A 142,906-nucleotide genomic window follows, 5' to 3' on the forward strand; every position below is an offset into this window, starting at 1 on the left:
TGTTGCAGTAGTAATAGACAATGCAACATCCATGTTGCAGTTGAGTAAACAGTGTAACATTCATGTTGTAGTAGAGTTGTCAGTGCAACATCCATGTTGCAGTGGGAGTTCATAGTGGTTATTGCAATAGTAATAGACAGTGCAACATCCATGTTGCATTAGAGTTGATAGTGCAACATTCATGTTGTAGTAGAGTTGCCGGCAACATTTATGTTGCGATAGGAGTTGCCGCGGTGATTCTTGCGAGTAATAGTCAGTGCAACATCCATGTTGTTATAAAAGAGTTAATAGTGCAACATCTATATCGCAGTGAAAGTTGATAATGGTTGTTGTAGTAGTAATAGACAGTGCAATATCCATGTTGTTGTAGAGTTGACAGTGCAATATTCATGTTGCAGTAGTTGTTGAAATAGTAATAGATGCAAGGCAACATCCACGCTAAAAGATATATAGTTAACCGCAACATTGGTTGTTGCAGTAGTAATAGATAGTGCAACATCCATGTTGCAGTATAGTTGACAATGTAACATTCATGTTGCAGTGGGAGTTGATAGTGGTTGTTGTAATATTAATAGACATCCATGTTGCAGTGTTTGGGAGAAATTTCGGGAGAGAAATCAATAGGAAATTTTAAGGACAAAATTACCGATTGAAATTTCACAAAATTTCAAGACAAAGTTCACATGAGAAAGTTAAGCCGGGTTTCATATTTGGCGTTATTTGTTTTGTCTTAAAGGGCAAAGTGGTAATCTAACTCAAAAAAGTCAACCGGATGGGCTTTTTACACATAAATAAAAAACCAGGTGTCTTTTATCCATAATTATACTGAAACTGTGGGCTTTAGGCCCAAACTCTGTATTTATTGCCAAAAAGTGTTTATTAGTGAAAAAACATTTTTTGAAAAAATAAATGTGTTTGGTTTCTATTTTAAAAAAAAATAGTTTTTCATCCAAAAAACACTTTTTGGTCCCAAAAACTTGTTTTATGATAATTAGGTAAAACTTGTTTTTTGTTATGAAATCCATGGGCTTATATGGATGCCCACCATTGATATGTGTTATCCTGATAATCCTCTATCTTGGTATTTATCCTGATAACCTTCTATCTTGATATTTATCCTGATCATCCTCTATCTTACTTGCTTTTCCCCGTTAATCCCTTTATCTTAGAAAGGAGGTTACCTAGTTGTATATAAAGGTAACCTCCTCCCATTTTAGTTTTACCTCAAGAAATAAGAATTCTCTCTCTCTCTCTTTTATTGATTCAATCTACATGTTAAGTTAGTGTGGTGTTCTCTCCAAATCGGTTTAATTTCTAACACGTTATCAGCACGATAGTCTTTAGCTTTGGATTAAAGGTATGTTATTAAGAGATATTAGTGTAATTTGTGTATCAATCGTCTCAAGTTTCATGTGTATCGGTATATGTCCGTTCCATCTATTTCATAACAGTTCAATATTGTTGGTTAATTAAATGTTTTGCTTTACCCTATAAGTTTCGATCGATGACTTATCCGTGGAAGGTGGAATGGGTCTTATATATGCATCTAAAAGATCCCATTGATCATTTGTAGATCTGATTAATTGTATGATTTTAGTGAATTTGTCTCATACTTTTGGATGGTTAATGAGATCGTAATTACTAATTAAAGTAGGTGAGTTTTTAGGAAATTCTTGTTGTTGGTGCTTATGATTTGCTTCCCGACATTGAGTGTTCTCGGCCTATTCTCAGTCCATGTGGTGCTTTAGTACTTTTATATCGTTGCTAATACACTATGCATGATAAAAGTTACTTGTGTTAATGTTGAAGCTATTACATCCGAAATAAATCATCTGCAGTTTGAATTTATTTAGTTTTTATCATTTTTAAATATGATAATCTATGTAACTGGCATCTCCATAAGTAATCCGTTTCTTCCATATTGTTATGCATGATTGCCTTATGCTCTTTGATTGCTTGCCTCCCACTTATAAGTATCCCTTGTGTTATTAAGTGAGGCACAGTAGATATTGGTTAAAATAATTGGTGGTGGAAGTGGTGTTATAGAGGCAAAACTTATATTAATGATACCAAGTTCATACATCATTGTGCCCACACCTTAATATTTAAGTTTCCATCATTCCTTTAAAAGGTTATGGCCTGTTTGTACTAGTGGAGAAGATGACGACGACATCATCTCTTTTGTTAGCCGGGCCTAATAACTTTTAAAGGTCAAAGCCCAAATGTTTTATTGATTCAGGGCCTTAAGTTAATAAAACCCAGCTTATGACATTAGTTTCGAAATTCGGAATATTGAGACACTCTCAACGAAAACGGCTATAATTTTCTGCTCAAACGTCGGATTTGCGAACCGTTTTTTGCATTAGAAAGCTGACTCGGAGATGTTTCCAACGGTATGTGTCGTGAAGCCTAATTCGTCCTGAGCTAATTCAGTTTTACAGTTCTTTATGGACTAATTTCTCGTTGGATAGAGAAACGTGGTAATCCGATTTTTCAATCGGATAGGTATCGTATTCCTTACCAAATCTATGCAATTCTTTGTTTTATATTGTGAGATGGATTAAAACATAGAATTACATGCTAAGATTTTTAATTTAAGGAAATTTCTTTTCTTTTCATTTTGTTTTTTTTTTATGTATACTATTGAACAATGGTGCAGACCCTAAAGTTTTACGATATATTATGAACCCGAAGTTCCAAGATCTATTTTTTTAGAACCTGAAGTTCTAAGAATTAAATTGTTAGGAACCCGAAGTTCTAAAATCTATTTTTTTTAGGAACTTGAAGTTCTAAGATCTATTATTTTTAGGAACCTGACGTTCAAAGATTTAATTTTTAGGAACCAGAAGTTCTAAGGTCGAATTTTTAGGAACCTGCAGTTTCAAAATCTATTTTTTTTAAGAACCTGAAGTTCCAAAGATTCAATTTTTAGGAACCTGAAGTTCTAAAATCGTCTGGTTGACTATATCGACTTGGTCAGGTCCAACCCATAAGGATTGGTCCAGTTTTGGCCCATTACAATGGTCATTTATGTAGGCCCAATTCGTTTTTATAGCTATTTTGTTTTCAAGAACTTGAAGTTCTACCATAAATAAGGCCTTGAAGTTCAGTATGAGAATCCAAATAACAATGGGCAAGTTTGATGAGCAACTTTTCATAATTGGAATGCTTTATTTAGTTAATTATATTTTTATTACCAGTTCATGAAACGTTTACAGTTAATATTGTGTTCTCTTCATGGAATGTCTAGGTCTTGATTGTCATTAATATTTTGAATTTTCTTATTATGAATCTCAAGTTTTATTTTTCTTAATATACTTGTGCTAGTATCAATCTTTACAAATTTATTTTGCTTTATATTAAAATGTATTGATATATAAATGGAGAAAAGTATTATGGATATATGTCCGGTAGACTATACCCATAAATGAGAAAGACATTGTGTATCATATCTAACGTTGGGAGCAAGAAGCTCACTTAGACAGTCTGTATTACATACTTGTCAATTTAATGAGACATTAATGAGACAGTCTTCCCGTCGTTAGGGGGAGAAAAGCAATGGTTGCTCTAAGGAACGACGTGAAGCAACTTGGATCACGTCCTCTGTCTCATTAAGGATCCAAACAATGAATGTGACTATATGAGATAAGGAGAATGATACACTTGCAAGCGGTTGCAAAGAAAATGCCTAAGCATTTAATGATATGGTAAAAGTAACCATGAATGTGCCAGCCATAATTGATGTTCCATTTGGACGGGGTCCAAACATGGCGGCAAATGAATCTACTGTACGCTAAAAGCGTGGTAGACCTATAGGATCCAAAGAGAGTGCTCCCAGGAGAGGAGAACTGAGGAACCATCTTGTCCAAACAATAGCCGTAATGGCCGGAGCTCCATAAACAAATAATGAAAATGTGCAAATATCCAAAATTCAATCGAAATGCCTATATATGGTTGCCCCCTCAAGAGGCATGCAATGCAAAAATAAAGAGATCGATCTCAATATTCCATGCATGTTCAGGTGAATTGTGGGATAGGAAAGCACTTGTCATAGATGACATATTTAGCTATGGTATAGCTATTGGAACATCAAAGGACAATGATGAAAAATAAATGAGCCACGTGTTTTGTCGACAAAGGAAAGATTGGCCAATCTGGAATTTGCTATTCAAGCATAATTAAACTCTTTCAATAAACGTGGTGTATTTGGACCTATAGTAAAGGTCGATAAAGGTGTTAACCCTGTAGGTTACAAATGGGTGTTTGTTCGAAAACGAAACGAGAAAAATGAAATTTCTCGATATAAGACACGTCTTGTGGCACAAGGTTTTCTGCAGAAACCTGGGATTGATTATGAAGAATCATACTCATGAATGTAGTGACTGACTACTTGTATGGGGACATAGACAAATATATTTACATGAAAATCCCTGAAGGATTTGGTTTGCCTGAAGCAAAATCAAGGAGTACGTACTCAATTAAACTAAGACATTTATTGTATGGTTTGAAACAATCCGGAAGATTGTGGTACAATCGTCTTAGTGAATATTTGTCTAAGGAAGGGTATGCAAACAATGAAATTTTCCCATGTGTCTTCATAAAGAAATCCTTAAATGGATTTGCAATACTAGCCACTTATGTGAATGACATAAATTTGATTGGAACTCCGGAAGAGCTCGAGATAACTGCTCAATACCTAAAGTAGGAATTTGAGATGAAAGACCTTGGGGAAACAAGACTTTGTCTCGGCTTGCAGATTGAGAGAAGTTCTAGTGGTGTATTAGTCCACTAGACTAATTACACCGAGAATGTTTTGAAATATTTTCATATGGACAAGGCACATCCATTAAGTACCCCAATGGTCGTCCGGTCACTGAATATAGAGAAAGACCCATATTGCCCCAAAGAAGAAAAAATGAAGAAGTTTTGGGTAATCGGTACCATACTTGAGTGCAATTGGTGCATTAATGTATCTAGCACAATGCACTAGACCGGACATTTCTTTTTCTGTATATTTGTTAGCCAGGTACAGCTCAGCGCCTACTAAAAGACACTGGAATGATGTCAAATACATATTGAGCTATTTTTATGGAATAACTGGTATGAAACTATTTTATTCTTATGGTTCCACTAATGACTATGATCTAGTTGGCTATGCAGTCTTTGGTTATCTATCTGACCCTCAAAAGGGTCACTCCCAAACAGGTATGTATTTCTTAGTGGTAATGTTGTTATTTGTTGGCATTCCACTAAACAAACTTTAGTGGCAACTTTCTCTCGACCACTCACGAAATTTTAGCTCTTCATGAAGCTAGTCGTGAATGTGTATGGCTAAGGTTATTAATTGGGCATATTCAGTAGTTCTTGTTAATTACCTTCTATAACAGTGTTCCCAAACATTATTTATGAGGATAATGCAAAATTTTGTATAGCCGTGATTCAAGAAGGATTTATAAAAGGAAACAGGACAAAACATTATTGCCAAAAATTCTTTTACACTCATCAGCTTCAGAAGAAGAAGCAGATTAAGGTCGAGCAAGTTTGTTCCAGTGACAACCTTGCTGTTCTCTTCAGTAAATCACTACCAAAGCATACAATTTCAAAAGCTTGTATATGGGATCGGCATGCACAGAGTTCACCACCACGCCATATAAAGACTTGTCTTTATCAGGGGGAGTAATATAACAGGGGGAGCATCCTGAAGAATGTGTCCCAGGACATATGCACTGTACTCTTTTTCCTTATCTAGGTTTTATCCCACTGGGTTTTCCTAGTAAAGGTTTTAACGAGGCAGTATTAAGCAAGTCACAATGATTCTGAGTAATGTTGTACTCTTTTTCCTTAGCTTTGGTTTTTTCCCACTGGGTTTTCCTTAGCAAGGTTTTAATGAGGCAACTGTCATTGGATGATTATAGAGCATCCAGAAGAATGCTACAAAAGATGCATCCACCATAATTTCCACAAGAATGGTGGACATCCAAGGGGAGTGTTATGAAATCCATGGGCTTATATGGATGCCCACCATTGATATGTGTTATCCCCGATAATCCTCTATCTTGGTATTTATCCCGATAACCTTCTATCTTGATATTTATCCCCGATCATCCTCTATCTTACTTGCTTATCCCTGTTAATCCCTTTTATCTTAGAAAGGAGGTTACCTAGTTGTATATAAAGGTAACCTCCTCCCATTTTAGTTTTACCTCAAGAAATAAGAATTATCTCTCTCTCTCTTTTATTGATTCAATCTACATGTTAAGTTAGTGTGGTGTTCTCTCCAAATCGGTTTAATTTCTAACATTTTTTAAGTTAAAAAACTATTTTTCTTTGAAGAAAACACTTTTTGGTGCTAAAGGCAAATGAACTCCCTGGATGTTTTAGACTTTAGTGATTTATTAATGATATCCAAAAATATATCGGTAAACATAGTGTGAAATCTGATTTGATAAAGTAGCTTTTAAGAAAAGTCACAACCAAACATGTTTATTGAAAAACTGTTTTTAGAATAAATACTTTTTCATAAAAGTGTTTTTTAAGAAAAAATAATTTTTTGAAAAAATGAGAACCAAACACCCACTTAGTCTTCGTCCCAAATTATTATTGTTTTATTTTTATTAACACATTGCTCACGTAAATCGTTTGTAATCAGTTCATCAAATTCTTGAAAAGTTTCTAAATACCATCAGATTTTAATTAACACAGTTTTTAAAGAGAACTCGTTTTTTGTCATAAGAAATAAAACTTTTTCTTGTTTTCCTAGAAGGAATGAATTCATTTTCATTCAAACTGTTTCCTCTACTAGTTTTCATTTTCATTTGTTGTTAGATAGTTGTATGATATAATTGAATACCAACTCAAAACAAACTATTAATTGAACGTGCAGGCTGTAAAGTTTTTCATTTAATGGCCGCAGTCCATGCATTCAATTCAAAAGTGCTTTGGACAAAGCTTATTAGATGGAAATTAAATTGGCTACTAGGCCGCAAGATTGGAAAATCACTCACACATGGCGGGAAGCCAACTTCAATGCTGATGCTGCAGCTAGACGAAGAGCCAACTTGAATGAAGGAGAGCTAAAAAGGCGCCACATCACTATTTTAGCAACTATCCCATGCACCCCTGGTATATTTAGCCTCGCAAGTTATCCAATCCAAGTTTTAATTTTGAAGTGCAAAGCTAATATGGACGACAAATCCATCCATGTACATTTAAATTGGAAATTATGGCACAAACGACACAAAGTTTGCTGTCCGTTGGGTGAAGTCAAAGTTAAGAAAGGAAATCTGAGTTACGGAATATAAAAGGAAGATACTACCCAGATATTTAGAGAGAGAGAGGTGTAAGAGAGTTTTGATACGAAAAAAATGAGTAGTGAGGGAGCAGGGAAGACAGTGTGTGTTACAGGTGCTTCTGGGTATATAGCTTCATGGCTTGTTAAGCTCTTGCTTCAACGTGGTTACACCGTTAAAGCTTCTGTTCGCGACCCAAGTCAGTTTTAATTGTCTGTTCATCTAGCTTCTACTCTTCTTCATTCTTGTATCCTCAAGTAGATATGATTTTGCAGATGACCCTAAAAAGACTGAGCACTTACTTCGACTTCCTGGAGCTCATGAAAGACTTCAGTTGTTTAAAGCAAACTTAATGGATGAAGGATGTTTCGACTCCATAATTGTTGGCTGCGAAGGTGTTTTTCACACAGCCTCACCATGTTATATGGATGCAGCAGACCCACAGGTGGTTTAATTACTTATGGGATCTCTTTACTTATATGTTCCTATGTTGACATTATTAGTATAAATCTTTTTCAACTGATTACCCTGTTCCCCTCGCACACTTTTTTAACTTTATAATTTCCGCCTTGTCTTTATCTTGTTCAAGCTAGTTATCGAAAGTTGTTCGTTAGTCCTAGCTAAGTTTTTTGATGGAATTTTCTTCTTAGGTGTAATAGCTGATAGCTCTTGTATGTTTCCATGTTGCAGGCTGAACTGATTGAACCTGCGGTGAAGGGAACACTTAATGTTCTTAGTTCTTGTGCCAAAACGGGTTCTGTTAAGAGGGTGGTTGTGACATCTTCTATGGCTTCAGTTCTGTACAACGGAAAACCTCGATCTCCTGATGTGACGGTTGGCGAAACGTGGTTTTCTGATCAAGAATTCTGTAAGGAGTCAAAGGTACATGTTTTCATTTGTTTGTTCCTATTTATCCATCGCCGCCAATATGAAACTCTGCATAAATATGTAACTGTTATGAAATCCGTGGGAATATATGGATGCCCACCATTGAGCCCATATGGGACACCTCCTCATATGTATTTATCCTGGTAATCCTTGTATCTTGATGTTTATCTTGATAATCGGGCAAGCCTGTTTTTAAAGAGATCAATGTTTATCCTGATAATCGGGCAAGCCTATTTTTAAAGAGATCAGTAACTCAATAGTGTGTAGCGGGGTTCGAACTTCAGACCTCTTGCATCATCACCCAAAGGTTTTACCAACTAAGCTAGAAAGCATTTACATTGTGTGATTAAATCATGTCATACTAAGATTATAATCGTTTATGTTATCATGTATTATTAATTTTAATTGATACTGTTTGATCACCAATTTCGGAGATTTAATGACATGTATTATGCATGAGTTTTCTAATGGTTCTATTTCTGGGCTTTATGATTGTTCTGTCTATGTTTAATTCTTTGATCTAAAGAGGTTTGAGTACCCATTGTTGCCTCTGGTCATTCTTTTATCTAAGTGAAGCAAATGATGACACCTTTTTTTTCTATTTTTTTTGTTGGGCCTAATAACAACTAATAACAACTAAAGGCCAAAACCTGCATTTGTTTTTTTAATGTTTGGATCCTTAATGAGACAGAAGACGTGATCCAAATTACTACACGTCGTTCCTTTGAGCAACCATTGTTTTTCTCTCCCTAACGACAGGAAGACTGTCCCATTAAATTGACAATATGCAAAAAATTGCAATAAATACATCATCAGTCATAGCTCAATTTACCATATTTTGGGTCTAAAGTTAACAACTTAAACTAAGAGTTGTGCAAAATATATAAATATTGACCACTTAGTAAATGCATCTCTAAGTACATTGAAAAATCTAAACAAGCCACCAGTAGGGTGAATAATATAATTAAGACTATAAATGTCTTCATGTCATGCAATAAATATTCAACTTATTCTCAATCTTTAGAAAATAAACAGCTTAGCTATAACTTACTTACCAAAAAGAGATACACATATAATTCATAGTTAAATGAGCTTATGATTCCCAATAGAAGTTTTTCCAGGATAACCAAAAACATGCATAAAACACATACAATCTTTCTATTGTGAACTTATTGCTCCCAATATCAGTTACTCACATTGGTGGAGTACTAACCTACCAAGTGGCTGGAGAATACTTTCTAATGTGAGCTTCTGGCTCCCAACATTAGATATGATACGTAATATGTTTTTTATTGTCATTTTCAAGTTTCAATGTGGTACCCACATATGTGTATATCTTTGAAACTTAGCAAGTTCTTCTCGAACTGCTTGAATATACTTATTCTATACATGAGTTTGGGTACCATTCGCTAACAAGAGGTGGGCTTGTCGAGAGCCTTCAAATGCAAGTGCTAGCCCAGCTATAGTTGATACTTTATTTATGTCAATCTCGAATTTACAAAAACTTCATATATGCCACAATATGAAGAATGTCTTATACATTCAATCACATATCCCACAATGTGTTGATATCTTTTGTCAGGCTTGACTGTAGCCAAACATTGCCCTTAGGATCTCTCATCCAAACTCGATATTGTCCTCCACAATATTATGCACCGTATGTACCAGGGACTCATTTATGGTGTAGCTTATTTACTACTTGTGGGATTAATCACAATTCGGTCCACTCACCTTAAAAATCTCCACCTTGGACCGAAATTAGGCCAGTGCAAATGTTGTGATTACGCACCTCTGGCAATAATTTGAGTCATATGTATAACAACCACCAAATATCACTTATCATAACAACTATTTGAGTCACATGGCTAGAAGCTCCACCAAATATCCTTGTATCTTGGTGTTCATCCTGGTAATCCTTTATCTTGGAAAGGAGGTTACTATACCTAGTTATATATGAAGGTAACATCCTCCCATTCAGAGACACTTCAATCAATAAGATTTCTCTCTCTCATTCTTTCCATGATTCAATCTACTTAAATTAGTGTGGTGTTCTCTCTAAGTCCATTTAATTCTAACAGTAACTTCTTTTTTTTCAAAAGAAAAAACGACTACAAAGGGTATCGAATTTTACAAGTTTTGACAATTTGGAGACTAAACTTTTATTTTTGGTCAAATTGGGGACCAAACTTTTTAATTTTTGCAATATGGGGATATGTATAACATGACATCTAAATTTCTCACATGGTGTTTCACAATTCGAATTAATTTATATGGTCATGAAGTTGTAGTATGGATATACTTTGATAAGAAAGTGTATAACAATGTATGTAACTTGTGAATTATGAAACACCGAGTGAGAAATTTAGACTACACGTGTAACTAGTCCCCACATTGCAGTTTGGTCCCCAATTTAACAGAATTTTTTTTTTAGTCTATATATTGTCAAAACTTGTAAAGTTCGATACCCTTTTTAATCTATTTTCGTTTTCAAAAAGATTTACAACTTCCAGCCTTAGTTATGTAAACTTACTACTATACTGCTTTAATTATCACTTTGAACATAGGATAAAGAATAAACCACTAGCCCACTACGAAATGCTTTGGGGGCTTCAATCTGAGCAGTTTAAGCGCCTATTAATTGACGCTTAATCGGTGCATAAGCGCTATGCGCCCCTCGACCGATCCAATCAAGAAAAAATTTAGAGGTCTGAGCGGGTGCTATAGAACGGGCAATTTCTTCCGCTTAATCGGCGATTAATCGGAAAATCGGTATAAAAAAAAACGCCGATTAATAGGTTTACAGGTTTTGTTTGTTTTTTTTTTTAAATTTAAGTCCACAAAAAATCCCAAAAAAGAAAAACCCACGAATTTATATATTGATAGCACTCCACCATTCAGGCTCGTAGTTTTTTTACTTTATTTTGTTTTAGGTTGTTATATCACTTATATGTGACATATGTATTATAGGTTAACTAAGGCGATTAATTCCGATTAATCCAATTAATCGCTATAAGCTCTTGGAGCGACTTGCTCCCGATTAGCGCTTAAACTGCACAGGATTCAATGATACATTAATTTGTCCATAAATATCACCAGATTCTGTTTTGAGTAAATTTTGACATAATATAGGGTTGGTAAAGAGCAACGAAAATACTGATCCCTATTATGTTTATTAAGCAGTTTTGGTACATGCTCTCCAAAACTTTAGCTGAAGAGTCTGCTTGGAAATTTGCTAAAGAACGTGGCATTGACATGGTTACCATACATCCTTCAGTGGTGATTGGTCCTCTTTTACAGCCAACGCTTAATGAAAGCACTTCGATGGTTCTAAACTTGATAATTGGTATGGTTAATATTGTTTGCTGCCGTTGTTAGTTTTTCAGTTTTCTATCAAAAAGAAATTCATTCAGTGTCTGAATCTGAGAACGAAAGTTGGGTGATCTCGTGATCTTTGTGTTTTATTTATTCTTTGAAGTATCTATATTCAATATTCAATGCAGGCACAGAAACATATCCCAACTTGTCTTTTGGATGGGTTGATGTTAGAGATGTTGTGAATGCACATATTCTCGCATTTGAGGTTCCTTCAGCGCATGGAAGGTACTGTGTAGTTGACAGAGTTGCTCACTTTTCCGAGATTGTGAAGATTCTACGAGAGCTTTACCCTCATATTCAACTTCCTGAAAAGTGAGTCTTTGTTGTTTCCTAAAGAAAGTGTGTTTTCATAATTTCTTAGTGAGCTCTAAGCTGTCGGAACTGAACTGAAATATGCTGCGATTTTATCAACCCATTTCACAGATGCTGAGATGCTATGCATTGAACCAAATTATTTACTATATACAAGGTTTTAAATAATCCTCAATCTCATAATTTTCTCAGGTGTTCTGATGACAAGCCTTTTGCACCAACTTTTATTGTCTCGAAAGAAAAGACAAAGAGCTTGGGAATTGTCTTTACTCCTTTGGAAGTCAGCCTCAGGGACACTGTTACAAGTTTGAGAGAGAAGAAATTTATCAGCTTTTGAGTCTATCTAGTTACAAATGTTCTAATTAGTCCAGCTGGTACTAGGTTTCAGACAATCAACTTTATATAATCATCACAACTCACAAACACTGCATTTGTAGCTTATGAAATGTAATACACGCACCCACAGGCAGGCTGGCTGTTGCTACAGAGCTACAGAATTAAGCGACCGCCAAAACCATATGCTCCGTCTCCCTTGTAAAAGTAAAATTTCACGTACTTTCACAACGTGTCTATTATTGGTGATTGATTTCATTCTTGGGTATAATATGTCATGAATTACATGTTTATCTAATAGTATTTTTGTATCACTTTGATTATAGAGAAAATCATTTGCTATATTGCAAAGAGAAGTGATTCATTAACCATGGTTCACCCTCAGCTGGAGCCAATTGACCTCTGCATCTGTGATTACCATTTACAAAGAGCTCACCCAATTGACATGCAAAAGAACACGGAGCATACCAGACTTGCCATGTAAAGTAGGCTTTGGATACACTCAAGAAACATTTAGGGCCTTTGGGGTGGTTTTCGATCCTAGCCATCAAGTCAAGCGTCACCATGCTGAGCTTAGACATATTTAGGCCCATAGCTAACGGAGATTACCACTTGGGAAAATTTGTTCAAAGCCCCCAAATTTGAATAATGCACCACTATCACCCATGTTGAAATGATTAATAGTTAAATTTTTTTATTGACGTGGCAAAGAAGATGGTGCATACCAAACTTGTCATACAAAGTAGTCTTGGATACAGTCAATAATAGGGGTGTAGGAATTCGATTTTTTTTTTTTTCCCTTAAACCAAAGCCTCCAGGAAGGGGGTTCGGCAAGCCCCTACCAGTTTATTAATCATAAGATATAACAAGCCTTACCCCATTACAAATAGCAAACATGTCCGTAAACGCTATAAAATAATAAAGACCAACACTGCACAAACAACTTGTATTCTAAGATTATCTATACTTGACTTGTCAAGCATGCATATAACAACCTCTAGCATCTCTGGGAAGATCTTGTGCATTAAAAAAAATCTCATAACAATCTGTACTAGTTGCAAGCCTAGCTAAAGCATCTGCGACACAGTGCCCTCTCTGACACAGTTGCCCTCTCTGAAGACATGAATAAATGAATTACAAGTCGAGCTTCACCATGCTCAGGCTTGGCTCATTACTTAACAAGCATGAAAATATGTAATGGCTTGACTCCTACACTATATGAATTACAAACGATATATCCCCCGCAGAGCCATAAATGTGCGAAGCTCGAGCCTGAGTAGCTCAATCATTTTACTCTGTAAAAAAAATATGAAGCTGCACAGTAATAGCTCTCAGGCCATACAGTTTTATTTAGGAAATTATTTTAGAGGTTGTGCTTGTCGAAGAACTGCCTTTGAACAACCATTTTATATGCAGCAAACTCTGAATTGCTTCCCTAGTGTAAGATGAGGTAAGCATCTACGTCCTCCCAAATCATGCCAAAACCGTATACCTCATATGGATAGACGACAAAAACAACTACTCAAAAATAGACGGACAAAAACAACAACTCAAAAGTCATTGTTGAATTATAGTGAAGCACTAATTAAATTGCCTTAAACAATTTGTTTATTTTTCAGAAAAAAAAAAAGGAAAAGAAAAAAGAGAATCCGCAGCTTTACTGGAACAAATTATTCAAATTTGGCTCTCTGGGTGAAGTCAAAGTTAAAAGAGCATCTGATCAGTTATTTAAGGAACTATACATGAAAAGGAAGATACCTACCAGATCTAGAGAGGGTGTGAGCAGTGTCTGCTATGAGATTATGGGTCTCTAGGGGAGTTTTTAAAATCGGGCTTTGTAAAACCCAAAATATCTAGTGAAATTGTAAAAAATCATATACATATTGTTTATAAATAATAACTAATCTTAAAATTAGTTACCAAAAAAACTAATCTTAAGGCTTTCTAAACATCAAAATGTGAACGATCTATTTGGTTATAATTTTACATATGCTTTATTCCAACTCAAGTTCGACTTTAGGTAGAGGCATTTTCCACAAATTGAATACAAAACTAGGTCTAGTGTAGTATTTAGCCACACCAAGTAGGGCCCTTTTTAGTGGACTAGGGGCCTTAGGTGGCTGCCTATGCTGCCTACCCCTCAGAGCCTATTAGCAGTTGTTCCTCGCAGTCACAGTGGAGAGCGCACCTGCGCTCTAACATAGCGTGACCCGCGCCTATGGAACAGTAGCACAGCGCGACATGCGCTCTAACATAGCGCGACCCGCGCCTATGGAACAGTAGCACAGAGCGACATGTGCCTTACACGAGCGCGACCGCGCCTCGCGTATTCTCTAGAAACCCACCGACTGTTTTTAGAACTGTTTTAGTTTTACTTCCTATTTTAGATTCTTGTATTGATCTCTATATAAACATCTTGTAATCTTCTTATAATTTAATCAAGTAAATATTCTCTCCAATCAATCTCTCTCTCTAATTTATCATGGTATCAGCCTAATATTGATCTAAACCCTAATCCTAAACTCTATCAGTTTCCGCCTCTTCTCAATTCTCAATGGATTCTACTCCCAATAATGACTCTACTACAGATTCTGATGATCCTTTCTATGTTCACCACTCAGATAGTCCCACGGCTATCCTCGTATCTCCTCTGTTATCAGGGGACAATTTTCCAACTTGGTTACGGTCTATCTCTAGAGCCCTTCGAGCAAAGAATAAGTTTGGTTTTGTCGATGGTTCTGTAACTCCTCCCATCACTCCCAAAGAAAAATCCAAGTGGTCGCGATGTGATGTGCTTCATGGATTCTCAATTCTGTTACTCCAGATATCCGTAGTAGCATCCTCTATGCCGACTCTGCATCCGAAATTTGGAAAGATCTAGGTGATCGTTTTTCACAAACTAATGCACCCAAAGTTTTTCAACTGAAGGATTCTGTCACTCTTCTCAAGCAAGACAATCGTCCGGTATCTGTTTATTTCACTTTACTTAAATCTTTCTGGGATGAATTAAGTTCTTTATCTACTATGCCTGCTTGTACTTGTGGTCATGCATCTATTTTTGCCAAAGAGGTTGAAGACGGTCGTTCTATGAAATTCATGCAAGGCCTAGATGCCCGTTTTCAATCCATCCGTAGTCAAATTCTCTTGATGGATCCTTTTCCTCGTATGTCTAAGATTTATTCTTTAATCCGACAAGAGGAGAAACAACAAGAGATCATGCACTCTCTTCCATCTGCTCCGACGCTAGCCTCGAGTACTCATTTTCGGAAGACCAACCGGGCTTCTTCTTCAAATCGGGTTTGTCTAAACCTCTCCACAAAGAGTACCGGTGGTTCGCCACGACCTCGAAAGCACGCAGCGCCACCCGGCCGGATACAAGGCCCCGAGTGAGCACGCCACACCATTCTGCAACCATTGTAACCGAAGTTGGACATCATATTGGTACATGCTACAAACCGCACGGTTATCCACCCAAGCCGCCAAAGCTGCATTGGTTGCTACAGACTCCGATTCTCCTGTTTTTTCCATAGAACAATACAACCAACTTCTCAGTTTGTTTGATTCAGGTAGTACCTCTTCACACGCAAACCTGGCAGGTATATCCCTCTCGTGTTTTTCTAAATCCATATGGATCATTGACCCTGGTGCTACCAATCATGTCTGTTCTTCATTACATCTATTTTCTCATTATCATACTTGTTTAACACATTCTACTCTTAAACTTCCGGATGGAACATACCATTTAATTACTCATGTTGGTAGTGTTATTCTCTCCCCCCTTTTGCGCCTTGACAACGTTCTGTTTGTTCCCACCTTTCATTTTAATTTGCTTTCCATTAGTGAACTAGTCAAGTCTCACCCTATCTCTGTCACGTTCACTAATGATTCTTGCCTTTTTCAGGACCAGTTAACGAAGAGGAAGATTGGATTGGAACGGCTTAATGGGGGACTCTACCATCTCCAACTAGCTTCAGTTTGCTCATCCCACAACTCCTCCACAAATAATTTATGACATTATCGCCTAGGACATCTATCTTCCACGCCTTTGCAGATTTTAGCTAAGCAGTTTCCTTTCATTTCTAGTTCAAATAATGTTACTTGCACTGTATGTCCGCAAGCTAAGCAAACTCGTTTATCTTTTTCTCATAGTTCAATAAAAACCATTAGACCTTTTCAAATGATTCATTGTGACATTTGGGGTCCTTTTCATTTACCATCATATTCTAATGCTCGTTTTTTCTTAACTATTGTCGATGATTTTAGTCGTGCTACATGGATTTATCTTATGACTGTCAAATCTGAAACTGTCATGCATTTATAATCTTTTTTTGCCATGGTTCATACTCAATTTCATTCTACAATACATTCACTCATATCTGGCCATAGCAACATTGATGACCATTTTCATGAAATCCAAGTCCTTCGTTCCGACAATGGCTCTGAATTTATATCCCATAACATGCAACAATTCTTTTCAAAACATGGGGTAATCCACCAACGTAGTTGTGTTGCTACTCCCCAACAAAACGCTGTTGTTGAAAGAAAACATCGTCACTTACTCAATGTTGCACGAGCATTACGTTTTCAAGCCCACCTCCCACTATCCTTCTGGGGTGAATGCATTCTCACCGCAGGTTATCTCATTAACAAAATTCCTAGCACCTTGTTAAATGACAAATCACCTCATGAGCTTCTATTTACATCACCTCCCCCTCTTGCCCATCTTCGTGTTTTTGGTTGTTTATGTTTTGCTCACAACACTTCCATTAAAAATAAGTTTGATCACCGCAGGAAACCTGGCATCTTCATTGGTTATCCTTACGCTCAAAAAGGCTATCACATTTATGATTTATCTTCCAAGAAAATTTATACTTCACGTGACGTGATTTTCCATGAGACTGTATTTCCCTATCAACATTTATCTCCCCTTTGAAGATCCTCACCCATCCCATCTCAATCCTCCCCGCCTTCAACTCGATCTACTAGAATCGACAACCACCACCACTCCTCATCCAAGATTATCACCGTCCCCATTCTCACCAAGGCACCCATGACCGCTCGTTCGGTAACCTCCTCCAATCGGACTCTAAGGTAGCACAGTCTTCCACTCCATACCCTATGACTTTTATGTTTCTCGACACTAACTTTTCTCCTTGTCATAAAGCTTTTTGTCTAAAGTGTCTTCTTCATTTGTTCCTACATCCTTTTCTCAAGTCATCAAAATTCCGCATGGAGAGTCGCTATGGTCACGAAATTGTAGCTTTGGAACAAAATAACACATGGACTCTTGTTCCGCCATCTTTTTCATCATAAGCCTATTGGTTGTAAATGGGTTTTCAAGATTAAATATCATTCAGATGGTTCTATTGAACGTTACAAAGCTCATCTTGTTGCCAAGGGTTACAATCAGATTGAAGGCCAAGACTATCATGACACTTTTGCACCCGTTGCAAAACTAGTCACTGTTCGATTACTTCTCCATTCTGCCGCTATCGACATTGGACTCTTTATCAGCTGGATGTCCACAATGCCTTTCTCCAAGGCGATTTGGATGAAACTGTTTTATATGACATTACCTCCTGATTCGCCAAACAGGGGAGAACAGGGATATGTCGCCTCAATAAGTCCTTATATGGACTCAAGCAGGCTTCTCGGCAATGGTTTGCCAAACTATCTACCACTCTTATCATGCCGGCTTCACTTTCGGGCCTAAGTCTGACTATTCTCTATTCACTAATATTTGTGGTTCTGATTCTACATTTGTCCTTGTATATGTGGATGACATTCTGATCACAGGCAACAATCCATCTCTCATTCAGAACTTGAAGAAATTTTTAGAAGCAAAGTTCTATATCAAGGACTTGAGACATCTAAAATATTTCTTGGGTATCGAGGTTGCTCGTTCCAAAGAAGGATTATTTCTTACACAGCGCAAATGCCTTTTGGACATTCTGTCTGATTGTGGTACCACTGGTGGTCGTATTTCTGAGTTCCCTATGGAACAAAACATCAACCTCCATACCGATAATGGCACATTACTTCAGGATCCTACTATCTATCGCCGCTTGATTGGGCGTCCCTTATATCTCACAGTTACACGCCCGGATATCACTTATACATTAATTATCTCACCGTTTCATGCAAATCCCCATGGACTCCACATCTAGATGCCGCTCATCGATACTCGCTATCTTAAAGGTTCAATCAACAAAGGGATTCTCTTATCCACTAATAGTTCTTTACACATCTCTGGTTTCTGTGACTCTGATTGGGCTGGATGCCCTGTCACTCGTCGTTCTACTAGTGGTTATTGCACTTTTTTTGGTTCTAGCCCTATATCCTGGAAAACAAAGAAACAGAGCATTGTATCAGACGCTCTTCTTCACAGCGAATATCGCTCCATGGCTACTCGGCATGTGAACTTCAATGGTTGAAGTATCTTCTCTCGACTTAGGCATCTCTCATTCTTCTCCGATGAACATGTTACTGACAATCAAGCAGCCCTTCATCTCTCTCAAAATCCAGTTTTTCATGAACGAACGAAGCCAATGAATTGATCCGCATTTCTTACGCGACAAGATACAGGCCAAGTTACTATCTCCTACGCTCGTTCCATCCTCGATCAGGTGGTCGACGCCCTTCACTAAACCTCTCGGCAAGGACACCTTTCGAGAATTATTCAAGTTGGGAGTTCTTGATATTCACTCTCCAACTTGAGGGGGAGTATTAGCGATCGTTCCTCGCGATCATAGTGGAGAGCGACCTTGGCTTCTAACATAGCGTGACCAGCCTATGGAACAAGAATATAAGCGACCAGCGCCTATGGAACAAGAACCGCAGGCGACATCGCCTTTACACGAAGCGACCGCTTTCAGCGTATTCTCTAGAAACCCAATCGATTGCTTTTAGAACTGTTTTAGTTTTACTTCCTATTTTAGATTCTTGTATTGATCTCTATATAAACATCTTGTAATCTTCTTATAATTTAATCAAGTAAATATTCTCTCCAATCAATCTCTCTCTCTCTAATTTATCAGAGCCGGCCCTAGGTGTGAGATATCTTGATACGAGAAAATTAGAAAAATGAGTAGTGAGGGAGCAGGGAAGACATTGTGTGTTACATGTGCTTCTGGGTAAAATATATAGCTTGGCCTGTTAAGCTCTTGCTTCAATGCGATTACATTGTTAAAGCTTCCGTTCGTGACCCAATGTAATTCATTTTTTATTTTATTTTATTTTATTTAGATTTAACTTCTACATACTCTTCTTTATTCTTGTATCCTTAAGTAGATATGATTTTGCAAATGATCTTGAAAAGACGGAGCACCTGCGTCGATTTCCTGGAGCTCACGAAAGACTTCAGTTGTTCAAAGCGCACTTAATGGATGAAGGATGTTTCGACTCAGTGGTGGAGCCAAGTAGAGGCCAGGTAGGGCGTAGGCCCCTCCTCAATTTGGGACAAAAACTAAATTAGTAGTACTTGTTTAGGCCCACCTAGTACTTTAAAAAAAAAAAAAAAAACTAGATGCTTTCGGGGACCATACAGTACATTGTAGACATTTTCCAGGTTTCAAATACCGACATGATCATGTCAAAAATATTTTATGTGATGCATTTTGGAGGGCTGGGGTACAAGTGAAGAAAGAGGCTCCTGTGAATTTTCTCACGGATCTGAATAAGGGAAGATCTATACTTTGGCCTGCGGATGTATTGATATACAGTTGGTCTGAGGGGAGACATGCATGTGTTGATGTAACTGGAGCCTCTCCGTTGGTAGGGCTTGAGAATGGAGTCTTTGAGGTGGAAGAAGCAGCTAAGAGAGCAGCGACAGAGAAGGTGGAGAAACATGAGGAAGCTTGCACGGCTAACCAACATTGTTTCATTCCATTTAGTTTTGACACTTTCGGTTTCTTACTTGGAACAACAGTCTGTTAAGCTTTTCAAGAGACTTCAGAAAATTATGGACAATAAGATTATGACAGCTAGTTCTAACGAGTTTGTTTTTAGAAGAATATGATTTGCTATTCAGAAAGGACTTGCGGCTCATCTTGTTGCATGCTTGTCCTAATTATTTGTAAAATTCCTTATCAGCATTAATAAAATTTCCACTTAAAAAAAAAAACTACTACTACTACTATTCAGGCCGACCTACCTAGCTAGGCATTAGGAGGAGGTTTGGTTTGCCCGGGTGACTTTATTTATGCATTCGATGCTGTCATTTCTTGCCGATGCCAGGAAGTAGTAGACTAAGGCTTGCTTTCCCCAGTACTTTTACAAAGTAAAACAAAGGCCTTTATGCTCGAAAATAAATTATAAGAATTTTTGGAGTGAGCATAATCCAAAATTGAATCAAAGAGAGGCAAAGTAAGAAACATCGCTAGTAGAAGTATGTAGTGGAGGACATTCGGTCACTACCTCAAATAGATTCCTCCTAGCACTTTACACTAGGCCCCCCCTGGAGAAATTTCCTGGCTCCGCCACTGTTTCGACTCCATGCTTGCTGGATGCGAAGGTGTTTTTCATACAGCCTCACCATGTTATATGGATGCAACAGACCCACAGGTTGTTTACTTAGATGTTTATATTCTTTTTCAACTGATTACCCAGATCCCCTCGTGTATCATGCCGAAAAGGTGTGACCTTTCGAAATATACACTGGTTCGAAACAATGCTTTATGCCGAAATAGTGTGTCCTTTCGAAACATGTGACTTTTCAAAGAGTTGCTTACTTTTTTCCAAGAGTCACTATGTTGTTTCGAAGAAGCACCACTCACCTATAAATAGTGGATGAATTTGGAGAGAAAGACAGACCATATCACACAAAGTTCTGATCTTTCTCTTCTCCCCCTGTTCTTAGTCAAATACTATGTTGTGTTCGCTGATTCTATAAAATTGAAGTGCTAGCTTTCTATATAAGGAAATTCATTCTATCTTGAGAGACAATTTTCCATCAACCTTCAAGTACGTACCGTGAGGGGGAAAATCTGTCTTAAGGACATAGTGATCATCACTAGGCTCGGATTTAATAATTGGTAAATTAAGTTCATTCGTTGAACTAAAATATTTGTTTGTTTGTTGAAATTAAAAGTTTGTTCATGATATATTTGTTATATCAATTTGATTTCTTGTTTACTTAACAATAAATATATTTTTGGAATAAGTTTCCTACAATTACTAGTATGCGCATAGGTTTTTTTAAAGTCTTTAACCCGTCACCCGTAACTACAATCTATACATAAAGATGATTGTTAAATTGTCAATTTCTATTAATATATTAGGGCTAATATATGTCAATATTCTCTCTCAGCGGGACACGCTGGAAATACACAGGTAGAAGTTAAGGAGTGAACATCTTCACCTGGTAGGAGTTGAGCCCGAGACTTCTCAGAAACCAGTGGCTCCGATACCATTTTAAATTGCCAATTTCTCCATGAGAATATGTTTGTGAACAGCAAACAAGACCTCAGCTGATGATTGATGGATGCCCGAAAATACTATTTTACTGCCCAAAAAAACTGTTAAACTGTCTGAAAATTATTTTGACCAATAGAAAAGTGATGTTTGTGGACAAGTCATTCTACAAAATCGAACTCTTTTTTCATAAGCTCGAACTTATGTGAATGGTCAATTCAATTAATATATTAGAGACTCATATATGTCAACACTCCTCTCAGGATCAATTCAATTAATATATTAGAGGCTCATATATGTCAACAATGATATTGTGCGGGTATTACACTTAAGGTGGGGCGAAAACACTCGAATGGGTTAGCTATATGTTAAATAATTTTATTTAGAAAATTATTTCAGAGTTTAGATAACAAAGGAAATAGCTTTAATTCTCGATTCATGTAGGTACCTAACCACTGATTACAATTTGTCTGACTTTTGAAGTTTGAACAACTAATATGTGACTTGCTTCCCAAGTGTAGGATGAGGTAAGCATCTACGTCCTCCCAAATCCTGCTAAAACCATATGTATACCCCTCATATAGATAGACTGGCAATATAGCATAGCACTAAATTGTTGATTTATCAAAAAAGAAAATTAGTGCAAATTCTAGAATTCGGATCAGCAACTTCACTGGAGTAGCTTATCCTAAATTTAGTAGGAATAGATTAGTCAAATTTGACGGGTGAAGTCAAAGTTAAGAAAGAAAATCTGAGTTACGGAATATAAAAGGAAGATACCACCCAGCTATATATAGAGAGAGAGGTGTAAGAGAGTCTTGATACGAAAAAAATGAGTAGTGAGGGAGCAGGGAAGACAGTGTGTGTTACAGGTGCTTCTGGGTATATAGCTTCATGGCTTGTTAAGCTCTTGCTTCAACGTGGTTACACTGTTAAAGCTTCTGTTCGCGACCCAAGTCAGTTTCAATTATCTGTTCATCTAACTTCTACTCTTCTTCATTCTTGTATCCTCAAGTAGATATGATTTTGCAGATGACCCTAAAAAGACTGAGCACTTACTTCGACTTCCTGGAGCTCATGAAAGACTTCAGTTGTTCCAAGCAAACTTAATGGATGAAGGATGTTTTGACTCCATACTTGCTGGTTGCGAAGGTGTTTTCCATACAGCCTCACCATGTTTTATGGAGGCAACAGACCCACAGGTGGTTTACTTGTTCCTATGTTATGTTGGCAATAGTATTTATCTTTTTCAACTGATTACCCACCTCCCCTCGCACACGTTTTTAATTTTATAATTTCTGCATCGTATTTAATTTATCTTGTTTAAGTTACGAAAGTTCTTAGTCCTAGCTATGTTTCTTGATGGAATTGAATTTTTTTCTTACGTGTTTTATCCGTGATAGGAATTAGATATCACACTAATCCCGACTAACGACAGTTATCTTCAAGATCTTAGAATCAATAACAAAACAAGAACACCAATACAATAACTAAAACAATAATAAAAAAACAAATAATAAACGAACACAAAGAACTTATGTGGTTTGGCAATTGACTACGTTTACAACCGCACAAAAATCCACTATAATCAAATATCGAGTTATTTACAATGTCATGAGCCTCACACAAACACCAATATCTCTCACACACTTACACAATTTTGGCATTTATAAATTTATGCTATTGCACTATCACAATGCACTCACAAATTTGGCGATTGCCTTACACAATTAAGGGCGTCCATTAGTTTTCAATGGCCCTGTGCAAACGACGAAATGTGGTCGTGTTTTAGTCTTCCATCAACACAAAATGGGTCCTATATATGTTTCTAAATATTGAAGACCGTCTCCCTGTCCTAGTATTAGTGTATTACTCTACCCGTTGTTTAACTCTCTTACTTGATTCTCTGTCCTCATACTTTAGTCTCTCCTCTTACTCTCTCAAGATAGCCAATAAATTAAGAGAAATAACTCTCTCCCACCATGGAACAAATTCTTGTTTCAATTTTTACAAAGGTTTAATCTCTCACATCTCTCAAATAGTACAACCCAAATTCAAATTTACAAATTAAATTAAGTACAAGAAATCAACAAAAATGAAAGGGAGAACAAACAACAGATTTACTCATCAAATTGTGTAGCTCTTTGTGATGTAGTTGATGACAATTTATGGAAGTGGTTTTAATGGTGATTGTAAGACTTTTTTTTTTCAAGGATGGTAAGACCAGTGTAATTATATAGTTTATTTATTTATTTTTTCCATTTAATCATATTGTAAGCAGAAGGATTTAAGGGTATGCACGGAGAAGCTGTTGAGAAAGAAGTGAATTAGAGTTGATCTTAAAGAGAGAGAAAAGAGGGGAGGGTATGAAGAGGAGATATATGTTACGAGGAGTAAAAACAGGAGAAGAGACGAGTGTGAAAGTTAAATAAAGTGAAAAAGGACTTGGGCTCCCAATTTAAACTTTCCCATAGAGAAATATGGTTTATTTAAACTTTCACGTAGAGAAATATTGCTTATTCCTTTTTTTTGTGCTAGATCCGTACACGGACGTTTGCCTAAGAGCATACATGTATATCAGTTATATAGATATTCTATTATTTCTATTATTCCTTTTTTTACTAAAAGAATTATTCGTTTGTTTATTATTACTTTTCGGTTTTTTGGGCTTTTGATTTGCCAAAATAGGCCCTTTGCTACTAAAACTAATTTAATGGGTTTAATCTCCCTAGTACTTAAATGGTTGCACAAAAACCCCTTGTAAGCGAACAAATGCATAAAACCTCCCTATTATTTAAACATAACATCAAAACCAAAATAGACCAAAATACCCCTGTGAAAATCGGGCTGACGTCATCAATCTTTACTTATAATTTCGGCTTAAGGACAAATCGGGCTGACGTCATCCTATATAAATTTGTATTTACATATGACAATATAAAATTACATAGTCTTCTTAATCTATTTAAATTTAAATTTTCATATAAATTTTTTTTTCATAGGAAAATTTAAATTTATATTTTGTCTGGTGTCGTCTGAAAATTTTCAATCCCAAAAGTTATTATGTAAATTTAAGTTTTCATAGCTCCAATGACTATATAAATATAGTTTTACATTTATATGACTATGTAAAAATATATTTACATATATTCTGTCAGGTGTCAGAAAATTTTCAATCCCAAAAGTTACTATGTAAATTTAAGTTTTTATAGTTCCAATGACTATGGAAATATAGTTTTACATATATATATATGACTATATAAAAATACATTTATATATAGTCGGGAAATTTTCAATCCCAAAAGGGTAAAAAAGGAAATATGATAAAATGAATAATAAAAACAGACCAGATTTTATCTCTTTTTTGGAAAACAGGGAGATTATTTAATGAGACCTAAATAATAAGGAGGTTATGTGATATGGGTCGATGGGAGGGAGTTTATACTCAACCGAGTTAGAACCAAGAGATTGAACCTCATTTCTTGCTAATTTTTGGGCCTTGTATATTAGGGTCTGTCGCGGTCTTCACATATCACCTTCTGAGGGTTGGGCCTAGTCTTACACTAATTCTTGCTCCAATAATACTCGCTACACATCCCATACAATATGAGCTCTCTTAGTGGCTACAATTCTCAAATACCTCAAAATTTCCTAAAACCATTACATGTTGGCAAAAGGTGTTGGCGGTGCTTGGTTTCCAATTCCAATTTGGAAACCATTAGGGTGATGAGGCTCCATATTTATACTTAACAATCCGTTCCATATATATATATATATATATATATATATATATATATATATATATATACTAGAAAGTAGGGCCGCATCGTCATGCATGAAAATTCTTTTAAAAATTTGCTTAACAATCATAACAAATCGTGATTCCTATTTTCATCGCTAACCTATTTTAATTTCCTAACAAATTGTTTTAATCAAGTCTTAAAAATCCGTTTTAATTTCTTAACAAATTGTTTTAATTATATTTTAAAACCCCGTGTTTTTTAATTGGGGGAGGGATACCATTTTAATTTGGAAATAAAAAGTTTTTATGATACTATTTGAGTTTTGGTTTTAAAAGGAAAGGAGATTCCCGTTTGAAGTCGGATTCTAAAAGGAAAAGAGTTTCCTGTTAAATTAACTATTAAGTTGATGATGTGGAATTTTGTGGGAGCTCGAAAAATACCCCTTGCGGGAGCTTTAATATTAAGATATAGATATATATATATATATAATAAATTAATAATAGCTCTTGTATGTTTCCATCTTACAGACTGAACTGATTGAACCTGCGGTGAAGGGTACACTTAATGTTCTTAGTTCTTCTGCAAAAACGCCTTCTGTTAAGAGGGTGGTTGTGACATCTTCTATGGCATCCGTTAATTATAACAGAAGACCTAAAACTCCTGAAGTTACGGTTGATGAAACGTGGTTTGCTGATCAAGAGTTCTGTAAGGAATCAAAGGTACATTTTTCATTTGCCTATTCCGGTTTATCGCCGAACTTTTTTAAATGATAAATATGAAACTCTGCATGCATAAATATATTCTTTATTTTTTTTAGGAATATTTACAACGGGCTAGTTATGCATGTAAACTTACTACTATACTTCTTTATCAATTTGAACATGTGATAAAGAACAAGCCACTACGAAAGTACGAAATGCTTTGGGGGGTTCAATGATGCGTTAATTGTCACCAAATTCTGTTATGAGTAAATTTTGACATAATACAGCTGGGTCGGTAAAGAGCAAAGAAATATTGATCCCTATTACTTTTATTAAGCAGTTTTGGTACATGCTCTCGAAGAGTTTAGCTGAAGAGGCTGCCTGGAAGTTTGCAAAAGAACATGGAATTGACATGATTACCATTCATCCATCAGTGGTGATTGGTCCTCTTCTACAGCCAACACTTAATGAGAGCGCTTCGATGGTTCTAAACTTGATAAATGGTATGGTTACTATTGTTTGCGGCCGTGGTTAGTTTTTCAGTTTTCTATCAAAAAAAATTTCGGTGTCTGAATATGAGAAAGAAGGGTTATTTGCTCGTGACCATTGCACCTTTATTCTTTCAACTGTTTCAAGTATCTATATTCAATATTGGGTTCTTCAACGCAGGCAAAAAAACATATCCCAACTTGACTTTTGGATGGGTTGATGTTAGAGAAGTTGTCAATGCACATATTCTCGCATTTGAGGTTCCTTCTGCACATGGAAGGTACTGTGTAGTTGGCAGAGTTGCTCACTATTCAGAGATTGTGAAGATTCTACAAGAGCTTTACCCTTGTATTCAACTTCCTCAAAAGTAAGTCTTTGCTTCCTAAAGAAAGTGTGTTTACATTTCTTAGTACAGTCGAAACTGCACTGATCGGAATATGCATGCTACGATTTTCTCAACCCCGTTTCACAGATGCTATGCATTGAACAAAATTATTTATTACTATATACATGGTTTTAAATCCTCTGTCTCGTAAATTTCTCAGGTGTGCTGATGACAAGCCTTTTGAACCAACCTATACTGTCTCCAAAGAAAAGACAGAGAGCTTGGGAATTGTTTTTACTCCTCTGGAAGTCAGCCTCAAGGACATTGTTGAAAGTTTGAGAGAGAAGAAGTTTATCAGCTTTTGAGTCTATCTAAGCTAGTTACAAAATATTGCAAATAAGGGTAGGGGTTCCCACAATCAACTTTGTATAATCACTAGTTTTGAATCCGGCCCTACTGAACGGGTGTCATTATATTAAATTATTCTAAAAATATTAGCAACTATTCATAGCTATGAGATATGGAAATTGTATTAATCACTTGTTTAAATTTATTGCACCACTCTCTATCAAAAGAAAGCACCAAATCTTGGTAAAACCGATCGATTTATTTTTGTTGTTATGTTTAATAATAAAAGTTTTATTGAAATTTTGTGAGAATGCCCAATGTAGCGAAGATGATATTGAAGCTACTTAAATAGTAAGACATTTCCAATCATAATAAAATAATTATAATAAGCATTACTTAAAATGCAAAACTATACTTGTCGAGATATTATATTCTCCCTATATATAATACAACTATGTTTCGAGGTTAATTCAATACATTTGCATCAAGTTTCTAATTTTACGTTAATTATTATTTGAGGCTAGTTTAATGTAGTTGGATATAGTTTTCGATTTTCCATTAATTATTCTTTGAGGTTAATTCAATGTATTTGTATCAAGTTTCTGATTTTCCGTTAATTATACTTTGAGGTTAGTTCAGTGCAGTTGCACCAAGTTTACGATTTTCCGTTAGTTATTCATTAAGGTTAACAAAAATTCTATATGAACAAACTCTCTTGAACAAACTGATGTGGCACTCATCAAGCAGGGGTGCGTGTGTATTGCTCCAAGAAGTACTGCAATCAAGGGCTCTCTGCTTGCCACGTCAGTTTGTTCTCTAGAGTTTGTTCAAAATAGTTTGTTCACGTAGAAAGACTCTAAGGTTAATTCAGTACAGTTCTATCTAGTTTTCAATGTTTCGTTAATTACTCTTTGAGATTAGTTAATTGCATTTGCATCAAGGTACCAATTTTCTGTTAATTACTCTTTGAGGTTAGTTTAATACATCTGCATGCATCCAGTTTCTGATTTCCCATTAATTATTTTTTGAAGTTAGTTCGAATCTAGCTTCCAATTTTCGGTTATTTATGCTTTGAGAGTAGTTCGATGTAGTTACATCCGGTTTCTGACTTCCAGTTAACTATTATTTGAAGTTATTTCAATGCATTTGTATCCAGTTTCTGATTTTCTGTTAAATATTCATCAAGGATATTGCATCCAATTTTTTATTTCCCGGCCTGTTAGTTAATATATAATTTTAGTTTAATACAATTACATCCAGTTTCCGATTTTCCGTTAATTATTCTTTGAGGTTCGTTCAATACAATTGTATCCAATTTCTGATTTCCCGTTAATATTTTCCATTAATTGTTTTTTGAGGCTAGTTTAATGCATTTGCAGTAAGTTTTCGATTTTTCGTTAATTATTTTTTAAGGTTTGTTTAATGCAGTTGCATCAAATTTATGATTTCCGTTAATTATTCATTGAGGTTAGTTGATTGCATTTGCATCCATTTTTTTATGTTTATATATTTGTTAATTAGTCTTTAGATTAGTTAATTACATTTGCATTCAGTTTTCGATTTCTCATTAATAACTCTTTGAGGTTAGTTCAATACATCTGCATCTAGTTTATGATTTCTGATTATTTAGGCTTTGAGGTTTTAGTTCGATGCAATTTCATCCGGTTTCTGATTTCTCATTAACTATTCTTTGATGTTATTTCAATGCATTTGCATATAGTTTCTGATTTTCCGTCAATTATTCTATGATGTTAGTTCAATGCAGGTTGCATTTGGTTTTTTTTCCACGTTAATTATATTTTGAGGTTAGTTAAATGCATTTGCATCTAGTTTCTGATTTACCGTTAATTATTATTTGAGGTTTGTTTGATGCATTTTTACATACCGTTTCCAATTTTACGTTAAATATTTTTCAAAGATTTTCATCCAATTTCTAATTTCCCATTAGTTATTCTCTGACGTTAGTTTAATGCAGTTGCATCCGATTTCCGATTTCTAGTTAATTACTTTTTGAGTTTAGTTTATTGCATTTGCATAAAGTTTCCGATTTCCCGTTAATTACTCTTTAAGCTCAGTTCAATGTATTTGAATCCAGTTTTCGATTTCCTTTTAATTATCCAATGTGGTGTGTAATATCAATTTTCTACTTATCCATCTGTAGTGTCCTTTTAAAACATGACATAAAAATAAATTATATTTGATTTACTATATGGAATCATAAAAAATTATCCAATTTCCGATTTTCCGTTAATTATTCTTTAAATTATATATCTGACTCACTATGTGGGATCTCCAAAGATTATCTACGAACGGGTCCTGTCATATGAATTATTCTAAAAAATATATGCATAACTATTATATACAAATATTATATTGCTCACTCATCCAAATTTCTTATAACATGAAAACTTCACGTACTCTCTATTAAAAAAAAATAACTCACCATTGATAAAACCCTTCAACTTTATTTGTTGTTTAATAATAGAAGTTTGATTAAAGTTTTGTGAGATTGTCTAATAAGACGAAGTTCATATTGAAGCTACTTGAATAGCAAGGTGTTCCCAATTATACGAAAAAAGATAAGATAAATATCGTTTTAAATGCAAAACTATACTTATCGAGACATTCCCACAACATATAACACAACTATATTTTGAGGTTAGTTCAATGCATTTGTATCTATTTTCTGATTTTCTATTATTTATTTTTTGAAGTTAGTTCAATGCAGTTGCATCCAATTTTCGATTCCTTGTTAATTATTCTTTGCAGTTAGTTTAATGCATTTGCATCCAATTTCCAATTTCCTGATAATTATTCTTCGAGCTCAGTTCAATGCATTTGCATTCAGTTTTCGATTTCCCGTTAATCATTTTTTGAGATTAGTTTAATACATTTGCATCCAGTTTCCGATTTCTCGTTTATTATTCGATGAAGTTGCATTTGCATTTAGTTTTTGATTTCCCGTTAATTATTGTTTGAGGTTAGTTCAATGAATTTGCATCCAGTTTTCAATTTTTCGTTAATTATTTATTGAGGTTAGTTCAATGCATTTGCATCCAATTTATTTTTTGAAATTAGTTCAGTGTAGTTTCATCCGGTTTCTGTTTTCACGTTAATTATTTTTAAAGATTAGTTTCACACATTTGCATCCTGTTTCCAATTTATACTTATTTTTTTAGGTTAGTTCAATACAGTTGCATCCAGTTTTCGATTTCCGTAATTTAATCTCTGAGGATTAGTTCAATGCATTTGCATCCAGTTTCCGATTTCCCGACAATTATTTTTTGGTTTTAGTTTGATGTATTTGCATCCAAGTTTTGATTTCTCTTTAATTATTATTTGAGGTTAGTTTAATGCAGTTGTATCAATATTTTGATTATCCATTAATTAATTTTTAATATTAGTTTAATGCTTGTATGTGCATTCAATTTCCGATTTCCCGTTAAATATTATTTGAAGTTAGTTCGATGCATTTGCATCTAGTTTTCTGTTTCTCGTTAATTGTTCTTTGACGTTAGTTTCATACTTTTTTTTTTTTTTTTTTTTATATTATATATTTTTGTGATATTATTTTTTGTATAATTTAATTTTCCATATGTAAATTGTTTTAGTTTGGTTTGGTATATAATTTATTTAAACCCAACGTCTATTTTAACTAAATCAATAGTTATATAATTTATTTAAACCAACGTCCGTTTTAACTGAATCTCGTTATTCCGCTAAAATTGGAAATTATAAAATTTATAAATTTAATTAGAATATGTTGTAATTATTGTGGCATGTGGTTTTTGAAATCCTTAACTATAACTAAATTTTACACCTCAAATTGATTCAATTTTATTTGTTAGGCCCATATATATAGTGCATACAATATAATTTTATTTGTTTTGGATGTACACTATTATTACTTATTTTATGATTAGTTTACTTTTTTTTTTCCCAGTCACATGTGTGGTTAACAAATGCATAAAGTAAATGTTCAAGCAACTCAATTCATTTTTTCCTTTGTTCTTTCCTAGTTTCATTATCATTTTATAGAAATAAACTTTGTTATGTTAAACTTTACCTGAGATTAGTGTGGAAACTATTCTTTCTGGCGTAAGGGTTTTAGGAAAATCGTTTTTTGTTGAAAATATTGTTTTTTGCAAATTAGTTTTTTTTTCCTCCATAATTAGCTATATTGTTTAGGAAAAATTGGACACTCTGTGAAACTTTAGATGAGATTGTTTATTTATTTATACCCTACTTTTTCATAATTAGTAATAGAGTTTAGGAAAAGCTGGAGTCTCTGGAGTGCTCCAAAAATATATATCGGTAAGGGTATAACTATAATATATATCTAAAGATTTGATTTTTTTTTCGTAATTAGTATTAGAGTTTAGAAAAAGTTGAAGATTTTGTGAAGCCTTGAAAAATAGAGCCAAAAGGGTATAGCTATAATATATATTTAAAGACAACTCACTAGTATTACATTTCTAGCTTATCCTTAGATATATATTACAGCTATACCCTCTTGGCTATATTTTTCAAAGCTTCATAGAGCCTCCAATTTTTGTACAATCTACTAATAACAAAAAAAAAAAATAAAAAATCCAAATCTTTAGATATATATTATAGTTATATCCTCACCAATCTATTTGTTAGAGCACTCACAAAGACTCTAGTTTTTTCTAAACTCTATTACTAATTACGAAAAAGTATGATATAAATAAATAAACAATTTCATCTAGAGTTTCACAGAGTCCAACTTTTTCTAAACAATATAGCTAATTACAGGAAAAAAAAAAACAAAAAACTAAATTGCTAAAAACAATAGTTTCAACCAAAAACGATTTTCTTAAAACCCTTACTCGACAAAGAATAGTTTCCACACTAATCTCAGGTGAAGTTTAACATAACAAAGTTTCTTTCTAGAAAATAGCAATGAAACTATAAAAGAACAAAGGAAAAAATGAATTGAGTTGCTTGAACATTTACTTTATGCATTTGTTAACCACACATGTAAATGAAAAAAAAGTAAACTAATCATAAAATAAGTAATAGTGTATACCCAAAACAAATAAAATTGTATTGTATGCACTATATATGTGGGCCTAACAAATAAGGTTGGATCAATTTGATGTGCCATCCACTGTGGAATTTAGACATTTAGTCATAGTTAAAGATTTAAAAAAACCACAATTTCTGCCACAATAATTACAACATATTCCAATTAAATTTATAAATTTTATAATTTTTAATTTTAGCGGAATAACAAGATTCAGTTAAAGCGGACGTTGGCTTAAATAAATTATATAACTATTGATTTAGTTAAAGTAGACGTTGAGCTTAAATAAATTATATACCAAACCAAACCAAAACAAATTACATGTGGAAAATTAAATTATACAAAAAATAATATCATAAAATATATAATAGCAAATGAAAAATAAAAATAAAAATAATAACAAATATTTTAAAATATATATAATACTGCATGAAACTAACGTCAAAGAACAATTAACGGGAAACAAAAAACTAGATACAAATGCATCGAACTAACCTCAAATAATATTTAATGAGAAATCGGAAATTGGATGCACATGTGCAAGTTTTAAACTAATCTTAAAAAGTAATTAATGGACATTTGGAATATGGATACAACTGTATTAAACTAATCTCAAAGAATAATTAATGGAAAATCAAAACTTGGAGGCAAATACATCGAACTATAACATAAAAAAATAATTGTCGGGAAATGAAAATTGGATGCAAATGCATTGAACTAACCCTCAGAGATTAAATTAACGAGAAATTGAAACTGGATGCAACTGTATTGAACTAACCTAAAAAAATTAACTATAAATTGGAAACATGATGCAAATGAGTGAAACTAATCTTAAAAAATAATTAACGGCAAATTGGAAACCGGATACAACTACACTGAACTAATTTCAAAAAATAAATTGGATGAAAATGCATTGAACTAACCTCAAGAAATAATTAATGGAAAATTGGAAATTGGATGCAAATTAATTGAACTAACCTCAAACAATAATTTACGGGAAATCAGAAACTAGGTGTAAATGCAACCTCATTGAATAATAAAGGAGAAATCGAAAACTGGATGCAAATGTATTAAACTAATTTCAAAGAATGATTAACTGGAAATCGGAAACTGGATGCAAATGCATTGAATTGACCTCGAAGAACAATTAACATGAAATTGGAAATTTGATGCAAATACATTGAACTAATTGCAAATAATAATTAATAAGAAATCGCAAACTAGATGCAACTGCATTGAACTAACCTCAAAAAATAAATAACATGAATTCAGAAACTAAATGCAAATGCATTGAACTAACCTCAAAATATAGTTGTGTTATATATAGTGGGAATGTCTTGATAAGTATAGTTTTGCATTTAAAACAATGTTTATCTTATCTTTTTTCGTATGATTAGGAACATATTCAAATAGCTTCAATATGAATTTCGTCTTATTAGACAATCTCACAAAACTTCAATCAAACTTCTAATATTAAACAACAAAATGAAGTTGAAGGGTTTTATCAATGACGAGTTATTTTTTTTAATAGAGAGTACGTGGGGTTTTCATGTTATAAGAAATTTGGATGAGTGATCAATATAATATTTGTATATATAGTTACATATATTTTTCAGAATAATTAATATGATAGGACCTGTTCATAGATAATCTTTGTGGATCCCACATAGTGAGTCAGGTATAATTTAAAGAATAATTAACGGGAAATCGGGAACTGGATAATCTTTGATGATCCCATATAGTAAATCAAGCATAATTTATTTTTATGTCATGTTTGCAAGGACACTACATATGGATAAGTAGAAAGTTGGTATCACACACCACATTAGAAAATTTAAAAAAAAAAAACGAAAACTAGATTCAAATACATTGAACTGAGCTCAAAGAGTAATTAACAGGAAATCGGAAACTTTATGCAAATGCAATAAACTAAACTCAAAAAGTAATTAACCAGAAATTGGAAAACTGGATGCAAATGTATTAAACTAATGTCAGAGAATAACTAACGGGAAATTAGAAATTGGATGTGAATCATTGAAAAATATTTAATGGGAAATTAGAAATTGGATGCAAATCCTTGAAAAATATTTAACGGGAAATTGGAAACGGTATGCAAAAATGCATCAAACAAACCTCAAATAATAATTAACGGGGAATAAAAAACTGGATACAAATGCATTGAACTAATCTCAAAACTCAAAAAAACTAATTGATAGTAAATAAAAAACCGAATGCAACTGCATTGAACTAACCTCATAGAATAATTGGCGGGAAATCAGAAACTAGATGCAAATACATTGAAATAACATCAAAGAATAGTTAACGGGACATCAGAAACCGGATGAAATTACATTGAACTAACCTCAAAGCATAAAAAATCAGAAATCATAAACTAGATGCGGATGTATTGAACTAATGCAAAGAGTAATCTCAAAAAGTAATTAATGAAACATTGAAAACTAGATGCAACTGCAGTGAATTAACCTTAATGAATAACTAACGGGAAATCGTAAACTTGGTGCAACTGCAATAACTAACTTCAAAGAATAATTAACGGAAAATTAGAAACTTGATACAACTACATTGAATTAATCTCAAAGAATAATTAATGAGAAATAGAAAACTAGATGCAACTGCATTGAACTAGCCTAAAAGAATAATTAACATAAAATCGAAAACTTGTGCAAATGCATTGAACTAACCCCGAAACATGGTTGTATTACATGTAGGGAGAATATAATGTCTCGACAAGTATAGTTTTGCATTTTAAGTAGTGTTTATTATAATTCTTTTATTATGATTATGAATGTCTTGCTATTCAATATTATCTTCGTCACATTGGGTAATATCACAAAATACATGAAGAAGTGTACTAGTAGTTGTCCTGTTTTAATCGGGTGCACCTGTTCGTAAAATAAATATGTTTCTCTCATTAACAGCTGTCCTGGTCGGCAGGGTCCAAATGTAGGATGACTTGTATCTGAAAACACAAAGAGTTTGGTGAACCGCTGTTCCTCAATTTCTTTAACCTCAATTCTCTCTTCATTCATTCATTCATTCATTCATCAATTATTATTACAATGGGAAGTGACGCCGCATCTTCAAGGCGTGGCGTCCATCCCGTAGAAATTGACGCGTCGCGTCAATCTCAAGACATCATTGGACGCCGGCCTACTTCTTCTTCTTCAAGAAAAAAGAAGACATGGCTACCATGGCTCATACCTTTATTTGTAGTAATCAATACTATTTTATTCATCATCACCATGTACATTAACAATTGCCCCAAGAATAATGTTTCTACTTCTCGTCATTGCATTGCTCATTTTCTTGGTAGATTCTCTTTTCAACCTCTTAAAGAGAATCCACTTCTCGGCCCTTCTTCCATTACGTAAGTTTGTTTACATTTTTGTTTTAGTGAACAAAGATTATGTATGTGTGGTGACTGGTGACTATTTGTTTTGTGGTGCAGACTAGATAAGATGGGTGCTAAAGTTGTGAGTAAAGTGGTACATGGACACCAGGGGTGGCGACTTTTTACTGCCATGTGGTTGCATGCTGGTGTTTTTCATTTACTTGCTAATATGTTGAGCCTTTTATTCATTGGGATCCGCCTTGAACAAGAATTTGGTTTTGGTATGCCACCTATCCTCCTTTTATAGTTATCAAATTATTAACTTTCATATATATATATATATATATATGCAATTCTTGGCATGATATATATGTGTGTTAAAAATGCGAATAAGACATGATTGTGAAATTGGAGAACATGGTTGTCTTGGGTAAGGGGAAGAAGAGTTTCAATTTTGTCATAGGGTGAAATATGATAAACTCCTTTCAATCTATATGGTATGACTCTTTGGCGAGACATTACCAATCTGTGGCCCAACTTTGTGAAAATATCATTTCTATATCCTATCTTGAGTTAAGTAGTGTTTCCTAGAATTAAGTCAGTTTACCTTTGGGGATTAGTGATTGGAATATCGATTTATGGTGTGGGAAATGGTTTCATTGAGATTGACAAAGTGTTGAGTTGGGACAAGAGAATGTACAAAGTGAAAACATAAAACAAATACTTTAAAGTAGCATGGGAATGGGTCGCCTTTATGTTGTGTTGTGTTGTGTTATTTTTTGTTTGTTCTTTTTGTGTAAAGTGAATTATGTGGGAGGTGCTGAAGTAACGAGAAATTACTTAGACATGTTGATGCGTTCTTTGTTGGCTAAGTGTGGGTAATAATGTCTTGCATTTGTCTTCAAGAGAAACAATAGGACATACAATTTGTTAGTTATCAATTCTTTTCATTATGAACATTCTCATAACGTTTTTAACCTCCAATTTTATGGGGATGCAATTTTTTTAGATTTGATTAATGTGTCAGTCTGTTCGCTAATATATCAGATTTGTTTTTTGATCTGTATTATACACTGTAGCCACTAGCCAGCTGCATTTCTCTTGTCAGTAAACTCGTGTTCATGTTGTTAAAACTTATAAATTCGATCTGACCCTTCTCCTGTTTTCTTTTCTTTTTAAAGTGCGAATAGGGATGCTGTATCTCATCTCTGGCATTGGTGGAAATGTGCTGTCTGCACTTTTTATCCAAGACAGTATTTCGGTTGGTGCTTCTGGTGCACTGTTTGGACTACTAGGGAGCATGCTTTCTGAGCTTCTCACTAATTGGACTATCTATTCAAACAAGGTAACTTTATACCTGGTTTTAGTGGAGCTATGATATCCCACAGAATCATGTAGTCTTTGATCAATAACTTTCTGTGTGACAATGTTTGACGGTTTAAAATTTGATGCTCAGCTAGCTGCACTATTGACTCTTCTGCTCATCATTGCTATCAATTTAGCCGTGGGCATCCTCCCTCATGTGGACAACTTTGCTCATATTGGTGGATTTGCATCAGGGCTTCTTCTTGGCTTTGTGATTCTTATTCGCCCTCAGTATGGATGGGTTAGCAAAAGAAGTGTTCCTCCTGGATACATTACATCGGCTAAATCTAAGCACAAGATGTATCAGTACATACTATTGGTGACTGCTTTGATCCTTTTGATAGTAGGGTAAGTGTCTGCTATATTTCTTTACTTCCCTCTTTTCTGAACCACACTTGATTACTTTATCAAAGTGTGAAGTTTTTTCTTGATTAAATTGAAGACATGTAATAATCTATTGACAGTGATGGTTTGCAATCAGATCTCTCTTTATGTAGCCTGAATATGTTGGTGATGCATGTCTGTAATGTTATACTTGCTTTATAGACTTCCAAGTTCCAACCAACACCGTGTGATAGATTTAAACTCTGAAGGCTATTATCTTGGTCTTCTTGTAATAGCTTAGGCTGCATATTTGCTTATACCTCTGTCTTTTCCTTTTTAAATCTGTAACTCATGAATTTTGATGTCCATTTGGTAATTTCTTTACGATCTTTCATAGACAAAGCCATGTCGAATTTCCATCTTTGATTGAACTTTTTATTTTGGTTGATTAAAACCATACGTCACCGTTATTATTATTATTGTCTCTGGATAGTGTAGGTGAAGTCGGATTTATCTGATCAAAGCTAGCCATTTTCAACAGGTTTAGTGTCGGTTTGGTCATGCTCTTCAAAGGGGTAAATGCAAATGAACACTGTTCCTGGTGCCATTATTTGAGCTGTGTCCCCACTTCTAAATGGAACTGCAAGACGGAGCCCACAACCTGCATGGTAAATCCTACTTTTCCTCTCTCATTACAATTTCACAGCTTAGGTCCTGGTAAGGGTGGAATTCAAGCTAAACGAGCCGAGCTTTACTATGCTCAACCTCGGCTCATTTATTACACGACTCTTAAATTGAGCTCGAGCTCGGCTCATATAGTTGAACGAGTAAGCTTAAACGAGCCGAGCCCGAGTAGCTCTGTTATTTTACACTACAAAGATGCTATTTGAGCTAAACAAACCGAGCTTCATCAAGCTCATTTGTTACACGAGTTTTAATTTGAGCTTGAGCTCGGCTCACATAGTTAAACAAACTAGCTTGAACCGAGCTTAAACGAGTTGAGCCCGAGCCACTCGGCTCAAATTCCACCCTTACCTGGGACTGGTTTCTCTTTTGCAAAGACATATTTACATAACGCATAACGCACAATATGAAAATTTAGGACATGCTGCTTTACACCATTGAGGATGTTTCTTGACCGGAGTTCAGACCTACTAAATGATATGAGATTCCATTAAAGTTTGGATAGAATGAGTGTTTGCAAATTCTCATCTCCTTTCTAGTGGAGATGAGGAATTTCTTGGATTGAACCTTTGATATTCCCAAGGCCTCCAATGTATTATGTCACACAGGCAAGGAGATATATTGTATAGGCTCTAACCTCAAACTTGATTTATTGTTGCAGTCTACACAGAGTGAAAATGAACTGATCTTGGAGTGCGAAGGCCGTGGGAAAACTCATACTTATCCACTTACAAATGCATCTGAATCCCAGATTAAGCAGCTATGTTTAGAGCTATGCAGTTGATGTACACTTCCACAAAAACCGATATACTCAACAATACGTAGTCTTCTTTATAAAGAACATGAAATATGTGAAGCTAGAGACTTTTCTTGAGCAATTCATTGTTGTATATGATTTATTCAAATGTACGGAAGAGAATTTTCTTTTTCTATTTTTTCAGATTTCCAACCTGCAACTTGCAACACGGACACGGGGATTTGTTATATACATTATTAGCAACTAATCTAACCCACCCTTAAATTTTGGTTCAGATTGTGCAATGTGTTACAGACTGCTATGATAGACTTCCATCTCTCGCATGGACAATATGCAATTGCAATATGCGACTGCAATATACATAATCAGCAAAGCCCGACGATCAATCCTCGTGCACAATTCTTGTCAAAGTAACAAAAACTTCAGGTTTTAGTCCCTCTAAATAACAACTCAAAGTCACTGTGGAAATCATATAGCCACAAGATCAAGCAAATGAAAAATTCTAAAAACTTGTTATGACCTCACGGCAAAAATTGTTTAAAACCATTTGATTTATATCTCAAGGGATAAAAATGAGTTTTGCATATTCTACAACATGGATGATGGATATCACAGGATCACCATCTTCAGTGGCTATCCTAAATCTCAGTAGGCCGGAGAATATTACTCAAATTTGGCGGGTGAGGCCAGTCCAAGTTTGAGTTGTTTATTAAGGAATATACGAGGGAAGGAACTCAGGAGGATACCCACCAAACGAGAGAGAGACAGAGAGTTGTAGGGAAGGAGCAGAGAAGACGGTGTGTGTTACAGGTGCTTCTGGCTATATAGCTTCATGGCTTGTTAAGCTTCTGATTGAACGTGGTTACACTGTTAAAGCTTCTGTTCGCGATCCAAGTCAGTCTTTTCTTTTCATCTTATTATGTTCTCTTCTTTAGTCATGTAGACTAAAAGTTGATACGATGTTGCAGATGATCCTAGAAAGACTGAGAACTTGTGTCGACTTCCTAGAGCTAATGAAAGACTTCATTTGTTCAGTGCGAACTTAATGGAGGAAGGGTCTTTCGACTCCATAGTTGCTGGCTGTGAAGGTGTTTTTCATACAGCATCACCGTGTTATGTTGATGCAACAGATCCACAGGTTTAGTTTATATATTCCTCACATTGACTGATTGACATTACTAGAAAGTTTTCAATCTACACCCAATTACCCCCCTGCACAATTATATATTCTAAAATTTCCACCTCATTTTTATCTTGTTCAAGTTATTTGAAAGCTCCTACCTGTGTGTTTAATGCTTATTAGCGTATATGCTTTGGCATAATCTTTGTTCAGCGGTTCTTAGGAAAGATCATCTTTAGATTGTAAAGAAAATCATGACTAGGAATTAGGATTTCTAGCTCTACTTTCTTAGGGTTCGTTTGTAGCATGTCTAGTGATCTCAGGTATGTTAGGCTTATAATTTGTTGATTTGCGTCTTTGTGTGCCTCCTTTTAATGATCTGACTCTTAGGGAGGCTTGTAAGGTTTACCCTTTTGCAATATAAACTGGTGGAGGTCTGCCTTAACCCCATAAATTTTTTTTTTTTTTTTTTTTTAGCGCGTAGTAGTCTATTATTTGCCTTGTAAGGCAAATATGCATATTTCACCCTTGAACTTGTCAAATTTTACCATTTACCCCCCTGAAGTTCGTTTAGGCAATTTTAAACCTGTACTTGTAAAACGTATCCAGCTCCATTTTTCTAGTTCATTTCCGGCACTGGAAGACTGACATGGATTAATTTTTTTTTCTTACGTGGAATTTCTAATTTTGAGATGTATCAAATTCTTGCACACTTAGCATAGTCAGCACACTCTCAGTCAAGTCAAGTCAACAAAAACACGTGACCTACCAACAAAACCACTTCACGCGCCAACAAAAAATCATTCTCTCTCGTATTTTCTATCCCCAAATACCTAATTTGAAACCCTAATTCACAAATGTTCAAATTTCTCCATGGAAAATCTAAATTGAAACCCTAGTTCACTAAAAATCAACAATTTATTCATTTATGCTCAAACTCTTTATTGTTGCTGCTCAAATTCTAGATTGATTTGTTGAATACGACCTGAAGTAAGTAAATTCATTATGAATTCGATTCTATTATATGTGCATAGTAATTTACATTATATAAATGTTAATTGTGCATCTTCTGATGTTAATTTCATTACTTAAATGCAGTGGATCTTTTTTTTTTTAAATCTTAAGTATACATCATGGTGGGACTTTTGTGCGTAGCCCTAATTTGCAGTATGATGGGGGAGAATTGAATTGTTCTTATGAAGATATAAATGCTAAAATGACATACCTTTATCTCTGAAATATGGTAAAGGATTTTGGTTATCCTCCTATAAGTATAGCTGAAATTTTATTTAACACTCCTGGGGTGGAATTAGAAAATGGGTTAAGGACACTTATGACTGATAGTGATGTAAGCTCAATGGTGAAAGAGGCTGATATATTTGGGAACATAGAAGTTTATGTTGTACACAAACAATCTAATGATGATAGTGCTTCTCAGAGTGAAATTGGTAGTATAAACAATGTGAGTGATGAAGAGTTACTTGAGATTAGGTATATGAGGGTTGAAATGAAGAAGTGTAAGCAGAATATAGATGAAAATGGTGAAGGGGCTAGTCAAACTGCTGCAGATGATATAAATGGTGAAGGGACTAGGCTCCTCCTGATGTGGTTTTTCTTGATGAAGTATTTTCTGAAGAAACAGAGCACACTGGGTATGACAGTGAGTATGGGGAAGATGGAGATTACAACACAACAGAGAGTGATGAAGAAGATGAAGCAGTAGAACCAGAGGTTTGTAGAAAGAAAAAGAAGAGTTGGCCCACATTTAATACAAAGACAAATATGTTTGCAATTGAACCTGTTTTGGGTATGAGGTTTACAAGTAAAGATGAGTTCAAGGACTTTCTAACAGATTATGGAGTGGCAAATGGTTACTCAATTAAATTTATAAAGAATGAAGCAAACAGGGTAACTACTATTTGTGGTGAAGGGTGTGAATGGAGATGTCATGCCAGTCCAATGCAAGTTGAGTGTAGCTGGTAGATTAAATCACTAAATGATTTGCATGAATGTAATAGGGATTTTAATGCCAAATTTTGCAATGCTAGATGGCTTTCTAAGAAGTACAAGACTCAAATCCTTGCCAACCCTAGGTGGAAGCTAGAGGACTTTGTAGCTTCTGTTTTACATATATATGCAATCAATGTTTCAGTGAATCAATGTTCCAGAGCTAAGAAGTTTGCATTGGGGGAGAGAGATTCAGTTATGATAGACCACTATGCCAAGGTTTATGATTATGGTCATGAGTTGCTGACAAGAAATCCAGGTAGTACTGTTAGAGTGTAGGGTGAAAGTACTACAAATGAGCCTAATTCACCAAAATATTTTAGAAGGTTTTATGTATGCCTAGATGCTCTGAAAAAGGGATGGAAGCATTGTAGACTTGTGATAGGATTGGATGGTTGTTTTTTGAAGGGTTATATAAAGGGTGAATTGTTGACAGTTGTGGGTAGGGATGGGAATATTCAAATGTATCCAATTGCAAGGGCTGTAGTTGAGGGTGAAAACAAAGATTCTTGGTTCTGGTTTGTGAATTTGTTGCTTCATGACATTGGTGTGGAAGATGGGTTTGGCTGGACTATTATATCATATCAGACAAACAGAAGGGGTTGGTTGATGCAGTGCACACACTTTTGTCATTGGCAGAACATAGGTGTTGTGCAAGGCATGCATATGCCAATTTTACGAAGAGATTTAATGGTTCTATGTTGAAAGAACATTTTTGGATGACTGCTAGAAGTACCACCATTCCAGTTTATGAGAGGAACATGAAAAGGATTGAATTAGTGTCAGCTAATGCAGCAGAGTACTTGAGGACCAGACAAAATCCAGAACAGTGGTGTAAAGCTTTTCAGTTGGATACATCTTCTTGTGATGCAGTTGAGAACAATATGAGTGAGTGTTTTAATAGTTATATTATTAGAGCAAGGTTCAAGCCCTTAATTCATATGTTGGAGGACATCAGGATTTATATAGTAAACAGGATACAAAAAAAGAGGGAAGCAATGCATAAGTGGACTGATGTGTTTGCTCCAAGAATTAGGAAAACCATTGAAGAAAACAAGATGGCAAGTAGAGACTGGTTGTGCATATACCATGGGGCTGGAGATTTTCAGGTTACTAATGAGAATGATGGATATTCAGTTTACCTAAGAAAGAGGATTTGCAACTGCAGAGAGGATTCTTATTGGGATTCCATGTTGTCATGCAATTTCTGCCATCTTTAAAGCTACCAAGAGGGTGGACAGTTTTGTGCAGTCATGGTATAACGTTGAGACAGTTAAGCATTCTTATGAAGAACATATAAAACCTTTGAATGGAGGAGTACAATGGGTGAAGACCAAATGTGTAAATTTGTTGCCTCTAAAGGCAAAAAGAATGCCTAATAGACCCAAAAGAAATAGGAGGAAGGACCCACAGGAGTCACCAAAGAAGGGACCACAAATTTCAAGGAGAGGGAAACATATGAGGTGCTATAACTGTAAAGAGTTGGGGCATAACAAGAAAGGATGCAAAGAACTTATTGCACCAACTCCAAGGCAACCCAAATTGACTGTAAGTGGTCATTTTATTATTTCTATTTTTATTTTGGATATTTACATTATTAACTTATATTGTTGTTTGGGTTGTTCACATTATTTATATCTACTCGAAGGTGAAAAGAAAAAACAAAGAGGGGAACACAAGTGCACCACCACAAAGGAGATCAAAGAAGAAACATGTATCAATAATGTCATTCTTATATAATGCCTTTTTTGTAGGCCCCAAATACTGCAGCTCCAAGTACTGCATCTCTAAGTGCCCCCACAAGTACAACATCTCCAAGTACTGCATCTCCAAGTAATGCACCTCCAAGTGCCCCCACAAGTAATACACCTCCAAGTACAACAACTCCAAGTAATGCACCTCCAAGTGCTGTAGCTACACCTCCAAGAAAAACAAAGCCTAAAAGCAAACTCAAAAATGATATAGTGTTGTTCTGTTTAAATCCTTAATTTTTTATTGGGTTTGTTTTTTATTTGTATACATATACACAAATGTAATATTTGTAGGTCCCAATTATGACAGAACCATCAAATCCAGTTGTTGCTTCACAATCTGCTTCATCTACACCCAGAGGTAAACAACCCAAAGGCAAAGCTGTGATTCTTGCTACAAGTCCTACCAAGAATACAAGGTCATCAGCTGCATCTACTAGAACTGCACCTACTGAGACACAAGCATCAGTTGCACCTAGAGCTCTTAAAGGCAAAGCTGTGATTCTTACTACAAGTCCAGCCAAGAATACAAGGTCATCAGCTGCACCTATTGGAGTTGCACCTACTGAGACACAATCATCAGCTGCACCTAAAGCTTTTAAAGGCAAAGCTGTGATTTTGGATCCATGTCCAGCCAAGACTGCATCTAAAGCCCCTAAAGCCTCTGCCAGAAAAACATCAGCTACACCTAGAGGGACACAAGTAGTAGCTGCACCTAAAGCCCCTACCAGAAAAGCTGCATCAACTCCAGCTGTGATTCTTGATTCAAGTCCATCCAATAATACAAGATCAAAGAAGACTTTGGGTACTAAGCCTCAGGGTACGGGCTATAAGACCAAGACCAAGACCAATTAGAGGATATAACACCTCTATTTAATTTGTGGGGAGAAATGTGCCAATTTTTTTGTTAAAATCTTAGAACAATTGTCAGTACGCATTGTCAGTATTTTGGTTATGTATTTTGACATTTACTTTAATGGAATGTAATGGAACCAAGTTTGCCTTTCAATTGAATTGTTGTTCTATTGTGTTACTATGTTGCTATGTTTTAGTTATGTTGCTCTGTTGCGAAAGTCATGCCTTTTAGTTATGTTGCAGTGTCTTATGCTACTCTATTTTAGTTTGTTCATGGTTGTTTTCATCTTAGTGGTTATAGTTATGTGTAAAGCTAGTTGTTCTTAGGCATTGTTCTTAAAACATAATAAAACATAGGCAACAAGGAAATTACAGTCAATACATTCAAACTCCATTAAAGTCTTTAAAGTTGATACAATTCACTTCAACCATGACAACAACAAGTAAGCAAAAACAAACACTATAATCCATTTCTTCTCCTCGTTCTTCTTCTTCAGTTTTGCAATTTCAGCTCTCAGTTTTGCAATAATCACTTCAGGATCATTCCCCACCAGTGGATCAACCCAAACAAAGAATAAACACCTTTCTGGGTGTGGAAGGTTTCTACACCCAACAAATCTTCTTCTGGGTTCATTGGCGTCTGATAAATCCATAACTTGGGTTCAAGTCCACAATAGCAAACGGTTCGGAATCGGGAGTTGCCTCGAGAGTTCACAGATGTGGTAGAATTAGACATCGACATCTAGAATTTGAGTAGCAACAATGAAGAGTTTGAGCAAAAATGAATAAATTGTTGATTTTTAGTGAACTAAGGTTTCAATTTTGATTTTCCATAGAGAAATTTGAACATTTGCGAATTAGGGTTTCAAATTAGGTATTTGGGGATAGAAAATACGAGAGGGAATGATTTTTTGTTGGTGTGTGAAATGGTTTTGTTAGTAGGTCTCGTGGTTTTCTCGTGTTTTTGTTGACTTGACTTGACCGGGAGTGTGCTGAGTGTGCAAGAATTTGATACATCTCAAAATTAGAAATTCCACGTAAGAAAAAAATTAATCCACGGTCAGTCTTCTGGTGCCGGAAATGAACTAGAAAAATGGAGTTGGATATATTTTACAAGTACATGGTTAAAATTGCCTAAACTGAACTTTAGGGGGTAAGTGGTAAAACTTGGCAAGTTCGAGGGTGAAATATGCCTTTTTGTAATTGTGTTACCTCTTGTATGTATGTCAATGTTTCAGGCTGAACTAATTGACCTTGCGGTGAAGGGACACTGAATGTTCTTAGCTCCACTGAATGTTCTTAGCTCTTGTGCAAAAATGCATTCTGTTAAAAGGGTGGTTATCACATCCTCTATTGCTTCAGTTTTGGTTAACGGAAAGCCTCGAAATCCTGAAGTTACAGTTGATGAGACATGGTTTGCTGATCCAGAATTTTGCAAGGAGTCAAAGGTTTGTGTTTTCATTTATTGGTTCCTGTTTATTTCTGAAATTCTTTAAAGCGACAAATATAAAATTCTGTCCTTGTTGTAACATTTGGCAGTTTGAACATGTAATCTAAGTTTTTTAATTCCTTTAACGCAATTTACAACTTGTTAGTTAGATTTTACTACGTGTAATATGAAATTTACAACTTCGACTATGTCACTTCATGGAGGGTTCCTGCGAGTTAATTCATAGAAAGCCACAACTCTTATGTGTTACAGACTTACAGCGTGTTTAAATAACTAATGGAAATTCTATCATGTTTATGGAGCGGCTTTGGTATATGCTCTCGTACGCGTAGACTCTGAAGAGTCTACTTGGAATTTCCCTGAAGAACATGTACTTGACTTGGTTACGATACAACCAGCAGTGGTGATTGGTTTTTTTCAGCTTCTGTCAAAAAAAATTCAGGTTCTGAATCTGAGAAAGAAGGGTGATCTCGTGACCCTTGCGTTTTATTCTTTCAAGTTCTATATTCAAAATTCAATGCAGGCAAAGGAACATATCCCAGCTTGACTTTTGGATGGTTGATGTAGAGATGTTGTGAATGCACATATTCTCGCATTTGAGGTTCCTTCAGCACATGGAAGGTACTGTGTAGTTGACAGAGTTGCTCACTATTCTGAGATTGTGAAGATTTTCTACCCTTATATTCAACTTCCTGAAAAGTAAGCCTCTGCCTCTTAAAACAAGTGCATTTTCATTTCTTCGTAACTTACATATGCTGCGATTTTATCAACCCTTTCTACAGATGCTACACTTGAACCAACTTTCTTCTTTGTATATGGCTTTAAGTTCTCTAATCTCATTATTATTCTCAGGTGTGTTGATGACAAGCCTTTTGCACCAACCTATAATGTCTCAGAAGAGAAGACAGAGAGCTTTACTCCTTTGGAAGTCAGCCTCAAGGATATTGTTGAAAGTTCGAAAGAGAAGAAGCTCATCAGCTTTTGAGTCCATTTTTTAGTTCCAAATGTTCCACATACGTAGTTAAAGTGCTTGTTGGTTTTGAGGCAATTCTCAACATTAGATTATCTCTACTGTTCCATTGTTAATGCAATTTGAAGCACCTGCTACAGTGCTACCTTAGTACCTATGGCAACTATGTGTCTAAATCAAGTGTTTTGTGGCCTGAACTGTTGTTTCAATAATAAAATCGTTTTGCAAATGTCAAAACCTATTGGTGATTTCATCACCTGCACAAACTGTGCTTGCGGGAAGACGCGAATACACTGTTTATGCTTACATCCCGGATATATATGAGTTTGTACAACTCAGTTGTGAGGAAGTGCATTCAGTATAAGACTAGATCATCTTACATATAATTATATAACATGGGGGTGGTTACTTAAAGTGACTCCAAAATTACTCCACCACTAAATACAATGAATTAGAAGCTTTTGGTGGAGATGTTCTCCATACAATCAAGATCATCCTCACAAGAAGATGTACAACCTTGTCAAAAATTATTTGGAATGTTACAAAATTATCCAACGCCCCAAATCTTTTTAACTTCATAACAACTTTTGACAAAATTAAACATATTCAATCGAGCTGATTTTTTTGTAGGGGTGTTCTCCATCATGTGATGTATATCTCCACAAAAAATTAGCTATCAATTCATCTTATAAGTGCACTTTTAGAAATGGCGTAACTTTGGAGTCACTATAAGGTGTAGTTCATATAACCATCCCCATATAACATACCAAAACAAATTTGAAAAGAAGACGAGGAAAAAAGAACATACCCAAATCCCAAAAGATTCTATTAACCATGATATCTTACATTATAGAAGGCAAAGATACAACATTTTGGTATCATGTAGTTCTTCTTGCAAACAGCTTGCTCAAGTCTTCTGTTACAACATTGCTCCTGCAACAAAAAATCAAGTAGATATAATCAGAACCAAGAACATTCCACATTCCATGATGTGACGAGGGAATAAAAAAACATTAACTAACCTTCCACTAAGTTGAGGTGGAACAAGCAAGCCACCCACAGTGTCGGGGACATTTCTAGAGTGTGGCAAGTTTGATCGAGGAAATTTACTACGTGGATAAGATGAAGCTGCTGATCCATTTGATTCTCTCTTCCGTGATGCAATTGCAGAATGGTGGTCACTGTGACTCATTTGATGAGATGAGAAATCAGGTGCGTTCAAAAGTAGTGAAGCATCCGGAAGTCTCCCAACAGAAGTTGATCTTCTAAGAATACAAACAAAAAAAGAATACAATATAAAAAAAAACTAGAATTGGAAATTGGAATAATAAGAAAGAAAAAGAAAGAAAGAAAGTATACTGAGTTTGAGGTGGAGGAAGAACGGCATCGTTTCTTCTTCGATTTATTACTTGTTCTTCTTCTTCCAACTCTCTTTCCTTTTCTTCTTCTTTGTTTTGTAACTCTTTTGTATCTTCTTCTTCATCTTCTTCAGAACTTGAAGATGCTGCGTAATCAACCAACGACATCTTCTCTCTTTCTCTCTATCTCTCTCTCTCTCGGAACTTGTAAGGCTGTTTTGGGTATGGACCTTGGACTGGAACAATGACGGTTTATTGATTCTTTCGAGCCCAAGCCCAAGCCTGAAGGCAGTTGTTTATGTTTCTGTTAGAGCATTCCCAATGCACGTGAAAAAGAGGGGAATGTGAAAAATTTCATCCCCTTTTTGTTCAAATCCAGTGCCCAATACAGATGTGAAAAAGAGGGTGACTATTTTCCTAAGTCATTACCAAGGTGAAATATTCAACCGAGATAGTGGTTGACTTGTGAACTTTGGACGGGATATTGGATTCTGTCTCGTGTGTTTTTTAAAAAAAAAATCGTTTTTTTTTTCCGGACGGAATGTTTCATTCCGTTTCGCGTGTATTTTCGGTTTTTTTTTTTTTAACTTCAGACAAAATACCAGACGGGATTTTTCATTCCGTCTCGATCAAAAAACCTTCAGACGGAATCTAACATCCCGTCCGAGATTATTTTTCACCTTTGCATTGGGCAGCTTCACCTTGCTTTTTACCAAAACGGTGATAAGAGGGGGAAATACTGCTTACGTATAGGTGATAAGAGAGGGAAAATATTGACTTGCATTGGGAATGCTCTTATGACAGATGGATATCAAGGGGATGTGACAATATTCACCTCCAAATGGTCAAAAACATTTGCTCAATGCAAAGATGAATATCAAGGTGACTATTTTCCTAAGTCAAAACGAGAGTGAAACTTTCAACCGAAATAGTAGCTGAGTTAGGAACTTCAGACGGGATGTTTTATTCCATCTTGCGTGTTTTTTTAAATTTTTTCGTTTTTTTTTTTTTTCGAACTTTCATTCCGTCTCGTGTGTTTTTTCGATTTTTTTTTAACTTTAGACGGGATGTTTCATTCCGTCCGGCGCGTTTTTTTTATTTTTACATTCAGACGGAATCAAACATCCCGTCCAAGAATAATAGTCACCTTTGTATTGGGCAGCCTCACCTTGCTTTTCACCAAAACGGTGGAAAAGAGAGAAAATAGAGCTGACGTGGAGGTGAATAAGAGTGGCTTGCATTGGGAATACTCTTACTCATTGTTTGTTTTTATCAATATTCTAACAAACGCCAGCGGGTTTTTTTTCCATAATATATTTTATAATATATATAGTAATACACACATATATTATAAGAAATGAATAAAATCATTTACCATAACTCAAAAAATAAATACAAACAAAGATACTTATTACAAAAAATAGGTAATAGTTGAAGAAGATCGATTTCATATAAAAACATACTCTTTATTATAGTGGCATATAACTTATATTGGATTTCACTCTTTTAAATTCATTTAAATCTTAAGCCTACACTGGTATTTAATTTTTGACATTTAATCAAAAAAAAAAAAAAAAAACTAAACTTGACTATACCGTCTAGATCCCGATTAGTCGGTCGCCCAAACTTGCCTAATTAGTCCACCGATTTTTTAAACAATTTGGGCCTAGGCGAGTTCTGTTGAGCACTGCCTAGACCGAACACTGGTTTTTAATTTTTTATTATAACTCGAATCGATGGCAATATACAGGGTTATAGACTGCTTGGTGCATGAGTCCTTTTGGCTTTTGGTGCTAAAATTGATGTTCAAACAGTGCTTCCAGATTATGCGTACTACGAAGTTACGAGCGAAAATGATTTTGTCCTACTTATTTCCCTATCCCGTAAGGACTATTTTCCGATATATTTCTGTACTGTGAACCTGTTTTCCCTACTATCGGATACGATCTGAATCTGATCTGGATATATGAGAAATAAAAAATATATTGATGTTCTTAATTATCGAATCTCCTCTATTAAAAAAATAATATATAGGCTACATTTCTTATTAACTACACATTTTTCTGAGCAACTAAGCTATCCTTTCATATTTGCGCGGCAAGAAGCTGTTGACTTGGGCTTACACCTAAATCATTTGACAACTTTGTACACAACTGCATCAACCACCAAACATCAATATGCATTAAGATGTTAGTATCAAACATTGTCATATTCAAAATTTGCAAGTAGTAATTTAAGAACACCACTTTTGAATTACCTTTCTATACAGTAACGAATCCCCATATGATTTTCTTAGTTCCACAACATACAGAGATGGACTTAGCTCGAAAACCTGCAAGAGTTTTGATATAAGTATATAACATAGATAAGTTTTAGTTGATCCAGATTTCCAGGTGCATGATTAAGTAAATTTTTAGAAAGAATTTCGACAAGAAGTAGGGTGAATATTCAGAGAAGATTGTTGACCTCTGCTGCAACTGAAAGGCTGCCTAGACTCTTCTGACCCATATGCTCTTGCATTACCCTAAGCTGCAAGTAGACCCTAAAAAAATTAATAAATCATCATATTTAAACATCTTCAACTAAGTTGCAGGACCAAGATGCAAGTCTGTATGTGCATTTAAAAATGTTAATGTGTGTGTTTACTGACCTTTCCGTTTTGTTGTCTTACTCGAAATCCCATCTCTATGACTATATCCTCAATCTTCTCAAGTAAATTCTTTGGTGAGTAATTAGAGGTAAATCTAATTTTTCTTTCAGAAACATCCTGCAAACACATAAACATTGAGAAAATGCATATTCTCCAAAAGCCAAAATATTGACTATTGGATGATTTGTATGACAGAAAAGAGCTTGTGGAGAAGTTCTTAAAAATAGACACACCTAAAAACATATTATGAGTCTTCACAAGCTACCTAAAAAGAGTCCGATATATATTTCGAGAGAAAATTAGGAGTTAAAGCTCCTACCTCTTTCTCAAAGAATCCTGAAAGATCAAGGCATGAAGACATTCCAATTAGCTCAAAGGCATTGATTAAGGTAGGTAAACCTGGCTGCTTTTCAGTATCTGTTGGCTTCAGAAAAGAAATTGGTTCCTTTCAGTTATAAACATAGTCATACTATAGCACTGAAGAATGAACAAAACAAATGACCACTAAATATTTTGTATAAAGTCCATACCATATCCTGTATTGAAAAAGCTTTATCGTCAATGTAAATGCCCACATCTTCATCTTCGGATTAACTGGAGTGTAGTCTGGCTTGAACCAATCATGCTCTCTGATCTCAGCTACCGTTATCCGAGTTTTTGGATTGGGATCAAGTATTCTCTTTATCATGTTTTGGGCACACTGAGAAAGCCATTTGGGAATCTTCACATCTCCTTTGAATATCTAGTTCAAACATAAGATAAAAATCATAAGTACTACTCCTGGCCTTAAGGGTGGTGTTTGTGTATAATAATGATCAAAAGAGTTTCCTTTTTATCTTAACTACCTTTTGGTAAAGAACTGCAAGATTCCGATCGTCAAATGGTAGATAACCAGTTAGAACCACATACAAAATAACTCCACACGACCAGAGATCAGATGTGGAACCATGGTACCCTCTATTGGCAAGAATCTGCACATTTAGAGAATCAGACTTTAATAAACTGCAACAAAGCCACATTCAAATAAGTATGGGCACAAACTAAGGAAATGAAAAAAGACTGGTATGGAACCTCAGGAGCAACATAATTGGGGCTTCCACAAGTTGTATGTAGTAACCCATCATCCTGAATTTTAGGTACACATGAACTGAAAATCAGTAACTGGTTGAGTTGAGATACCTGTATGAATAAAATTTCAAGTATAACATGGAAGCTTGATTATAAACACAATTTACCTTGAAGTGTTGAGGTAGAGCGCTAAGGCCAAAATCGGATATCTTTATATTCCCATCGGCATCAATCAGAACATTTTCTGGCTGCAAATTTAGAAAACAAATTCAGTATAAAAAACTCCATGTACAAAACATTGCATCCTGATTGTCTCAAGGACATTTCATTCTGGTTGCAAATTAAGAAAACATAATCACTAAATAAGTCATTGTAGTAAACAGAGCATCCTGATGCAAAATAATAAATATAAGGAACGCAGGAGGCAGCCTCAAGGGAATATGTTGTTTATAAATTTATATGCAGAATCAAAAGAAAATGGGTTAATAGCCAATCCACATGTTATATTCTGATAATTCATTTGGATCTAAACATTTTCAATGATGTGTGAAAGATGAAGAAATTTACCTTGAGATCTCTATGGTAGACACCTTTTTCATGACAGTAGCTAACAGCGTCGATTAATTGGTGGAAGAGCTTTCTACCATTGGCTTCTGTAAGTCTCCCCTTTAATGCCTGTATGAGTAGTTCATATATGTCAAATCTTTACTGTAATTGCACGAGCTGACATCCGCACTAGATGAATTTGAATGCACCAACTACAAAAAAGTTTTTTATGTATCTTCTTTGATATTTAAAAACTAATGATGGTCCTAATTTGGAGAAAATGAGATTTCAAACACAAAACAATTGGAGGGAAACTAAAACTAAAGATGATTATTAGAGTAACAAACTGATTCATGATCAACTATGAATGTAACAGAAGTTGCTTACAATTCTGTCAAATAATTCACCACCAGTTACATATTCAAGTACCATGTAAATCTTGGTTTTGCTTGCCAGAACCTGCAAATGAGCATTACACAAATACAATGGTCAATGATATTAGTAAAAGAGATCAAAATCTCAAACTAGGAGTAAAACTTCAAACTCTACTGCTTCAACCTTCAAGACAACATAACCTTTCTATTTTTTATTTATATTTGTTTGCTCGCAAGGATTTCCTCGACTGTCCTCAAAGGGCCAGTATGTGGCACAACCACAGCTTGGACACAAGCCACGAAAAATTTGCAAGCACAACCTTGTAGTGTATTTCACTGAGATCCAAATTAGTCCTGCATCCAACAGCTCATTGTGCCACACATTGGCGTAATCGAAAGAAGCATATTTTTTACAAGGGGTAGAATTTTGGCAATGCTCTAGTAATCATCCATTTGGGGCTGTCTCAGTCTGTCTGAAAAGTGATTAAACTCTGCACCAACAGGTCATGTAGCATTCCAGAATTTTTTTGATGCATGTATCAACTTGTGGCCTTGCCCATGACTTCCATAATGGACTACCACATACAGTATTAAACTAGTAGGCAATCATATTCTAAAGAGAAGAAATCCCTTCGTCGATTCTTGTATATTATTGACGCCCATCACATTTTTGCTTGATTGACGGTTAGGAACTCCTAATAATTTCCAAATTTTGGTCCACCAAAAGCTACCCTCATATGCAGACATGAGACCTGTGAATTGTTGCTTAATCAAAGAGTAGTACAATTGAGAAATAGCTTTTGTCCAGAGGAAGCATGTGACTTAAAGCTTAAGAACCACACAAGACCCTTATCATATCCTACTATTTGCAAAAACCAACTTCTTTGTTGGTATACGCAAAAATTAGATTTGTCCTGAACTCCAAACCTAATTAACCAGGTCGCCTTTAATACATGTGTATTTTTGCAAATTCATGGTAATTTGAAAAGAAATTGTTGATAAAATTGTATTGCTTTGGTATTTATAAATATACCAGTGTCATAAGAATTTTGAGATATATCAAACAATTTCTTATGAGAATTTTATTCAGGTGCAAACAAGTTAACCCAACAAGTTACTTGTCATTACTGCCAATTTGCACAAATAATGGATCCTGAACGGCTCCACATCACAAAAATAGCCTAACTTGTTTTGCCTGTTTTGATCATGAATGAAAAGTAACAGAAATCACTAATGAAAACAATAAATGGTTGGTCTCTGTCTTTCTCTATACCTAACTTCCTCCACTTATGTATTTGATCATCTAAGTCGTATGTAACAACTCCCTCAATATATTTTAGCCCACATAATTAAAGGTTTATACTTCTTATGATCAAAGAGATGTCATGAAGTTTGTCAGTAATGGCCGAGTTCTGCAGGCCGCCACCCAAAAAATGCCAAATTTAAGAACAAAATCTAAGCAACTACCAACAGAAAATAATGTTTGTGAAGAACTTACTTCATATAATCTCACCACATTGGGATGTTTCAATAGTTTTAAGGTTCCAATCTCTCTTTTAATCTGCAATAAGCATAAAATAACAAAAATTCTAAAAAAGTAAACCTCAATCATAAAATAGCTAAAGAATGTGCCAACTGCTAAGAGTATGTACCTGATCAGAGATGTTAAGATCAAGAATACGTTTCTTGTCCAGAATCTTAATAGCAAAGCCTTGATCAGTTTCGATGTTTTTTGCGTATCTTACTTTTCCAAAATTGCCTTCACCTAGTATCCTTCCAAGTTCATACTTCCCTAGTTGCATTCCCTTCTCCACCACTTTTTGCACCATCAAAACCTCACCCCTTCTCTTGGTTTTTCTCTCTCTCTCGCTCCTCTATATAACAAAACTATGGAAGTAGTTGAGGTGATTGAATGTGTATGACTTGAAATGACATGAATCAATGATGAAAGTGAAAGAAATATATTTGATCCACAACTTGCTTGCACTTGTTAATCTACCACAATTTACTTGTGTCCTATATTTCTCTCTTTTTAACTGTATATATATATGAATGAAAACGAACTACGTTGCCTACACGAAAGACACCAATAAGGAACGTAAAAAAAATTAAAAAGATCCACTTGGCTGTTGTTATGATTCGTCAATGATCCAATCCAACATATATGGCCTGAAAGTTAAAATTTTGTTTTTTGGCATTTTGCAGACGTTATTATTGTGGCATGTTACTTTACGGCACATCTTATGTTATGTTAGTTAAATAGGTACGACATGATTCTTTCTATATTTATGCCTAGGTAAAGCTAGATTCTGATCAGGCGGGGTCGAATTACACACGCACAATAAAAGAGGTGAAATGAGGGTTGAACTCTTGACAGACAGATGGGGAAAAACGTGGTGGGTATTTGTTTTGATAAACAAATAATTGAGTTAGAAGGGTCATGTTGAAAGTTCAAAGATTGCGAACTAAGACAAGAGACGGATTTAGAAAATAGAGTACTCGGCAGTTATGGCTAGTAGACTAAAGTGAAAGGAAATAAAAAGTCTAAGAAATACAAATTACAAACAGACAATTATCAAATATTCTAATGAAGCAAATAGAACAAAACAATAAAATATTGTATGTGCAGTCGTGCAGACAAAAGAAGAACTAGGAATATACATTTTTGTTTCAATAAAATAAAATACATTTTTGTTTCATTAAGCACAATTTGTTTATTAATTTTACCAATGTTCCCTATCAAGTATCACTTACGCTAATTATTTTGAAGATTTGACATTGGCATCTTTGCTTGGTTCGCTAAACTCTTTGGAAATTGTCAACATCATGTACGCATTTCCGATAGATTGATAAACAAAGCCACATCATCTCCCTTATGGTTTATTACCACGAGTATATTTATGGTTTATTACCACGAGTCTATCCACTATGCTATCAATATCGGTTATATCCGCCGATTAATTGCCAATTAATTACGTATTTTTTGTAATCCGACTAGTTTTTATTGATTTTTAAACTTTTTTTACTGAACCGATTGAATCACTGAATTGACCGATTAATCGGTCGAGATAACCGATTTCTCACTAAATCGATTTTTTTTTATGAAAATATCAGTTTCCTATCCAAAAAAATACGTAAAATTAATAAATTGGATTTTAAACCAATAATACTATAACCTAATAAACACACAAAATTGAGTTTACTTATTTTCTTCTCTTAACGAATGTTAAATATACAAATTATTGTATTATCTCTCTAATATATATTATCTCTTCTCTCTCTCTCTTTATTTTTTTAAATATTTAATATAATTGTTATGTTTGGCATATCTGTAGTATTTTAAAATTGAGTTGATTAGATATGATTATGAAAATTTGATATTTTTTGTTACATCTCGGATAACTATTTAGAAATATTTTGTATGATTATATTATTATATATTTTGAAAGTGTCAAAAATAAATAAATAAATAAATATATATATATATATATATATATAATCACCGATTAATCGTATATCGCTCTTCGACCGATTAGTTCCAATTAGGGGGGTGGGGGTGGGCTAAAGCAGTCCGCCCTAAAACATTTAAAAGCCCTTTAGATATTAAAAGTCGAGTCGGCCCTACCCTAAAGTCAGTCATAGAATCGGTCGGGCGGGTCACAAGTCTAAATCTTAAGCCCTAACCCTACCCTAAGCCCTCTTTAAAAGCTTTTTTAGGGTTTTTGGTTTTAAGTCTATTTTTTTTTTCGCTTTACAAATGCCATTTTTCGACAAAGGTTGTTTTTTGTTTTACATAAACGAATGAGCCTCAGATTTTCGCTTTAATGGTATGGACTAAAACATTTAGTTCTAGATTTGGCTTGGATGTGAATAAAAATATAATTTATAAAAGTAAGTGAAAATAAATTAAGAATAATAAGTTCTAGACTTTGATTTGATGATCAAAGGAATCAAGTCTTATTTTTTATTGGGACTAGTTCTCATTGTTCTTCACACGCTAGATAGGTTGACAAATTTTTGTTATATAAGACAAGTTATTCTAAGCATCTCTTGGGGGTGTAAGTGATAAATTACAAACGACAATGTTATTTTAATTTAAAATATTTAACAAGAATCGACAATTACAGACGCTGTATTTATAAAATGTGAATGCTAAACTATAACTGTGGCTTTGTTAGGGTGAATTAGGGTCGGGCCTATATTTTAAACTTTAGCCCCAAATTTCCCTGTAGCCTAGAAGGCCTTAAGGTCTTTAAGGTCGGTCCTCTAAACTCATGGAGGGCTTTAGTTGTGAGGGCTTTATAAGGCTTAGGGTCGGGTCGGTCAGGGCCGGGTTAGAATCGTTAGGGCCAAATTCCCACCCCTAGTTCCAATAGCCAATTAGTCTATCCTATTGGGATCTTTATTATATGGCAATTGATATATATAAATCGTTATCGAATTGAATATGCAAAATTTAACTTTCAATATCTATTTCAAGGTCCCTAGCAACTAATGGTCATAAATACAAGACATAAAGAGCATTTCACTCAATTAACTCAATTAATTGAAAGATGACACTCTACTTCCTGACATTTTGGTGGCCTAAAACAAGACAATAGAATATGGCTCTATATGCATTAATGTTATTAGTTTTTTTTTAAAATTTGTGTTATTCAATATAATCAAAGAGAAAGCAATGGCGTGATTTTGTTAATTATTTGACAGAAGAGTTTTATTTGTTTATTTAGATATAGATAAAAGTTTGGATTTCTTAATTGCGAATTGCTTTAGTGTTTTTTGTTTTAATTGTTTGTAACGAGTGAAATAAGTATTGCCAAAGAGTTTGATAAGAAATTAGATTCTTGGGAATTAAAAAATTAATTGAAATCGGGTGTTTTTTTTTTTTTTTTTAAATATGGTTAGTTTTTTTTTTGTCCTAAATAAGTGGCTACGAACTGAATTCTGTATTAGAAAGTTTACTATTTTGTGCCCATAATAATATGGTTCCTATTTTTTGTTTTGGTTTGGTGCCCCAAAACAACTGCTTAGTTAGCTTTGCCTCACCTCTGGGCCAGCACTAATTCCACTCAATTAATTGGAAGTAGATGACCAACTCCACTCAATTAATTGAAAGTAGATAACAATTAATTGAAAGTAGATAACCTTTATGTGTATTTCGTACACGATATGTGGCTTTTAACAAAGCGAATGTAATGGCCCTAATGGGTGAGTGTGGAACGAGGGCTCATGTGCTTTCCCATGGCACAATTGATAATTAAATGTGGTCATTTACGTGATTCGTACAAGTTCAGAATAAAACTAGACACAAACACAAACACGTTTAAAATGAGGTGTTGAGATTTTATTCATAATGCTTTTAGAGCATTTTTAGGAGAGAAATAAAAAAAATACCAATTTTTTTAACCAAACCAAACACCAAACCAAAAAAATACTAACCAACTTTAGAAGAAACATCAAATATTCGACATCAAATAACGCGATTTTGGATAAACCGCGCCATATGGCCCACGCGGCTTTCTAAAAACCGCGCCACTAAAGCCCATCTTAAAAGCCCAAGCCTACGCGATTTTCCAGAAACTACGCAATGTGTCGCATATCAACTTTCTTCTTTTTTCTCTTTCCAAATATCTTACGCGGTTTTCGCAAAACTGCGTGATTGAAGCCCACACTCTAGCCCAAGCCCATGCGGTATTAAAAAAACCGCGCGATTTTAACCGCGAGAGAGATTTGATACAACACCAAAGCTGAAATCAAATTTTGGCCGATTTTGTGTTTGGTTTGGTGTTTTCATCAACATGTGTTTCTCCTGAAGATGAAAAAATACCAAATTATTAGAAATTTGGTGTTTGATGTTAGGATAGTATCTCACCTAAAGATGCTCTTATTTACGTTTCCTATTCCACAACTTAACTTAAATTTGGGGAAAAAACAAGATCTAACTAAAGTTAAATCGCTGAACATTGATTGGGAAAGCAATATGAGAAGTCTTGCGAGGTTGCAACTTGCAAGGGTGAGAACTGAGAATCAAGGAAGCAATTAGGAAAAGAAATTAGGTTCTTTGGTAGTTTGGTACACAAATGCAGATATGAAATAGTGGGCCTCAATATCAGGCCCAAGAAAACTGGTCGTGGCTGAACCGAGAGTCCGAGACTGCTCATAGGCTTATAGTCAAAACCGAGAAAAACTTTGGCACACCACAAGATTTTCCTAGATTTACTACACAACTAATATATACAACCATTGGTTGTTATTGTGAGTTAGATAATAAAGAAAATTTGTATTTTAATTAGATTTTATTTTGTTGTGTAATGAATGAATGAATCTATGAAAATCTTGTGGTGTGAAGCGCTTAGGAGCGAGTTCGGTCAGCCAGGACCGAAGTTTTTCTCGTCAAAAGCCGAAGTGAAAATCAGAGATCGCAATGATGCTGTTGTTACTTGTTAGTTTTTACTCATCGCCACCTCCACCAAGAGATCAAGAACGAGATTTTTAACCATGCTAACGCATTACCTCTAAGGCCTAAACCAACAGCTAGCAACTCCATTTCTGCCACTGCACACTTTAGTCCAACACCAAGCACTTATATACGACTCTAGTTCATATTTGTGATTTAGCAACACTGTATTGCCAAGCAATGTAACGTGGGCTTCTGACCCAGGTGGGGGAATTTAGGTGGATGAATAGTTGGAGTCTGCTCTGACGTTGCCCAACGGCAACGGAATACGGTGTGCGTGCGCAACTTCTAGTTAGGGAGTCAAGTGCCCGGCCAGCACTCTCAGTAAGTGGGCCTCTGTAGAGAAAGCCAGTAGGAATGAGGGATACTTCCTAAGTCGAGGGGGTCTGCCACCACATTGAATATGAGGGGGTGCATCAAGATCAAAAGCAAGGTCCGAACTTTGGATCCTGAAGGTTGTGACCACAATAAAAAACATCCCTCTTTATATTTCCTCGTTTTTCCAACTCAACTATGTTTTCGGTATAGTATAGGTTGTCTAAGAAGCCATAATCGTGTAATTTATATTTTTGTTCTTGGCTATAGTATAATCAATTATGAACAATCGAGGTAGCTGGTGTTATCCTGTTAGTAATCTAGGACCATGTGTAAATGGTACAGTCGTGGATAATGGATATATTGGGTAAAATACAGTATAGCAATAAATATGTTATCAACATCGCGTGTCACATTCGATTGCTTCTGTTAAATGTTTATTGATCCCCGAAAGTATGTTGATTGGCTGGTAACGCTGGCTTTGTAACACGAGTGGGGTATTAAAGTGAGATAATTGGCTTGGGGCGCCCTGTAACTGGGCTTGTTGCCTTGTACGTGCTTCGCCTGTGCAGCAATATAGCCAGTTCCATGACGAGTGCTACTAATCCTCTCCTTGGAATAGGGAAGGCTAAGGCGCTAAGCCATGTAGGTTAGATTCCCGCCTTGTTGTTGGGATTGGAACCGTATTATTCCGCCTCTGATTGCTTGTTTCTGTGAACTTCTATGACTTGTCGTGGACGAATAATATCTTGGTTCATGACAGCCTCTGATCCTCATACTAGCAGTCTTTCTCTACGGTTGTTTTTGTATATATCCTCCTTTTTTTTAATACTGCATCTCATTATCTCGCTTTTTGGGGCTTTGTGTTTGCTTGTATCTATTGGATGCTTGTAGCTATTGGATGGAAGATGTATCTCCCATCTCATTGTACTATCTTATATATTTTGTGGTGGTTAATAAAATTATCTATTCAGTGCCAATAAAATAAATTAAAAGAGATAAAAATAAAAGAAAATTAATAATGTGATTCCAACACATTAAAATTCGATTCGATTTATTACAATTTGTATCCCCGTGCTTAGTAACACGCTTGCTTGTCACCTAAGTGGATGAATGGTTTGGGGCCTGCTCTGAACAACGTAGTTGCTACCAAAGAGCGGTCTTCCACTATGTCTATTATGCACTGGCTTACCTTGTTGAAACTGACCGGCTGAATATGCCTGTGTTAAGCCCCTTCTGAAGGGGGATCGAAAGCTAGAGCGCTCAGTCATGTCGGTTAGTTTACCTCAGAGGACGGGCTGCATCACCGTGGTGCAAACATCACTCAAACATTCAACTTTTTTGGCTGTTTTGTCCTCGATTAATGCCACTTGCATGTATGCACGCTGAAATCACAGCAGCCCTAATTACGCCTTTTGAGCAGTATATACATCATCATGCATGACAGTACTTATTAGGATACCACGATTTATTACAATGTAACCATCATTCTTTGGAAACTTACGGGTGCTCGCCTAGTGGAATAGGAACTGTAGCAATACGAACTTAATATTCTAGTCACAGTAAAAGAATCCACATGTTGTAAGACACCGTGAAGTCGTGAACCTCCAAAACATGCCCTTTTTTTATTCCTTGCAAATCAACCAGGGTTGATCCATTCATAGTTCTTGACTGCTTGACATTTATAATATAAAACGTTAGGTAGGTCTAAGGTTTTCCCTCTTCACCAATTTTTAGAGATTATTCCAAATTTTATGACAATTGGTAGCTTTCATCTGTTTAAATTTCTTTGGATTTATATATGCTATTCGCCTGAGTGCAAAGTAGAATGCACAATCACACCGAAAAATATGAAAATCCCGTCAGCACATCCATTGCTCAGCAACAATAGATATTCATTTGGTTTTGAGAATGATCTGTTTTGAAATTGAAAAAACAAAAGAAAAATAAATCTATGTCCACTTGTTTTTTTTTTAATTATTAAATCTTAAATTGATGATCAAACACATGGTCTACCCAATGTACAGACCCAAGGGGCTGCACGTTTGGATTAATCTGGGTCAATACTCTCTAATTAAGTGTGGGGGAATGCAGTATCTATCCGACTACTATCAGTGATCTATCACATATGCAACCTGATATTATATTTCAGCGAGAAGAAAGATGAGTACAGACTAGTCCCATATCAGCGAATTTAAATGTCATTGAAACACTTGCTAAATTACTTTATTGCAAAATGTACTTGGTAACGCATGCTTGTCACCCAAGTAGGGGATATAAAGTGGCTGAATCGTTGGGGCATGCCTTGCAATGCTGCCACCCGAGAGCGCGCTTAATGTGCTGTCCACCACTGTGTAACTGTGTTGCCCCTGGACTTTGTCGTTGAGGCTGAATTCTCTAGCCTGTGTAACTGTGTTTGTCCGTCTGAAATTGGCTATAACAACCGATTTCTATTTATTATTTTTTATAATATATAATTAATATTATTAATAATAATAAATAAAATAAAATAAAATAAATAGGATAAAGATTAGTGGAGAGAGAGCAAACATGGGAAAAGAAGATAAACCCTTTTCCGTGTTTTCAGGTGAAAAAAATAAACACAGAGAAGAGTTCACACGGAAAGTTTTACACAGATAAAAAAGAAGAAGAAATGGGTGGATTTGTGCACATCTTATCTAGCTTTGGATCGGATTTTTGGCGTTCTATTCTATATATATTTTTTCTGCGAGATACGAGAGGTGAGTAGATACTGTTATCTTTCACTAAAATTATCGACATTCACATTACTACGTATGTTAGTCTATTTAAAATTTGTTTATTACGTCCAAACATAAGTTTCTGTATAAGTTGCGATTTCTATCGAAACCATGAGGTTCTATTTTTATTCACAAGTAACAATTTAAACAAACCATTATTGGGTGGGTTTAAATGTTTGAATGGGTTGATTTTTATTTGATTGATTGTATTGGATTGTGTTGTGTGAACTGTCGATTTGAATTCTTTGAAACTGCTGGTTTGTTTGGGATGTGAAGTCTGATCAGTTGGTTGTTGGTTTGATGTGATACGCGGGTTAATATTTAGGGGTGTTGAAGCTCCGAAGGGTGTCAGTGGCGTCGATGGAGAGTTTTGGGAAAAATATGTTTGGTTGTTTTTGGTTTAATTAAAGTTGTAGGGTTTTTTATTTGGATTAAAATCGATGGGTTTATGATAGCTAGAGTTTGGTGTTTGATGGTGGCTGATCGGTGGACGCTTTGGGCAGGGCAGTAATGGAGTCGAACTCGGTTTTGGGATGTAAGGGGAATCGAGTTTTGGTTATGTCTAGGTTGGGTTTTTGTTGGGGTTCAAAACCGAACTGTTTCGGTGGTGGTGAGTAGGAGTTGTGGTGGCTGATTCGGTGGTGGTGTGAGCTGTTGAGGAAGAAGAAGGAGACTACGATCTAGTGCTCCAGGGCTTCTATTTCTTTTAGTTAGACTTGGGCCGAAATAGAAGTGGTGGGCTTGAGTTTGTTTTTAAGTTATAAGACTTTTTGGCTTAAGTTTTGTTTTAGTTGGACTTGGGCTAAAATATAAACATGTGGGCATAAGTTTTGTTTAAGATGGGCTTTGGGTGAGAGTTTGTTTGTGGGCTGAATCTGTGCCTGGTTTGGAATCGAGTTTTAACATAGTTAGAGTCAAATTCTAACTCTTGCCAAAACATGAAAAAGTGAGTTTTCTGAGTCTTCTTTCCAACTCAATTGGCCTCGTCACATTCCTAGGTCTGTGGAGGTAGAAATGGTGTCTGGAAGTTTAGTTGACATAAAATAGTGCGTCAGAAATTAGTTTCTACGCACTCTGTTCAAGTCCAATTTTAATTTAGTTAGAGTTTGAATTAGATTTTTATGAAAACATGAAAAAATAATATTTGGAAGCCTGCTTTCTAATCCAATTGGCCCTCATTGCATTCCGAGGCCTGTGGAATTAATTATGGTGTCTGGAAGTTTGACTGGCAGAAAATAATGCGTAGAAATCAGTTTTTGTGCACTGTGTTCGAGCCTAGTTTTCGAATATTTAGAATGAGATTGAGTATTTTTGTAAAACATAAGAAAGTAAGTTCTGTGTGTTAGCTTTTTAACGCAAAAAGCCTCAATACATTTGGACACCTGTGGAAAGCGTTGTGTCATTCAGAATATAGTCCGTCAGAAATGTAGTTTGCTGAAAATTAGCATTTTTACCAAGTTTGAACTATTTTTACTCCGAGATAGAATGACATTGGGAGTTCAAGTTCTACATGAAAAAGTAAGTATACCTATCCTAGTTTTCAAATAATCAAGTGGTGTATCATTTGGATGGTTATAGAAAACGTTATTGTTTTGGCAAGTTACCTAGATAACCTACCATATTTCCTTTTTAGGGGAGCTCTAATTAACTTTTCTTATTATAATGAGATAAATGATTTTACTTAGACATACAAGTGTCTTGAATCTCGATTGCTTAATTTCACATTTGTATTATATTCCAAGTACAATTATTGCATATACACTAAATGTTACTATAGATTTATGTTATATCACGTGACATGTTACATTAAAGTTTGTGTTTAATATATATATATATATATATATATAATTGGGGAATGAGAGGAAAATGAAGTGTGCAACTTTAAAGCATGAATTCTTATTGTTCTTTGACTTTGACTATGTGGCTGATAAGAACTACGAAGGCTTGATTCAAATCTTGAAAGATTTGGATACGTAGGCAGCTTTGAGCAAAAGTGCACCCACTATATTATATATTAGTTATTGTGGTAACTATATGTGTACAATGTTAATACTTAATTGTGTACATGATTGTGGTTGTTTAAAATGTATTCACGAGACATTTAACTAATGCATTATTCCTGATTGAACATTTTGATATCAATGATTTATATAATTGATAATGAGGTGAGTTAATTAGTTATTGTGTTTGGAATCTTTAGTAATGATTCTATTGTTTGAGATGATGTTTGTTTTGTAATGAAAATTTTATAATAAATGAGAACTCTTGAGTGTTAGAATCCGATGTAAAAGTGTCCGGTGAAAATTTAATGTGTCACCCACATCTTTAGATCTCTTCACGCCACTTTGATAATAAGAAATGAAAGAAAATGTTTATGACTAATGATGTCATGTGAAAAGCCGCCTTAGATAAGAACTAAGACATTCGCCTTGCGGGTGGGCTATATTCCTTGAGTGTACGGGAATGTAGGTCTGAATTATTTGAATGTGGCGGGAATGACCTAAAGTATTCATTTAATGTGCCATGAATGACCTGTTAGTGTTATGATGGGTATTCCTTGAATGTGGCGGGAATAACTCAAGGTATTCATTGAATGTGCCATGAATAACCTGATATTTTGTTATGCCCAAAAGAGACTTTGTGTATATGTATGGAAAGCCCAGAGATGGATGTGACTCACAAGTTAAGAGTTCCTTTAAAAAGGTGGAGGGCGGGGAACATTGATGGAAGGTGAATGAGTGACAAGATGATGTGAGGTGGGTAAATGGTACTCAGTTAGTGCTCTCAGTTCTAGATCATCAGAAGCTTTTAGATATGCAAGGCATTCCCAATAGGTGTGTTAGAAAAATCACTGGCATAGCGGGTGAAAAATTCTTCGCATCAAGGGATGAATGGATGTTGATAGGAGGGGACTCGCGAGGTAGTAAAGAAGAGTTGCAAAAGAGTCGGAGGAAATCTTCCTTGATTTCATCTACGTCTAGGGAGTCATCGTAGAAGTCGGAACTTCCGAAGGAAAGGAATTGGTGCATCTAATTCTCTGGAAACGTGTTGTTGAAATAATCTTGAGCTAAGCTCTCAATCATGCTAACTTCTCCATCGATAGTCTTATCGGGTAACTATTGCATCATTTTGAAAATATTCACCTCAATAGAAAGGTGTCCAAAAGACATGGACATCGAACCATCACGGCAGTTTATGAGCGTGTTGGTGGTTGCCAAAAAGGGACGCCCTAAGATGATAGGAACAAAGTCGTTAGCAGCTTCTATGTCGAGGATAACGAAGTCAGCTGAGTAGTAAAAATCTTAAACTTTAACAAGCACGTTTTCAACAACACCCTTAGGATACTTAATAGAACGGTCAGCTAATTGCAACGTCATTTTAGTTGGTTGCATCTCTTGTTTATTTAGATAATAAGGGAGTAAGTTAGCATTCGCCCCCAGGTCTAATAGAGTAGTTGTCATGTGGGTATCCCCTAAGGTGCATTGTACAGTAGGACGACCAGGGTTCTTGTACTTAATGATTCCATTATGTTTAGATAGAGTGGGAAATTGTTCAATTAAAAAGGCATCTTTTGGAATGTTTGTTTTCCACCTAGTAGTGCACAACTCTTTTAGAAACTTAGCATGTTGTGGTAATTTTTTAATAGCTTCAAGAAAATAAAAGTAGGTTTATCATTAGATTTTTTAAAACTTCCCTAATCTCATCAAAATTTGTATCCTTATTTAACATGTCTAGTCTTTGGGAAAACAGTGGTTTCTCTCTATATTTAGCATATGGGTCAATAGAAATTTTAACCTTGGTCGGTTTTTTCTTGGATTGTGGTTTAACTGGTACCTCTACAGGGGTAGGATCTTCAGTTTCTATATCGGTATCTAGTAAATTTTCATTTTCAATGACCACTGGTGGTGTATCAACGGGCATACTGACGGCGTTATCAACCACTCTGCCAGAACGAAGAGTGGTGATGGCATTTAACTCACCTACGTTTAAATTTTCATTACTAGTATTACCGGTTACTTTAAAGGCTGTGTTTGGCATTTTAGGATCAGGTATAGCTTTACCTGGAAACACACTGTACGTACCTCCACATTCATACCCTGGCTAACGAACTCATTAGGGACTTAGTCTTTATATTAAGTCTAAGTGACCGATCCTCGGCTACCTGGACGGCTCACATGTCCACTTAGCCACTTGGATGGCTCACATGTCCACTTAGCCACCTGGACGGCTCACAGTTCTAGTTAGCCACTTGGACGGCTCACGTATGAAGTAGACATCGGGACGGCCCAGTCAGTCACCTGAGCCGGTCACATGTTCAGTTAACCAGTCCTATCTAGTAAGAGTCCTTGTCTTTGTCGGGGACTCTTATTTTCTATTTCTATAAATAGGACTCTTCACTTAACAAAGAACTACGTTTTAGAGACTTGATTCGGATACATATTCGGATAATGAGGGCAGCCATTAAGGCACGCCTCATTTTTTATACAACATCTCCCCTTGCAGATTCAATAGTGTGTCCGGGTGAATTCTTACCCAAACATAATTGGCCGCTCATGGGTTCTTGCTAACGTTCTCTCTTCCACGATCTCTCTCAATCTTTGTTAATGGCTACTATAACAAGATCTCTAGCGAACAAGCGGTGCAAGAGCACAACCATCGAGGGAAACAATCAATCAAATCTTTGAAGTTCGTGGTCGATCAAGTTGCATCAAACCAACAGGCTCCACCTTTGTTGCTTCCCGCACCAAGACAAAAGCGGATCTAAATTTCCAAGGTCACGGGCTCCAAAAGATCTTCTCCTCCTAATGATACTAATTCGCCGATGCGATCCGGATCTGATCCGGATCTGATGCAAATATGGTTCGCAGATCCAAATGATAATGACACGGTGATGAAAAATGACTCTGATGCTCAAGCGAACAAACTTAGAAGGAAAAAGAGCATAACGCTGGACTTGCGTAAACAAATAAATGAAGGAAGCAAGTACAGATAGACAACAATGATACTGTTTCATCTATTCCATCAAGAATCCCAAGATCTGGAGAAAACCGCAGTGTATTCCACCGCTTGCAAAGCAATAGCGAAAGATTCCGAACCACTGATGATGTCCCTGAAAATCGTCCAAATCAATCCAGGCCACGACATATTTCAACCAATTTATTAAGGCGATTGAGGACTCCTGATGTCAATGGTCGTAATAGCAGGCGTGATAGACAACATCACAGGTCACATACTAGTCGTCGTATCTCCTCAAGTGAGTCTGATTCACACCGAACAAGCCACCAACCATACTATCAAGGTAATACAAACCTCGTAAGCCAGGATAGCAGCACATTACGGCGGTCAGATCGGATGATACCACCCAACATTAGAACTCACTTGGGGCAATCAAGCTGTGACCTCAGGCAAGATCTGAATCACGACCTACGACTTGACTTGAACGAAAGGAATCAGTGCAGAAGACAACTGGAAAACCGACATAGAGATAACACTCATCATATAGATTACTCTCCAGTGCACCGAGACACTTCAAACTTCCGTCATAGGTCTCGCAGTCCAGAGCACCCAAGGTTTCCAGATATGGGCAACAACTGGGGGCAGGCGCATATGACACAAGGTCAAGAAGTTCATCCACAAATCGTCCGTCGCCAAGCAAATGAAGGAATATTATATACTGAACAGCAGATTAAAGACATCGTTAAAAAGGCAATGAATAATACTGATCTAAAGGAAAAACATTGGAAAGACTTAGCTGTAAATGAAGACATCGTTGGGCGTTTTTCCCCGGGCGTATACAAAATGCGAGAACATCGGGGAAGGTTTCAAACAGCCGCGAGTTGCCTAAGTACGATGAAGCAGAAGGTGATCCAAACAACCATGTTATGGAGTTCAAAAGCAGGCTAGTTCTTTGGCGTAAGGATGACGCTCTTTATGCAAACTTTTTCCGGCAACCCTAAAAGGGGAAGCTTTGCGATGGCTATCGGAAGTTCGGCTAGATCTATCGAATCTTTCCGAGGAGTTAGCGAGATCAATTCACGGATCGATTTCAACATAATTGGACTCGGCCCAAAGATGTCAATATCTTGCTAAACACAAAACAACGTAAAGATGAAACACTTGCAAAATTCGTTGTCGATTTTGCCAAATCAAGCGAAGGGTCACGGATGTGCCCGGCAATGATGATCATTCATGCATTCAAAGAAGCTCTCGTTTTGATACTAACGGAATATATAACTCACTGGTAAGAGATCCTCCCCAGGGCAAATCGACTTGTTCACCTTAACGCTTCTGATTCATCAATGTTGAAATAGATCGCGGCCACGAGCTTCAAGGGACAAAGATTTTAGAGGAAAAGAATCTACGATATCAAAAGCAAAGCGTAAACAAAGCACAATGGAAACTCAACAACCGGCGGGGATCTTAAAAGACAAACAATTTTCGAGAAGAGATGAAGCTCACTCCAATTGAATGCCAAATATGCCTCAATCTATGAAGATTAAAAGTCGCAATCTGCTTTTCCCTCAATGCCTTTAACCGAAGGTACAAAGTTTACGGCGTGATAAAATCTATGGTGTCTTTTTCCACAATGACTTTGGTCACAAAACCAACAATGCAGATCCTTACGAGGAAAGATACAAAAGCTAGTAGAGAAGGGATGACTAGAGGAATTCTTAAGCACTAAAAGTGCTCAACGAATTTGTCAATCTCAAGTTACAACGTCATCAAAGCTGGTCACACCGAATCAACGACGTGTCACGCATAAAACAAAAATGTGAGCAAAGAGAAAAGTTGGGATTTTTCGTGAGTTATATCACATAAATAGCTTCGATTTTATTGAAGGAACTTCGCATAGAAACCATCGAACCAAGCCCACTATGTTTTAATCGACAAAGACCTAATTGGCATTCATCACCCTCATTCACGATCGCGGTCGTTATCACAGCTTACATTGGTTTACGGCGAAGTACAAATGTGTCATGATAGACACCGGAAGTTACGCTAGTGTAATTTTGCGGGTTGTTATAATGACATGAAACTCTCGAAAAATTTGATTGTCACATAACAACCCGATAATCGGTTTTGATGGAACAAAGAAACAACTCCGGTCGGAAGAGTTTCTTTACCGGTCAAACTCATGGATAAAGCGGTCAACATTGATTTTCTTTTAATGAACGCAAATCTTCCTACAATGCAATTTTAGGTAGGGATTGGCTCCATTGTATGGGTGTTGTTGTCTCCCTCCACCCACCAAGCAGTGAAATTTCCATCTCTAGACAAAATTTGCAAAATACAAGGAGATCGGTGGCTTCTAGCCGTTGTCACGAAAAGAATATTAGATGATTACCGTCAATCTGATATGCATGGAAACACAATTTTAAGCAATTCACAAGAAGTCATTCAAGCACAATCCGCACCACAAATAAACTGTTCCACCATATCATCAAGTGAAGGACCACCGACTATAGACCGCCTCTTAGAAGTTCAAATTGGAGAATCTAGCAAAGAAACAACCTTCATATCAGCCGAGCTATCAGAAAATGAACAAAGGGATATGGTTACTCTACTCAAAAAGAACAAGAGCATTTTTGCTTGGTCTTTGAGCAAATGCCAGGTATACACCCAAATGTTGCCTGTCACAAGCTTGACATTGATACAAGTGTTAAGCCCGGTACGACAAAAAAGCCCGCGACGCATGGCTCCCCGATAGAAAGCTAAAGGTTAAAGAAGAGATTGATCGTTTACTCTCTGTCAATTTTATTAAGCCCGTTTTCACCCTAGATGGTTGTCCAACGTGGTAGCAATGCTTAAGAAGAATGGCAAGATGAGAGTATGCATCGACTTCACCAATCTTAACAAAGCATGCCCTATACACCCATTCCCTCTTCCGCGGATATCGAACTTGTTGATGCCACATCCGGATTTCCATGCTTATCATTTATGGGCGCTTCTTCGGGATACTATCGAGATCCCGTTGTGCGGTGAAGATCGAGAATTAACATCATTTATAACCGATCAAGGTATTTTTGCTATCAAGTGATGCCTTTCGGGTTGAAGAATGCCGGGCTTCACTTACCGACAAATGATCAATACTATATTTGGAGACATGCTAGGCAAGATTATGGAAGCATACATTGACGACATGGTTGTTAAATCCAAAATCGTAGTGATCATCCGGTGGATTTACAAGAAGTATTCACAAGAGTGGAAAAGTTTAATATCGGCTCAATCCTTCAAAATGCTCTTTTGGCTTGATCTCGGGGAAGTTCTTGGGTTACTTGATGACTCGCAGAGGCATTGAAGCAAACCCCGAACAAATCGAGCAATCCTCGATATGCCATCACCAAACAAAAAGAAGGAGATACAACAACTCCGCGGGCTTTGGCAAAGAATAAATCGTTTCATCCCCAAATATTACGATAAATGTCGTCCTTTCTTTCAGACGTTAAAAGAGTCAGCAGTATGGAATGATGAGTGTGAAAATGCCTTTCAGTCAATTAAAAAATATCTGGTTTCACCTCCCATTTTGGCTAGTCCAAATTCTGAGGGGAACCTCAGTAGAAATCTACTTGGTCGCCACGGAACATTACCGGTAAGTGCCGTTTTATTTGTTGATGGCGAAGATGGGCCCCAATTTTTTCATTAGCAAAACTCTAACGGGCGAAACTAGATATTCAAGAATTGAGAAAATTGCTCTCGCTTTGGTTCACTCTACAAGACGCCTTAAGCCGTACTTTCAAGGACGATTGGTCAAGGTATACACTGAGTACCCTATTCGCAAAGTGCTCCATAACGCACAAGAGTCAAGTAGACTGGCTGAATGGGAAAGTTACTTGAGTGCATATAGCATTACTTTCGAACCGCGCACTTTGGAAAAAGGTCATGTTCTTGCATCTTTAATGTCGGATTTTCCAATTGATGATATGGTCCCTGAAAATAATCAAGACGAAAGCCCATCCGTTGATGAGGCAACAATTGGGGGCAAGCAGGTATCATCCACATCTATTACCCCGTCTTCAGACGTCTGGATAGTCTACACAGACGGTTCACATAACAAGTTTGGATCCGGGCTCGGGTGTGTTTTTATTAATCCTGATGATTCAGTAATTGAGCGGTCGGTTCGTTTCGGTTTCAAAGCATCTAACAATGTAGCGAGAATATGAAGCGGCCCTTTATGACATGCGCACGCTTTAGAATTTAACGCTCAAAGCTTCCGTGTTTTACGGACTCTCGATTAGTAGCAAGTCAATTTGAAGGCTCTTTTGAAGCACCGGGATGATAAGATGACAGCATATCTAGACTTAATCCATAGGCTTGCTTTCGTCAATTTGATGACATTTCAATCATTCAAAGACCTCCGAACGACATAAGACATCGCGAGCGCCTTAGCATATCTCTCTCAGCGGTCGCTATTGATGGACCAAGAAACGTCGGCATTGACTTCCAACAAGACCAAGTATTGACTTGTCGGTTGAGCGACCACGACATATACATCAACAGCGTGCTTTTTTCACTGCTTCTTCAGAGCCATCACCTTCAAGTATTCATGTTGTGAACACCAGAAAAAGAAAATATGACAATGACGACGCTTTGTTGCCTAACAAATTAAACATTGACTCCTTGCCAAATGGAGGAACGTGTACTGAAGGAAATGACACAGAAATTGTTCAAGGTAACCAGAATGTCGACAAATCAACAGAGGAGCCACACGTCTTTAATCTACCTATGTTAGAAGCACCAACTGAAGACTGGCGAACCCCATTAATTACCTTTCTGAGCAACGACATCATCCCTTCAAACCCCAAACTTGCTGAAACGGTAAAGCGAGACGCTTGGAAATTTGTAATAGTATCTTCGTCGAATGGTGTTCTACAATTGTACAGAAAAGGACATCCCTTGTCTCCCATGCTCAGATGCCTCACCAAAACCGAAGGTCTACTTGTGTTGCAAGAAATTCATGCAGGCATTTGTGGCAATCACGCCGCTGGTCAAAATTTAGCTCATAAAGCAATGACACAGGGATATTGGTGGCCTCATATGCAGCTAGATGCCAAACATATTTCTCAGACATGCGTTCCTTGTCAGAAGCACTACAATATAGGCATCCTACCTGCCACAGAATTACATCCAATTTTTTCTCCATGGCCATTTGCAAAGTGGGGTTTAGACATCATCGGCCCTTTCCCTAGAGCTCCAGGAAATGTGCGTTTCTTACTAGTTGCTACAGATTACTTTACTAAGTGGGCGGAAGTACAACCTTTAGTGCACATTCAAGCTTCTGATGTCAAGCGCTTTTTGTGGAAAGATATAGTTTGTCGTTTTGGCATCCCTGCTGAGTTAATATCTGATAATGGCAAGCAGTTCGATGCAACCGAAATACACAATTTCTGTGCCAATCTCCGTATCCAGCATAATTTTTCTGCTCCATATCACCCTCAAGCTAACGGACAAGTTGAAGCAACAAACAAGTCTATCCTAGCTATACTTAAACGCCGTCTAGAACAAGCTAAAGGGGAAATGGACAAGAGAACTACCGGCCGTGCTTTGGGCATCTGAACCCACTCCAAAACGCCAACCGGTTTGTCCCCATTTAACTTGGCTTATGGTGCGGATGCGTCTTACCCTCTTGAAATATTTGTTTGAAACGACTTCGCGACCGCTGCAATTAAAGCCGGGTTGTAATGACGAAAATGGTGGCTCACTCTAAAAAGCCAATTTAGATGAAATTCGCGAAGAAAGTATAGCTCGTCTACTCCACTACCGGGCTTCAATGAAAAGACAAGATGACAAGAAACTTTGCCTAAAAGTTTTCCGGAAGGAGATTGGGTGTTATCACGAGAAAACCTAAAATTATCGACATGGGGAAGCTATGTGAAAATTGGGAAGGACCGTTTGTGGTTGATCATCCCCGCCTCGAAAAGGATCATATTTCCTTCGCACCATTTCGGGAACACCTTTCCCTAAACCATGGAATGCACTCCATCTTAGGCGTTTTTATCGTTAGGTTTTGTTTGGTACTTACCATATCAATAAATTAATTGTTTCGTTTTCTAGTTTTCATGGTTCATTGGAAAATGACATCGTACATCTTTTCATGTTTGCTCAACATATCAATAAAAAAAGTTCACTTGTTAGCATTTATTTCAATCACCGCTTACACTTCGGGGTATATATTATTACTATCTTTGTTATTATCAGAGTTTGCGTTTGCAATACCATACTCTGTGCATTCAAAGTCATGGAGTTTGTGTTTGCAATACCAAACTCTGTGCATTCAAAGTCATGGAGTTTGCGTTTGCAATACCATACTCTGTGCATTCAAAGTCATGGAGTTTGGCGTTTTTGCAATACCAAACTCTGTGCATTCAAAGTCATGGAGTTTGCGTTTGCAATACCAAACTCTGTGCATTCAAAGTCATGGAGTTTGCGTTTGCAATACCATACTCTGTGCATTCAAAGTCATGGAGTTTCATTTGCAATACCAAACTCTGTGCATTCAAAGTCATGGAGTTTGCGTTTGCAATACCAAACTCTGTGCATTCAAAGTCATAGAGTTTGTGTTTGCGATACCAAACTCTGTGCATTCCAAGACATGGAGTTTGCGTTTGCAATACCAAACTTTGTGCATTCAAAGTCATGGAGTTTGCGTTTCCGATACCAAACTCTATGCATTCAAAGTCATGGAGTTTGCGTTCGCGATACCAAACTCTGTGCATTCCAAGACATGGAATTTGCGTTTGCGATACCAAATTTTGTGCATTCAAAGTCATGAACTTTGAAATTACAATACCACACTTTATACATTCATATCATGGAATAAGTAATGCAGTAACAGACTGTATACATTCAAGCCATGAAATTTGGTCTATGATACCAAAAGATTTACAATTAACGCCATAAATAGGTTAACATTTCAATGTTTATGCTTGAGTCAATTAAAAAAGTTATATGAGCATTACGTATTTTATTTACTAATTCAAACAAATCAGTGATAAGATTCCATTTTCGGCATACGTGCAATTGGATATACGCAAAATGACGTCTTAGACTTTTTCAATACATGATCAGTGGAATATCCAAGTTAATTGGCTTATTCATATCAATCTCTCAAACAATATCAACAACAGGAGAGACTTAAAAATAACAACTGCGTGCAAGTTCTGGGTTTAAAGTTCTGTTGCTGGAGATTAAGCATAATCCTTAGGCTTAGGCTTCTGATTCTATATCAAATAATCCTAATTTTGCTTAAAAATAATTGATTTCATCCTTTTTATCTTAATCATGTCATATATTGTACATGGTCTAAACACTATACCAGTTATTATGGTTCCGTTTCTTTTCCCCATTTTTTTCTTTGCCACATCCAATCAATTCCATATGGCAAAGAGGGGGCAATGTACGTACCTCCACATTCATACCCTGGCTAACGAACTCATTAGGGACTTAGTCTTTATATTAAGTCTAAGTGACCGATCCTCGGCTACCTGGACGGCTCACATGTCCACTTAGCCACTTGGATGGCTCACATGTCCACTTAGCCACCGGACGCTCCACAGTTCTAGTTAGCCACTTGGACGGCTCAATATGAAGTAGACATCGGGGCGGCCCATCCATCCACTGAGCGGTCACATGTTCAGCTTAACCAAATCCTATCTAGTAAAGAGTCCTTGTCTTTGTCCGGACTCTTATTTTCTATTTCTATAAATAGGACTCTTTACTTAACAAAGAACTACGTTTTTAGAGACTTGATTCCGGATACATATTCGGATCGATAATGAAGGCACCATTAAGGCACGTCTCATTTTTTATACAACATCTCCCCTTGCAGATTCAATAGTGTGTCTGGGTGAATTCTTACCCAAACACACACCTTTTGGTTGGGCTTTATCTTGGGTTAACTTTTGTATTGATTGTTGAATGGATTGTAGAATCTGTTGTTGAGCTTACATGTAGGCATCGAAACGATCCAGTTGTGAAGGTATAGTGGCCACAGGTGGTGTGACAGGAACTATCTCACGTTGATTATTAACAGGTGGGTTGTGATAGTTGTGATTAACATGAACGATACCTCTATTATTATTATTATTATTATTATTATTATTATTATTACCTGGTCTTTGTACTTGTCTTGGTGGAGCTGGGTTGTAGTTGTTTACTGGCCTAACATTTTGATTATTAAACCCCGGAGGTGTAATTGGTTGATTATTTCGCTAACTGAAGTTAGGGTTTTGTCTCCAAGGTGCGTTAGGAATTGGAAAGTTATTTAACGAGCAAACATTGTCCGGCTATGCGGGTGGTTGTTCATAGACGAGAGGACAATAGGAGTCGGTATGCTCAAAACTAAAACAGAAATTACAAGGAAGAGAGTTGGTGTTCATGATAAGAGTATGCTTATATTGAATAGAAATGACTTCTACCTTTTTTGTAAAGGATTCGATTAGAGTTCTAAGCTCGAGATCAGATTTAACCTCAAACATACCTGGCTTTGCTGTGGAAGAAAAAAAAAGCGGATTGGGGATGTCGTTACCCCCAAAGTTATTATTACGCTTGGATTGATCTTCTAAAAACCTATAAGCCTATGAGGCTCCTTTACTAAGGAAACTACCCCCATTCATTATATCAAGAACCTCCTTATGATGATGTAAAAGCCCTTTGAAAAAGGCACGAACAAGCGTGTCTTTCGCAATGATGTGGACACTCTATAAGAAGATCAGTGTTTCGGTTTCAGGCCTTTGAAAAGAATTTATGAGGGTTCTGGCGGAAAAAATGAATCTTTTGAATTATTTCATCTGTCTTCAGCAGTGGGTAAAACTGTTCCATGAACAATTGAACAAGTTTGGCCCATGAGTCAACGGAATTAGGCGTTTGGGCAGTTAACCAAGACACCGCCTTATTGGCTAGGGTGAAAGGAAACACCCTCAGTTTAATTTGTTCAGAACCTACGTTAGGATGATGGAATGTAGTGAGAACTTGTTCTATCCTACGCATATGCTGATAAGGCTTTTCATGGTCTAAACCATGAAAAACAGGTAACAAATTAAAAATATTTGGGGGAATTTGAAAATCCCCCACTGGGTCTGCAAGAACGATGCATGACTTAGGACCATCGTTTAGGATTTTGTAAAAACCAGAGAGAGGAGTTTCCGCTTCTTCAGCCTTTGATGTAGGTGTAGTGTGTGATATTCTAGATAGGCGTGTGCATTAACGTTTACGATAGATAACGTTAGATGGTTTTCTCTTACCAGCTGACCTTAATCTCATGCAAGGCTAAGTCTAATATGAAATAACAAGGACATCAGTCAAATAACAACCTGATATACGTACTAGAATTAAACTCCTCTGACAGAAGAGACGAGGAGTGAAAGAAGGAGAACATGAATGCCTCCTTGCTACGCTTATAAATAGCGTCTTTAATACGAACCTCAGTGTTCTGTGGAAGCTTAGAACACTGAATCAACAATTATTTCAAACGAAACGATGATCTGTAACTAACCTGTGTATATTGGGCTTTCTTGGGCGCGTGTGCGCTCTGTGATTTTTTATAGAAACAGAACTTCGTGTGATTTCTTAATGAGATGGGCCTTAAGAATGGAAATAAAACACGAAATAAGCTTACTGGAAGGAAAGAAGCGGGCACGCTCAGAAATAGTGTAAATATATAGGGCGCGGGCGCGGGTGCGCTCCAAGTGTGCAGCTTTGAAAATTTCCAATAGACTTCCAGGAGCAAAATCCAATTTTCCGAAAACAAAAAACACAGTTAGAAACACAAACAATAAGGTAGGTGGGTGAATTGGGCTATTCGTAGAATTGAAAAAAACTAAGGGAATTAAATTCTAAAGACAACTAAGATGGTAGCAGCGCCATTTGATAAACCCATCAATTACTTTTACTATATCTTAGCTAATTAAACTAGGAAGAAGTAAAATATAAGTTAGATTCTTTTATATCAAAATTCTACTCTCAATTATCATGCAATAAAACTAGAGTACTTAGAACATACTAATTCAATTCGTGATTAACAATTAAACAATACGAGAGTAATAATTCTAAATATCACTAATATGGTGAAAACTATAATTTAATATATTCTAAATTGAACTATGACAATTAAATAATAAGATGTAAAAATGAAAAAGGAATTAGGGAGATTTGAAATCCACCTTGATTAATCCCTAACATGCTAGTATGTTGCAACCCTAATCTTTATGTTTTCACACAAAGTTCAACAAATAAGTTAGGTCTTTTTATCCCTAATTATTCATGGTATCTCTAACCAACTAATAATTAGCATGAGAGGAAATTGAAACTCATTCCCATGGTAAATTAACTACCCTCTAGACTTGAAGCTCTTAAATACAACTATTCTATACTAACACATCAAGTCTTCATCAAAGCTTCAATCAAACCCCTCTAATGGAGGTTTAGCTATGGTTCATTAGACTATCATGGAATAAATAAGAAGAAGAAGAAGACATAATTAAAGTACTACTTGATTAAAAATAACTTGAATTGTATTAATGGTGGCTAAGCTAATAAAACATGAACTAGGTTAAACTAAAGAGAAGAGGTAGGAGATTTAAATTATTCTAATTAATAGGAGAGAGAGAGAGAGAAAAAATTTTTTGCCTTAGTCCTCTTTATATAGGAGAGGGCTAGATTTATAATTTCGTGTATGGGTTTTGGAGCTATGTTTTGGGCCACTAAATCAAGCCCAAAACCTAATTACTTAAGTCGATCTAAAAAGGGTTTCTTTATTGGAATTTATTATAATAGTCTTTTCGTCTACTTTTACTCCTCTAATTGGATCCAGGCCTAGACCATTAGGAAGCTCTTTCCAAACCAGTCGTTTTGACATATAATAGGCCCAATTCTGGGGTATAAGTCCAAATTGATCTGCGGAAGTTCATTGATTTTTTATTTTACGCCTATTTATGCCCAGGTGTTGACTTTGACTTTTCAGCTTTTACTGGGCTTTGAAAAGGCTTTTTCTCCTCGAAACTTGGGCTTTAACCATAAAATTTCTTAGCAACCAACCTTTGCTCATTTCTCTTTCAAAAGTGATATATTTCTTCACATAATTGACTCCAAGACCTGAAATACACAAAAGTACGTCAACAATACTAACTCTTATTTATTATAAATATAATTGGTCTAAATGTAATATTATTAAGGAGTTAAAACTACAGTTTTAGGCTCTTATCAGTTAGGCAGACCCTTACATGTATTAAGATCTTGAAATCTAACGAAATTATTGTTTATTCTATTTCTTTAGTTTTGTTGGTGAGCTCTCAATCTCTTGGCTGACTTGATCTGTTTTTGGTTGAGAGATATGGGTCACATCAGCATCAGTTGAAAAACAAGCTTCAAGCTACAAAGAAGAAAGGTAATGATTCAATAAGGGAATTCTTGCAAAAGATCAAAGAAATATCAGATAGTCTAGCTGCTGCAGGGGTTATAATAAGTGATGCTGACTTGGTGTCATATGTGTATAATGGATTACCATCTGAGTATGAGGCTTTTTGCGCAGCAGTGACGGTTAGAAAGGAGCAAGTTCTATTTGATGAATTACATAATCTTTTGTTAAGTGAAGAGATTACTGTAAGTGAAAGAAATAAGAGTCTGGTTGCTTCCTCACCTCAAGCATTTAGTGTGAATAGATTTGCTCAGCAAGATACATTTCAAAATGGTTATAAAAACAATGCATATGCGCATATCAAAGAAATGGATATCAGAATAGAGGAAGAGGTCGTTAAAGAGGTAGAGGAGGATATAATAATCAAGGAAGAGGGTATAATACACAGAATTCACAGATCGAGTTATCAGAACTTTGGTTCAGCATCTTCTTCAAACTCTCAAGTTACACAAGGCCGGTTTCAAGTCTAATAACACAGGAAGGATTCAGTGTCAATAGAAACTCAGAATTGCATTCCTAGAAACAATTTTTTTAACTTTACAGACTATAGTTTTAGTTACTTTGGACGTATGATGTATGTATGGTTTAGCTTGAAATATAAAATGGTGCACAATGGCTTCTTGGAATGCATTGTAGTGGAGTCGCCATTCTCAAAGTAAACCCGGGTCTCTCCTTCATGTCAACCCCAGCTTGCTTCCCAATAGAACCACTAATCCTCCAATCAAAACACTGAACCATAGAGGCAACAGTTACATGCATCACATGCAATGCGAGAGGTTCCCCTGGGCAACTTCGTCTCCCACTCCCAAATGGTAGAAGTTGAAATTGTACACCCTTACCATCTACAAATGCTTCTTGATTCAAGAATCTTTCTGGTTTGAACTCAAGTTGGTTTTCCCAGTATTTGGGATCTCTACCAATAGCCCATATGTTGATGAAGATCTTTGTTTTGTTGAGTATGTCATAGCCTTCTATGTTACAATCTTTATTGCATTCTCTTAGAATGACAGGGGCAGTAGGATGTAATCTCAACGTTTCTTTCACAATTGCTTGGATGTAAGGAAGATTTGGAATGTCTGACTCTTGTACTAGCTTATCTGTTCCAACAACAGATTCTATCTCTTCTCTAGCCTTCTTGAATACATGAGGATTGTTTATCAACTCTGCTAATGCCCATTGCAATGCCACAGACGATGTTTCTGTCCCCGCCGCAAAGATATCCTGGTCCAATTTCAGAAAAGTATTAGCAACCGGCCACTGTACAAACAGTAGTATTGAATTTAAAACCTTGTCTAGCTTACCCAAATATTTGCTGAATCGACTAACTTTTCCATAGCATGGATTAAACCAAGTATTCGAATTTGCAAATGGAGCTCAGCGCCTGAGCCGCTGAACTCCGAAAGTTGACCCAAAATGAAAATAATTGATCGAATTAAACTAGTGGAATTGCTACAATGCTATATGAAATTCATGTTGTATGTAGATAAAAGAAACTTATAGAAGACAAGGACAGAATAACAGGTAATAACCAAGGCGCGGATTAGGCTGTCCTTAAGGAAAGATTTCGCCCCTTCCAATGGTGCGTAAAGGCAACAAAGTGGCGCCTTCCTCACAGGATTCAATGGTTAACAGCAGCCTAACTTTGCACTAGAATAGACTACCCTCTAGAACAACAATATATAACTCTCTCAAGGCCGACGAAGAAGAGAAAAGAAAGAAGATTGAAGCAATCAAAGACTTATCTGCTTCGTGTAGGTAATAGAAGGGTGTATCACGACTTCAACTTCATTTTACCGGGCGTATGGGAGGACGACGACTTGCTTCTCTCTCAATATAGAAGCAAAGAAGAAGATCAGATACACGAAGTTCTCTCTTCTGTGTCTCTCTCTCTCTCTCTGTTCTGTGATCGATCTCTCTAATGAACACAGCAGTGTTTATATAGAGGTATGATCGAATCATAGATGGAGAAGGACACCTCTCTAATTCGGTTTCACAAAACCAAATCAAAGTAGAACTCTCAAGCTGATACAGAATCCAACTGTTAGTGGAACTCCAGCCGAAACTTAGTTCAAAAAGAAAAAGTTTAGGCTATTGATGATCCACTACCCACTAGTCTAACAGCCCAAGCCCAAGCCCAAGCCCACGCCCGACACCCACTTCTCGCCGGTCGGGCGGGAAGGCAGCAGCGATAATGGCTTTGGGTGAGTCCTCCCTCCTAACACAAAGCCTTTGTACCCTAAGGGCACACCCTTATGCTAGAGGTTCACCTCAAATACCTCACTTGCTAGTGGTGGTTCATCAATGTGGGACTAAACAACACACAAGTATTTGAAATACACATGAAGATTCCAACAATCCCCCACTATTTCAAAATACTTATAGTCCCCCACTATTTTGGAATAGGATATTACAAAAGAAATGGGTTAACGAAAATGCCGAGAGAATCGAAAAACAATGCATAAGATAATCGGTGCTTTTCTAAGCTTGAACTACATAGGGGTAACATGTCTTATAATACGTGAAAGTGGTGGATTAAAAAATCTTTGAACCAACATTCCTTGTAGTAAAATAGAGGACATGCACCCACATTGCTCTTTCATTATATGCACGTTTCAAGGTGTTAAGCTTTTTGCCCCTTACCTCGTGTTAAGTGAATGCTCTGTAGTATTTGCCTCAATACCCATAAGAACCGACCCAGTTCTACATTCACGTAGGTGGATATCCATCAAGTGTACATAGCGCTTAAAAATACACTATCTCATAAAAATAAGGACTATGGATTCCATTAAGAGTAAAATAACTCATCCCCGTTCTCATTGCTATTCAAGTTATACAAAGTATACAAAAATGCTATCTAGTCATAGGGGACGCCTCAAATAAAGACAATAGCATACCGTGAGCGACTAGGTGACTTGTTTTTCCCTTTGAACCTACTTCATGGGATCTCCAATCACATAGGTGGGGTTCGCCGATGTAAGCCCTCTATCTAAGGCAAAAGTCCCATCCCCTCGACGATCAACCACTTGTCTCCCCATAAGGGCTTTGTCGGGAGGATCGGCCAAATTTAACTCGACCTCACATAATCTAGAGCCACAACTCCGCATTCCAAAGAAATGCTTTATAGACTCAGCCTCGCATCTAATATGCCCCGCTTTTCCCATTATACAATTTGCTTTTGCCTTTGCTATCATGCCCCGACAAATACAATGCATAGTACAATTTGAGGCGGTTTTGTACCAATAGGAAGATCTGCCAAGAGGTTTCTAAGCCACTCGACCTCGACTTGCTTTATCTAAAGCAATAAGCTCGGACTCCATGGTTGAACGAGCTATCAAGGTCCGCTTAGAAGATTTCCAAGCGACGCACCTCCACCTAGGGTGAAAATATAACCACTAGTGGACTTGATATCATGAGAATCGGATATCCGGTTTGCATCACAATAACCCTCTATCACGGTGGAGTTTGTCTAAACCTTATGCCGTAATTCATTGTTCCTCTCAAGTACTTGGCTAATCTCTAACGACTCCAATGTTCCTCACTAGACAATGAGTGTATCTGCTTAGCCCGCTAACTGCATAAGCAATGTCGTCTAGTGCAATTCATCAAGTACATGAGACTACCAATAATTTGGGCATATCTAGATCGAGTACACCATGTTGAGCATTTTTCTGGTTCACTATTTGCCTCATAAGGTGTCGACCGACCGAGGGCTTACTATCATAAAAGTTAAACTTCTTTAAAAACTTCTCAACATAATGCTCTTGTGAAAGCAGATATAGCATCATCGTTTCCTCGATGATTTTGATTCCAAGAATCACATCACTTTCTCCCAAATCCTTCATTTCAAATTGGGAGGATAAAAACATCTTGGTGTTTCTCACAACATCAAGGCTAGGACTCATGATTAACATGTCATCCACATATAGACAGATAATCACATATGTATTCACATCAAAAGATTTAAAGTAAATACATTTATCGGATCATTTATGTGATATCCATTAGACATCATGACAATCTGCAAACTTTTCATGCCATTGTTTTGGCTTTGTTTCAACCCATATAAAGACTTAACTAACTTGCATACTTTATGCTTTCATTCCCCATTATCGTACCTCAAATGCATCATATATATTTCTTCATCAAGATCACCATTCAAAAATGCGGTTTTACATCCATTTGATGAATAAATAAATTATGAATAGCGACTAGAGCCATTAGAACTCTTATAGAAGAAATCCCTGATTCACAGGAGCATAAGTATCAAAATAGTCAATGCCTTTCTTCCGGGAGAACCCTTGACTACAAGTCTAGCCTTGTATTTCCCAATGGAACCATCTAGTTTCAATTTCTTTTTGAAGATCCACTTGTAACGATAGGTTTCAGCCCAGTGAGGTAGATCAACTATCTCCCATGTGTGATTAGCTATAATCGAATCTAGCTCGAGTGTATAGCATCCTTCCGTAAAGGTGCATCTCGAGAACCCATTGCCTCATTATACTCGTCACAGATCATCATCAAGAAGAAATGTGTAAAAGTCATCACCAAAATTGGTGGATTTCTGTCTTTTTACTCTTCCTCTTCCAATTTCTTGTTCGAAATATCGATCTGCTGATTGTTGTTCACTAGAGCTACCAACCTCTCAATGCCAATTTTCAAAGGAAACAAATTCTCAAAGAAATCAAGATTTTTACTCTATAAATAGTGTTAGCATCGACAAGGTTATTATCGATTTTACTACTAAAAATCTATATGCAAAGACTATTATGAGCATAACCAATGAACATACAATCAACAGTTCTAGGTCCCAATTTTCTTTTTTAGGTTCGCTCACAAGAACCTTAGCAAGACACCCCACATTTTTAAGTATGTCGTGGTAGGTACATGACCTTTCCATAACTCATATGGTGTCTTATTCCCCTGTTTTCTTGTTGGGTATCCTATTCTCAGATATGGCAAGCAGATAGGATTGCTTCCCCACAAGTTCGGGGAAGCTCCAGAACTTACAAGCATAGCATTCATCATCTCTTTTAGTGTTCTGTTTTCCGTTCGGCCTACTCCATTAGACTCGAGGAGAGTATGGTGGAGTAGTCTCATGAATAATGCCATTCTTGTCACAAAAGTCCCGGAAGGGGTTAGACTCATATTCTCCACCCTATCGGACCAAAGTCTCTTAATCTTACAGCTAAAATTTGGTTTTCAACTTTAGCTTTGTACTTGAGAAACATCTCACCTGCCTCATGCTTGTGTCTAAGTAAATATACCATGGTGTACCTAGAGAAGTCATCTATGAATGTAATATAATAAAACTTCCCCTAGATAGACATGGTAATTTGAATTCACCCAAACCGTTATGAATAAGAGTTAGTAATTCAGTTTTATCTCTAGACACGCTTTCTATTGTGGTTTCTTCGTGGCTTTTAGTCTCCAAGACATATTTCACATTTATCATTAGAAAAATCAGAAATATTAGACAATAAACCACATGCTTTCATCCTTTTCATATAATTGAACATTCACATGTCCTAGTCTACCATGCCATATATTAAAAGAGTCAAGCAAATAAGCGTATGATTCATTCTTATTAATAATAATGTTGTCAAGTACATTCAACATGAAAAGACCACCTGTTATTACAATAACCTTTACCAACAAAACCCCCTCATTCTTTGTCGAACAAACTTGTCACTCTCAAAAGTCACCTTGACGCCAACTTTTCCCAAGAGAGGACAGAAATCAGATTCGAATTAATCTCGGGAACATGAAGAACATTACTAAGTGAAATGGTTTTCCCCGGTTAACTTCGAAGAACCTTGCCTGTTCCCTCAACAGGAACAAACCTAGAGTCACCCATATAGACCTTTTCATCTTTCACTAGTATGTAATCTGAGAAGGCTTCAACATCACCACATACGTGGCGGGTGGCACCAGAATCTAGTACCCAGTTCCTCTTCCGGTGGCTATGAACACTTGTGACACGACAAAGAAGAACAATATCATCTCCCTCAACTAGATTAGCATTGGGAGGATCATCGCTTAATCTTTCTTGTGTGCGCAGACCGAAAAGCCCTATGTCGGGTTTACCACAAACATAACAATTTCCATTGCCAGTACCACTCCTTTTAAAAGAAGTGCCTTTGACCTTGAAATTCTTATTTTTGTTGGACTTCTGCTTCTTAGAGGTTTTGTTAGATTTGCTGGGATTACCTTCAATGATATTGGCTTTAGAATGAAATTCCTTAGACAACACCTCATCCCGAGTCTTGTTCTTTTCCTCTATGTGAATGTGAATGATCACATCCTCAAGAGTCATCTGCTTACGCTTATGCTTCATACTATTTTTATAGTGTTTCCAAGACTCGGGGAGTTTCTCAATCAAACATCCAAAAGAACAAAGGATTCTCGTAAATTAATACCCTCGTTTTCAAATCATTAATCAGCACATGAAAATCATGGATTTGAGACGTTACATCTCTATCCTCTCATATATGGAACTTTAGAAAATTCCCAATAGCATATTTAAAAGTACCAAAGATCCTCTATTATGTATTTTTTGTTCAAACTCTCCCATATATCATGTGCATTCTTATTTGAACAATAAATATCAAAAATCTCATTGGACAAGGTACTCAAAATAGCATGACGACATACCCTTATTCCCATTGAGCCAAGCGAACTTTGATTTCTTTCGAAATCATTAGAACCCTCCATGGGTGTCTTTATCGATTGAGATATACTTTGCATAGTTGAGTACATCTGTGGCTGTGAACACCCTTTCTCTCCATCTCTTGAAGTGTGAACCGTTGAAGGATTCAATCTTGGACACATTAGGTAAATTCGAGCATTCATTCAAGTAGAGGTGCAAAGATCTCTCATAGGCGAAGTTACTTCCATGACTCGCACTAGTTTCTTTGATCGCAAGTGGTGTCAACAGTGTAGACATCTTGTTCTTTCCTTAAGATTGTTGTATGTAGATAAAAGAAACTTATAGAAGACAAGGACGTAATAACGTAAATAACCAAGGCGCTGGATTAGGGTCAGTCCTTAAGGAAAGATTTCGCCCTTTCCAATGGTGCGAAAGGCAACAAAGGGCGCCTTCCTCACAGATTCAATGGTTAACGTACAGCCTAACTTTGCACTAGAATAGACTACCCTCTAGAACAGCAATATAACTCTCTCTACGGCCCGACAGTGAAGAAGAGAAAAGAAGAAGATTGAAGCAATCAAAGACTTATCTGTTTCGTAGGTAATGTAAGGGTGTATCACGACTTCAACTTCGCTTTCGCGACTTACATCTTCTCTCTCTCAATATAGAAAGAAGAAGACCACGATACACGAAGTTCTCTTCTCTCTCTCTCTCTCTACGTTGCGTGATTGATCTCTCTAATGAACACAGCAGTGTTTAGAGGTATGATCGAATCATAGATGGAGAAGGACACCAAATCAAAGTAGAACTCTCAAGCTGATACAGAATCCAACTGTTAGTGGAACTCCAGCCGAGCTATTGATGATCCACTACCCCCAAGCCCACGTCACGACTCGGCTCGGCTCGGTTCGGGCGGGCGCGCGCGTGTGTGGCTTTGGGTGAGTCCTCCCTCCTAACACAAAAGCCTTTGTACCCTAAGGGCACGCCCTTATGCTAGAGGTTCACCTCAAATACCTCACTTGCTAGTGGTGGTTCATCAATGTGGGACTAAACAACACACAAGTATTTGAAATACACATGAAGATTCCAACAATTCATGCATGCGTCAATCTTTAAAAATTAAAGTGATGCTGTTTAATAGTATTTTGGCCTATAATATTGTTATGGGAAGTAAACAAGAAAAGCATATTAAATATTGCATGCAAAAGCATTTATAATGTAACAATAACTGTTGGAAAATAAAGAAAACATATATATGATCCTTACTTGAAGAAAAGCTTTGATGTCATCCCTTGATAATTGCATCTCTGCTTTATCATCTTCAGAAATTTTCATTAAAATATCCATCAAATCATCCTCTTCATTACATTCCCAAGCACCCCTGTGATGATCTTTTCTTTTCTCTTCATGATCTTTCATGATTCTTTCCACCATTACCATATACCTTCTATGCACTTCACCAAGTCTCTTTCCATAACCAAACAAATCAAAGCTCCCAAAAATACCTAAAATGTGCACTAAATTCAGTTTTCCAGCTACCACTATTAGCTCTTTAACTATCTCCCTACACTCTTCAGCTTCATTCGTACTACCTGAACACCTAGTACTCATCGCCATCCTACAAATGATATTGTTTGTCAGAGCTGTTAGTGCTACCTCCATGTCAATTGGTTCATCAAGTTTAGATTTCTCTAAGAGTGAAATCAAGAAGAAACGGATTTCTTCGTTGTCGAATTGTGGAGAAGTAGTTCAGTTTCTTCGTAGAAAAAGTTCCGTGATGCAGAGTTTCTTCATAAATTTCCAGTAAGGTCCATAAGGTGTGAAGGTGAAACCTGATGAACCTTCTCCGGTATACTCCGAACCTAGTAACCGTGGTCTAGACGCAAAATTTAGTTCTTGGGTCTTGAGAAACTCTCTGGCCATTGAAGGGGAGGAAGCGACCACAACTGGGCCTAGTGATCCAAGTTGAAGGTGAATAAGTGGACCAAATTTGTTGGAAAGGTTTTGGAATGATTGGTGGAGGAGTGGACCAAGGAGGTAGAGATGGCCAAGAAGTGGTAATGCTATTGGACTAGGTGGGAGGTTCACGGATTTCACTAGGTGGTTCCTGTAACGCGTTAGTAGGAATCGGCTTATGATGAGCAACAAGATGTAGATTAGGAGGAGGAAGAAAATGTTGAGTTCCATAGCTAATGATATGAGGTTGGAAGGTAAAGGATGAAGGGTGAAGAAGAAATGAAGCTTTGGCGTCATTTGAATTTGGAACAAGAATGCTCTTTACGGAAAGGGTGGTGATATATAAACCCACCGTATTTATAACTATAGAGCTGGCTAGAGTACACGGGATTATGGGTGCGCTGACGGGATTATGGTGCGCTGAGCATCTAGAGCCTTGGTTATAAACTCTGCCATGCAATACACCCTCACCTCTTGCCTCATAGAGGGCCAGATGTCATAGCCCAGATACAGCCTAAACCCATTTTTAAATATTTTGACTGATATGTCTAAAGTTTTAAATATTTTAACTGAAATGCCTATAGATTGAACTCTACATTCCACCTGTTTTCATTCCCCTCTCCATCACTAATCTAATTAATATTGTATCTCTAATTCAATCTAGTTTTCCTAGAAAAAAAAAGTTTCAATATTAACGTTAATGTTAATGGAATGTTATAGTTTAAGGATATAAGAATTATCACTTCCAATAACAAATTACTTGATTTATGTTCATATGTTGAACCTCATTAATTCATATTTGTCTAACAATACTCAAAAGTCAATCCATCCACACACACAAGTAACTATTTCACAAAATAAAATCTACAAATTGACAAAATAAAGAATATTAATTCTCGCAACCAAAACCCATATTGATCACTGCCAACACTACAATTCTATAAAATCATGTCATCCAATTTAGCATGTTGGTAACTTGAGATGGGGAAAAACAAATGAGAACAAAAAATAGCAAATAAAAGAAAATTAAATAAATAAAGTGGGTGTAGATCTCAATTTATGGACACTTTAATTAGTCTAAAATTTTAAAAGTGGGTTTAGTTAGAAATATGGTGGATCTATTTATCACCACCCTTATGGAAATTGGTTTTATTGGACTTTGTTTGGGTCATATTCTAACTCAGTCCACTTGAAATTCTACGACTGGGGCAATTCTTCTAGTTTGGCTTTATTAATTAAAGAAGTGATAGCTAAATTTGCGTTCTTAACTTGATATTGCAAATATTAGCTTGCATGCTTGTAGCGAGCAGGGGACAGGAAATAAAGAATTAAAACTACAGCTCGAAAAATAAAACTAAAAAAACTGTATAAAACTCTTCAATCAAACTTAAAAGATGGATGTTCCAATTTCCGAAAGTCAATGGCTGAAGAGGCATGATTGGATATGTAGATGTGCTATAGCCTATAGACGTGTTGAAATTAATTTACAATGTACAATAAGTCAGTAAGGCTGAAGATGACCTCTGTTCATCATGTAGGACTTGTTTTAGTTGCACTTTCTTCACACTTAAGTTGTATCATGGAGATTGGATGCTCAAAGATTTTGCTACTAAGAGCATCACCAGATTCAACTAAAAACTAATGTAACAAGGAATTTGAGAAAAATATACTCCCCAAGTACCAATGGTTCACCTGATCGAAATGCCAAAGGCGTTACCAAACTCATATAATACGGTATATTTGACAACCATTCTAGCGTTTGACTTATCCTCATATCGAGCAACTGCAGTATGGTTTCTTGTCACACGGTGGGGTATGTTGTTGAACATGACTGAAGTCGGGGAAGGAGCATCAGCATTTTATTTGACTACAAGGAAAATGGGCCAAGTAAGAGCGCGTGGAGAAGTAAAGAACTAAAGACTAAATAAAGACTAGCTTGTCAACCCTTCACGAATAAAAAACAAACACTTCTTTGAAGGTTCACTTTTAGACTGGAAATTTATTGTGCATTCAAATGGTGAATGATGAACAAGACTTGGCCGCCAAAACAACAACTTGGTTCAAACATTTCTTTTCATGCACGGAAAAAGAATATGGAAACAAAGAAAGGTCAAAGTCTTTTGTTTTCGCTATTGGAAAGGGGAAACATATATTTGGGTATAATCACTTGAACTATCAATTCCATAGTGTAGGACTGTAGGTATACAAAGACCAGATCACTTCTTTTAGGATTAGAAAAAAAAAAGAACAAAACAAATCTCCTTATGATCCAGTACACCGTTCTTAAGTTATTGTAACATCTCATTAAATTATTTCAATTAATTAATTTATTTACTAAAACCAAAATTTATTAGTTTAAGTGTTATTTTAGTTTTGGGCTTGTAGTAGTAGTTTAAATTGTTGGGCTTCTATGTAGTAGGCCTAAGCTCGGTAGACTAGTTGAACTCAAATTAGTTGAGACGTGAGAGTAGGAATGTAAAAAAAAACCGTTGACCCATCATCCAGTAGGGTATCCGATCTTCACCCGCCACCCAAACCCACACCGACCCGAAAACAAACCCGTCCCGCCCCGCCACCGTTTTTACGCGGTCGGGCTATGGGTGTAGGTTCTATGCTCAAACCCGACCCGCACCATGTCAAAAGTCGTTGACCCAACCCTGTTGACCCACACAATTTCAAGACTCTAACTCTAATATTTTTGTATTCTGTTTATTTTTTCTTTTAACTTTTGTAAGAATTTGGGAGATATGAACACAAACTTATGAGTTCAACATCAATTTCAATTATTCAAGTTTGAACATTGGGCAAATATCAAAAGTTTAAATTCAACTTTCAAATTTTGGAGAAGATTAATCATTCATCTTTGTATTAATTTCGAATTCTTTTAATTTATATTTTATTGTTTTGTACCATAGAATCATAGATCCTCGCCCCCATTTTCATTTTATCAATGCTTTATGGAAAATAATCAATTTACAAATGATAAATCACGAGAAAAAGTTTCAAATTTACGATATGGTTTTGGGTTTTTTTTTTTCAAGTTTTTTTTTTTTTTTTTTTTTTTTTTAAATTTTAATTGATTGATTATATTTTTTTTTTTTTCTACGTTTGTGAATTGGAAATATATTACTTGCAGAATTAGAAAGTTTTTTTCAGGGTGAAATTGGGTTAAAATGATAATTTCCACTCGACCCGAATGACCGCCCAAAACCCGCCCCGTAAGTTGACCCAACAATTCGGTGATGAAAGACATACACTTCAACCCGCCCTGCCCGGCCCCGTTGGTGACCACTGGGTTTATATCCCCTAGACCCGCCCCAACCCGACCCATCATTATTTGACCCGCAATTGACCCGCCTGCCCCGTATTACACCCCTATGTGAGAGTCCTTCTTTAGTGATATTCTATAAATACACTTTTAGGTCGTATTATCAAAAATAAAGAAATAAAAGAGAATAGCTTGAGCCACATAGGAGGAAAACTAGTGTTGATATGTACAAGTTGCGTTGGATTCTAGCATCAAGGAGAAAAGCAAGTACCTACTTGCTATGCTATTTTTCTACCTCTAGAATTATTGGTACTAGTATACAGGCCACGTGGCGACAAACAGGCACGTGGCAGTCGCCACGTGTGCGGTCAGTTTTTGATCTGGGCAGCACAAAAGTTTAAAATTCGGTCAATAGCAATATTGAAAATGATTGAAAAAATTAGGGAAATATATTACGCCATGTGTGCAGTCAGCTGGGTTGGGCCGGGCAGCACAAAAATTCAAAATTCGGTCAGTAGCAATTTCATAATTTTTAACAAAATTGATGGCAGTGTGCTAAAATGAGAGAGAAAGCAATTTCGTAATTTTTAACAAAATTGATGGCAGTGTGCTAAAATGAGAGAGAAGCGTATGAATTTCACTATAGAAATGGACGATTTTACCCCTCCATAAATTGCATTATTACAAAAATCATTAAAATACATATCCGTAATTATCGAAACCGGATAGGGGTAAAATCGTAAAGTGTTACTGTTCATGAGACAATTCTCTTTAAAGTAGTAAGATAATCAAGTTAGTGCTGGTGTCGTGTGTTTAAATGCTTACTATGTATGGTATTTAGTTTGGCCGGTAATTTGTATATAGGGTTTTTTTTATTTAACCCCCCAAAGTTTGTACCCACTTTTGTGAAAACCCCCATTTTTTTAAATTAACAAACGTTGGTATTTTGTATATTGACAAATTTGTCCCTAATTCAAATTTGTAAACCCCCCCCCCCCCTCTTAAATTTGCCCAATTTTTCAATCTCTTATTCATTTTTCTCACCAATCAAATTCAACAACTCACTAAGCTTTATACTATTTTGCTTATTTTCATCATACCTTTGAAGAATTAAAACAATTTTAATAGCTAAACGAACTTCGGAACCCATTTTTGTGAAAACCCCCCATTTTTAAAATCATTAGTGATTTCCCCCCACCCCGTCAATTTTATATGTAACAAACGTTGGTATTTTGTATATTGACAAATTTACCCCTAATTCAAATTTGTAAACCCCCTCTTAAATTTGCCCTATTTTTCAATCTCCTATTCATTTTTCTCACCAATTAAATTCAACAACTCAGTAAGTTTTATACTATTTTACTTATTTTCATCAGACCATTAAAGAATTAAAACAATTTTAATAGCTAAACGAACTTCAAGAACTAGCTTATGACAAGTCGAAATACCCAAACCAAATCTCTTAGAAACAAGTCTAAGTGGCACACCTATAGCTAATCTCCATATACAAACTGTGACTCTCTGTCGAACAAGTATCACAATGCGAAACATAGCATCCTCCTTCGCCATAACCAAATTCAATTCTTCGCAAATCATGTCAAATGTAGCTGGACTCATTTGAAATGCTTGGAGAATTGAGGATCATTACATCGATCCCACCAAGCTGATCTTTGACCCAAAACCTCCTTTATTGACCATTGCTAGTAGGTGTTTTGATTTAATGGCACACAAAGAGATATAGCTGAAACATCTTCTGTAGCTGCTGAAATATGTAACCATTTTACGCGTAATCGATTAGTTTCGTCTAAATCAATGCAAAATAATCGGTTTCTAAATCTGGGTATAATTAAGTCAAAGTTACCATTTCTTAAGTACTGGAACATATATGATAAAGAAAACCAAGTTTGCAAGCCCAGAGGAAGATTGTCAAGTTGAAAGTTCTGGAACAGCAACCGCATCATCATATGATCGAGAATAAAAACCCTCATGGAAAGGTTTCCAAGAATAATCATTGCCAACTCCCTCTAGTAGTGCTTTGTGGAAGAATTACAAGGTCATCAGCGACCATCGTGGAGCAGTGAGGCCTATTGTTGTTGATCCAAGCAATTCATGGTTTTGTATAAGTTCTGCGGATTGCACAATAAAAATATGGGATCTAGGAACTGGAGTATTGAAGCACACATTAATTAGCCATATTGGACATGTACGTGCCCTTGTTGTTAGCCCCCACCACACCTAGATGTTCCCTGATGGTGACGACAAACAAGTTAAGTGCTGGGATTTAGAGCAAAACAAGGTTATTCAGTCATATCATGGACACCTTAGTGTTGTTCATTGCCTAGCACTTCATCCAACGATTAATGTTCTACTTACGGGTGGACGTGATGATGTGTGTTGGGTCTGGAACATGCGTTGCAAGAGTCAGCTTACTGAGTTATTGAATTTCATTGGTGAGAAAAATGAATGGGAGATTGGAAAATGGGACAAATTTGAATGGGTGGTTTTTACAAATTTGTAGGGGGGGGATACTTTGATCTTCTATCATTTGCAACTCTTGTAATTGTTCCTGTACTCTACTTATATTCATGTCTATGTGTCCAAAGACTTCAAAATTCCACTTCTTCAACTCACACTTCAACAACTCTGTCAATCAATGAAGCAATCATTACTGATGGAAAACGTACTTAGCTACACAGATATGAAGTACTTTTTCAGAGGTTCTTTAGGTTCGTGTGATTGTCGCTACACCATGTTTATGAATGGTAGTAGTTAGGATTATCTAGCTTGAATTTTAGTGGGGTATAGCCTGTTGCTCTTACTAATATTTTTGTACTATTTTTTTTTTTCTCTTTTTTAATCAAATTTTAATCTTACCGAGCAAAAAAAATAGGGGAGGGGAGAGGGGGGGGGGGTGGTGGGTGGGTTACAATTTGAATTAGAGACAAATTTGTCAATGTACAAAATACCAACGTCTGTTACAAAAAAAAAATTGACGGAGTAAGGAGCAATCACTAACGATTTCGAAAATGGAGAGTTTACACAAAAGAAGTACAAACTTTGGGGGGATAAGTCAAAAAAGTCCTTGCATATATCTATGTCAGTATTTGTTCACATGAATAGTAGTTAGTCTTGTACTGTACTCGGTCTGGTTGTACCTCTATGTTTGGTTTTTTTTGCTAACTTGGTCTGCTGTACCTCTATGTTTTTCTGTTGCTATCTAATAATTGTAAGTATATTGTGCTTAATATACCCTCATTATGTTAAATTTAAAGAAAAGAAATGAAAAATTAGTCCTATGAGAAGGTCTGTATGTATTCATAAGTTAATGTCCTTGTTTGAAAGCATGTAAGCCTATGCCTATTTGTGTTTTTTTTTTTTTTTTCTTTCTCTCCCGACCACTTCATGAAACTCGAACCCGAGACCTCATGGGGATAGGTACACACCAACACCCTTTCTTACCAGTCGGGCTATCTTGTTGGGTGTAAGCTTATGCCTAGTTGAATACACCTACTTTCATGTTACTGTTGATTCTTGGCTTTCACATGTTGCCGTACTTATCTCATATTCATGTCATGTCATGTTTTAATGAACTTGATTGTGTTGATTTTACTTTAAATGTAACATCCAGGAGAAAGACTAGAGTTGGATACATGATATTTCTTTATATGTATGATTAGACAAATAAAACTGCACCTTTTGTTTTAAGTGAGATGTTTATGACTCTAATGAATTTATTGTTTGAATGTGAGTCACTTAATATGAAATTTCGTTATATAGTATTGAAATATTGGTATAGTTGAATTTGTATTTTTTGTAGTATGTTTGTCGTTTGTTGGCAATGTTGAAAAAAAAAAAACGTAAACAAATAAGAATAAATGGTTGGTTAATGGGAAACAGTTCGCCGTATTACTCGACTAGTTGATAGTTTGATATGGCGTGCTCTGGACATGGCCATTCATGATAACAGTTTGGAGCATTATGTAATTTTCCCAATACTGAGTAAAGTAAAAGAGAAAATCTTGTGCTTATATATTCAAACCACGTGTTCTAGTTATGAGTAGATTAGTGTTTATCTTGTTTTGTTTACCGGCGTCTTGTTATCACATGTTATATTAACACGTATGTAAGTGTAATTAATAATTCTTTAGTTAGGATTGTAGTGCAGTCTGTAGTGTACTTGTTGGGCGCGTTGATTTACGCTCCTATTTATCTTTTTTTTTTTAACAGGTGAGCACGATATAGCACGTGGAGCTCGTTCTTAGAGTCTTGGCATGATCTGGTGTCCAGTCAAGTTTTAGTTTAGTTGTTTTTGTTTTAAACATTATTTTTCTGTTTTAAGAGACAAATTCAGTGTCAAGTTATTTATTTTCAATCAATCAAGTTGTAATAAGCTATTTATTCAGCAAGATTTTGGTATTTTTGACATTTAAGGGAAGTATTTTGGATCTGTTTGTGTTTTTAAACATATTTAACTTTATAGTTAGACTAGATGTGTCCAAGGCTTTGTATGCTTTTTCATGTAGTCTCGAGATATATTCCTTCATATTAGACCGGCCGGGCTAATAGCTGAAAATATATTTTTGAGGCGTCACAGTTATATTTATAATATTTATAAACTACATTACTACATTCAGTTAACAAAATGCAATCAACAAAAAAAGTTAACAAATGATTCCATTATATTACACTGAGAATACGGTGACATCAAACTTATTCTAGTCCATTCTGAGTTTTTTTTTGGAGAGAGTAATACTCCATTTGGCATGGTGAAATCCTAAAGAACCTTTTCTTTGGTTTTGTAGCTTAAATTTAGTTGTGCAGTCTCCATAACTCATTTTTTTTAAAGTGCAGTATAAAAATAAATTCTAGGAAACTTGAATTTTACTACTTATCCTAATTCCTAACAGCGTTTCAGATAACAATTGAACAAGAGAATAATCATTGATCAGAGGGCATAACGTACAAATGAAGGAGATGCATTTTCTGGTTTTAGTGTGTTACCAAATCCAAAAGTCAAATTGGGCCCAAATCGTCATATTTTTCTTGAATTGGGTTGGCTTGGCGGCTTGGGCCTTACACATGCCTAACAGAGTAACAGGATAAGTTCAAGACTTAGTTGGACTGGAGACTGTAGTTGGATGCTCCTTTCAGCAGACGGGTTGGCCTGATTTAGAGAAAGAAAAATAACTTAGGCCGAGTCCAATAGCACCCTATCCTTTTAAAAGTAGTGTTAAAATCAATAAAATAGAACTAAAATTTTTAATCGGGCTTTATCAACAGCTTTCGACAAGTCTGCCTTTTGCAGTTTCTAATATTGTAATCATTTTTTACTTCGTCTAAAGATCTTGTCATCTCTCTTATATGTGTCAAGTTCTTTTGAAATTGTTTTTCGAGGAAATGATTTCTTAAATTATCTTTTCTTTTTGTTCTGAAATAACTATTTTGATCAGCTTTCCAATTAAAATTTGATATTTTTGAATACCAATCTATATCTAAATTATGTGACTAGGAATTACAAACTTCAAAATTAATGAAACCACCAGGCAATCATGTGCTATTAAGAAAAGGACAGTAAGGAAAGTGAGTCTTTGCCTTCGAAATTAATGTTTATGATTGGACTACTCGTACATACAATGAGAAGCACTTGGATCACCACTTCACCGCTATACACAAAATGTACAAAGATACCTATTATCACATACTGTCAAATAATTGTTCATTTGTTCAATTATAATCGAAGTCAAGAAGTCCAACCTCTATGCTCTCTCCGCCACATCTAGTTCACATACGTCTCTATTATTTGGGGTGGGGTCTTTTGGTGTATTTGTGTGTTTATAAGAACCATGAGAATGACTCTAATCTTTGCAAGGGTCGACATTGGGATTATTTAATGATCATAGGATAACTTTCATAGTTTCATGTGCTTTTCCTGTGATTAGTATTCTATTCTATTCTATAGTCTATACCAACCTTCACATTGAAGTCAGTCACCGATTTATATTGTGCAAAGTTGCAAACCATGGTCCTATCCGCCTATCCAGAATCCAGCAGACACATACAAGAAACCCCAACAGCTCCTTTTAACAGTCATTGTCTCTTATTTCCTCAATCTGACTGTTATCACGTGCACCCACAACTAGCTGTCCAATTTTTATTTATTTTGATGCTGTTTATTGGTCCACCACTTTAATATAGAAGAACTTCCAATATGTAAGCTACCTGTTACAATTGATGCTTGCGGTAGATTTGGTCTCATTTTAACGCAAAATAGATCTCTCAGAATATTGGGACAAAAACACAAAATCTACAAAACAATGCGTGTCTCCGAGTCCCCAAAAAACGATAATGAAATATTGTAATACATTCTTTCATAGAACAAAACGTTGTTCGTATAAAAGGTATTTATAGCTAGAGATTGTCGAAATTTGATGCACCATATCTCCGAGGAAGTTTGTATTTCAAGAAGCTGAGATAATCATATCGTGTGCTACGTGCATTCTTAACCAGTTAACCCAGCCGATAAAGGCTTAAAGTTTATTCAAACTCAGTAACTTTAAAATTTGAGAGTAATGAGTTTTGAAGTAAGTTTTTGATGTATGCTTTACGCAAACCTTACTCGTTGAGTTTGTAGAAGATATGTGAATGTGAACCATTGCAGAGTAGAGACGGACGCCTAAGTGCCTAGAGTAGTATTAGAGTCGATAGTGTCTGTTTAGATTCCAGAGTTAGAAATGCTATAGATGATTTATTAATTTGTTCTGAATGAAACAAACCAAATTTGAACCTCCTGCTGGTCAAATGAGATAGACATCACATTCCACATTATAAACTTAAACTTAGAACTGAAATTAGTGCATGTGTCTAATATAAATCATTAGTTCAAGTAGTCCCTATCTGATTCGATCCTTGTGACCTCAACAGAGCAATCCCAAGATCACATACTGTCGGACTCATATGCATGGTGCAAAATGCGGCAGAATATTGAAATCTAAAAATTGAGTGGTATAATCTTTATTCTGAGTATTATGAGATTCAAGAAAAAAGAAATATTCTTGCAGCACATTTTATAATTTAATCAGCTCGTATTCTCTATGAAATAAACAATATTTAAGACTGCACACTGCAATATTACAAAATAATAAACCTGAAGCTTCTAAAAACCAAAATAGATATCTCTATAATATCAGGCGATACGATATCACCTAACACATCTTAAGCGGACGCCCGCATAAGCAATCGTTGTTCACGAAAGAAGACGCTTCGAGATGATCGAACGGTGATCCAGTAGGAATTTGTCCACAAAGATGATTGTTCCTAAGATCCAAATGTCCGATATATTGTGCAGCCGAAATAGATTTCGGTATCTTACCTCTCAACATATTGTACGATAAATCAAGTTCTGAAAAGTAAGATTTCGGACCGAAAACATCCGGAATATAACCTTCAAGACCGTTTCGGCTTAAATTTAAAATACTCACACCGGATCCACTCAATAAAGTCGATGGAATTGTACCGGTAATCCGATTATTATCGAGATATAGAGTCGAAAGTACCGGCATTTTCCCAAGTGCAGCTGGAATTGAACCCGAAATAAGATTTGAAGCGAGATCTAAATCGGCGAGACGGTAAATTTTCGATATGGAACTTGGAATCGGACCGGAAAGCTGGTTTCGACTCAGCAACAATCTACTAAGCATTTTCATATTACCGCAAAGTGCCGGAATATTACCGGTAAGTCTGTTGTTACGTAGATCGACATGCTTTAATTCCGGTAATCTCACTATTGAACTTGGAATACTACCGGTAATAAGATTATCCGCGACATTTAAGACGGCAAGTTGCTGAAGTTTATCGATATCTACCGGCAAACTACCGGTAAGTCTATTACCCACAAGATCAAAATTTCGTAAATACTTAAGTGAAGTAATGCATGCTGGTATAGTTCCAGAAATACCTTTCCAGTCTGCAATAATGACATTCGAGAGACGGTCTAGTTTACAAATGGCGGGCGAGATTACGCCCGTCATGTAACCAGATCGATGAGCCTTTTCGAATATTGGATCTTCTGATTCGCCGCGTAAGTTTATATCGGCAACTCGTTGATTAGTTGGATCGCAATGTACACCGTACCAGTTGTTGCAACAATCGGTGCCCGTCCATGTATTGAAAATGCCCAAGTATGGTTCCTTGAGTGCTGCTTTGAAAGCTAGTAATGCTGCTCGGTCTGATGGCGTGCATGAATTAACAGTAGAGATAACGGAGAGAAGAAGTAGGGAGATGGTGAAGATGGTCGTTATAGACATTTTGGCAAGTTCTACTACTAACTAATTGTAACGGTAACGTTACCTCAAGGTGTAAGAGTAGAGTGGAGAGGAAGAGTTTGAAGTTTGAGATAAAGGCCAAGTTCTTTGTTCTTATACAAATTCTGTGATCAATCTGCCCTTGTTATGGTTGAATATTACAGTGTATAATTTAATGTACATGTGTGAAGACCATGATAGATCTTTTCTTTTTCTTTTTTCGCTAATCTACCATGATAGATTCATAGATCATAGATGCAGTAATATTATAGGGAAAATGAAATCACGAGATAGATTTAAGTCCTGTATATATGGATATGAGGTGACTGTTTTTAGGAGTCATTATAAAAGCTCGCATGAAATCGTGTCAAACTTTTGTGTTGGCATATTGGTAATGGTGCAAATATTGACATTTGGTTGGATATGTGGATTCCTACCATACGTGACCATAAATAATTTGGGCCACCACCCAAACTAAACTAGTTTAAGTTTGTAACTGGTCTAATTGATCCCATAAATAAAGTATGGAACTTGGATATTATAAACGAGGTTATTTGTCTCTGCAGTAGCGGACGAAATTCTTAAGATCCCACACTCATATTGTTTATGACGACACTATTAGATGGTTAGGAGAGAAGAATGGTAAACTCACAATTAAATCAGTGTACAAGTATCTTAGCAGTGATTACCAAGAAAATTTACATTTTTTTTAGAATTACATCTGGCACCTCAACATGCACTGCTCAACGGGTAAATCACTTCTTATGGAAAGCAGTAAAAATGTCTTACCGACAAAGGAAAATTTGAGTTATGGGAATATAGTCCAGTCATCTACCTGTCCAAAATGTAATAACCAGGTGGAGTCAACCTCCCATGCTCTCTTCCATTGTACTATGCTTAAACGTATTTGGTCTGATTCTGGTCTTGGCCTAAGAACTGAAAATTGAAATCCAAGTGATAATCTCAACTCCGTCTTGAGTAGTCTTATCAATCAACACAATAATAAGCATGATATCATAGACATACTTAGCTCTGTAGCTACAACCATGTACTCCATATGGATCGATCGGAATGATCTCACCTTCAACAATAAGCAAACTCCTATCATCACTATCCTCTTCAGGGAAAGCACTTACATCACCAAGAACAACCAACCACTTATCAAGAGTATGTACCAATTGGCCCAACATAGGCTCGGATTGGTCTTATATATCTACAGATGCATCTTGGGTGGACAATTACCCCGTAGCAGGCATTGGTTTTGCTTTATGGAACTCTGCAGGTATATGCATTTGTGCAATACATGACAGAGTTAGATTTGGGGGTGCAGAAAAGGTTGAAGCAGAGCTATCCTTGAAGGATTGAAATTAGCACAACGGTTGCAAATCAATAAAGTGACAATATTGTCATCTTGTCAAACCCTTGTTGTTTTAGGCGTAGAGGAACAATGTTTTCTTAGGGAGCAAACCTATAGCTCATGATATATACTTTTATTATCTAAATTAGTTAAGTGTAAAATTTATCATATGTTAGTAGGACCCTAAACTTTGTCGCCCATAGTTTAGCTTTTAGAGGTAGACGGGCCCCTCTGTACTTTTGTCTGGACCCTGTTTCAACATGGTCCTTAGTTGAGTTATCATCGAGTTTGTAATTTTGTAACCTTAGGAATTCGGCCCGTTTGAAGAAATTTAACTCCCTTTGCTCAAAACAAAAATGACAATTTTGATATCATATCCATAATGAGAAATGGTGGGTAGTTTGTGTTTTGCAAGATTGGGATGTACGACTGTACATGTATGTGTAGCAGTAGTGTGTACATGGAGATAATGTGATATGTGGAATCCAAATTTAAAATTTTGATAGATTTATACATGAATAGAGAGTCTACACAATTAAATGCGGGTCCTGTGTTGGGCTAGGGGTGATAATTTGGCCCTTAGGCTCTCAACCCGTCTAGACCCGGCCCTCAAAATTGCATGTTCAATCCCTCAAAAGTTGGCCCTCACATATTCTATCTCTATTTTTCTAAAGACATAAGAATTAGTTTTGTATACTTAGTTAAAACTGATAAATATAATTAATCAAAGTATGATAAAAATAAATAAAAAAGCACCAAAAAAATTAAGTAAACTAGTAAAGTATAATTCGACCCGGCCCTCATTTGGCCTTCAAAAATAAAGGTCGAGGGGCGGGTTAAGGGCTCGAGTTTTCATGCATGACCGTACTCGACCCGGCCCTTAGTACAAAATAGGGGTGGGTTGACTTGGCCTTCAATCATGAGGGCTTTTATGATTTGAGGGTAGGGCTAGCACCCTTTTATCACCCATAGTTGGGCACTCACAGAATTGTATTAGGCAGGCCCCCAAACAATACTGGGGTGTATTTGTGTTGGACATAACATACGGTCCACTACACCCCCCACGCCCAAAACCCAACTTGTAAAAAAAAGAGTGTCAATCCCATAAAGTGGGGTGCCAATACCGCGCCCCTAAAAAAAGGGAAAACCAGTTAAAACCAATTTCCTTCTTCTCCTTCAGCCACAATCCACCATTTTCGTTTTCTTTGTCTCCTCCAACCTCCAACCACCACCAAAGTTTCCAAAGAGATTAAATGCGCCTCCATTTTCCATGAAAATCTATAATAAATCGCGATGGGGATACTACTAGCATAAGCACAAGTTGAGATATGTCGGCAACAATTTGAATCTAAAAGCAAAGACGTCCCATGACAAACACGAGGAATCTTTCATTTAACTTTCTTTGTTTCTTCTTTAACTTTTTTTTCTTAAGGATTTGTTTCTTCTTAAGACATCCTATGAGAAACAGAAGCAAGGATTTGTTTCTTCTTTAACTTTAAATGATCAAGTGATAAGTATAGAACTCTTAAAATTCAATCTGGTGCTTCTGAGTCTTTGATTCTTTCACATAGCAATGGTTAATAATCGAGCTGTATTTTTTTCCCAAACGACCTAGTCATGATTTCGCGGCAACTAGATGTCGTAGAACTATCGGGCATGTGGGGTGTAAAAGGACATACAAAAAATAACCATTATTGTTTTACTTTTTGCCAAAGGAGTGTCAATCCCATAAAGTGGGGTGTCAATACCACGCCCCTAAAAAAAAGGAAAACCGGTTAAAACCAATTTCCTTCTTCTCCTTCAGCCACAATCCACCATTTTTTATCTTCGTTTTCTTTGTCTCCTCCAACCTCCAACCACCACCCAAGTTTCCAAAGAGATTAAATGCACCTCCATTTTCCATGAAAATCTATAATAAATCGTGATGGGGATACTACTAGCGTAAGAACAAGTTGAGATCTGTCAGCAACAATTTGAATCTGAAAGCAAAGACGTCCCATGACAAACACAAGGAATCTTTCATTTAACTTTCTTTGTTTCTTCTTTAACTTTTTTTTCTTAAGGATTTGTTTCTTCTTAAGACATCCCATGAGAAACAGAAGCAAGGATTTGTTTCTTCTTTAACTTTAAATGATCAAGTGATCAATATAGAACTCTTAAAATTCAATATGGTGCTTCTGAGTCTTCGATTCTTTCACATAGCAATGGTCAATAATCGAGCACTATATTTTTTCTCCAAACGACGTAGTCATGATGTAGGAGTTTAGTTCACATGACCCCACCAGCCATGTCATGTATATTGGTCTCGAACGACACCAAGAGGTTGTTTGAAACATCCATATTTAAAATGCTTGTGTTTTTAAATACACGTACAAAATTTGATCAAAATTACATAAATTGAAAAACACATACAACTAAAAAGACACAATTACATTATATGAAAAACACAAACAAAAAATTGATTTCATTACATGGGATAATTATTACATTGACCCCTCAATTTTATTACTTCAATCTTCAGCCAACATTTATATATATATACAGTCCTTCTCTAAAAAATAGCTACTTAAGTTAACTTTAAAATAAGTATGTAAGTAAAACCTCACCTATAAAATCAATTCAAATCTATTTTTTTGTAGATATGATATACTCAATATTAAGATCATCTCTACAAAATTTCAGCGCATTTGAAAACCTCTAACATTAGCAAAAAATGATTACAAAAACTTAACATTTCTGGACCGTTAGATTTTTTTTTAAAGATGCCAACAATTTTTATCCATGTTAGAGGTTTCCAAATGAGCTTAAATTTTGGGAAGATAATCATTATGGTGAGTGTTTCATAACCACAAAAAATTAGATTTGAATTCATTTTGTAAGTGAAGTTTTACGTACGTACTTATTTTATGTTAACTTAAGTAGCTACTTTTTAGAGAATTAATTACTGTATATGTGTGTGTGTGTGTGTGTGTATGTGAAAATTAATTCAAAATGTTCTTCATCATTAAGTGGTAGACAAATTTTGATTTTTTAGGGTTGGGAGAAGGAGTGAGTAAATGGGTTGAGCTTTGGGAGATGGAGGGCAAAATAGTTGGATTTTAGGGGGTGTATGATATGAATCATATGATGGGGAAGAGGGTAAGGGCAATAGAAAGTTACAATAGGTTACCTTGATATAATTGGGGAAGGAGTAGTGTTACACGGACCTACTTTTTAGACCTACTATTGCAACTCACTATTTGGATAACGTTGGTTTACATTGTAATACACACGGACACATATCTCTATGTAAATCAATGATTAGGACTTTTGACACATCGTAGGTTCAAATAGTAGGTCAAATAAATGGGTCGGTGTAGCATTATTGATTGGGAAGTGCCCAACACAAAACATGATTTTTAGAATAACGACAAACTTGTAATAATTCTTTCTTTTGGGAGAGTGCCCAACAAAATTTGGGCGATTGCTTAATGAAAACCCTTATATGCAAGCAGTGGCGGAGCCAGGAAATTTCTCCAGGGGTAGTGTAAAGTGCTAGAAGGAACTCATTTGAGGTAGTGACCGAATGACCTCCGCTACATACTTCTACTAGCGATGTTTCTTACTTTGCCTCTCTTTGATTCAATTTTGGATTATGCTCACTTTAAAAATTCTTTTAATTTATTTTCGAGCATAAAGGCCTTTGTTTTACTTTGTAAAAGTATGGGGGAAAGCAAGCCTTAGTCCACTATTTTCTGGCGTCGATGAGAAATGACAACATCGAATGCATAAATAGAGTCACCCAGGCAAACCAAACCTCCTCCTAATGCCTAGCTAGGTGGGCCTGAATAGTAGGGTTTTTTTTTTTTTAAATACTAGGTGGGCCTAAACAAGTACTACTAATTTAGTTTGTGTCCCAAGTTGAGGGGGGCCTACGCCCTACCTGGCCTCTACATGGCTCCGCCACTGTATGCAAGGACAAGTTACATGTATATGCTTAACCATATATACCAAACTATGAACTCATTAGAGCATTCTCAATGCAAGTCACTCATATTCACCTCCACGTAAGCTCAATTTTCCTCTTTTCTACCGTTTTGGTGAAAAGCAAGGTGAGGCTGCCCAATGCAAAGGTGAATATTACGGGTTAAGGGCGGAGAGTACTATTATAGTAGTATAATACCCCTTGGAAAGTTGGAAGTACTAGTAGATGGAGAAAATACACCCAGCTAAGCAAACACTCGGCTCAGACAATTGAAAGTCCACATAAAGTTAGGAACTTAGGATTGCGTTTCTCTTTCATTTATTATATGCTCTATCATAATATACGGTATAGAGCTTTTTTTGCACATAAGTAAGGTATATAATTTGTGTGCAAAAAAACTCTATCATGATATACTTTTTCCTATAGAGGAAATTGTTGGAAAGGTGCTATAATCGTCCCCAAAGTAGGAATCTGAATGTATTTGAAGTAAAGATTTAAAGGCACTTACAATTTGAGGAAGAAGACAGGTTTTAGGGTCACTAGATTTCAGACTGCTAGGGTCATGTAATCAATTGCACTATTAAGACGGAGGCCCACTTCTTCTTTTCAATGAATCGTTTATTTATTCAAATGCTTATTAATTTACTCGCTTGTGGAAGCATATAAAGTCCAAGCTAATTAGTAAGTGAACTAGTGATGCAGTCAAATTGCAATTGGGAGGATGAGTTTTTCGCTCGTTTTAAGTACTGCGCGCTACCCTACAGTCCTGCTGAACAGCCTGAATTGAGTGGTAACTTGGTTCCTTCATTTCCAAAAGGGAACATTCCGTGCACATAACAACATAAGATAGATGGAATTGACGTAAAGACACCATTGCCTATTTGCCTCCATAATCTCTGGTATTAACGATTCCCTGATATAAAATTTTCTTTATATTATAAGATTTTTCTGGTTACAATCGTATAACTGTAATATTATGGGCCCTAAACCCCTAATATTACTCCCTTAATCAATGAAACTATGAAAGTGCATGTCTCCTAACTTACAATTCATTATTAAACTAAGGTATATAGAATCTTAATTAATTATCTCTAATGTCAAATTAAAGATCAAGGTATCACTGTGTCTGCCGACCAGTTGTTCAAATCACACTACTTAATAACTCATCATGCATGGTATGTTTTGATCTTCTCTTAGCTGTTTTTTCCTCATGAAATTCGTCATGAGACTTTCACGTGTAATATGTCCTGATGTCACATAGCACCCCATGTTACTGTAACATGGAACTTAAGCTGTCAATTAATTCAATCTCACCACGTGGCAGTACGATCCTATGATCACAAGATTGATTTGCATCATTGACTCCAGCTTTTTTGGGTTAATGTTCCTTCAAATTTCAGTCTATGGCTCTATGCTGGTCAATAATTCAAAAAAACAAAATTGGTTCCAATTTTTCTCCACATTATTTATTTGTCCTTGGTCTGAAAAAAAACATTAATAAGATAAATGTGAGGAATGTCTTTATCTGGGGAAGGATCATTCAAGAACGTGGTTTAGATTTCGTCCAAGAGGGATGTTATATCTTAAGGTAGACAAATTTTGAACGCGACTTTGTTCAACTGCACAAGCAATAACAAGACCATCCGCTGAATTGACTCTTATATCTTGTTTTCTATTAATTAGATACTGATTCTACGGGTCTGCTTGTTTAAGAGTAGAATTTTCCAAGTAAATTTGAGCTAGAATATACTTTTTTTGTAGTTCAAAACTACTGAAAAAACTTCACAGTTAACAACACACTCAGACCTATATATGCTCTAAAATCAGCCATCAGTGAACCGGTACGTGCTTCCTGTGGCTGGAATTAGTTAGGCACATGGGCATCACAGTTTCTGGAAATCATGGACCATTTCCTTTTTCCAGTTGAGGTCTATGAATTACTAGAGTCCTTCAAATGGAAGCTGCTAGCGCACACTATCAGAATGGCAGGATGCTACGAATGCAAAATCGAAAATGAGGAAGCCCAAAAGTTGAAAGTGTTTACTACTCAAAGGTCAAAGCCCACGTTATGTGGACAGAAAGCTAGAGAAGTCTGGGCCTTTGAAACGACTGAACTATTGTCACCCACATATATGATGATTGATGAGACAACGTGTAACATGTAGAAAGCTTTATAGTCAAGTAAACCTGAGGTGAACAAAATTGTAGTTAGAAATTCAAATACGCAGAATAACTGAAAACCACATAAGTACATAACAGATTCATTCATGGACCCCACCAGAATCTTTTCTTGGTTCAAACTTAACACCACCTGCCTCTGCTCCTTCCTCAAAACTCGAAATCTTCTAAAACCATAAACTTTCAGTTCCTAAAATGGAAGGTTTATGCACTAGATTAGATCTTAAACTCACTTCAAGATGCCTCACATCTTCCAAATTCAATCACAGAGCTTCTTCTCGATCATATCGACTTCGAATTTCACAAAAATGGACAGAGCCATCTGCTGAGAAGTTGAAGTTACCACCAAGTTTGGTTGAGTCCACTGTGAGAAGCGTTGTTGGTTTCACAGCTGCTGCTGCTGCAGCTACAGCTGTGATTTGTTGTGATTCTCCAGCTCTTTCTGAATCACTCACTGTTGCTTTCCCTGTTTCTCAAGCTAGTGAGGTAATTTAATTTGTATATATTCATTTTTAGTTCTTAGTTAATAATCAATGTAACACTGCTTTTTGCTTTATATTTTAGTTTGATAATTTAGTGAAACTACAGTTTCTCAAAAACAAAATAAGTAGTTTATTAATTAATATATTGTCAATGCAGGTGCACTGCGTTTGATGTTAATTAGCATTTTGTGAGACTTTTAAGTATATAAACAATCAGTGTGCAATCTCGGATTCGCTAGAAGTCACTTTATCTAGTGATAGTTAATGTTTTACTTATTTCAGTAATAATAAGTGTTTGCTACTACTTCATTTTAATACTAAGAAGTCTAAGAGATCCATGGCCTAGGCTAGCTAGCGACCTCCATTGGACTTGGGACTTAGGAGTGGTGCTTTCCTAGGCTCAGTCTCAAATATAAAGATTTGTATGCTAAATGTTTTTCGCACAAAAGATTGCTAATATTTGTCGTGGTCGCTATCAAATACCTGGAAGACACTTTGTAACTTGTTGATTTAGCTAAACGTGTCTAATATAATAGTCTATCAACTGATGAGTGAGTTGAGTTTGAATTAGGGGTGCAATGACAATTTACTCTTGTAAGTTTAATTATGATGATAATCATGCCCTTCCTTTTTTTTAGGTAAATACAGTTCAGAGAACACTTGTGGAAACTTGGGGTTTGATTCGTGAAACCTTTGTAGATCCAACTTTCAATCATCAAGGTAATTGAATGATAACCAACAGTGAGTAGTCTGAATTTATTGGAATTACATAAGATGGAGTAAGTTGTGAAGGGATTCATGTTTTGGCAGATTGGGACTCAAAGCTTCAAGAGACCATGGTGGAAATGTTTCGATTAAGATCATCAGATGCAGCTTATAAAAAGATCAGTGGAATGCTTGCTAGTCTTGGCGATCCATTTACTCGGATTATAAGCCCAAAGGTCTTAGCCCCTTCAGCTCCTCTTATAGCAACATTACATAATAAAATGAAGTATAGTTTCTATGGTTTTCATCCCCTCTTCCTTGGAAGTGTTTGTCATGTAACTGAAGATAACACCTACACAGCATTTTGTTTTTTATAACATTTAAAGCTATAATGGAAATAAGCTCCGTTAACCACAGAGGAGAATTCCTCCCTTCTCGTTTATCCAATGTGTTACTGTAATATGCTTTCTTAGCTGATTAGGATGTATATATAGTTCAAAGTACCTAACCCTTGGTTAAAAAAAATGAAGGAATATCAAAGCTTTAGGATTGGGAGCGATGGAAATTTGCAAGGCGTTGGCCTCTTTATAACTGCAGAACCAAGCTCTGGACACCTGGTTAGTTAGACACATCTATTCTTGTAAACTATTGACTGTTTCTTGTAGCATCTATGTGGACATAGAGTAGTACAGTTTTACTTGACAGCTCGCACACAGCAGTAGTGGAGGAACACTAACCTCAATAACATAATATTGATCTATTAGAAAAATTTGGGCAATCAAGGACCAAACCATGTATGAATATATAGTTTCAGCATACAGTCTAAGCTCTTAGATGTCTATCCAAGACTTGCTACAGTATGTAGATAGATCATCACTTTTGTCTTCTATTCTCATAGTGTGATATTTGTTGGCTGACTTTTCAGATGGTTATGTCTTGCATTGAGGGGAGCCCAGCTGATCACGCTGGTATACATGAAGGGGATGAGCTTATTGAGATTGATGGTAAGCTAACAAACTTTTCGAACTTATTTCTCATCTGATACTCCATGGAGATCAGCACCATTTTGAAATCCAGCCTACAGTGTCATGTGAACCTTGGATTTCTATATTGCAAATAGCGCTTGTAGAAGTGACAATAAAACCTCAACTTCCAAAGAGTTTCACCACACGTGTTTTTGAAGTGTTTATATATGTGACCCTGATTGCGGAAGATTGGAAGAACGTATCAAGTTAAAAACCATATTTTTGCTTAATATATTGGACATATCCAGGGGAGAGGCTTGATGGTGTTGATGGTGAAGCAGCAGCACAAAAGCTTCGTGGGAATGTTGGAACAACTGTAACTGTAAAGCTTCAAAATGTAATTTCTCTGTTATATATTTAATCTTTTCTTCTCATGTTTTAGTCTATTTTTTATTAATATTCATCTGGGGTTAGTACACGGCGTAGTAGAAGGGCAAATCTGCAATAACATCTCCATGTAGAAGACGATCATATATTACTTTACCAGCATATGCATGCTGCTTTTGCCAGCTGAAATTCTCAACAGTAAGATGCAAAATAAGTATGAATGTGTATTTCGCAGCTGAACTTGGAACCTCGCCCCTAATGCCAGACATGGCTACGGAGGAATGAGTTTCTCTTGATAGGAAAATATTATTAGCATTTGAGTAGTGAAATCTGATTGTCAACTCACAGTGGGCTTTGGACCAAGCTAACTGATTGATATTTTAATTTTCCAGGGAAAGGCTTCGGGAAGTGGTTCGAGTTTCAGAGAGGTATATATTCAACACTAACATAGTATCCAATTATCTCTATATTTCTAACGCCATGCATGAAAACACATTTTCTACACTCTAGCTATTAATCTTTCTATGGTGCCTAGATGATATATACATTTGGGACAATATCTATACTAGTTTCTTTTACAAACCTGATACGAATATAACCAAAATTTCTTCATAGGTCACATTACCCCGTGAGTTTATCAAGATTTCTCCCATCTCTAGCTCTGTCATCCTTCATAAGACCCCAGATGGCCATCTAGCCAAGACTGGATATGTGAAGCTGTCAGCCTTCTCTCAGGTTCAGTATGGCCTAGACTTGTTTATCATACCTACATAACTGGCCTGTTGTAACTAGTCATGTTTACAGTTGGAAACTGTCTCTTTAATTATGTAGTTGGTATTTTCCGATGACACATCACTTCTTGTTCTAATAACTAGACTGCTGCTGCTGAAATGGAAAATGCTGTTCAAGAAATGGAGGGCCAGGGTGTACAGTCATACATACTAGACTTACGTAACAACCCAGTAAGTTTTTTTTTTTCATTTCTCCAATGATATGTCAATAGATATTCTAACTTGTGCATTAAATGGCTTCTTACAGGGAGGTCTTGTTAAAGCTGGATTGGATGTTGCCCAGATATGGCTAGATGGTGATGAAACCCTTTGTGAACACAATTGATCGGGAAGGGAATATGTTACCTATCAATCTGGTTGATGGTCATGCCCTCACGCGTGATCCTCTTGTTGTTCTTGTAAGTCATGTCGGACTCGAGTTTTTTTTTTTTTTTTCATCACTAGTACTGGTTACATTGCCCATGTTAAATTGAAAAAAATGATTTGCATCAAGATGCTAGTTAATAATAACATCTTTCTAGGTAGCATATTTAACGTTTGAATAAGTATGATTGTATATATAACTATTGTCTTTATTATCTGAAGATGTCGCAATGTCTCAGTTTGGCTATGAAGTGGAAGTTTTAATCTCTTTACAACAGGTGAACGAAGGGAGTGCAAGTGCTAGTGAAATTTTGGCAGGAGCATTACATGACAATGGCCGAGCTATCCTTGTGGGGAACAAAACGTTTGGGAAGGGAAAAATTCAGGTATCTTCCACCATCAGAGACCAAAGATTTAGTGTTTTCTAGTGACTACTGCCCACCATACATATTCGTTTTCTGTTGGTTCATTGCTTCAATTTTGTTTTCCAGAGTGTTACTGAGCTACATGATGGATCAGCTCTGTTTATCACAGTTGCAAAGTATGTATCACCGGCGCTACATGACATTGATCAGGTTGGCATTAATCCTGACGTGCAATGCACAACTGACATGCTGAATTCACCTAAAGAATCATTCTTGAAGAAAAAGAGCACTTCCTCTCTCGAAACAGATTCATGTATCTTGGTTGCTGAGCATGAACTAGATATTCAACAATCCAAGGGTTCTGCTTCATAAATTCATAAATGAAATGTATCAGAAATTCAGAATTTGTATAGATTTATCAAAATTGCAAGTCCAAAAGCGTTGAAATATATCACAAATTATCGATTTTCTTCTTTGAACAGTTGGCATTTTGATATTTTTTAATGATCAGCTCAAAATCTCAAACCTTGAAAAAAATTCCCCTTCCTCAAAAAACTGTAAAAATGGCAGCCATGTTGGTTTCACGTAGATTGACAAGCAACAACAAAAAACTTGTAAAGCCTATTTCTTTACACCATCATCTCCTTTCTCCATTTCTCCCCAACACCCCTACTTCATATTCAACTTTCTCCACTCATCAAAAACCCTCCATAAACCCCTTCACCACTCTCTCCAAATTCATATTTCAACCCCAACAAAAACCCAATCTCAAATCTTATTACTCAACTCTTTTAACCAATCCCACTTCTTCAATTTCACAAATTTCTCAATTGAGAAAATTTTCATCTTCTAATGAGAAGGGGAAGGAAGCCCAACAATTTAAACACCAAGAAATCGAGGGGCCGACAGTGGAACGAGACGAATCGGCACTTGCAAATGAAATGAGACAAGTTTTGGAAGGTTTAATGAAGACTAGTTATGATTTGAGTAAAAAGTTATTGCAATATTGGGACTTGTACAGCTTAGTTGTGGAGCTTGGGTGGCTTATACTACTCAAAGTTCGCCACTTTCGGCTGTTTCGATTCAGAGTTTTGCTGCATTTGCGTTTCCGTTTTCGTTGGCGTTTATGTTGAGAAGAATGTTGAAGCATATTGGGTTTTTTAGGAAAATGGAGGAGATTGGGAGGTTGCAGATATTGACTTTGAGTCTTCAGGTTGTTAAGAGTTTGAATACGTTTTTCGTGAGAGTTCGTGGGGTTTCGTATGCTTGTGTTGTTGGTATGTTGGTTGCATTGTTATTTAGTACGTTTTCTAAATGATTGTTTGGCCAATTTGCATTGTTATAATGAATAAGTTTTTTTTTTTTCTGAATTATTGAAGTGCTTGTTTGAATCTTATTTCTTAATATATTGTATTGAAAGTTTACACTTTGTATTTGAAGTTTTGGGTTAATGCGTTGCGTCACTTAACCAGCTTTGTTTTTAGTATGTTTCAAGTCATTTGCTTCTAGTGAGCAAATCAAAATATATACACATTGCCAGATGAAAGCCAGAAACTTACAAAAAAAAAACCAGACAACGCGTTGAAATGAAACTGCAGAATGTTAAATGAGCCTCTTAGTTCAAATTTTGGCATTAATTATAAACAGTATTTCCTCCTAATTTGGGGTTAGCAGGCTCGCCACCGAGCTTTTGTGCATCCATGAGACTCTTTGTCAACCAGATTGCTGTTTCTCTGGACGAGACCACTTCTTCCCCAAATGGTCTTAGCACATTTGCAAGTTCTTCAAGTTTGTCCTGTTGAAGTAACTGAGCGCATAGCTCGAGTAGAGACTCTAAAGCATCTGCCCTTTGCCGGAAGGAGCTCACGTTTTCCCATTTTTCTTGCATTTCAGTACTACGTGTGATAGTTTGGATTCTTGTGGACGAGCTTTCTTTGTGATTCACACTCATTTCATGTGTACCTTCTTTCTTTGTTTGCTGTGAAAGGAAAACACTAGGAGTCTTGTTTGCTTCTTCATCTCCACAGGCAAGTGTTAGTGTGCTTGTAGATGATCTGTTGTCTCTGGCATCACTTAGTGAATTAGAATCTGGATTTACTATAGCCTCTGAGCCGTAAATATGTTTTGTTTCATCACCATCGACCACAATTGATATTGCTGGTGATAGCATTTCATGCTGCGAGGGCCTGAAAAATGTACGTAATGTCTCTCCATTGGTCTCTGCGGTTCTCTGGCTGCAGCTGCTTAGGACCTCCTCTTTCTCAGCTTCCTCAGAGGCTATTTGGGAACTCTGTGTCAGTGGATCCTCTATTGTCATTCTGCTTGTTGGAATTTCAGCCTCTATCAGTTGTTCAGAGTGTCTCACTTGGGACTCCTTCGTACTTACTCCCTTTTTTGCAACTTCAGTTTCTTCCACCTGTTCACAACGTTTCAGCTGAGACTTATGTTCTTCATCTTCTTGGTGAGTAATTGTTGAGCCCCCAAAGCTGGTTTCTGTATCTGTGCTTTCTAATTTTTGGATAAAGTCTGGATTTGCATGCTCTTCTTTGCCTTTTCCTTTTAGACCCCTATCGACAATGTATGGATCAGGTGACAGCTGGTAGGATCCACCCTTTTAGATCTCAATTCTGACATCAGGAATAGAGGTAGTTAATGTATCACTGAAGATTACATTTTTGTTTTCGTTCGAACTTGTCCTGTAATTGCCCCAGCACTAACTACTTCTTTTGATGCGTCTAGTGTGGCCTTTCTCCCTCCATTTTCCTTCCCAGTCCTAGATTTGCTGTAAGATTTTGTGCAGCTCGGTTTGTCATCTGAGTAGTTTGCAGACTTTACAGGAAGAAATACAGGAGACAGCTCACAGCATTGAGCAAGGTATGGTTGTAAATGGGAATGCCTCAAGAGCTCAGCAGCCTAAATTGTAGAAAGATGAGATGCTAAATTGTTTTGTTTAACTAGACAAGACAGATTAGGTTCATTAAACTTACGGTCGGTCTGATCTGGGTTCTTTCGTAGCATGCTCTTGATCATGCGTTTCCTGCAAAGTGAACGCGATTCTATCTTAACTGTAATTTTTCTAAGCTGTATACCAATTAGTACATTTGCAAAAGTCGGACTGTAAATAAAATGGATGATGAACATATGGTCCTTGACCCATTATTGATTGCAACAGGACTGAAAGTAATTTGGATTTTGGAAGACCAACACTTACAGTGATGACGAATACTCGGTAGGGAGTGGGGAGATAGAGGATCTGTTTATCTTGTTGATTAATCCAGCCATATCCTGTTTGATTGAGATATCGTTAATGGTTAAATTCAGATTGGGTCTTAAGACACTTAAAAGAAAATTATAATGCACTGATAATACTCTTGGGGATTTAAAGAATATAGCTTCAGCTGAGGCTTACTGGAGCTCTAAATGCAGGTTGGTGTGCAGCAATTTCGAACATACAACAGCCTGTTAAACACCATCATAATGCCAATACTTAGTATATGCTGATCAATTAAACCCATAGAAATAAAAACAGGTTTCTTACCTAGCGACCAAATATCTGATTTGTAGCCGTAAGGGATATCTGTGAGTAGCTCAGGGCACATATAGTTGGGAGTGCCAACAACCTATGTAAAACATCATGAAAAATTGTTAGTTGGTCCATAAGCATTTCGATTTTGGACTTGGGTTTACAGGAAAGGAAAATGGAAAGAACTCGTGTTGGAGAAACCATTTAATATTCTTTCAGGGCAGTTGAAGATCTATAACAAACTGTCTGAGTTAATAAGCCACTGAATGATTAGAGTGTTAGAAGGACTGCTTCTCAATGTGTTTTCACCCAAAGAAAATTTTTGAGGCCCATACCGATGAAGCAAGGTCGTCTTTGTTTAACAACTTAGCAAGTCCAAAATCACCTGAAATTTCATATAGGAGAAACTACATTTAGAAGATAGAATGCCAGAGTAATGTAGAAAAAAAAATAGTTCTTTGCCAGTAAAATGGTATAAACAACAGTGAGAAAAATACACTGCTAACTTACCAAGCCGAATGTCGTTTTCCTTTGTGAGAAATATGTTTGAGCACTGAAAACAGAAAGTGAGTATTCTTTAGAAGGCGGCGTTAGAGCAGACTGCTTCAAATTTAGAATGAGGACGCCGTACCTTGAGATCCCTGTGGAGGACACGGTTGGAGTGTAGGTAGTCCAAAGCTAGCAGCAGCTGGGTCAGCCATTTACAGAGTTTCTATAGAAATTGTACAAAAGAAAAGTTTGTAGGTATATGCCTGAATATCAAGTAGAGACGCCCCGTTTAAATACCATATTCTTGTTTTGAGGTCTTACTTTTTCAGGGGGGAATGTTCCTTTAGCCTTCTTAATCATGTCAGCCCTGATCAATCCACAATGACACTTAGCTATGAGGCTAATAATATCATATCTTATAACATCAAAAGATTTACATGCATGCAAATTGCAAATACTTACATGTCTCCTCCTTCACAGTAGTTTGTCACAATGCAAATACAGCATGCCTGCACATCCAAGTCTTATATTAGTTGTAGTGGTAATGTGGGAATACCAGTTACAGAACAGATTTATTTACCTTTTCAACCCATGCATCTTTGAACTCCACAATGAAAGGGTTATTTAGTTTTGCAATAAGCTCCATCTGCAATTGAAGACAGTCATTCTTATTTAATTTGAGAGAAACGAGTTACAACAACTTTAAAACTTGGGAAATCGACTCAACTTGGGTGAGTTAACAGTGTAAGCTGTACTGCTCACCTCTTGATGAGCCGTGCGCTTGAACTTCTCTGTTTGCTTGACTAACCGGATCCTCTTTAAAACATACCTAATTTTATAGAATAGGGGGAAATTAAAGGGAAACAATTTAGTTTGATATTACCTAAACATGCCTAATGTGGTATGATTTTCTGATAATGTGGCAGGCTCCTAAGGATAAACACTCTTTGCCATTCCTACAGTACTGGGGCAATCCCCAGACGTGGTGAACAAGATGTTCAGGTCTAGGGGCCAGCTGCGTGTGCAGAATAAGAGTGAATCTGTTGAGATTGCTTACTTCTGTTTCTCTGTTTTGTGGAGGACAAGAAATGCAGCTCCAAATGCCCCTCTGCCAATCTGCTCTATCACTTCATATTCATTCATCTTCGAAACCATTTTAGAATCGTCTTTCATTTCCATTACAGATAGCACCTTCAGAGCCTAGATAGATAGAGACAATACACTATTCTGAATCTCAATTTGTATGCACAACTCACGTCAGTTGATGTTCAAGACTCCTATATCATAAATTATAACACATGAACGAAGTGTGGCATTTACTTTAATCACACTAGAAACATGAAATGTCACCTCGAAATTAAATTCTATATTTATGCATCAACCGATCTCAATACAACAGATAAAACATAAACCATAAGAATGAGTAACAAGTAGACATTAGAGTTGAAAAATTACTTACTAAATAATGTGCTCTAAAATCACTGTTGGACAGAGAGTCCCAAGGAGTTCTTGTTGAAATAATATTTTTAAAGAAGCTGAGAAAATAGATATAAGAGATAGGAACTTTGTTAAAAGTGGGGGGAGAAGAGTTTAAGTTTTGTATTTAAAAAACTAAGGCAAAAGCAAAAGCAAAAGTCAAGTGGCAAGTATGCAACAACTAAACAAAAGCCATTCTTTGCTTGTATTTCCAGATTCCTTGGATATCATGACTACCAGCTTAGGAATTTTCAGGCGTGTGGTTGAGGGGTCACATTCATCAACTAATAAAATTACCCCTGTATGGCCAGGACTTGATGGAAAGTTGTACACTAATTGCTCCATATTTGTGCAAGTTATGTTTTGATTTAGACTTTTGGTTTCCATTGGCAAAATTGATAGCGATCAATCAATCAATCTTATAGAAACTAATTGCAGTTGGACTCCAAGAACTGACCCATAGGATTAAAGGAGCACTTCAATAGTTTTCATACGAAAAATATATCGATGCTGACTGAACGGCAAACTTTTTTTTTTCGATGCCGACTGTATGGCCTAAACATTTTTTTCCAACATTCTTGTTCCATTGGTGACGTCTGATAGAGGATTCTTTTCATATACTAGTATTTGCCCGCAACGCAATTCAGACTTCAAAAGATGAAGATAAGTTAAAATAATTCAATAATAATGCAACATTCTTGTTCCACACTATTAAACAACCCACACCTCGTAAGCCCTAGAATGCCACCCCTCAAAAACTCCAAGTTATATCCAAAAGTTAGGGTTGACTGGTCTTTTTGCCTCACTATTAAACAACCCACGTTAGATCCAAAGATTAGGGGGTGGTCTTGGATGTCCAGTACTACCCTTCTTTGTTATATAGATAGGCTTAAAGGTTTTGCCAGCAAGATAACAAAAGAATGACGTGTGATAATACAAATAAATTTTGTTGGATCAAGTTGTTCATAACTTTAAGAATGGTCTTTAGATCCTTCGCATACAGTGTTAAATTGGTAGCTATCTGCTCTCTTTTTTCATAGCTGATGCCTTTACATGATCTGCTTACGGCATTCAAGCTATCTACTCAAAATCTCTTAATTTTTCTCAAACACGCAAAATTATTTTTTATTTCCAACATCTCCACTCCTCCAGCCCTAGCTCCATGACATGATTATGTTTTCTCAGAGCACAATAAAAGAACAACTACTCCACTAACATAATCACTTCCATTACTTGCAAGATAGACAACAGTGCAATGAATGAGTGAATGCTGTAGACTTCCAACCAAAAGAAGAGCAAGAAAAACTTCAAGTAGATTAAAAATTATACACATCAGTACATCACATTGCCACATGGTCCAGCCTTTTTCTCAAAATTGCTTTCTAGTTTTTCTTTATAATACTCGTCACCTTTTTGTTTTTTTTACAAAAAGAATAAAAGTAGCATTAACACGGTACTGAAATGTCCAGAATCGATAACAGCCAGAAGAGCGTTCAACACACATTAGGTAGTGTAACTTAAAACAATGTAGGTGAACAACCCACGGAGAAGCATACAGAGAACTTCCAATATGCATTCAGGAAAAATAGGTCTACATGGCTCAACAGTTTGCGCATCTCCTCAGCCTTGTGTTTTCTTCAGCAAAGACCTCTGATATCAAAGCTTGAAAAAAGAATACCTACGTAGCAAAAGAATAACAGAAGACAGCTCCCAATACTTCTCCTCATTTATGTCCTCATTTCCCAAAGAACAGAAAAAGAAAAACAAGATCTTGCACTCATTACCCCTTCCCTATCAGCTTCTTCTATCGCCAGACAGCCCATCAAGACCCATAAGTGTATTAAGAGTTCAAAACTGTAGGACATACCTCATATGGGACTCGGGACTCGGATAAATTGATTACCTTAATAATGGACCCAGAATACTGTCACTTAGACAACTCTGGCCCTTGAGATTCTGTACAATGCTAAGAACCAGAAAGAACAATATGAAATTTAACAACTAAGCAGGACCTGCATTTGTGTCGGGCTTGTTATCTTTCCGAACATAGGTAAGACTCCTGCCTGTAGGCGACAGAACATTATTGCTTGAGGCACCATAGGAAACATTCACATTGCCCTCAGAAGCCGGAGTAGTATCTCGCTTCCACTGCAAGCTACGCGCACCAGGTTTCACCGCGAGGCGAGTCCTAAATGCAGCAGGCATGCCTCTAGGGAAAGGAACTCTGGCAAGCTGAGCAGCAAATGGGGAGGCCCGAGATACGCGGGGCCAAGCCAATACATTAGAGGATTCCATATAGGCAGAGCTTTTCCTGACAACCTTCAAACACAAAAAAAGACGTATATAAATAACAATGTCGACCAAGAATAAATTTGCATAACAGAGAAGAAACAGACAGATACGATATAGACCTAAACTTACAGAATATCCGATTTGCACATAATAAGAATAAGGAAGCCCAATAGGCCAATACAACTTTTACCAGAAATAGCTCACTAAGACAGTTCCTAGTGTGGTGATTAAAGCTTTAAAATCAGAAATACTGAAATACTTGATGACTAAAAAAATAGTTAAATATATCTTTTTTGAAAAATTAAAACTAAAGATAATCGCAAGTACATAATGGAAACTTTACCACTCACCAAATTTGACAATCCGATTTGTCTATTTCTTAACAATTCTGTGTGCATGCTGCAGGCCAGGTACTAGCTACATAGGCATGCAATATGGCAATCATGGTGCCTCTGAATTATAATTAAGCATTACACCTCCCTACAAGATAAATGCCAAATTCTCTATCACTTTCTTTCAATTACTGTGTGTGTGTTATGGGTCACCAAATGTTCATTTAGTTTCTTTCTGACAGTCCTCAATCTCAAAATTTCCCTCTCGCCGTGTCTCTGTTACGCCATCTTCTCTCTCAACTCTCATCTCTACTCAAAATTTCTCTCATCTCTACAATTGATTGGTACCTGATTACTATTCTTTACAGTTGATCCTAATTCGTCTATTCTCTTCATTTTACACCACCGCTCTCCTCTTTCTCAAGAGCTCGTACTATCGACAAGTTATCCATCAGATATAAAAGTTGTTGGTTGGTCTCGTATTGTTCATGGTAAGTGGGTTTTTGTTTTCTTAAATAATGAGATATTGAACCTGGTTATAAACTCTATTTGCCTATTTGGGGTTGTTGGGTTTCAGCTTTTTTTCTTTTTTTTTAACTAATTAGTATAAACGCAATATTTAGGAAGTTAAGAAGATGTTTTAATATTAAGGAGGTATTGCCAGAAAGAGCATAACGCTTTTCAAAGTCAGTATAATGTTTCACGGTTTTCACTGTGTTGCATGGATAACAGGTGCAAGTGTCGGTTTGGACATGGGTACCGCAATTTGGACATGGCAAGGTTTGAAAATCAAGACACGGGACACGGCTTATATTCTAATTTAATATTATATTTTATTAAAACATGAATTATTTTAAATAAAATATATAAATATATAGATAGATAGATAGATTTTGATAAAGCCCATTAGCCATTTAAAACAGTTTTGCTAAGTTTAGATCTTAAATATAACTATTCCAAAAAGCCCAGGTCCATATTGCTTATTAAAAGCCCCATTTAATCCTATCTATGGAAGAAAGAAACAAAGAGCCCAAGTCCACATCACTTATTAAGAGCCCACTTCTTAATTGTCAAACAAAAGCCTAGATCCGGGTTGCAGCCGCCATGGAAGAAGATGGTTAATAACCGGACAACATCGAATCCACCACCACTTTACTTCTCGGTCACCACTACTCCATTTCTCGCTTTCTTCCTTCTTTCTTTTTTTTTTCTTTTGAAACCGAGAATATATTCCAATGGCCGAATCATGTCAGCGTTAGTGCCGGTGTTAGTGTCGTGTCGACCGACCACGGGACCGAACGGAATAATAGGCATACCCATGCAACCACAGCCGGTTTTGATTATAGTTTTGGTAATATTATGGGTTTAGAAAGGTATAATGATCTTTCCACCCGATTTTTGGACTATTGAAACGTGGGGTGGGAAGAAGAGGAAGGTGATCATTTTTTATTTTGTTTTTGGCGTTCATACTCTAAAGTATATTGGATGGAGGGTGGGGATAATGTTGCAAGTAAATAAATGAATGGAAGGTTTAAGATGGGCTTAATTATGTTATGTTAAGTGACTCATATATACAATCACTTTGAGGTAAGTTTCTTCCTACAATGTATACCCTGGATTGGTCAGTTCAGAATCCGACACTTGAGTATTTAGAATTAATAAGGTAACAAATGTCTACATGAAATTTAGATAGGAATAAGAAACTCAACTACAAAGATACTTCTTAGGGCATTAGGGTTACAATTTCCCAAAGGGAATTGATGAAAAACTTCTTATGTCAAACCAAGCATGTAATTGCTTCTTAAAAATTATTTCCACACTTCCTCTTCTTTCAATAATGTATTATTGTTAAGTAGTAATTCTTTCCCCAGTTTCTCTTCTATTAATAATGTATTATGCCCTTCATATTTTTACCCATGTTTAATTGATGTTTTATTTGATGATTTATGTTTGTAGCCTGAAGCTTATGTATTCATATATTTTTTTTTTTCAAATTTAACAAATCTTTTATGGAAATGGCATATGTATATATCATACCACTCTTTTCATTATTTTGCAGGTCATTTATGTGTTCGTCATGTCTATATTTTTTTATTTAGTTGCATCTTCTCAATCTTCTTCTCGAGGACCTAGTAACACTCTGCTCCGCTCACTCCCCACTGCTATGCAGTTATTCTAGTAAAACTAAGCAGTCCCCCCAACTAGGACATAAATAAGTTTCACTGTATTGATAACGATTTGCATGCCATGCAATCAGTTAGGTTACCAATCAAATCAAAATGTATCTTGGATTCTGAATAAAACAAATCACTTTTACCTACTATTCCGAAAAATACATCTAAAATATATTTAAAAAATTATTGCAAGTATATAACAAACTTTACCACTCCCTTCACATTTTAACAAAACAATTGTCTATTTCTTTTTATTTATGTGTGCATCCGAGGTGCCTGGGCACTAGTTTATGCAATAAGGCAATCATGGTGCCTCTGAATTATATTCTTACATTGATTACACCTCTTCATAGCTAAAATCAGATTTGTAATTTTTCTTCATTTACAGTGTGACTTTTGCAATATGGTGGCAATGGTGGCAATGGTGGCCTTTGGAACTATAAATACATAGTCCACACTTCTTTGCCACAACAAGTTGTACCGAATTGTGACTTTGCCATGCAATCAGCGCGTCAACACTAAAAATTTCTTTTGGATTTTGATAAACAATTAGTTTTACCCTACTATTCTGTAAAGAATACTTAAAACTTAGTCTGAAATATAACATGAAGTGGCCAATCTTCAAGGGATACATATGCTCAAACAATATATCATCCGTGAAAAAGAACTTTTAGTTTTTTGAGTGAACTTTTTGTTGATCGGAGTAAATCAGTGATTACCTACTTCCTAATCCAAATTATTGTTAATAACTAAATTGACATGATCCACACTAGAACCATTAATACAAAAAGAAGTACAGCTACACATGTTTAAAAACATGATGACTTGAGCATATATTGTTCAGCTTTAAAAATTCTCGCATCTATAAATTTTACCCCTGGAGAATGATGCTGACATGAAGGAAGTGCCATTAAGAGAGGGCGTGCCTTGCTGCCCCTTCCGCATGTGGAACTCAATGTAGGCCTAAACGCAATAGGAAAAGGTTTTAGGAGTTAAAAGATTTGTACAAACGTGTGCAAGGATGACCTAGAAAAAACCACAGAAAGTTTCTGTAACACACACCCTGTTGGTTGTCCAGTTGCAGCATCTGTTGGTAAATCACCTTCAGCACCCTCCAAATTCTATTGAAATGTCGAGAAAGAGGTAATCCCTTGCTGCAGCAAAAACTTCCGCGAAACACGGTAAAACAAATTACATACCATTACTTCAGGAGTTAGCATTATCTCGCCATCATATGAACAATCATGGGTAGGCGGCAAATTACATTGTTTACAAAGATTGTCCGAGAGCAGCATCTTCTGTAGGCCCACCAAAAAGAATATGTACCCTGAAATATAGCAGGAAGGAAAGTGGTTGTTAAAATTTAACAACCAAAAAGTGAGGGTTGTCATAGTAAATAATTTCCTTGCCAGTTGCAGTTAAATATAATTACCGAGGATAGGGAGGAGTCTTTTTGAGACTCCATTCTGATTTGTACCACCCTTTCCCTGTTTATGAAAAAGAAAATTTAGTAAAGGACAATAAATAAATTATGAGTCTACTCTATAAATCTTAGTAACCCCTGGTAAGGTGCATTAATGATTTAATGCTTTTATATGCATATGCAATTATACATGTACAAGCAAATTTAAGACTTGGTATTCTGGTGAGACTTGTGATGTCATAGTGGATCCTCTCTTGTTACTTCTATTTTTTTTTGTGGATTGTGGTTTTGGTGATTGATCGTTGCTGGGAGGCTCTCTTTACCGCACTCGGGGAAATGATACACGGTCTAAGGAATGCTAAAAAGTTGAATGTCTTACGCCATTTGATGTTATCCCCCTCCCTCAATTGTTGTATGCTGTTTTACTTTTCTGTAAAAACTTTTTTGGGTCAAGTTATTATGATTCATGGAAGTGGCCACCCTAGATGCAAACATTCTCGACTTCTTAGGTCCCATGGAGAGGAGAAGGATTAGGTGCTGATTGTTAGTGGAAGAGATTTCCCCACGGCCCCACCCTGAGATCATCTTGAGCAAAATATCAGCTCATTCAGGAATTTTAACCTTGCTTAAAGCAGTTTTCCGTTTATTGGAATTATCTAAGTTCTAGAAGTCTCAACTTCACAACCCTCTTTTGCAAGGTTAAAAATGCTTGAAGGTGCTGAATTTTGTCAAAAGGTGTTCTCCATGACTGGTAGATCATATCCACCAGATCAGCATTTGATTGGACCATATGAACTTGTGTCGTTAAATTTTGCCACATATGCATGTGTCAGAGTAATCTGCCATTTTTTTTACCAACATAACACTTACAGAAAGAAATGATCAGAGGCAGGCATGAACTTGTGTTAATAATGTTAGTCCACATTCATAATGAGTAACCTCGTCAAATATAATCTTTAAGTCCACATTAAAATACACGATTCAAGTTGTTTCTCATCTTTGGAGTTACAAATGGATTTGTTTGTGTCATTTTGTCGTTTCCATATTTCGTTAATAGACATAGAAATGATTCTCATTTTGTTGTTTCTTTCATGCTGCAGAATTCGTGGTACATCAATTGGACAAAACAATTGCAAGGTAAGATATTTCCATATTAGCAACATAAAACAGACTTTTCTGTGATTCCATATATATTGTATTCTCCATTCCCCATCCCCTTTCATTTGTCAATCGAGTCCTAACATATCCGGAATTATTTTGTTAAGATATAAACCAGTGTCTCTCATTGAAATACATGGACTAGTGTGTTCTCGAAGAACTCATTATAACTAATAACAATTCTTAAAACTAGAATTCAAAAAAACTTGTGGGTTAAGCTAGTTTGCCATTCAATCAATGACTGTGTACAACATGGAGATAATGATAATTTTATTTGATTTGGGGTGATGAAACTAGATGCTAACTGCTTGTCTATAGGTGTTGTCTTGAATAAACTCAGAGGAAACCTTGAATGGAAAACATAAGCAAAAAATGTGTCTGTTGGTAGCAATGGAATTACATATTCTTTCTGGCGATATACTTATTTTTCTATGAAGTGGAAACTAGATATCTTAAACTGGGGAAAGTTCTCTTGAAATGTCAATTATCTTACAAAATTCTGTTTCTCTTAATTTAGCTCTTTCAAGGAGGAAAAGAAATAGGAAACGAGAAGTTTATTGCCATTCTTGATTTTCGCTAATAGTAGCTACAGGAATATTGACTCTCGTGGATTGGATTTAACGGATTTCAGATTTTACAGGTGAGTTCTTCTTCTTTTTGCCCTTTTCTGAAAAGGTTAAATATCATAACTTGAAAAAGTGATGCAGCGGATCAGAATATATGAAAAGAAAAACTTATGCATCAAACCATATTTGAATTAGCACCGAACTGCTAACACTTAACACAGCCTACAATGACGCATGTTGGAACATAACTTGTTGGCTTACTGATGATGCTACTGGACTGGAAATGATAGTTGGAAACTAAACGTATATGGCCTGTCAAAGTTAACAAGATGCAAAACTGCTATCCCTGCACGGAAATACTTTCTGCTTGGAGTGCTAGTTATTCAGCGTATGTACGTATGTTGCTTGCAAGGTGCAGGCCGCATATAGTATAATATAAGACTTAGCATTGTTCATTGATAAATGATAAATAGCTTAGAGTGCAACCATGTTCATACATTATGTTTGAAGAAGTTTAATATCCAATGTATGTAGAAGTGTTCTCCGGAGCCTCCTTTATATCCATAAAGTGAAATTCCACTGCTCAATTATCATCAATATGGAGCTTTAAGAGATTGAACAGCGAGGATCCCTGATAGTGTCATAAATGTCGCAGGAATGTGTACTGGAGAACCTTTTGCTTTAAGGAGTAAAATTTCAAGCCTTGATTTAATAAGACCAATTCTAACTCATCCTAGAGAATAGTTGAAAACAGATAATAGTTTTCTTTTCTTTTACATGATTTTCAGTGTTCTTCCTCTCCACTTCTGATCATGTTTGAACAACTTCCATAGGCTTATTACCCTGAGCGCTTGGGCAAGTTGTATATTTTAAGTATGCCATCATTCTTCGTGAGCGCTTGGAAGATGATTTCTCACTTTCTTGAGAAGGCAACTCAAGAAAAAGTAAGTGTTTCACTTTTGTGCTGATCGTTTAATTTACCTCTTCAAATAAAACAAAAAGTACACTACAACAGAAAAGGTGTATTACATCGTTCACTAAAATAGTGGTGGTAAAACTATATCACATCACTTTAGAAAGTGATGTTAGCTAGTAGTGGTGACTTTAAAAGTTGGTATTATTAACATCACTTTTTAAAAAGATGTTAGTTATAAGGGTAATGATACACGTCACTTCTCAAAGTGATGCACAAAAGTGATGTTCTCAAAAGTGTTTCTTGTTGCAGGTCCTATCTAACAATTTAGTCTGCATCATGAAAATCTAAAATATGATATTTCACAAGCACTTTTGGAACCAAATAATAATTTGAACAGCCTCAATTCTTATAGTCGTTATAGACTGTCAGTTAAGCTGTTAAGTGCAAGTATGTCTTCTCTTACAGGTTGTGATTGTGAGCAGCGAGGATGAGCGCAAGATTTTCATCAAGGACATAGGGAGGATACACTACCAGAGGAGTATGGTGGCCGAGCCAAGCTTGTAGCTCTTCAAGATGTTATACTCAAATCAATTCCAGTTGTAGATTAAAAGTTACTTTCTATTACACCTGAAAAAGCGATACCACGCTATCTCATGCTTATAGTGACGAAAACTTGTGTATCAAGAGGCCACTGTCAGCTTAGTTAGTTCTTTGATGAAATTCCATTGAAGTTCTGATCTCAGAGTTTCCAAGAGTTGGTTCTCAAGAACAAAGGATATTGGTCGACAATCAATTTGCGGTTGTTCTCTATCACCTCACTCAGTCACTCAGTTGCTACTTTAAACTTTCCTACAATGTATGTCAACTTACACCGGTGCATATCTGATTCAGACTTCTCTGTGGCTTGTACTTGCATACTTTGGAGTCTTGCAGAGTAGTGTGGTGTTTTGTTCAACGCACTTAATTTTCGTAGTTAGCGGTAAAAAAAAAACGACTCAACTCTTAAAGTATTACTTGTTTGTCTAAAAAGAGCTAGCCAAGTACTCAGTGAGGAAGCTTGGGAGGGTCAGATACGGATAAGCTCTTTTTTTTAAAACGGTAGGTTGAGACAGATCCTACCTGTTGATTAAACTTCAAAGAATTACATACCTCCCTAAGAGTATGATCATTAGAAAAGGAGAATTCTCAGTACAACAACACAAACTCTAAGCCTTACAATCATAAAAAACTCATGAACATAGTCCATTCGGACACACACACATAAATAACCACCAAACAAAAATTTATCCCTTAAGACCGGATGATCATTTCTTAAATGTTTCTACACATTCTCAAAATTGTAGAAAAAAGTCTCACATTCACAGCCAAGCATATGTTAGACTAAGAGTATATCTGAAATTTCCTTAATGTATCTATCAAGATTCTTATCTTTGTATCTTGCCTTCATAGCTAAGGTATGACTAATTTCACCAGATAACATGTTATACAGGATACGGGTGCTAATTTCGTGTCCAGAATCCAGATTAATTTCGTGTGGGTTCCGGGTCGTGTACAAAACTGCCGCCTAGTCGTCAGGAATACTGAAATTTTAACAATACAATGTATTGAAATTAATAAGACTTTTCGGCAGATTACTATAAGCGTGTCAAAGTCAAAGGCAACGAAAGTTCTGCGAAAATCCAAGCTCTTGGTTGAAATTTTGGGCTGTCCAAAGAAACTGGTGGTTCACAGCTACTTGGCTGCTTGAGGACTCCTTTTAGTTCTTTCCTCAAAAGTCAACACTAATATTTCTTTACGTAATTGCTCACTCTTCTTCTCTCTCTCTCTCTCAATGGAGCACACAAAAAGAAGCTGCACAATTAACAGAAATGAGGAAGTCACTAGAGCAGCTAGGCTCAACAACTGAGGTAAGTTTTTGTGTTTTGCTAAATGCAGACACCCGTTATAGTTTTGATGTAATCAAGTGTATGGTGGTTTCACAGAACTATGGTGATGCCATGTTGATGAGATTTTTAGTAGCAAGGTCGATGGACCCAACGAAAGCAGCTAAGATGTTGGTTTCATGGAAGAAATGGAGGGAAGAGTTTGTACCATTGGGTTTTATTCCTGATTCTCAAGTGCCTGATGAGTTAAAAGCTAAAAAATTTATTTGCAAGTGCCTTCTAAAAACGGTCAGCCTGTTCTTATTATTCAAGCTAACAAGCATTTCCCCTCAAAAGACCAACCCCAATTCAAGAGTAAGTATACCTTTCTTTCCCTTGCCTATTATTGTCTGTGAATTGGTTTAACTTATGTAAATTGGTTTAAAGTGCTAAATCGATACTACACTGTTAAAATCGTCGTTTTGGACAAATCCATGTTGTTTGACTGTGAATATGAGGGACCCTACTAAATTATGGAGATGAGGGTGTAGTTCAAAAAAGCCCGGGAACATGGAGGTATCTCAATGTTACTCTTGTTCAAAGGTGTTGTCATCTTATAAAAGCTTAAAACCCTTTGGCAACAGTTGTAGGTGGCCTTTGGAAAAAATTAATTTGGTTGAGCCCTAGTAAAATTAATATGTATTTACCTCTAGTGTTGTCTTATAAACCTTGAAAACCCTTGGAAAAAAGCTAATAATAATGTGGCTCTTAGGGTCATTATGAAAATTGGAGTTGCGAAATTGATCAACCCAAGAAAATCGTTCAAGCTAACAAGCATTTCCCCAAAAGATCAACCCCAATTCAAGAGTGAATGCCCCCTACGTTTTTTTTGCTTGTTTAAAGATATATTAGGACCATTTGCCCTGTGAAATTAGTACTGTGCAACTTATGTCTGGGGGTGTTTTAACTTATTTTTTATTAGTGTATGAGGTCCTAATTGAAGCTACATTTTTTAAGTTGTCACTTTGGACAACTCGATATTGCTTGAATATGTATAAGGGGAATCATACTAGTTTTACAGCAACATGGGAGTAATTGTGAAATCCCCCAAACATGGGATAACCTCTATGTTACTCTTGTAATTCTTGTTCAAAGGAGTTGTCATCTTATAAAGCGTAAAAATCTTTTGGACAAGTTGTATGGCTTATGCAGTAAGAGGATGGAAAATGAAGCGTGGTCGAACTCCTAGTGAGTTTGCTTTATAATAAATAGCGTGTACTGTCATCTAATAAAGCTCGAAAACCCTCACAGAAAACTAATAAAATTAGGCTCTTAGGAGTAAAGGAAAATCAAGTAACCCCTGGTATGGTGCATTAATGCATTGCATATACATGTACAAGCAAATTTAAGACTTGGTATTCTGGTGAGACTTGTGATGTCACAGTGGATCTCGTTACTTCTGTTTTGTTATGGATTGTGGTTTTAGTGATTGATCCTTGTTGTGATTTTTACGCGACTCAGGAAGCAAATGATACATGGTCTAAGGAATGCTAAAAAGTTGGATGTCTTACGCTATTTGATGTTTTTCCCCTCCTAAATTGTCATTATGCTGTTTCACTTTCTGTAAAACTTTTCGTTCTTGTTATTATGACACATGGAAGTCTGACACACCCTAGATGACAAACGTTCTCGACCTCTTGGGTCTCATATGGAGAGGAGAAGAATTAGGAGGTGATTGTTGGTGGAAGAGACTTCCCCACAACCCCACTCTAGAGGTCATCTTGAGAAAAAAATCAGCTCATTCAGGAATTTTAACCTTGCCCAAAGTTGTTTTCCACTTTTTGGAATGATCTAAGCTCTGGAAGTCTCAACTTCACAACCGTCTTTTACAAGGTTAGAAATGTTTGATGGAGCTGATTTTTGTCAAAGGTGATCCGTGTTCTCCATGACTGGAAGATCATATCCACCAAATCAGCATTTGACTGGGGCATATGAACTTGTGTCGTTAAATGTGCCACATATACATGTGTCAGAGTAACCTCACATTGTTTTCTTACCAAACTAACACTTATAGAATGAAATGATCAGTGGAAGGCATGAACTTATGTTGAGAATGTTACGTTCATATGAGTAACCCCGTCAAATGCAATATTTAAGTCCACATTTAAAATACAGGAGTCATTGTTTCTCATCTTGGGAGTTTCAAATGGATTTGTTTGTGTCATTTTGTAGTTTCCATACTTCGTTAATAGACAGAGAAATGATACTCATTTGTTGTTTCTTTTATGCTGCAGAATTCGTGGTACATGTATTGGACAAAACAATTGCAAGGTAAGATACTTTGCTATTAGGAACATAAACTAATGTAGATTGAAGTGGAAGGAAGCAACACTTAATCAAAATCTACACTTTGTAAAACCCGAAAAGTCTCACATTTATTGATAATCACTCAATAATTCATAACACACATAAACACAACTAAAACAACTCCTTGAAACTCTAACTATAAGCCCTTATTTATACTAACCCTAGAAAGCATAAACCAATAGGAACACGACACGTGTCACAACTAACTAATGGACTCAAACCATGGGCTTGGATTCAACTAAGGCATGCCCATGCTTGTGACAATATCAAACTAATGATCTACATCATAAACACTGCCTTTTCTGTGATTCCATATCTATTGTATTCCTGAACCCAGTGTCTCATGGAAATACATGGACTGGTTTGCTCTCCAAGAACTCATTATAAGTGAATAACAATTCTTAAAACTAGAATTCAAAAAAACATGTGGGTTAAGTTTGCCATTCAATCAATGACTGGGTGTACAACCTGGAGAGTATGATAATTTTATTTGATTTGGGGTGACGAAACTAGATGCTAAAGCCAAGTGCTTTTCTATAGGTGTTGTCTTGAATAGACTCAAAAGGAAACCTTGAATGGAAAACATAGGCAAAAATGTGTCTGTTGGTAGCATTGGGATATATTCTTTCAGCGATATACTTGTCTTTCTATGAAGTGGAAACTAGATATCTTACACTGGGAGAGTTCTCTTGGAATGTCAATTATCTAATAAAATTTTGTTTCTCTTAATTTAGCTCTTTCAAGGAGGGAAAAGAAATAGGAAACGAGAAGTTGATTGGCATTCTTGATCTGGCTAATATTGGCTATAGGAATATTGACGCTCGTGCATTGATTACCGGATTTCAGTTTTTACAAGTGAGTTCTTCATCTTTTTTGTCCCCTTTTCTGAAAAGCTAAATATCATAATTTAAACAAGTGATACAGCGGATCCGGATGAAGAAAAATATATGCATCGAACCATATTTTTAATTAGCACCGGACTGCTAACACTTAACACAATATGTAAGAATACAATGAAGAAGAAATATAGCTACCTCAATGGACGACTTGGGTTCTGCAAAAGCACCAAAGTTTGCATAAGCAGAAACATGATGTAAAATTTACTGGCTCAAATTAGAAGAGAAGATACTTTTTTAGACAGCTTGTTTAAAAAGTAATTAGTTTCCTATTTCCTATCAAATTCAACAAGACCCCCTTCCTTCCTTTCACCAAAATCAAGCCTTCAATGACGCATGTTGGAACATCACGTGTTGGCTTACTGATGATGCTACTGGACTAGAAATGATAGTTGGAAACTAAAAGTATATGGTTTCCCAAGTGATGCAAAATCACTTGACCTGTACAAAAATACTTTCTGCTTCATGTGCTAGTCATTGAGCATATGTGCGTATGTTGCTTGCATATCTGCAAGGTGCAGGCTGCATATCTTGATTAACAGCTTAGAGTGCAACCTTATTCATACATTATGTTGGAAGAACAATTTACTCATGTAGAAGTGTTTTCCGGGGCCTCTTTTATATCCATTAAGAGAAATTTCACTACTCAGTACTCATCAATATGGAGCTTTAAGAGACTGAACAGCGAGGATCTCTGATAGTGTCATAAATGACGCAGAATTTCAAGCCTTGCTTTAATAATACCAGTTCTAACTCATCCCAGAGAATAGTTGAAAACAGATAATAGTTTTGTTTTCTTTTATATGATTTTCAATGTTCTTCCTCTCAACTTCTGCTTATGTTCGGACAACTTCCATAACAGGCTTATTACCCTGAGCGCTTGGCCAAGTTCTATATTTTAAGTATGCCATGGTTCTTCGTGAGCGTCTGGAAGATGATTTCTCTCTTTCTTGAGAAGGCAACTCTAGAAAAAGTAAGTGTTTTACTTTTTCCTGATCTTTTACCTCTTCAAAATAAAAACAAAGATGTGTTTCTTGTTGCAGGTTCTATCTAACAATTTAATCTGCATCATGAAAATCTAAAATATGATGTTTCATAAGCACTTTTTGGAACCAAGTGATAATTTGAACAGCCTCAATTCTTATAAGACTGTCATTTAAGTGCAAATATGTCTTCTGTTACAGGTCGTGATTGTGAGCAGCCAGGATGAGCGCAAGACTTTCATCAAAGAAATAGGGGAGGAAACTCTACCAGAGGAATATGGTGGTCGAGCCAAGCTTATAGCTCTTCAAGATGTTACACTCAGTTCAATTTCCATAGTAGATTAAACAATATCATTTGTTGGATACTCATTTAATGGCAAAAGTAAGTGAATCAAGAGGCCACTGTCACCTTAGTTCTTCCGTGGAATCCATTGAAGTTCTGATCTCAAAGTTTCCAAGAGTTAGTTCTCAGGTATAACTTGGATTGAATCTCAGGTGGATACTGGTCAACAAGGACTTGAGAATCAATTTACATTTAATACATCCAATCAAAGTAGCTCAGTTTGCTACTTTAAACTTTACTACGATGTATATCATAATATGATGAATGTTTCTACGAAAAACAGTGCCTTCTATGACTCTTTGTTGAAAATTTCTGTGTACTCGTGTGCTTGGAAACTTGTGTGGTGTTTTATCCCACACTTAATTTTTCGTAGTTATCGGTAAATAAAACTTCTCAACTCTCAAAACTCAAAAGTATTACTTGTTTGTGTTAAAAGAGCTTGTCCCAGTGCACGAGGCTTCCACGCAGGTCAAATGCGGATAGGGTGTTCCAGATAGAATCTCATAGCATCTCTAGGTGGTAGTATCACTTCTCAAAAAATTCAAATTTGCTTCCCAAATTTGGAATTTTACGGAAATCCAACTTTAGGTAGAAACAAATTCGGTCGCATCATTTGTCTAGCCGCATCTTTGTTCACAAATTTGGGATTTCGAATGCGGATGCGGAGGGACAGTAATAATGTCACGCGTTATTGCAAATGTTGTCCTAATTTTTTTTTTTGATTTTGACCAGCACACCGCGCCAATTGTACTGTGCGCTATTCCTAATATTGCGTTGGATTTTTATTTTTGACTTTTTCAATTTGGGCACTACATTGGGAATATCGCGTGGATTTTTTTTTTTTTTTTTTTCACTTTTTTCAACCTCGCGCGACATTACCAATAGCGCACGTGGTAAACCCTACAATTAAATTTAGAGTTGGTCAAAATTTGCGACCAATTTCTCCAAATTTCACCTTCAAATTCATCAAATTCAAATTTGAAAGAAAAACTACCACTCAATCTGGCAGTCAACTGAGGGTGGTATTAAAAATAAAGAAATACAGAGGAGAGAAAACTAAATAACCTAAAAACAAGTCCAAGTCAATATATATAAACCCAAGAAAAAAATGAATTCATACCCTTTTCTCTCTCTCTCACAGCAAGAAAACAATGTCTTCCTCCACAACAACAACAAACATAATGTTATCAATCCACGAGAAAAAAACAATCTCACTCGACCTATACCGACCCTTACGAAACTACATAACATCTCACTACTCCGAACGAGAAGCTCAAAATCTCGAAGACGATCTCGATACCCTCAAAACATATCGTACCTCAATCGAAAGATTCCCAAACTCATCTTCAGATTCCCTCGACATAAAACGAGACACGTACCAATCCTATTACAGATCATTATGTGTTATGGAATCTCGCTTCCCAATATCGGCCGATAATAAAGATCATATTACTAGTATTTGTTTCACATGGTATGATGCTTTTAAACCCAAATTGAAATCAGTGCAGTCTAATATTTCGTTGGAAAAGAGTGGTGTTTTGTTTAATTTAGGTTCTGTTTATAGTCAGATTGGGATGGGTGCTGATAGATTGAATGTGAATGGTTTGAAACTTGCTTGTAATTCTTTTATGAGTGCTGCTGGTGTTTATGTGTTTTTGAAAGAGAATGTTTCGGTGAAATCGAATGGGACTGTGGATGTTGGTGTTGAGTGTGCTGGTATGTTGGAAAGATTAATGCTTGCTCAAGCTCAAGAATGTTTTTTTGAGAAAGTTGTTAGTGAAGGGAGAATGCCTGGTCTTTGTTCTAAAGTCGCCAGACAGGTCAGTTTCGTTACATTATTTTATGTTGCCCATTTGATAATTACTAGAAACTGTATACCATATTACTCAGGATGAATTATTGTGTAGGTTGGTCTTTTCTATGAGGAAGCTTTTGCAGCCTTAAGTGCTACTCCTCTCAACCAGCATTTCGACCAAGACTTGGATATCTCATGTACAGCTAAAGGCGGCTCACTATTATGCGGAAGCTTGCTACAGGGCTGGTTTGGAGTTGCATGAGAAAGAAGAGATTGCTGAGGAGATTAGCGGTTGAAGAGTGGGATAAGCTTTGTCTGATGTGAAGAAATCAACTAGGGGTGTTGCGGCACAACTTGTAGATGATGCAGCTTCAAAGTTAGAAGTGAATCTAAATCAAAATCTGGAAAGAGCTACTAAGGAAAATGATAGGGTTTATCTCATGAGGGTTCCTGCTATCAGTTCATTATCTTCACTTCCAGCATATTCTCTGGTCAAGTCCCGCCAATGACTGAAGTCCTGGGCCTTAAGCAAAGAGAAGATGTTTGCAAGTCTTGTCCCTGACAGCAGCGCAAAGGCTCTTTCCAGGTATCACGGAAATGGTTGGCGACATCATTAAGCACACAAGCAGAGAAGTTGCAACAAGGTAGTGAAATAACTCGAAGTGAGGCTCAAAGAAATGGACCTACGGTTCTATTCTTGCACTGGAAGGGAATTTTAGTCTACCAGTAGAGCTCAAAGAAGATGTAGAGGCAGTGCAGATCAGTGGGGACCATCTGGCTTGGAAGCAGAGTTGCAGCAACTTAGAGATCTGAGAAGGGTGAACCATGAACTGCTAGTCCAGACTGAAGAGCTCTTAGAAAAAGAAGCTCGAGAGGATACTCAGTTTAGAAGCCAATTTGGGACACGTTGGACTAGGCCGCAGTCCAGCACTCTGACAAAGAACTTGCAGGATAGGTTGAACAGATTTGCTGCTAATCTGAAGCAAGCCGCGGAAAGTGATGGACGAATTGAGCGTGCTGTGAGAGATCATGCAGCACTTATGGAGATACTTGATCGCCGACCGGTATGTTTTCTTCAGTTTCTTTTTCTTCATCTTGTGAGGATTATGTTCCAATTTTTCGTTGTCTGTCTTGTGAGGATTATGTTCCAAGTTATTACTGCCTGACCCTTCACATTCATTATCTTTTTCATGAAGGAGTGCTCAATTATGATTCTCAGTGTTGTCTTTCTGTATCTTATATTTAAAGAAAATTGTGATCATATTTGAACTTGATGACTATTGGGCTCACATTGACCACATTAGATACGTTTTTTCTACAATTTATTTGTCTCTCTGCATCGTGACTCTCCTGTAACATGTGTGACTTCCAACGTTTTTTTGGTGTGTGTGTGTGTGTGTACCTGCATCATACCTTCTCAACTTAATTGTGATTCTGTCATAAAAACAGTCGCTTTTCTGGTTGCCATTAATTTTTGCTGCTGCAGGAATGATGTTCTTCTAACCATTTTTTTTATGAACTTTGTGCTGTCTCAGATAGAATCTGCTCTTCCAACTCTAGCAAGGCCAATGATGTCTTTGGATGCCAATGAAGATGCTATTGTAGGAGCACTAAAGCAAAGTCTGGTAATTACTCCTTTCTTGCTACATCTGGCATGCTGCAATTTCAATTTTATGCTACAACTTTCTTTTTATCTTTTTTGTTTAAAGGTAAAAGAAATCAACCTTTTCCGTATCAAAGTCTTGTGCTGTTTTATGCTTTGTCTTTCATTGTTGAAAATGAATTCAAGCACTATAATTTTTCATTTCAATTTTCAAGACATATAACACAGTTTGGCTGTCTGAGAAGTAGATTGGTGGATGTTTTAATCCCATGTATACCGATCTCAACGGGCACACTTCTATATTCCGATCTTGACATGAATAAACTAATAAAGTTACTATGGAGAACATTTAATTGCCTCGGGGGATTTTTTTTTTTTTTTTTTAAGAATTGCTAAAACCAGTGTCACATTGAGATGGTTTGCGAAACACGATGAAATGTTCATTGGTTTTATCATGGTTGTTATCGGTGGAACTGTGGAAGTGATGTTTTCTTAGTGCATGCTTATCCTATGCAGAGGCAATTGGAAATTCTTGGTGCACAACGTGCTGGTCTTGAAGACATGCTCAAAGAGATGAAAAGGAAGGTGCGCTTTTTGTATATTCTTTTGATTTTTTTTATCCATTTACCTGGGGCGTGTGATACTTGAAAACATGTGCATATATTCTGCTGCATTGACTTTCTGTCACACTAATCTATATCTGCTGCATGCATCTTTTTATCCTCTCTGTATAATTACGTTGTCAGCCATTATTCTTTTTAGAATTTATAGATTGTACTTGTGGCCTTCTAAAGTTCAAAATTACCTTATGTAGTCATGTGTGAGTTTTGTGGTAAATTGATTCCATATTGGCGAACAAAGAACATGTGGTAGTCCTAAATGTTATTGCAAGGTAAAATTTGCGGTTGCAAGGCAAATTTAAATGTACCGAAAATGGTAATAATATGACGCCATGAAAATATTGCAACTCTGTGTTTATGATTGAATCTTGTAATAACGTCTGCTATACGGTAAGAAATTACATGTGCAAACACGATTTGAAAATCTGTCTATAAATGCTCGAAGTGTTCGTACTAAAAACGTATTCGTGTAGTTATACTTTACAACATATCAAAATCCAAGGTTCGACAATCGAATCATATGCACATTGTTTGCTCATTTAAGAAAAGATACAATGGGGTGGGTCATGGTGACTAAAATCTTAAGAGAAGCATCAAGCATGTATCAAACCATATTTTTGCAAAGAATGAAATGAAATTTTCAAAATATGATAAAATAATTAACACATGTCAGTGTACATTTATGCGATAGGAATGAGTTTACCTCACTTGTTCACATTGTTAAGTGTTACTTCATAATAATACTCTTACAGAGTAAATTACAGACACACAGACACCAAACTGAAGTAGTTTTTTCTTAGATGCTTTTGAATTTGTTGAGTGTAATTGCAAAAGCCTCGTCACTTCTTCTTCACCTATCCATTCTGCCTACGTTTGAAGAAAAGAATATTTCTGTTTCAGTTTGTCAACTTATTTTTAAGTAAATGATTGTGGTCTCTGGTTATGTCTTCGTAACTGTGCTTATGATGCTGTTGCAGGATGATATACTGCCCAAATTAATGACGTTTAATGGCTCATATGAGGATCTCTTTAGGAAAGAAATAGCTAAATATAATCATATTTGTGAAGAAATTTCAGAAAATATCGAGGCCCAAGAACACTTATTACTGCAAATTCAGGTCAGTTTCTTATCCTTTTTACAGTAATCTAAGTGTTAGCCAAATCGATACCTTAGTTTGTTTGTAAGTATTACTTCTTTCTGCTAAACAGGATCTATTGAACTCATGATTCATTAGATTCTTTTTATGAATGTCATTTCTGTAGATGTATGCATTAGCTAGTATTTGATACTGAAAAGTACACAATAATAACCTAGTATTTGCAAAATCATATTAGTAGTATATAATTGTTTTGAAATGACCTCACGAACAGTTGTAACCAGTAAAAGTTTAGATGGTATTACTCAAGCCTACTAACAGATATAGAGTATTCCTATCTCTGAACGATAACTGCACTCTATCACTTATATGTAGGCGCAGTAGCCATGGATTTGGATGCACGATAAAGATCTTCATAATAAATCATAATAATCGACATACTCCATTTTGCATTTGTTTTAAGATGAAAAACTACAGATAAAACTCTGGATAAACTGAACATGAATTCGATGTATTGGGGAAAATAATTCGAAAGTTTCTATTTTCATTTTCATTTTTTCTTTGTCATATTACATCTCCGAATGGAATATGGAGTTCGTAGCCTACTCATTCCTTGGAGTTAGGACTTTATGTTCAGATGGGGTGTTCCTTGCTTGGCCATGCATGACACCTCCTTTGTTTAGTTTCTCAGTTGTAGTTCTTTCTTGTATTGCTCTTGTGTCGACTTCCCCTTGTTGTATTTTAGTGGGTCATCCTAAAAGGGCGAGATTTTTGGTTATCTATATACATACACTTTACCGATCAGGCAAAAAAATTAAAATAAAAATGACTTTCATCTCTCGAGTCTAGGATGGTATTCCACCGGGCTGCCTTTACAATGAAAACTCATCGTATATACAGTTTGGCTTGCTATACTTGCATTTTTATTGCTTATATATTTATCCTCCTTCTTTTCAGGCTCAAAATGATGAATTTGCTGCTGTTTTTAATCTTGAAGATTACAAAGGTGGGTACCACTTACTGTAATGTAACCCATGGGGCAAGAAACTGGAGATTGCTCTTTAGATATGTCGTTATTTAGAAAAGATGTTTCTCATGTTCATGCTTTAATTCTATAGTTTTAGTCTAGAATATTGATCCAGCTTTGAGTTCTTTTTATTTGTTTGTCTCTGGTGCATATTTACCTCCATGGCGATATGTTCTCTTCTAGCTTTTAAGAAGTTAACGATGAAACTCTTTCACTTAGAATCATAGAGGAGAATTTTTTGGTGGACGTCATGGGGGTTTGGATCCTGATTTTCCAATAAGTGCTTGCTAGTTTGTTGTTGGGGACGTGAATTGGGTCATGTACTTCTGTACTCGTTTTTATCTCAGCTTCAGATCTACCTTCATTTATCAAGCTCAGAGATCGAAAGAAGAAGAAAAAACATGAACCCTGTTTCTGGATAAACAGGTCACGTGGGGATAATTTGAAAATAGATTTTGAACTGTCAAAAAAATGTTTATACTCTATGGGTAGGTAAGTATGCTGTTAAAAACAAGTCCATGAATGTTAAGGCAAACAGATTTGTCAAAAATTAAAAATTGCTTGCTTGTACTGAAGATTTCTGTGCTGTGTTCTGCATGCCTGAGTTTGTAAGTTCGGAATGGAGCTATTGCATTCCTATTGAAGGAGTTTTGTTTATATATCTGAATTTCCTGAATTCCTACTTGCAGCATCTCGTGAGAAGAGTTACAAACAGATTGCAGCTTCTATATCAAAGTTCCGTGAAATCAAGGATAACATTAATGAAGGACTGAGGTTCTATGTCACTCTTCAAGTGAGAATTTACGTCTTTTTACTGATAGTAAAGTTTTAATGGCATTGCTAAATGCCAATTATATGTTTAGATGAAACTCGATGTGGTTTTATTTTGACAGGATGCAATCACGAATATAAAGCAGCAATGCAGTGATTTTGTGATGACTAGGAACATTCAGTGCAAAGAAATGATTGAAGATGTGCAGAGGAAAATGGCTGGTCTAAATTTTCAGGATGGTAAGAGTGGCGGAGGCTACGGTGGAAGCTATCCTTCAGTTGGACAATCACACCCTAGTCAGAGGAATGTTTCCCAGCAACAGCCAGATGCCCAGAATCCACCATATCCTTTCCATTCTCAGAGACCTTACTATCCGCCTGCAGAGCACCAGGTGGCGGCAGGATATTCTCAACCTCGCCCCCCATATGTTGCGCCACCACAACCACTGCCTCCTTACCAAGTGCCTTCTAGTAGCACTTATCCTGGTAGCAGTTATCCCCCTCATGCCCAGCAACAGCAGAATCTGAACCACGAGTATGGGCAACCTGCTTATCCTGGATGGAGAGGTCCTTACTATGCCCATGGACAGCAACCTGGATCACATCCCCCACCTCCTTACATTGTCCCAGATCCATATCCACCACCTCACCAAAACAGCGGCTACTACAAGCACCAATAGTACTTGCTTTATCTTGTTGATTGTTTCTGGCAATTGGATGTTGCGTGATCTACGACTGGGTGTCTATCTGTAGTGTCTGTATCTACATTTCGGTTTAGAAAATAAATGTTTGTATAGTGTGACTGCTTAGTTGAGATTATAAAGGCAAACAGAAAATATTCAATGTTATGTAGAAAAGGAATTGTTATACATCCAAACAGTAAGGACATTTGCGATTAAGATAGAAGAAACCATCTTGATGGTTATTTAGCAAGATGACGGTGATGCGTATGTAAACTGAGTGATTGTGTATTGTTATTATTTTTTAGCAGTGAATCAAGTTGCAACTATTACCGATTTGAGAGTTTTGATGGTCATTCAGTGTCAGCAGTTTTCCATGATTATTGATTCTATGATGCAAGGAATCAAGGCCATATCTTCATACCTTCATAGACCTTCACAGAACTGACAGAAGTACTTGAGCTTTCTCATTTTAACATGTGAGGGGTAATGTCAAAAAAGGAAATCAGGAGGGTGAGATCGTTGATGCCCAGATTTTAAACTAGTAGTGATGTGGGAGACATGCGACTTGTCGTTTATAATGTAACTCCTAGATATGGTAAGAACTTTGGAGGTGGAATTTTTTGATGTGTCCTTCAACCAAGTAAAAGAGTTCGCTGGGGAGAGCTTCCCATTAGGATGCGTAGTGTCTAACAAAAAATATGGAGCAACAAGCAAAGAATAAATATGTTTAATAGGATAAACAGTACAGCGTGGTGTATATACCTATATGACTACATGGGCAATGGTATACTGAGCAAATAGGGTTATCAGCACGAAACCGTGAACAGTCTGAGTGTTAACGAAAGGTACTACGGTGCAGAGTTGATTAGGCACTGTTCGAATAGGTAAATGGCTAAATGCTTATCAAGTGTCTAAATTTGATCATTGTGTTCCCTACACATTAAGTTAATCTGTCACTCAAAATTTTATAATAATCTGTCACACACGATCAGATTGTGGCACGCAAATGACGCAAGTGCCCAATAGGAGCCTTTCTTGAAAGTGCTTAGTAATCTGATGTTATAATGAGATGAAAGCAAAGCTGACTATATAATTATGCATTATACCAAAAGAAAAACACTACAGAACACAGAATCAAACTGACCGTTGGTTGTAAATTGGCATTTTTTTAAGTTACAATTTTGTGAAAGCTATAAAAATCACCACCAGACATTCTCTCTCTCTATCTATAGCATATAATCACGCATGTTACCGTACACATCAAGGAGAAAAAAAAGAAAGACGGGAGAGAAGAAACAGTTCATGGTTTATGCTCTGCATATATAGACGTCTGGGCTGCTTGATGAGGAGCCAGAGCTTTGCCATTTCTTATAACTTGTTCCAAGAAGTCCACACGGATCGATTTGAATTGATATTGCTGCATCAATACCCAAAAAAAAAACAGACATTCAACAAAATCCATATGAATAATACCTCCATGTTCAAAATAATAAGATGTTTCAGCGAATCCACTAAAGAGAATTGAAAAAGGTCAAAGATCAGACCTTGCTATTCCACAAAAAATTGACATCCCGGAAATAAGGTGCTACTACTGTCAGTTGATCCCCTTCTGTGATCTGCAAAAACACTATAGATTATAAAGGCCTATTAATAGTTATAGAGCACCAGGTCCCAATAAATACCAGATGGAACTTTTCCACAGTACTAGCATTGTATTGGTGTAAACCTCATTCAATGCAAATCAGGTCCACATGAGGCTGGATGCTTACTAATTCCATCATATTGATCCACAGAAGGGGTGTCCAAAAACGTACTAACAATCAAATATGTATTAATTTCCATTAGCAGATCATGTATGTCTGAATAACAAGAACTTTGTTTCTTCTTTTCACAAGTAACTCCATATAGAAAAGGAGTTGTTCATAATTTCATACTATAAACTTACAAAGAAAATATTCTAGAAATCGCGTCCAACAAGTCATTTCTTCCATTCATTGTCAATGTTATGATTTCTCAGATGAAAAATAAACATATGAACAAATGAACGAATAAATAAATAAATAAGATGAGATACAATAAAGTGTAACCTGGGATCAATAGTGTTTCTCGTTAGTTTTCTTGTCTTTTTATCTCGTATGTCTTTCTGAAATGTTTCTTAAGTCTTGAAAGTTGAAACAAAACAGAAAGTATATTAAAGACAATGATAAGTAAAATTTTCATCTCCGTTTGCTATGTGATAATCATATTTACCTATGAGTTTCTATGCATAAATGGATCACAGCAGTGACAATTTTAACAGCAAAGTTTCAGAAGAGAAGGACATCATAATCTCTTGAAAGCATATAATCAATGAGGTAAAGTGAAGATCGACAGCCAATCTTACCACATCAGCTCGTAGTCCATACACCGAGAGAACAAAATAAGTTTGCTCTGGATCACATAGCAAATAGTATCTGCGGAATGAGAGGAAAACGAAAAAAGTGCTCCACTTTAGTAATGAATTCTTTGCTTGAGAATGCTTGAAATATAAAAGCTGTGGGCATGTTTCTCATGTCTCAGTTCTTCATTAGTGAAACAAAAGCTGTACGCAAACAGATACTTTCGTACTAAAAGACATGCCACTAATTATTTCTATTGCTTTGACAAAAAACTATAAAATAGATATGCGGATGCCATCATTACAAGAGAATCATTTAGCTTTAATAAAATTCATCAAAAAGAGCAACTTACAAAGGAGCTACACTGTCATGCTTAATAAATAGCAGCACCTTTCCAGTGACTACAACTTCTTTGTTCACCCCTTCCAAGAGGAGTCTCACTGGAAGTTTCTTGTGTGATGAATTCACTTGATAATACAAAAGATACAGAAAATTAGTGGATGCATAGTAGTAACGTAAGAAGGTAGAATCTACTCAAACTACTATAGGTGGATCCTTACAGTTAACCTCACTTAATGATGATGCTAAAGAAGCAAGTCGTTTTCCCCTGACCAGCCCCTGCATATCAAAAATTTCTTAGATCAGCTGCACCAAGTTAAAAATGTTGTGGATACTCACAATTTTAATAACTCCAACATTAGTTTGTTAAACAATGTATACTCGCATGAGTTTAGGTATGAGATTTTGAAATAGAGTAATGTCTACAGGGGTGGATCCAGGAAGGATTTTCAATCAAGGTGGGCTGCTACTACTAATTTACACTAATATATTTTATCTGCTTTTATTTTTCGGGAAAGTTGGGGTGCAACTCTAACCCCCCCCTCCTCTCTGATGGTCTAGCCTTACATAGCTTGAATTATAGCTTCATCCGTTAAACATTATTCCAACATCTATACTAACAAGATCATTGATCAGAATTTTTTAAACATTCACACTCCTAGATACAAGTAAAACGATGCAAATCTCGTACAGACAGCCGAGCATATAAAGTTCATATACATATCATAGCATCACAAAGGGTTAAGGATTTGCAGAACCTTTGAGCAATTGGCCAACTTGTCAAGAAGACTGACCATCTTTTCAACCTCCTCAGAAGCATTAAGCCCAGGATCCTTCAAAGCCGCAGCTTGAAATCCAGTAAGGGCCCTTTCATAGTTTTCTAGATACTTGTTTACCTGCAAATGTTAGTCCCATCAGATAGGAACTAGAACCACTTGTGAGATAAACTAAACAGGTTACATGAACGAGTAGGAGATAAGGGGAACAGAGAAAAACATCACAATAAATTCCATTATTGACTACATGTTTCATTCAAGATAATGTATTGATATTCCAACAAGATGAGTTTTAGTAGGGCAATAAATGCTCCAAAAAACCAAATCAAACGTAATCTCAAACGCTGACAAAATAAGGTGTGCTGTTTACGAGGTAAATGAATTTGAGTGGGTCGACTTTGTCCTTCAAGAAATATAGATAGCAGAAAACCATGCATTACGAAACTAGTTCTGTTA

General features: G+C 36.3%; 11 protein-coding genes, 3 long non-coding RNA genes and 3 pseudogenes across 20 annotated transcripts in view; 10 read left to right on the plus strand and 7 right to left on the minus strand.

The window, feature by feature from the left end:
- The first annotated feature begins 7,315 nt into the window (after window positions 1–7,315).
- On the plus strand, window positions 7,316–12,508 carry LOC147495940 (phenylacetaldehyde reductase-like). The gene is made up of 6 exons (XM_086564726.1): window positions 7,316–7,488; window positions 7,565–7,734; window positions 7,980–8,171; window positions 11,358–11,520; window positions 11,678–11,864; window positions 12,057–12,508. Exons 1-6 carry the CDS (start codon window positions 7,365–7,367, stop codon window positions 12,199–12,201), a joined length of 981 nt encoding a protein of 326 aa, XP_086420852.1. The 5' UTR covers window positions 7,316–7,364; the 3' UTR covers window positions 12,202–12,508.
- A 2,243-nt stretch (window positions 12,509–14,751) lies between these two features.
- On the plus strand, window positions 14,752–15,587 carry LOC147495941 (uncharacterized). The gene is made up of 2 exons (XM_086568500.1): window positions 14,752–14,932; window positions 15,022–15,587. Exons 1-2 carry the CDS (start codon window positions 14,752–14,754, stop codon window positions 15,585–15,587), a joined length of 747 nt encoding a protein of 248 aa, XP_086424626.1.
- Window positions 15,588–22,220: 6,633 nt separating this feature from the next.
- Window positions 22,221–27,302, plus strand: LOC147495942 (phenylacetaldehyde reductase-like). The gene is made up of 6 exons (XM_086564725.1): window positions 22,221–22,564; window positions 22,641–22,810; window positions 25,879–26,070; window positions 26,393–26,555; window positions 26,722–26,908; window positions 27,087–27,302. The coding sequence occupies exons 1-6, from the start codon at window positions 22,441–22,443 to the stop codon at window positions 27,229–27,231; spliced, it is 981 nt and encodes a 326-aa protein (XP_086420851.1). The 5' UTR covers window positions 22,221–22,440; the 3' UTR covers window positions 27,232–27,302.
- A 7,928-nt stretch (window positions 27,303–35,230) lies between these two features.
- Window positions 35,231–38,918, plus strand: LOC147495943 (RHOMBOID-like protein 2). The gene is made up of 6 exons (XM_086564727.1): window positions 35,231–35,649; window positions 35,731–35,894; window positions 36,795–36,958; window positions 37,070–37,326; window positions 37,844–37,970; window positions 38,648–38,918. The coding sequence occupies exons 1-6, from the start codon at window positions 35,342–35,344 to the stop codon at window positions 38,768–38,770; spliced, it is 1,143 nt and encodes a 380-aa protein (XP_086420853.1). The 5' UTR covers window positions 35,231–35,341; the 3' UTR covers window positions 38,771–38,918.
- Window positions 38,919–39,315: 397 nt separating this feature from the next.
- On the plus strand, window positions 39,316–47,722 carry LOC147495944 (phenylacetaldehyde reductase-like; annotated as a pseudogene). Its single transcript, XR_015199577.1, has 6 exons — window positions 39,316–39,391; window positions 39,458–39,637; window positions 39,712–39,881; window positions 45,715–45,950; window positions 46,494–46,625; window positions 46,779–47,722. The product of XR_015199577.1 is annotated as a phenylacetaldehyde reductase-like (transcript).
- Window positions 47,702–48,527, minus strand: LOC147495945 (uncharacterized). Of its 2 annotated transcripts, none has more exons than XM_086564729.1 (3): window positions 48,256–48,527; window positions 47,919–48,158; window positions 47,702–47,829 (listed from the first exon to the last, which is right to left on the minus strand). In XM_086564729.1, the coding sequence occupies exons 1-3, from the start codon at window positions 48,420–48,422 to the stop codon at window positions 47,775–47,777; spliced, it is 462 nt and encodes a 153-aa protein (XP_086420855.1). In that variant the 5' UTR covers window positions 48,423–48,527; the 3' UTR covers window positions 47,702–47,774. The 2 variants fall into 2 exon arrangements, with proteins under 2 accessions (XP_086420855.1, XP_086420854.1); XM_086564728.1 differs by having other exon boundaries at window positions 47,919–48,161; window positions 48,256–48,473.
- A 1,692-nt stretch (window positions 48,528–50,219) lies between these two features.
- LOC147495946 (CBL-interacting serine/threonine-protein kinase 1-like) lies at window positions 50,220–54,905 on the minus strand. The gene is given in 14 exon segments (XM_086564730.1): window positions 50,220–50,407; window positions 50,512–50,586; window positions 50,721–50,783; window positions 50,905–51,021; window positions 51,224–51,328; window positions 51,435–51,493; window positions 51,496–51,646; window positions 51,750–51,875; window positions 51,976–52,029; window positions 52,140–52,220; window positions 52,540–52,647; window positions 52,906–52,977; window positions 54,391–54,453; window positions 54,545–54,905. Coding segments are annotated over 14 exon segments (1,320 nt in total). The 5' UTR covers window positions 54,722–54,905; the 3' UTR covers window positions 50,220–50,338.
- A 7,328-nt stretch (window positions 54,906–62,233) lies between these two features.
- On the plus strand, window positions 62,234–80,058 carry LOC147495947 (uncharacterized). Its single transcript, XR_015197861.1, has 2 exons — window positions 62,234–62,405; window positions 78,749–80,058. It is a non-coding gene; the product is annotated as an uncharacterized LOC147495947 (long non-coding RNA).
- On the minus strand, window positions 79,319–87,824 carry LOC147495948 (beta-amyrin 24-hydroxylase-like). Its single transcript, XM_086564731.1, has 2 exons — window positions 86,747–87,824; window positions 79,319–80,055 (listed from the first exon to the last, which is right to left on the minus strand). The coding sequence occupies exons 1-2, from the start codon at window positions 87,140–87,142 to the stop codon at window positions 79,420–79,422; spliced, it is 1,032 nt and encodes a 343-aa protein (XP_086420857.1). The 5' UTR covers window positions 87,143–87,824; the 3' UTR covers window positions 79,319–79,419.
- A 4,287-nt stretch (window positions 87,825–92,111) lies between these two features.
- LOC147495949 (uncharacterized) lies at window positions 92,112–93,189 on the minus strand. The gene is made up of 2 exons (XR_015199370.1): window positions 92,566–93,189; window positions 92,112–92,466 (listed from the first exon to the last, which is right to left on the minus strand). It is a non-coding gene; the product is annotated as an uncharacterized LOC147495949 (long non-coding RNA).
- Window positions 93,190–97,691: 4,502 nt separating this feature from the next.
- Window positions 97,692–99,244, minus strand: LOC147495950 (uncharacterized). Its single transcript, XM_086564732.1, has one exon. It carries the CDS (start codon window positions 99,005–99,007, stop codon window positions 97,907–97,909), a length of 1,101 nt encoding a protein of 366 aa, XP_086420858.1. The 5' UTR covers window positions 99,008–99,244; the 3' UTR covers window positions 97,692–97,906.
- Window positions 99,245–106,590: 7,346 nt separating this feature from the next.
- Window positions 106,591–111,040, plus strand: LOC147495951 (carboxyl-terminal-processing peptidase 3, chloroplastic-like). The gene is given in 13 exon segments (XM_086564733.1): window positions 106,591–106,989; window positions 107,624–107,705; window positions 107,796–107,926; window positions 108,221–108,307; window positions 108,616–108,694; window positions 108,964–109,052; window positions 109,435–109,470; window positions 109,658–109,777; window positions 109,918–110,004; window positions 110,081–110,143; window positions 110,145–110,231; window positions 110,475–110,582; window positions 110,688–111,040. Coding segments are annotated over 13 exon segments (1,506 nt in total). The 5' UTR covers window positions 106,591–106,698; the 3' UTR covers window positions 110,934–111,040.
- Window positions 111,041–111,242: 202 nt separating this feature from the next.
- LOC147495952 (serine/threonine-protein kinase Nek6-like) lies at window positions 111,243–116,319 on the minus strand. Its single transcript, XM_086568501.1, has 14 exons — window positions 115,631–116,319; window positions 115,336–115,402; window positions 115,154–115,219; window positions 115,036–115,082; window positions 114,895–114,940; window positions 114,716–114,796; window positions 114,595–114,637; window positions 114,420–114,469; window positions 114,100–114,181; window positions 113,971–114,020; window positions 113,773–113,846; window positions 113,517–113,598; window positions 113,253–113,474; window positions 111,243–113,157 (listed from the first exon to the last, which is right to left on the minus strand). Exons 1-14 carry the CDS (start codon window positions 115,750–115,752, stop codon window positions 112,195–112,197), a joined length of 1,995 nt encoding a protein of 664 aa, XP_086424627.1. The 5' UTR covers window positions 115,753–116,319; the 3' UTR covers window positions 111,243–112,194.
- A 7,726-nt stretch (window positions 116,320–124,045) lies between these two features.
- LOC147495953 (uncharacterized) lies at window positions 124,046–125,649 on the plus strand. 2 transcript variants are annotated; one of them, XR_015197864.1, is made up of 3 exons: window positions 124,046–124,068; window positions 124,828–124,938; window positions 125,376–125,649. It is a non-coding gene; the product is annotated as an uncharacterized LOC147495953 (long non-coding RNA). The 2 variants fall into 2 exon arrangements; XR_015197863.1 differs by lacking the exon at window positions 124,046–124,068 and having other exon boundaries at window positions 124,161–124,938.
- A 1,017-nt stretch (window positions 125,650–126,666) lies between these two features.
- On the plus strand, window positions 126,667–131,641 carry LOC147495954 (sec14 cytosolic factor-like; annotated as a pseudogene). Its single transcript, XR_015197865.1, has 6 exons — window positions 126,667–126,817; window positions 126,893–127,147; window positions 129,067–129,103; window positions 129,874–129,994; window positions 130,898–131,008; window positions 131,220–131,641. The product of XR_015197865.1 is annotated as a sec14 cytosolic factor-like (transcript).
- An 828-nt stretch (window positions 131,642–132,469) lies between these two features.
- On the plus strand, window positions 132,470–139,207 carry LOC147495955 (vacuolar-sorting protein BRO1-like; annotated as a pseudogene). The gene is made up of 8 exons (XR_015197866.1): window positions 132,470–133,181; window positions 133,269–134,220; window positions 134,692–134,781; window positions 135,276–135,344; window positions 136,357–136,497; window positions 137,434–137,482; window positions 138,193–138,296; window positions 138,397–139,207. The product of XR_015197866.1 is annotated as a vacuolar-sorting protein BRO1-like (transcript).
- Window positions 139,208–140,088: 881 nt separating this feature from the next.
- Window positions 140,089–142,906, minus strand: part of LOC147495956 (uncharacterized) — a 5,491-nt gene continuing 2,673 nt past the window's right edge. The window contains exons 8-13 of one of the 2 annotated variants that reach the window (XR_015197867.1): window positions 142,433–142,570; window positions 141,896–141,953; window positions 141,688–141,802; window positions 141,341–141,410; window positions 140,502–140,584; window positions 140,089–140,374 (exon numbers count right to left, since the gene is read on the minus strand). Coding sequence is in view for 1 of the 2 variants with exons in the window: in XM_086564734.1 (XP_086420860.1) it covers window positions 140,258–140,374; window positions 140,502–140,573; window positions 141,341–141,410; window positions 141,688–141,802; window positions 141,896–141,953; window positions 142,433–142,570 (570 nt within the window). In the remaining variant the exon portion in view is untranslated. The remainder of the gene's footprint in view (window positions 140,375–140,501; window positions 140,585–141,340; window positions 141,411–141,687; window positions 141,803–141,895; window positions 141,954–142,432; window positions 142,571–142,906) is intronic. The other variant, XM_086564734.1, reaches the window with a different exon arrangement.

The sequence above is a fragment of the Coptis chinensis genome, chromosome 6, assembly GCF_015680905.1.
Source record: "Coptis chinensis isolate HL-2020 chromosome 6, ASM1568090v1, whole genome shotgun sequence".
NCBI classification, from domain to species: domain Eukaryota; kingdom Viridiplantae; phylum Streptophyta; class Magnoliopsida; order Ranunculales; family Ranunculaceae; genus Coptis; species Coptis chinensis.

Bases quoted from the DNA above. Each gene is read 5' to 3' on its own strand.
- LOC147495950 (XM_086564732.1), bottom strand. From the start codon at position 99,007: ATGTCTATAACGACCATCTTCACCATCTCCCTACTTCTTCTCTCCGTT.
- LOC147495940 (XM_086564726.1), top strand. From the start codon at position 7,365: ATGAGTAGTGAGGGAGCAGGGAAGACAGTGTGTGTTACAGGTGCTTCT. The intron at 7,489-7,564 runs GTCAGTTTTAAT...ATGATTTTGCAG, and splicing joins AGCTTCTGTTCGCGACCCAA to ATGACCCTAAAAAGACTGAG. The intron at 8,172-11,357 runs GTACATGTTTTC...TTTATTAAGCAG, and splicing joins AATTCTGTAAGGAGTCAAAG to TTTTGGTACATGCTCTCCAA.
- LOC147495948 (XM_086564731.1), bottom strand. From the start codon at position 87,142: ATGGAGGTAGCACTAACAGCTCTGACAAACAATATCATTTGTAGGATG. The intron at 80,056-86,746 runs GTAAGGATCATA...AAATTGGACCAG, and splicing joins ACATCAAAGCTTTTCTTCAA to GATATCTTTGCGGCGGGGAC.
- LOC147495942 (XM_086564725.1), top strand. From the start codon at position 22,441: ATGAGTAGTGAGGGAGCAGGGAAGACAGTGTGTGTTACAGGTGCTTCT. The intron at 22,565-22,640 runs GTCAGTTTCAAT...ATGATTTTGCAG, and splicing joins AGCTTCTGTTCGCGACCCAA to ATGACCCTAAAAAGACTGAG. The intron at 26,909-27,086 runs GTAAGTCTTTGC...TAAATTTCTCAG, and splicing joins TGTATTCAACTTCCTCAAAA to GTGTGCTGATGACAAGCCTT.
- LOC147495941 (XM_086568500.1), top strand. From the start codon at position 14,752: ATGGATTCTACTCCCAATAATGACTCTACTACAGATTCTGATGATCCT. The intron at 14,933-15,021 runs GTTCTGTAACTC...CTGTTACTCCAG, and splicing joins TAAGTTTGGTTTTGTCGATG to ATATCCGTAGTAGCATCCTC.
- LOC147495943 (XM_086564727.1), top strand. From the start codon at position 35,342: ATGGGAAGTGACGCCGCATCTTCAAGGCGTGGCGTCCATCCCGTAGAA. The intron at 37,327-37,843 runs GTAAGTGTCTGC...CATTTTCAACAG, and splicing joins TTGATCCTTTTGATAGTAGG to GTTTAGTGTCGGTTTGGTCA. The intron at 37,971-38,647 runs GTAAATCCTACT...TTATTGTTGCAG, and splicing joins CGGAGCCCACAACCTGCATG to TCTACACAGAGTGAAAATGA.
- LOC147495952 (XM_086568501.1), bottom strand. From the start codon at position 115,752: ATGGAAATGAAAGACGATTCTAAAATGGTTTCGAAGATGAATGAATAT. The intron at 114,021-114,099 runs GTAAGAAACCTG...GGTGTTTAACAG, and splicing joins ATCAGATATTTGGTCGCTAG to GCTGTTGTATGTTCGAAATT. The intron at 113,475-113,516 runs GTTAAACAAAAC...TCTACAATTTAG, and splicing joins AACCTAATCTGTCTTGTCTA to GCTGCTGAGCTCTTGAGGCA.
- LOC147495945 (XM_086564728.1), bottom strand. From the start codon at position 48,422: ATGTCGTTGGTTGATTACGCAGCATCTTCAAGTTCTGAAGAAGATGAA. The intron at 48,162-48,255 runs GTATACTTTCTT...TTGTATTCTTAG, and splicing joins CTTCCTCCACCTCAAACTCA to AAGATCAACTTCTGTTGGGA. The intron at 47,830-47,918 runs GTTAGTTAATGT...TTTTTGTTGCAG, and splicing joins CCACCTCAACTTAGTGGAAG to GAGCAATGTTGTAACAGAAG.